The sequence below is a fragment of the Astatotilapia calliptera genome, chromosome 1, assembly GCF_964374335.1.
Source record: "Astatotilapia calliptera chromosome 1, fAstCal68.1, whole genome shotgun sequence".
Classification (NCBI taxonomy): Eukaryota; Metazoa; Chordata; class Actinopteri; order Cichliformes; family Cichlidae; genus Astatotilapia; species Astatotilapia calliptera.
This window is the reverse complement of record NC_137422.1, coordinates 40,622,376-40,763,062: the sequence shown is the minus strand read 5'-3', so window position 1 is coordinate 40,763,062 and position 140,687 is coordinate 40,622,376. Positions and strand designations below refer to the sequence as shown.

Here is a 140,687-nt window from a genome sequence, read left to right as displayed (position 1 = left end):
CATAAACTCCAGTTATTAATCTGCAGTTTTCACTCACTGGGCGGGCCGGTTTTGGCCCGTGGACCACATGTTTGAAACCTCTAGATTCAGAAAACTGTAACAGATAAATAAAAATAAAAAAGACAATAATTTGATTTTTAACATCCATTCAGTATTTTTTCATTTCTTTACTTTCAGTTCTCTGTGTAAAGATCCTGCAGCTGAGAGAGGAAGCATTTTATTCTATCCTGTCATTTGCTGATTTAAATAATAAAATCTGATGGTTTTTACACCCCAAAGCAGCGCGGCGTCCTCGGGTCAGACGTTTCGTGTGAATCGTGTAAATGCTCGAAACGGAAACGACTTCAGCATTCAGAGCCGGTTCGTTTTCGGTCGGCCGAAATCACCGAACACTCTTTATTCGAACAATGAAAACCATCAGACCGACCGCTCGGCGGCCTGCCACGGCGTGTCGCTCGTTTGGTGAAATGAATCAGAAAGCTCTCCATCGCAGGCCGGCACAGGTCGTAACGAGGCACTAAAGGTCATCGCGGTGGTGTCGCGCGTTCGTACGGCGGCCGAGATTTTTCGCCTGCACAAACACACCTTCTGCAGCCACTTTATCCACAGAAATATATTCCTGCTCATTTAATTGTAAGTGGGGGGGAAAAGAAAACAATGAGATCAATTGTGATTCAACTCATTCCTCTGAATGGAATTATCTGCACACAAAAAGAAATTCAAAGTGTCTCTGCTGTACGGGCTCAATCAAAATATTCTGATCCTGGTTACAGAAACTGAATATGTATGAACAGCTCAAATATGCTGAATTTATTTTGAATATTTAATGAGATATAAAATATAAGTCTATTTCAGCAACTAATAAAATCAGTCTTGTATGAATGTGCCATAGATTGAAAATGAGTGGAGAGAGAGGGGAGAGGGCGAGACGGGAGGAGGAGGAGGAGGGGGAGACGAGGGAGAAAAACAAAGGGTGTCAGAGCTTCATCAACATGCTCTAACTGAGTGGCACGGCCATATTTTCCAGCATCAAGCTCAGTCAAAATACCCTCTTCCCCTCCATCTTTCCATCTCTCCATATTCCTCCACCCCTCCTCCACATCTCCCTCTATCTCTCTGTGTGTCCAATCACACGGCAGTCCTTCTCAATAAAACAAATTAACTGATTAGACATTTTAATCTCAGTTGTCTTTGACCTTGTAGAATATATTACTGATGTCTACATCGCTGAGAGCAGATAATGCGGCAGGCAGCTGCTTTTCTTAAAGACAAAACTGCCCTTTTTAAAGAGGCGCCAGACACATAAGCTAACAGGTTGGGGGCAGAAAACGCCCCCCTCCCAGCCCTCCTCCTCCTCTGCCTCCTCCTCATCACCGCCGCCCTCCCTAACCCGACCCCCCCTCGCGCGCACACACACACACACTCCTCCCCTCCCTGCAGGCAGCCAGCGGGGAAGGGGTTAAGGCGGAATGCATTAACAAAAGAAAATTATAGCGTAAACAGTTCATAAAATCTCACAGCCCCTGATGTCGGGGCTAGATCATTAAATTTCTGCAACAATTAGACCTTTTCTCACGGCGGCAAATTGGAGCCGTTGCCATGGCAAATCCGAGCCCTTAAGTCATATATCTTTGATTGCGGAAAGGTCAGGCGCAGACAGCCTAATAACTCAGGGAGCTGTTTGACAGATTTCATCCAAGCATGATCACATAACAGAGCCAAACTATGTCGGCAGTTGTTAAAAGCGAGGGAGGGGTCAGCAGGAAGGTTGGGGTTAGGGAATGTTTCTGCTCGGCTGGGCCCAGCCTGATAATGTTCCTCGCTCACTTTAAATAAAAAGGGAGGTGGAGGGGGTGGGGGGGCTCGTTTCTTTAACTGTACATCAGTGGGGGGTGTTTTTTTTTCTTCCACTTGACCAGAGCCAGAATATTCTGAGGAGGGGGTGATGTTAGGGACGGCTGATTTAATGTCTGCATGAAGCCTAAAAATAGAAGAGAATGGAGGAGATGGAAGTGTGACGGAGTGTTTGGAGACGCCGATGATGAACCGTGATTTATTTCCCATTCAGACACATATGTTGAGGGAATAGCGCGGGAACGGCGGCGTGGGATCGAGCTGCAGCTCAAATCCCCGTCATCGACTTGTTTAACGACCCTGACATACAGAACTTTGAATAACAATCAGCTTCTCCCGACTCTGTTAACGCTACATGTCTGATGCTACGGCTCCACAGACCAGCGCCATCGCTCCAACGCCGCCCTCCGCCCCCCGTCCCCCATCCTTCTGTCTCTGTAGGCAGTGCTGGCATTTCAGCCGTCTTTCCCCGAAGGCCTCGGCTCGCAAACGAGTACTAATAGCACCCCCTGCTGGATGAAATGCAGCACAACCTCACGCCCTGTCCCGCACAACGAGGACAGGAGGTGGACAGAATAATGTGGACACCCCACGGTGCGGTGAAAGAAAATTAAACTGGAGTTTAAGACAGGAGTCGGTGGGCCCCCCATAACAAAGAAAAGAGCTGTAATGCTCCCGTTACCCAACACTGAGACGCAAGTAAAAGAAAAACATGTGACATGTTTCAAACGTGCAAAAATGTTGAACAGATCGTGCTGCAGGAAGCCGAGACGCTCTGATTCTGAACGAAATACCAAAATAAAATCAGAGCATGTGAAAACAAAAAGGCTCGATAAGGTAAACTCAGCCAAAGCTCAATAAGACCAAAGAAAACAAAGCAGCTCAATAAGTAAAAATCCTGATGCGGCGCAAAACTCACAAAACAGCTCAAAACAAAAGAGATTGGCTGAAATCAAATCCCAGCTGAGTTTAAAGGAAACGGAGGAAAGGACGACGGCCCGGCCACTGAAACGCGCTTCAGACATTTTCAGCAGTTCAAAGAAAACAACACACATAAAAGTGTAAAATTATTATCAGACAATAATCCAACGTGCAGCTTTAGTCAAACATTTATCTGATGGGAAGAAAGAAGCTCTGCAGCAGCTTCTCCATCTGCACAGAGTCGCTCCGTGGAAACTGTCAAGTCTTCTCAAACGTGTTAATGGAACAAATATATTTTCATATTTGAGCTGCTTTAATCTGACGTCATTTCTCACGTCTGCTCAAACACGTCTCTGCTCAGGGGAAAAATCTGCTGTTCCACCAAAACTTTAATGCATCTCTGCACCAGAATACATGTCAGCGACATCAATAACAGGAAATGATGTCATCAGTTTGAAGATGGAGGATTTAAATGTTGGTGTGTTTAGATATTAGTTACATTTTATTAAATAACCAAAATATCATTTGGTTCAGTTTGTTTACAAAACCAAACATGAAACAGCGCACGTCGGTGCCAAAACACACAAAAACAAAAAAAAAAACACAAATAAATAAATAAAATCAAAACACATAAAACAAAAGAATAAAATAAATTTAAAAATTGTTTTTAAAAAACCATAAGAAACATAAAAACACAAAAAAACCAAAAAAAACATAAAAAACAAAAAATTTTAAAAACACAAAACAAATAAAAAGAATTAAAAAGAAATACACAAAAACAAAAAAAACAAAAAAACACAAAAAACAAAAAAAGATTTTAAAAAACCCCCACAAAAAACCAAAAACACACAAAATAAAAAACACAAAAATCTTTTTTTTTTAAAAACCCACAAAAAACAAAAAAGATTTTAAAAAAACAAACAAAAAACCCCACAAAAAAACCCCACAAAAAAACAAAAATACACAAAATAAAAAAAACACAAAAACACAAAAGATTAAAAAAAACAAACATAAAAAACAAAAAATTTAAAAAAAACACAGAACACATAAAAAAATTAAAAAAAATACACAAATACACAAAAAATACAAAATTTTAAAAAACAACACAAAAATCACACTTGCTTGCAGTCGCTCACCAACTGCTCTCCGAGTGGCTTGAAACTTGAAAAACAAATCATGAACGGAGCCGTTCGTCTTCAAAGCCACAGCTTTTACTTTGAAGGTGGAGAGTCTCCGTTAGCGTTACGCACTTTATGTGTACGCACACGCTCCGTCTAACGATGAACTACCTCTGCAGTCTGTAGAGATGCAGCGCAGAACAGCGAAAAGTCCGAATCCAGCCTTCGTCGGAGAGCTTCAGCTTAGACAGACGATCGAGCGCCGAAGCTTCTCTGAGGAGCTCGAGCAGCTGGAGGTTCAAACTGTGAACGAGACGCGTACAAGTCGACGTTCTGTGCTGGTTTAGAGGGATCTCACTGGTTTGCCAGTTACTTTGATGGTCAGGTCACAATAGCGATGGAACCACAGAAGCTCAATCCCAGTTTAAAAAGGACAAGAGTCCGAGTGTGAGGGTCACGCTGACAGGAAGGTTTCAGGGAGCTCTCTCAGGCTACGTCCACACTGGCCCGGACAGATTCGAAAACGGCGTTTTTGTCTGAAAAGCCGTGTCCACACTAGCGTTTTCAGTCGTTTTCCCAGAGTTGAGCGTCCACATTGAAACGACACAAAACCCTTACGTTCGAAGAAAAGCTATCTGGAGCACGTACAAAGATATTCATCTTTTTTGGGGCTGTCAAAACTGAGAGGAATCAAAACAACTGCTGTATAACGCCCTCCGCTATGACTGGATCACATGACTAACATGCGTCATTATTTTAGAAAGTCTCTGTTTTCGCTGTCCACGCTGTGACACGAAAGCATCGTTTTCAAATGTATGCGTTTTCGAGAGCGTTTTCAAAACGCCGCGTTTTCCATCAGTGAAAACGCCGTCTCAGTGTGGACGATGCGTTTTTAAATGAAAACGTATTAGTGTGGACGTAGCCCCAGGGACACTCCGCTTCAATCTGGGACTCGCCACCACTCCTCGATCTTCTCGGGTCCAGACGCTTTTCTTTCCGAGCTCCTGCGTCCAGCATGTTTGTGGGTTCTGCTCCTTCACAGTAACGGCAGCAGTGGAGACGTTTGGGCGAGACGAGAGAAAAAACTGTGACAAACCGAGTGTTCAGAGCACTAACCTTATCATCAGAAACCTGGGCCGCGTTTAATATGAACCTTCAGGAGACACAATGCTGTGCAAAAGTCTTGAGCCAGCCCTCACCTCTCTATAATTTGTTGGGGAAACTGCAGCAAACGTGCAAACATTCATGAAAACACAGCATATAAGACAAAAACAGAGTTCATGTGTTCTGAAAGGTGAACATGTAGTGTGAGCAGCTCTCTGCAGGCTCTGTGAGGATCTTCAGGAATAGTTTCCAGGCTCCCTGAAGGACACTCAAAGCTCTTCTTTGGACGTTGTGTTCTCTGTCAGGATGATCCCACACTGCTTTAGTGATGCTGAGGTCTGGCTCTGGGGAGGCCGAGTGGCAGTGTGTTTGGGATCACTGTCATGAAACATAAAACACCCAGATGTTTCCAGATGTTCCTGGGCGGACCTCTCGGGTCCTGCGTCAGGTTTGTTTGTTAGGTGACTTTTAGATTCTGTTCACCTGCTGTAGATGGTCTCACACTTCTTCTTCTGTCCTGTGTCCTCAGATTTTTTAAGGATAAGCTGCACACCATGCTGAGATATGCTAACAGCTCTTTTTATGTCAAACTTTTTATGTTTTCTTTGCTATTTTTCACAGATTCGACTAAAGAAATGGGAACAAACGATGTGTTTGTGCGACTGCTGCTGGGAAACAGATGAATTTAAAACTAGCTCTGTGCTCAGCTGTCTCTTATCTGCAGACACAACACAGCCACAGGTGAGGAGCCTTTTTATGCTTGAATGATTCATAGGTCAGAGTTCAGTAACTTAAGAGATCAAATCAATCGATCCACTGCTTCAAAAATTGACCGAACTGTTTCTCCATAATTTCACCCACCGTCAGTGTGACAAACCTGCGGCACACGAACACAGAGCTGCTTTTATTCATATAAAACTCATTTGGACTTAGTTTAAGGAGCCGTGAGCACGCTCTCGGCATCTCCAGTGAGCACAGCTTTTCCATCATGCAGCGAGCTGGGTGTGTTTTCTTTATTCTTTAATTGTCTGCAGCACCAAACGAGTCGAGCTGCTTCACATCAGACATTTAAAGGCCTCGCACAAGTTGTGTAATATTTCAGACAGCCAGCAGAGCCACATGTGTGCTGATTAATGACGGCAATAAGTCATAAATCACATGAAGGTAAATTGGGCTGAGAGGCAGGTAATGTCCATGAGTGTGTGTTCGTGTGCGTGAGAGACATAAAAGTAATAGCAGGGAAGGTGTGTGTGTGTGTGTGTGTGTGTGTGTGTGTGTGTGTGTGTGTGTGTGTGTGTGTGTCAGATGGATGCTGCCGGAGGTCTGCCGGGCCTCCCGCTGCTCACCGACACTCCAGGCGTCGTTGAGCAACGATCTAATTTGCTGACACGGTGTCACTTGTGATAATTGGGGAGTGTCGGCGAGTTCGCTCACCTGTCTCCTCACAGGTGCTGTGATGTCATCACCCAGTGGAGAGGAGCCACTCATCTTCCTTCTCTAAGCAACATCAAAGCTGCTCGTTTAAAGATGCGTTTGCTCGTTTATCGCCTGGGGATCTGGGGACTCTGGAGGCCAAGTCAACATCTCAGACTTGTTGTTGTGCTCCTCAAACTGCTCCTGAACCGTTTCCGTTTCAGTTCATCAGCCTGCTGAAAGAGACCACAGCCATCAGGGGGCGCCGTTTCCATGTAAGGGTGCACACGGTCTGCAATAGTGCTGACGTCAGTGGGACGTGTCAGAGTCACATGTAGATGCATACAAGGTTTCCCAGCAGAACATCCCCCAGACCATCACACTGCCCCCTCCGGCTCGCCTTCTTCCTGGTGTCAGGTATTCTCCAGGTAAGCGATGCACACACACCTGGCCATCCACGTGAGACAAGCCCACCTCCTTCCATGGTCCGTGGTCCAGTTCATGCTCACATTGTTGGTTTTTTGGTGGTAGACAGGGTCAGCATGGGCACTCTGACTGGTCACACATGGACTCAGACCAAGTCTTCTGTGCACAAACCACAGTTAAAGTTTCATTCTGAGAAGAATGAGCTCTCAGAATCAGTTCCTTTAAACTTTAATTTCTAAAACGAGTATTTAACAAAGACATGTAAAGTTACTGGTGGTTAAATCTGGACAAAATTACAGCTAGAAGATGGTTCTGGGATCAAATATAGATAGAAAGGAGACCTTTCACCTGTTTCCACCCGTCGCTAACTATTGCACATGCTAATATGAGCTGGGTAATATGAGCATGTGCGGCACTTATGTGGATCAAAAATGCTGTAAAAATGTTTTATGAGCTGATTGTGAGGATGTCAGGTGGGATTCAGGTTTGATTGATTTGGTCTGGGATGAGCTGTGGATCAGCACAGCTCGTTTTAGGCCAACGAGTCTCACAGACTTGTGTAAGTTATATACTGCCTATTTAAAAAAACACATTATTTTATTGCATGCAAAAACAAAGATGATTGTGATTCTTTCAAGGACTGAAAGTGGTTCGCATTAAGAGACACCTGGTCACCCACGTGCAGACTCATTCAAACATCCACAGAGCAGGAAGCGTTTCCCTTCCAGATGTGCTCTCTCCATCCACATCCACGAAATTCAAGTCTAAACATGCGGAGAACGTCAAAATGAATCCAGGAGGGACGGGGTTAATTTCATCCATCAGCAAAAATTCAAAAGTTAGAACAAAAACCAAAAAAAAGTCCGATTATGTGAGAAGTGAAAGGGGAGGTGAGGGGGCCGCCCGCACAACGAGGCGAGAAGGAGCAGCAGCCAAACCACTTGGGAGTAATGGTCTGTGAGGCTAATGTTTCCTCTGTCTCTGCTGAACCCTGAAGGAGAGGTGGGAGGACCGCGGGGGGAGGGGGGCTCACTTGTTGTCGGTGCGACGTCGGCGAGGTGGGCAGGAGGGGGTCACCTGTAATGGCGGAGCGCTACATTGTGGCCGTTCCACACTCATTACACCATTTACAATTACTGCTACCTATCACCCAACTCCCCAAGAGGCCGCCATTAGCACCACGACTCAAATGAAGTGGATAATTGTGTCTCTCTGTGGCATATCATGAGACAAGAGAGTCAGACGAGAGGGGAGGAGGGAGACGAGGGGGGAGGGGGCGTGCGGAGACAGAGGGATGTTTGAAATTTAAAGAGGGAGATGCGACGTTTGCGGCCCGCTGTGTGAGCTACAGGTCAGAGCGCTGCAGCAGAAAGCACGACTGCGGGTCTCATGATTAACAACGTCCCAGAAAAATCACAGCTTTTCCCTTAAAAGCGAATCAGATCTGTCACAGGGCGGCTCTGCATGATTCAAAGATCATAATGATCCTTCTGTACCTGATCCTGGGCCGTTTTAGCTCCTCCCCCTTGCAGGCCAGCTGTCTCCTGGCTGCAGATGGGCGGGGCTTCTATCCTTTCTCTGTGACTCGGATCTAAGAGTAGAAAAACTCTGAAGTTTGGGCTAAAACGTATCACCTGGTGTAATATGAAAGCTCTGGTGTGACCACACGTTGAGCTTCAGTCGGCCTGAAACACCACAGCTGCTGCTCGCGTGTTTGATTATTTTCCACTGTCATTTTAGGATGTTTCTAGCTTATTATGATAACGTGATCATTTCTGGACTTCGAAGCTTTGTTATCTTCCTGGTTAAAAGATTTGGCAACAATAGTCACGTGACTCTTACAGGGTTACGACACTATGGGTCAAATCCCACACGCTACCAACACGGCACACTTTTATATCGAATTCACTGCTTAAATGAGACGAGATTCGCTGCGTGCCGTGAGCTCGACATCAACTCGAAGCCCTGACGATTCAGGAAGCGACTGACAGCATACATCCTCCCTCTGCCTCGCACTTAAATGCAAAGATGACAAAAAGAACGAAAAAGGCATCAGTGCGAGAGATGCCATCAGACGCACTTCGATGACACGTCCCCGAAGCATCACGGAGGAAAGGTGGAGCGCTGCCACCTCTCCGGAGATCTCCAAGTGGCTGCAGGGTCCAAGTGTTAAGGACCGATGTGGATCACAAGAGCCTGAAGGGCTAATGACAGTCCCCATCTCCAAAGAGGAGGCCTGCGCTGCGAGTGTTCATTCAAAATGGAGCACATAGGGGTGGGAAAGAAGAATTGGTGAATAGGAGAGGGAACAAAAATAGAGATTCATCTCATGGCATCTCTTGAATGCTAAATATAAGATGAAGGCCAATAATTTTAGAGCAAGCCCAGACAGACTTGTCAAACTTTGCGCCTTTACTATCCTTTGTCTTAGCACAGTTGTCATGTAGGGCCTGTACCCGTATGAAATATTAATTCTGCATAATAACTTTCAAAGGGGAATAAAGCACAGAGTTAATTATTAATAGCATGTGTATTCAAGGCATCTCCCTTTTTTCACACACACCAAAATATTCCCTGACAGTTGCCACTCGAAGGAAGAGAATCCCCATAATGCCGCGCTGCCGCAGAAACGACAATCACTAAACACTGATGCAAGTTCCATGAAACATCTAACCTACATTTCACAGGTATCAGCCGGAAATTCCTGTTTCTTCCTCGGCTGCCTAACATCCCACGCGCTCGCCACATTTACAGAGCGTGCTGGAAAGCAGCAACGGCCACATGTGTGAGAAATTAGTATGAAAATGATTTTTTAAACATGTTTGAATTCATTTCCGAGTTTCCGTTCGGAGCTCTGAACGGTTTACCTCAGCTCGTCTGCGCAGCCAGCTCCTTCTGTCCCGCTCACACAGCTGCACTGAGCTTTTCCACACACTTATTGTAGTTTTATATTCTCACCTTGTTTTAGACTGGATGGGATGGGTGTGTTCACCGAGGCAGTGGGAGGGTGCTCGGGTGGTTGTGGGGATGTTGACCTGCCTCTACAAGATTGTGAGAAAACAGATACGGATTTGGGATTGGCAGACTGGAAAAGTGGTTCCTGTTTTTAATAAGATCGCCAGCAGAGCGGAGAGTCCCGGTAGTCGAACCTCGGACTGGATCGGATCTTTATCCTCTCAAGGATAAGAGATCTTGGAGAGGGTGTTTGAGCACACTCCTCAGGGGATCCTGTCAGGGAGGATGGGGTACAACCGCAGCACCAGCTTGGACTGCATGGAAACTGAAACATTTCTAAATTGTGTAAAAACCCGCGTCGTCTCATGGTTAATGACGTTCCCTAAAATTGGAAACTTTTACCTGGAGTCATTTTGACCCCAAAGAAATGAGGTGAAACCGCCAGTGCGTCACGTTTCATACATTTTGAAGTGAAGGCTGTTATAACCAAATTATTAATAAATGCAAACAGGAGTGTAGTTACAATGTCTCGACGCACGCTCAATCATCCAGGTAAGTAAGTCCCAAAAAGTCGGTCCCGTGCATCTGGACGTAGCGTTTGAGTCTGAGTCTCTTGGATTCAGTGACGAAACGTTTCTCCCACTGGAAACGCCACGTCCAGGTGAACGCAATCGACTTTTTGGGAGGACTGTAGTTAGAAAACAGACGAGTAATCACTGCTGACCCCTCCGGCGGTGCTGAAGGACGTAAGTTAGGCTCCGTCAGGCCCGCCCTTTCTCACCACTGCTGTTCAACATGGTCAGAATTTCTACACATCAAGCGGCGGAGGCTCTCCTGTTCAGTGGTTCTCCACTCTGCTTTTTGCAGATGACGTGATTCTGTTGGCCTCAGTGAGCGATGACCTCCAGCTGGAACCAGGGCGTGAATAATAATAATAATAATAATGGAGTGGATTTATATAGCGCTTTTCAAGGCACCCAAAGCCTTTACAATGCCACTATTCATTCACTCTCACATTCACACACTGGTGGAGGCAGCTACAGTTGTAGCCACAGCTGCCCTGGGGCACTGACAGAAGCGAGGCTGCCATATCGCACCATCGGCCCCTCTGGCCAACACCAGTAGGCGGTAGGTGAAGTGTCTTGCCCAAGGACACAACGACCAGGACAGAGAGCCCGGGGATCGAACCGGCGACCTTCCGGTTACAGATACGCTTCCCAACCCCCTGAGCCACGGTCGCCCCACATACAGTTGTGTCGCCCCACAGTGAAGCAGCGAAGATGACCGTTATCACCTGCAAGTCTGAGGCCTTCATCCATCCAAGCATTCCTCTCCACGTTAGGGGGGAGCGCCAACACTTGGTTGAAATTCAGATTTTATGCACTGCGCGCACATGTGTGTGTGTGTGACACAGGAAAGCCAAGGTCAGGTAATCTGAGGTGTCTATCCACCAATCAGGCGTCAGATGTGGAGAAAAATCAGCGAGGCACTATGATGAGGAGAAATGTTATCTGCCAGACAATGGGCATCTCATTTACTGTATTCCCATTTCGGCCCATTTCGGCACGCTTCGCCCAGAGCCTCTTAATATACGCGTTATCCGACAGCGCCGAGGGGGCGGGAGGAGCTGCGAGAGGAGGAGGAGGGGGCGAGGAAGGCGAGACAGACCATTTCAGTGTCAATTTACAGAAATTCCCGCCGTCAAAAATGAGAAGGGGGAAAGTGAGAGTACTTCCCAGTTTCTTCCCAGATCTTTTAGTTTAATTCAATTGGACCTTTCAATAGCATATTTATGACACGCAGGAAGCATTCGCCCTATTGCATTATGGGAGGAGGGGAGAGATAAAGATGCTGATTCGTTAAAGCTCTCTGGCACAAAAGGAGATAAAAGCAGATAAAAAGAGGAGTGTGTTTTTCATCGTGAGGGAGGAGAGGATGAAGTCGCTTCATATCACCGCCTGTCTGCGTTCAGAAGACTAAACACGTTTAACTAAACGCCGCTATTTTTGACTTCTGCTCTCGCCGAACTTTAGAGAAGTCACCGCACTCTTCCATCAGAGTTTAACTCATCCATCAATATGTCCTTAAATCATTTAATCTGAGAGTTTAGAGGGGCAGGAAGGTGATGCAGATATTGCGTACACATGCAGAGTCACACCAGGAGGAAAACATTTCAGCTTTGGTTTGGGTCGCTGTCAAAATAAAAGCAGCAGAGGACTGAGAGCGTCATAGTCAAGGTATGAAGGTTTTACCCAGATCATCTCGTGTTCTTAACTGATCTCCGGACTCACGTGGACGGGCCGGCTGCTGTTAGATCCACCGGCTCCCAAACCTGCCCGAGCCATTTTAGTGCCTAAACATCACCACCGGAGGCAGGTAGGATGTGCTCTGCTCTCACTGCTTCACCTCAGCTACTAAAGCCTACTTGGGTAGGTTTGGGTCAAAATACACCTGTCAAGATGGGAGCATAACCAGGTGAAGCACGCAGAGGGCCACCTCGCCACGCAGACGGACGAGTAACAGGTCGACTGTGCTGAAAGAGCCGAGCAGCAGATCTTCTCTTTTCCAGGAATCTCAATCAATAAGCAGTCGCTAATGCGTCTGACTGAGCGCGACGCACGAATCCATATTTAAATAACGGGGGGAGGGGCGGCGAGCGTTTCCTTGGGCAGATTCAGAGCGGCTTCCTGCGCCTCCCTCTGCAGGCCTTCCTCACACAGCAACGCAGACGGGATGCCAAACGCGCCATCAGAAAATGGCACATTCCCACACTTAGCAGCACCGCGTGATGGCTCCAGGCGCCACCTTTGTCTCAATCGCAGCGATGACTAAAATCGAGCATTGTAACGTGACACCCTCGATTTCATGCAACGTGGCGGATTACGGATATGAATTGAACGCTCGGCTCTTTTTTGTGTTCCAATTTCCCCAATTAGGATTTTCTGCCTTCATAATGACACAAAGTGTTCTCTTAGTCAAATCAGTGACAGCTATTTATATGAGCGCTAATCTCTCAGCCAGCTCCGAACTGCCAGAAAAGAGGGACAGCTTTCAAAGTAACGCCGGGAAACAAAAGCAACGCAGCTCTCTGTCTGTCTGCGTCCATCTGAGCCGGCCAGGAAGGGCGCACAAAGAGCTGTTTAAGACAGCTCATTTGGTAAATAACCCATAACACCGTGTTTGCTACCAGTTAGGCTCGGAATAAAATGTTCAAATAAGCAGCCCTCCCTCCACCAGCGCAGCTCATTCCTCTCTGTCGAGCGTTTCAACAGAGCAGGGCATGAATGTCTGACGAGTAGGCTATCATCCAAGAGATCATTAAGCACAAGGGTTGAAGTGCCATCTTCAGTGCCATGGCAACAGGGTTGCGAGATGAGATAAAAACAATGCGAGGCAGGAGGCAGGAGACAGGAGGCGGGGCGGGCGCTCGCTGATCGATGGCTTTCTCTCTCCCCCTTCAGAGGCCAGGAGCAGGAAGGGGAGGAGGGGGAGGAAGGCCGGCGGCTTCGGGGCTTCGTAGGTGCACTAACAGCGGGGACGGTCTTTCTTCAAAGCGCCGATTGTTTTCTAATTGAACGTGTCAAACCGAGCGTTTGCACGGGAACGATTATCCTTGCTTTGCTGCTCAGAAGTCCGTCTAAAACCAACATGGCTGCCGGTAAACCCGGCTCCCGGCCTCGCCGGGCTCCGGGTTCTTTCTCCCTGCGCTCCAGCTGTTTGCAGCACGACAGAGGTGACGCGAATTATCTCATGCAGCTGGCAGCACCGTTCGCGGTTTCGTGCCGCAGCTCGGCGGGGGCGCCGTCGGGTTACAGCCTTTTCTCCCTTTAACAGAGAGCGGGAACGCTTTTCAAAGTGTGCGTTAAGCCCTGCGCATCCAGCGCCCCCTCCCTCGCGGAGACACGCAGTTTGGGAAGTTGCTCTCTCCCAACGTGTGCTAATCAATCTGCGGAGAGCAATCTGTCAGGAAATCTTTAGCTTTAACCGCGGATGAGGCTCTTTCTGTGGGGCAGGGCGCTGCGGGGACTTACCAATAGCTGTCTTTACGCCTCCCGCAGTGTCAATAAGGATTATGAGAGCGAGCTTTTATCTCTTCAAACACGCAGACCAGTCACTCATTTAAATGGATGAACAATTCAGGTCTGCTCAATAAATAAAAAAAGAATATAGTTCCGTAAATACATTCAAATCCCAACTCTATTCAAATTCCACCAACCATATGCTTCATTTAAGATCTAATCTCCCTTTTTCTATTTCCGCCAATTCAGCGAAGGGAAATCTTTGTACACGTACTTGTTTAAGACCTCAAAGGATAAACACACACTACCTATTGTCGATGGCAATGCACCTTTATCCTCAACTTAAGACCCCGGGCTCCTTTGAGAGCGCTGCTGGCAGATGCCGTATGCAAAGCAGGTGCACGCGGGGAAAACGTGCCTAACAAAAGAGACATTATTGCATTTCGCAACCTCCCAAAAAGACGAGCAGAATATTAAAGGTGACACAACTGTATTTACACATCGTTTCCCGCACACCTAAAATAACCTCGTTTCTATCTCGCTCTATCAAATAAAAGGCAGGCAATAAAAATGTGCCAAGAGAAGAACAAATAAAAGCAAATTTTGACATTTTGCTTTTTGACGCCTTCCATTTATAGGTCAGAGGAAACACCGGCCGACCTCTCATTGTTTTTTAAATGCCATTTTGTAAGGCTGGGAAGCGGGAATTAATTAATGCGTGGGTAGCTGCCACTGTCAAGAGGCGGCACATTAAAATCAATGATTAATAAATTCAAAACACACAACAAACTCAGCTGGGAGATGAAAATAGTATTGTGCGCTCCATAGGAAGCGGCCCCAGCGCGCGTCCTCCCACCGAACCGAGCGGCCACTCAGATGGCTAATGGAAAGTAGCCGGTGCCAGCTGTGTGCCTATGAATAAAATCACTTTAATTAAAGGAATTACAATGGGAAAGGAACTGGGAGTGTGTGTGTGTGTGTGTGTGTGTGAGACATCCTTTCCTGTCGATACTGCACACACACACACACACACACACACACACACACACACACACACACACACAAGATGAAATCCCATAAAGACTTAAAATAACAGAGAGCCTTTGTGCTTGCATTATTAAATAGGCCTAATCCACACATGCTCAATTGTACCAAACAGCTTTAAGATTTACAAATGTGTCGCCCTCAGCGCGCATCATACGCCAGGATACAGATACTACGGCGGCGTCTGCGAGCGTGACACCCACTGACGAACAAAGACCGCCGCGTCCCCAACAAATCACAAATCCCAACGCGCAATTAAGCGAGGTATTTGTTTGCTTAAGCTGGGACAACGGAGCCAAAGCAGGACGAGATCTTGCCGGTTTGTCGGGGGTGAGAGGGCGACAACAGCACTTTTATTTAACCTTCAACCAGGTTAGGAAGTCTCCGAACACTATGGGGGCCCACTGGGGCCAAAGCCCCGGCAACGACGCCTGAAATGAACCAAACTTTAATTATTACCAATGAAACCAGCTCTTATTAGGGCGTTAATGAGGGCTCAGGTCAAAGTCCCTAGACTTGACTCAGCAACGTCACTGCATAAGGTCAAACGCTATAAACTGCAGGAAAAGCACATCAAAGGAACATTTGTATGAACAGTTTTCTTGATTCACACCAAATATAACACAAACGTATCAAAGTGCAGCCACAGACGCTATAACGAGGTAATAATGTGCCATAAGATCACGTGACTTAACATTTATATTTCTCTTCAAAGACTTCAATTCATTTCAATTCCCTGGACAGAGCACGTGCATGCACACTAATGCAGCTCGTCTATGTGCTGGCTCCAGAGCACCGCAAAAGAAAAGCCAGAAATAAAATTAAAATCAGTTACAGAGAATCATAAATCTACAGAAAACACAATATATTAACAGAGAAATTTTAAATATGTAACACCAAGTAAAAACACAGCATACAGTGGGGCAAAAAAGTATTTAGTCAGCCACCGATTGTGCAAGTTCCCCCACTTAAAATGATGACAGAGGTCAGTAATTTGCACCAGAGGTACACTTCAACTGTGAGAGACAGAATGTGAAAAAAAATCCATGAATCCACATGGTAGGATTTGTAAAGGATTTATTGGTAAATCAGGGTGGAAAATAAGTATTTGGTCAATAACAAAAATACAACTCAATACTTTGTAACATAACCTTTGTTGGCAATAACAGAGGTCAAACGTTTACTATAGGTCTTTACCAGGTTTGCACACACAGTAGCTGGTATTTTGGCCCGTTCCTCCATGCAGATCTTCTCGAGAGCAGTGATGTTTTGGGGCTGTCGCCGAGCAACACGGACTTTCAACTCCCGCCACAGATTTTCTATGGGGTTGAGGTCTGGAGACTGGCTAGGCCACTCCAGGACTTTCAAATGCTTCTTACGGAGCCACTCCTTTGTTGCCCGGGCGGTGTGTTTTGGATCATTGTCATGTTGGAAGACCCAGCCTCGTTTCACCTTCAAAGTTCTCACTGATGGAAGGAGGTTTTGGCTCAAAATCTCACGATACATGGCCCCATTCATTCTGTCCTTAACACGGATCAGTCGTCCTGTCCCCTTGGCAGAAAAACAGCCCCATAGCATGATGTTTCCACCCCCATGCTTCACAGTAGGTATGGTGTTCTTGGGATGCAACTCAGTATTCTTCTTCCTCCAAACACGACGAGTTGAGTTTATACCAAAAAGTTCTACTTTGGTTTCATCTGACCACATGACATTCTCCCAATCCTCTGCTGTATCATCCATGTGCTCTCTGGCAAACTTCAGACGGGCCTGGACATGCACTGGCTTCAGCAGCGGAACACGTCTGGCACTGCGGGATTTGATTCCCTGCCGTTGTAGTGTGTTACTGATGGTGACCTTTGTTACTTTGGTCCCAGCTCTCTGCAGGTCATTCACCAGGTCCCCCCGTGTGGTTCTGGGATCTTTGCTCACCGTTCTCATGATCATTTTGACCCCACGGGATGAGATCTTGCGTGGAGCCCCAGATGGAGGGAGATTATCAGTGGTCTTGTATGTCTTCCATTTTCTGATGATTGCTCCCACAGTTGATTTTTTCACACCAAGCTGCTTGCCTATTGTAGATTCACTCTTCCCAGTCTGGTGCAGGTCTACAATACTTTTCCTGGTGTCCTTCGAAAGCTCTTTGGTCTTGGCCATGGCGGAGTTTGGAGTCTGACTGTTTGAGGCTGTGGACAGGTGTCTTTTATACAGATGATGAGTTCAAACAGGTGCCATTCATACAGGTAACGAGTGGGGGACAGAAAAGCTTCTTACAGAAGACGTTACAGGTCTGTGAGTGCCAGAGATTTTCCTTGTTTGAGGTGACCAAATACTTATTTTCCACCCTGATTTACCAATAAATTCTTTACAAATCCTACCATGTGGATTCATGGATTTTTTTTTCACATTCTGTCTCTCACAGTTGAAGTGTACCTCTGGTGCAAATTACTGACCTCTGTCATCATTTTAAGTGGGGGAACTTGCACAATCGGTGGCTGACTAAATACTTTTTTGCCCCACTGTATACATCATTCAATCAGAACTACAGATATCGAGTTACTAAACTAAACTCAGCAGTAATAAATAAATAGGATCCTAAACGGGTATAAAAAGGTTCAATGTGTCAGTGAGTAGCGATCTCCAAAGTCTGATGCTTGTATATACCATTTATCTCTGCTCCATGTTTATAAGAGGGTATATTTATTAAAAGTATCACAGGTATGACTCACAGAGGTCTACAAATGACCTTTATAGGAACAGGACGTACGATCAACAGCAAACGTACAGACCTCCTTTACTGAAGCAGAAGTACAGATACCTGTGTTAAGAAATACTCCAGTAAAAGTACTGAAGCAACTTTTTTACTCAAGCAAAAGTAATAAAGTACAGGCTCTGAAATGTACTCAAAGTACGAAAGTAAAAAGCTGAAGGACGATTCTACTCACTGCGTTTGTACAAAGGGAACTGAACCTTGTGCTAAATCAATATAAGAATAAAATAATATCAGCACATGAGAATACAAATAATGAATGTACTTAGTTTGAATCTCTTATGTAGGAGACAAGCAGCGATAAATAAATACCTGTTGGCTGCTCTGCAGAGGGTGACCTGCCCTCCACACCTGAACAGTAACGTGGGTCAGGGGTCACAGTGGGATTCAGCAGGTGGCTTCGAGTGGATATCAGCTGACCTGCTGCTCTTTGTGGGCGTGTCTTTATACTCGACAGTATACAAGTAGCGTCAAGTTGGAATTCAGTGAATTAATCTAAACATGGTAAATGCAAATTCATCTCTGCTACAGTTGATGTACCAACATCTGACCATGAGCACCACAGCTGCTGTGCAGCACTCCAACACAGAGCTGTGAATTCACCACATTATTGCACAGTAATCTGATTACCCTGGATAAAATTACCCAGTGTTTTCATGCAACATTTGAATAACGCAGGTTTGTATAGCTAAATAAAAACACATGATTTATCAAAACACATCATATACCAATGTGATGAAAATTATGACATGTAAGCTTTAAATCTGCAGTGTATCGAGCGTCACTGAGCATCCTTCCCTTTAACTCTAAGCTCTGTTCTTCCTCTCCTGTCTTTCTTTCTTATTTTTCGCCATCTTTGAGTTAAGTTAGGTCTCTTTCTTTTCTCTCCCTGTGAAATAAGCAGCTGGACCTTTAGCTGCAACACACTGTGAGACAAACTGCACACAAACATTTTGTGTTTGCTGATGTTTGTTGATCTCATAGAAACGCTGTATTTCAAATTACGACGTTACTCTGTGCTTGCTCCTCTTCTGTAGCCCAGCTCGATGCTAAAGTAGACAACTTACACAACACAAACACACCTTACGGACACTGCAGTCCTCTGGCCACTTTATCCCCAGAGTAGAAACGCTATAAATGAACCTAGAGTAACGGGGTTTGGAAATGTAATGAGTAGAAAGTTCAGATATTTGTTTAAAAATGTACGAAGCAAAAGTCCAAAGTTATCAGAAAAATAAATATTCAAGTACAGATGCCTGAAAATTCGACTTCGTTACTTTCCACCTCTGATGTTCAGACATAGTGCCCACGTTTTTATGCCACTAATTTGTTTAAATTCTGTCTCGCGTTTAGAAGAGCTGATGAGCTTTATGGTGCACAGGTTGTGGCTGGGATTGACTGAGAGAAGCTTCTATCTGCTCTTTAAGTGATGACCTGATGAATCCTGCTTCCGGGTCCAAACTACTCTGCATTTATTAAGGCTGTTGTGGTTTTAACATGTTTTCATGTTTTGTATCTTGTTCTATTTAATCTCAACAAGCCCTTAAAAACAATCAGTGATGACTGTCGGCCTCTCTCAGTTTTTATTACGACTGTTAAATTTAAGGCTACGTCCACACGTACACGGGTATTTTTGAAAATGGAGATTTTCCGTTTTCGTTTTGGAGAATAATCCCGTCCACACATAAAGGCAGAAATGAAGGAAAATGCTGCTATGAACATGCCAAAGCAGCAGGTGGCGCTATATTCCTAACCGTATAGAAATGTTGGCCAATCAGAAGTCTAGAAGCCTCGGCGGGAAATAGTAAACAAAGATGGGGCATAGAAGCAGAACCGAGTCGTATGTGTGGAGGGACAGTAACTGTGTGTATATGTAAGCATTTAAACACTGCAGAGAGTAGAATTAACAGTAACAGTATTGTAGAAATTCATTTCACCGAAACAATAATGTGGCGCACAGTGTGACGTCAAAAAATGCGCACACCTTTGACGCTGCGTTTTCTCCGTTTCTCGTCCACACGTAAACGCAAAAACTGAGTTTTCAAAAATATCCACCCTGGCAGGAGTTTTTAAAAATCTTCGTTTTCAGTGACCAAAAATGCCGTTTACGTGTGGACGAAAGGTGCAAACGCATAGAAAAATCTGCGTTTTCAAAAATACCCGGGTACGTGTGGACGTAGCCTAACCCATATGGAAAAGATATATATAAATCTTATAAAGTTTGTATCTGTTTTGTGTGAAACTTGTATGAAAAGCATATAAGAGTGAAAACCCTTGAAAAATTATACAATGAAACTTGTATGTTTTGGATACTTACTAAACCAATGTATGAAAGTAATGAGAAAGTGGCCACTTTCATGAGTAATCACATATAAGTTTTTACTATTTCTTTTCCGTATGGGAAAGTTCAGTGTTTAAACCCTTCCGATGTAACTACAGCCCAGCCCATGCAGCAGTATATTAATGACTAGGGGTGGGTTTTATTAATCGATTAAAATTGATTCTGGCTTGGATAACGTGATATCGATTCATTAAAATCCTGAATCGATTTTTTTATATAAATGTATTTTGCCCAAAATTCCAGAATCTCAGGTGAAACGTCACAAAATTTTGACAACCACCCAACATTTAAAACAGTAAATGAGAGCAGGTACACGGCTTCTGCACAAAGACGTAAACACACAGCGTGGACCTGCGGATCAGAATCAGTGAGATGTTGCCTTTCTCACCCGACGGCACGGACACGGTCGGGGCTGAAAGCCGACAGCTCGCTGATTCTGATGTTTCGGCGGGTCCGCGCTTTGTGTTTACATCCTTTTTGCGCCGATTCTAAAGCTGTTAGTTTGATCTCTCTCCAAACGATATTGACCAAACCAGCAGCAAAAGAAGATCCAAACTACACTTCACATAAACATCGTCATGGACTTTTGCTGTTTTGCTTCCACCACAATAAAAATCACACTTCATGCACAGCTCTCTCTCTCTCTCTCTCTGTACTTCAAGAACAGTTTCCCGTCTATCCCCGAAATCTGTTTTCTGCATTATTCGCTTGCAAATCCGCCGTTGTTTACAGCGCTGTCGGCCGATGTTTTTTTTTTCCTTTTACTTACTTCCGAAAAGAAAACCTAATTTCTGCCGTTCAATATGCTTCTGAACAAATTTAAACTTTTAAAAATTATGCAAAATGCAAAACGCTGTGTCTCTAATAAAACCGCTGTAACTTAGGAGGTAATGTTCAAGTTGATTAATGGTTTTCTTTCATTTTTGATGATCTACTGCAGAATATTTTTATAAAATCCAGGCCAGGAAAATCACCTTCATGTTTTTCTGTGTTTTATCTTCAGCTGCTTTGACACAAAGGCCTCTGCTGTGACCCTCACACCTTTGATAAAGTCTGGAAAGTGTCAGCTTCCTTTTTATAGATACAAAAATATGTAAATGTGCTGATCTGAATTATAATATTTCTGACTGTCTGAAGCAAAATTTCCCAGATTCAAATCAAATTGAATCGAATCGTGGATCGAATCGATTCAGGACCTGGTGAATCGGAATAGAATCGATTCTAGAAATCAGTGACGATGCCCAGCCCTATGAATGACTAACCTCGTATTGTGGATGGATTATCTCAGTTGTTCTCCTGACTTAAGTTTGGTCCTTTTACAGCATCCTGCCATGTGACTGCATTTGTCCCTAACCATCGGGAACCCTCACGTTAACTTTTATCGAGTGTAAAAAAGTTCATCCTCCAGCTTCACTGTGCTAATGTTATGCTAACATAGCTGTGTAGCTAGCGATCACGTAGCACATCACTATATAGAAGCTAGCACAACTTCAGTAACCTTGCAAACGTCACTGCTGTTTAGTTTTCTGTCTTCATTTATGTTGGAAGTGATAGCAGAGCTGTACGTTTGAATTTGTTCAGAAATCTCTCAGTCAGAACATGCTATATCATGCTGAGGTGGAAGCTAGCGAACTAACTTCCTGCTAACTTCTAACTCTGTTATATTTAATAAATTCTGTTTAAATCATAAATCATTTTATTACAGATGAAAGACTTTACAGTTTGTAACTCTCAGTGATGCCGCAGTGTTCATTTGACTTTGGGACCTGAAGACATACATGTTAACCCTATCGATTTTTCTGGGAGAATCCCGGATTTCAGTGCCCCACCTGAAATTTCTCAGACCCACCATTCTCCCGAATTTCTCCCAATTTTCCACCCGGACAACAAAATTGAAAAACAATATCCTAGAATGCATCGTGCGGCCCAGCCAATTCCAGTTTCCAACAATGGCGGCAGCTACTTAGTTTTAATATTACTCTTATTACTTTCTGGGTTGCAAAATAAACTTTTAACACATTTTCAGGCGAGAATGTAGCTGTGTAAACTTCAAAAACCTGAGCCGGGGAGAACAGAAAACTCCCGGCACATCGTTTTCAAACCCCCGCCGTCTTTCTCTACTCAGGTGATATAAATCACTTAGATAACTTAAAAATGTTATTGTTTGGCTTTTTTCAGTGTTTTATTTGTTCCTGAGTAAATTGGTTTGGCTGAGATTAAAGTTATTAGATTAGATTAAATTTAACTTTATTAATCCCTCGGGAGGGTTTCTCTGGGGTTTTCACACAGCTGAATAAACGCCAAACAAAAAACTGATTAAACAGAAGTGTGAGATGGTCGAGAATTTACGGCTGGTTTTCACTCCACCGAGAGAGCTCGTGGCGTAATTCTGAAGGCTAGACTGTTAGTGATGTGTCGGTCGCGAACGAAATGGCTCTTAGAGCCGGATCTTTGACGTGAACGACGCAAGCCGGCTCCTAATAGACCCTGTGCACGAGAAAACGCTAACTTCCTGGTTTGAGACCGGATGTAGGGTTGTACATTTCCGGTAGCTTTACTTTGCAGTCAATCACTACTGCGAAGATATCCTCCACAATCATGTCCAAAACTCGAAAACGGAAAGATTTACAAAGAGCAGAAGGTGGGAACACTCACCACTGTTGTGTCATAAAAAGTCTAATGATCAGTTTTGACGTTTAAAGCGTTTAGATCGATCAGTTGTTTACATCACTCAACACAAGCAGAACTGCATCACTGCAGCAGAAGACACATCGTCCACATTCAGAAGCACATCTCTGTGTAGTGACTGGTCTCATGATTTAAACAGGCAAATGTTCAGCATTCAAACTACAGGTGAAGAACAGTCAAACCAGATGTTTCCCCGTTATGTCGAGATCAGCTAGTCCAGTACACACCTACACAGCATGTTAACAAACCCTGAAAAAAGCCACACAAAAATGAATGATTGTAACGGTTTCTATACATTAGTATTTACGAAGGGTATGTTGTGACTTAGCTTCAAAATTACAGCGGTCCCTCGCTATAACGCGGTTCACCTTTCACCTCGCTGTTTCGCAGATTGTTTAGTGCAAGTTTGCATGCTTATTTTTTTACATCACATTGTGTCCTGCGTCCTGATCGCTGCAGACGATCTCCTCCGTGACGTCTCTCCTGTACAGTACAGAATCGCTGCATCGATGCTAGCAGTGTGACTCTGAAGTGCAGTGCTGTATGTCCACGATGTCCACCAAACGTTTTGCACCGTCAAAAAATAAAATTGGCTCCTTGATTTCACCTCTCGCTGGTTATTTTTAGAACATAACACCCGCGATAAACGAGGGACAGCTGAGAAATATAACATTTGAATCCCTTTTCTCTTTTGCTCTGAGGCGCGGGGAAAAATATCGACAATATCGAACATCATTTACAGATATATTGGGTAAATGCCCGAGACATCTATAGAAATGTAAATCGCCGCTTGATTCATTCATTTGCTTAACTTGTTTTGGACCGTAAACCAGGTGCGAATAGGACACCGGAAACAAAGCTCCCCACAGGAGTTTCCGCACCGGAAGTAACATATGCTAACGTGCACATGGTCTATCGCGAGCCGTGGGTTGTTTTTTTTCTTTCTTTCTCTCTCTCGCTTCACTCTGCATGCGAGCCTTGTGCTTTGCGCTGGGCAGAGGGTATGGACTCGAATTGTGTCATTTCCACAACACTGCCCCCCGCCGGAGGTGGCTAAGTTTTTGGCTAAGTCCACACACAAATCTTTTTACACATACAAATCGTGATTTACAAGCAGTGTTGCCAACTCCTCAGTAAGGAAAATCGCTATTGGTTGTCCTAAAAGTCACTAGAAGTCGCTAAATGACGTCATCGCCTAATTTGCATAATTGGTCATGCTAATCTAATTGTAACCTATGCTGTTGGAGAGAGAAATAACATCGTGGAAGAGACATAAAGTGAGTAAAAAACGTCCTAAATGCATTTAGAGTTTATTTAGAACTACAAATTAAATTTCTTTTAGCAATTTTTTTTTTTAATGTCACAATTCCAACCCTGCTCCTTTACCCGGGCTTGGACCGGCAAAAGTGACCCGAAACAGGCGCTCTGGTGGAGTTACTTTGTGTGTGTGTGTTTATAAGTAGTTTTAAACCTTGTGATCCACAAAACAGCATAAGAGTAAAAGAAGAACTGACTGCGTTACAGCACCCGCTGCTTGTTGAGAGTAAAAGCGATACGCGCGTTCACGTCTTTTTTTTGCGACTTTTTTTAGAGAAAAAGTCGCTGAATATAGCGATAAAGTCGCTAAGTTGGCAACACTGTTTACAAGTACAAAATATTTATGACCACAATTTGAGCCCATACAGAGGGGCGGTAGTTACACTGGCAGTAGCACAGGAACAGAGCGGGAGGGAGAGAGCAGGGACAACAACTCACATTAGAAAGGTATAGTAATTATCCACAACTATATATAGTTGCGGATGACAAAGGATTCAGAAAGTTTATTCACGCAGGTCCATATGACAGAATATGCATGTTCTTTTTGTTTTCATAGTTTAATTTATATTTAATTGTGTTGTGGTTTGCAGTGTTTTGTGTTGTTTCACTTTAAATTTGTAAAAGGAAAAAGCTGAAAATTTAAATAGTTAAAAGTTGAAATGTGAATAATTGATTTTTGTATTATATGATTTATTTATTACACTTTATGTGGAGTGAATAAATAAAAGTATATTTACGGTGGTCCCTACAGACAAAGCACATACAAACTCAGAAGCTCAGAAGTACCAACGACCGGATTTGGTGTGTGGTAGTAACAGGTAAATTATTTGTGTACATATATATATATATATATATATATATATATATATATATATGAGTGTTTGTGTATAAATACACAAACAATACACATATGCTTTCAATTGTGTAATTTAAGTGATCTAGGCAGCTGTTTTGGAAGTTCAGTTAAAGCTAGAAATGTGTTTTGGAGAGTGTACGTGTTTTGTCTCTAAGGCCACTGCATATATTTATATATAAACATATATAAATAAAACCACTTTTTTTTACATTAGTAATTCCTTTTGTGCATAATTTTATATTATTGTTAATAATAAATTAATTAAAGCAACAAAACAACCTGAAGAGCCGGTTCGGAGCCGAAAGAGCCGTAAATCCCATCACTATAGGCCGTCACAGTCACTCACTTCCAGCCTACCCGGCTTTCGGAGGACCCGCCACAATTAGGCTACGTCCACACGTACCCGGGTATTTTTGAAAACGCAGATTTTTCTATGCGTTTGCACCTTTCGTCCACACGTAAACGGCGTTCTCGGTCACTGAAAACGGAGATTTTTAAAAACGCCTGCCAGGGTGGAGATTTTCGAAAACTCAGTTTTTGCGTTTACGTGTGGACGAGAAAAACGCAGAAAACGCAGCGTCAAAGGTGTACGCATTTTTTGACGTCACAGTGTGCGCCACGTTATTGTTTCGGTGAAAAGAATTTCTACAATACTGTTACTGTTAATTCTACTCTCTGCAGTGTTTAAATGCTTCCCCTCTGCTGTTGGACACATGAACAATAACTATATGACTGTCCCCGCCACTAACACATGACCCTACGCTGTGTCACTGCATCATTCCATGATTGGCACTGATCACCACCTGCACTCATGTATATATCTTTCTACGTAGCACTTTTAATTCTTATTCCTACTTTTATTTTTTCATGTCTATTTAATCGCAATTTATGACAGTATGTTTGCACTGAAGCACCGCAGCAATTTCCTAATGTTGTAAACCTGCTCAACATTTGGCAATAAAACCCTTTCTGATTCTGATTCTGAAATGCTTACATATACACAGTTACTGTCCCTCCACACATACGACTCGGTTCTGCTTCTATGCCCCATCTTTGTTTACTATTTCCCACCGAGGCTTCTAGGCTTCTGATTGGCCAACATTTCTGCACGGTTAGGAATATAGCGCCAACTGCTGCTTTGGCATGTTCATAGCAGCGTTTTCCTTCATTTCTGCGTTTACGTGTGGACGGGATTATTTTTCAAAACGAAAACAGAAAATCTCCGTTTTCAAACATACCCGTGTACGTGTGGACGTAGCCTTAGACCGCAAACGCCGGGTCCTCAATTGGATGCAGCCTCTGAATTTGGGCACTCCCGCTGTTTCCGGCCCGACAACAATAACGGTGACAATAACTTATTTTATAAACACTGTAAAATTCAAGTTTTTTGTGTATATATATATATATATATATATATATATATATATATATATATATTAGGGTTGCCAACCGTCCCTTAAAATACGGAATCGTCCCGTATTTAGAAACAAAAGTACACGTCCCGTATTGAGCTAATAAGGGACGCACTTTGTCCCGTAATACAGTGAGAATCAAAAGTAGTCTATAACTTTTAATGGAATTAACGCTTTGTTTGAAAACATAATTCCCAGCCCCTCTCCTGCTTTGTGACCAATGAGCTGACAGCACACTTATGACAATTCGAGTATGACAATTCAGATTACCGCTCATCTCATTGGTCGAGGAAAGGTCGCTTACAGAGAAAATACCGGAAGACAACAGATGACCACAACAAGAAGCATGGTCAACAGGGAAACAAACGCCAACACTGCGGTGCAAGTCTCGGACGACAGTACACCTAAAGCTGGGCAGACACTGTGCGATTTTTTCAGTCACGTTATTCAGCTCCTGCTCAAACTGCACGATTGACTCGCAGGGGTTAGAAGTTGGTAGGTCACGATGCAAGTCTCACACTATACCGCCCGATGCTCTGATGCGACCTGAGTGCTCACACTGTGCCAACATAACATGAAGGTTATAACAGACAATCTGTCGCGCTCTCTCTCTGTCTTTCACTCACACAGACACACTACCACCATCAACTTTGCTAAATTGCTAATGAAAAACATTGATCAGGCAGCTGTGATTGAGCAGCATGTAAATCCAACTATTTTCACGGTTGTTGTGGTCGTGATAATTTTGTGATGCCACATCGAAAAGGCTCGGATGAGCTTTCCAAAGTTCTACAAGTTGTGCCTCCATCGCTTGTGTCCAGATCACACGCTGCACAGCCGTGCTGCAACGTCTTTTTCACCGACGTTTACGTGTTTGCGCGTGAGCAGTGTGAGCGGCTGTGGTGAGACCCTCACGAGCGACTGATGATCGGGAGCTGGTCGTGAGGTGTTAATCACTTCTCGTTACCCCACGTATACTACACGATGCACGATGAAGGCCAAAATCGGTCCGATCACTCAAAAATCGTCTCAAAATGGGCCAAAAACCGCACAGTGTGAGCCCAGCGTTAGAGCAGCAATGTTTGTTCCCCTCAGAGAAAGGGAAGAATGGGAAAAGGAAAACACCTGGCTGGAAAAAGTTAATATGGGCATGTGCAGTGAATATCAGCGCTATGTGGCCAGAAGTGTGATAATATAATTTATTTTGTGTAATAAACAACTGCAAGGATAGATGATTACAACAAATACATGACTAATACATAAAAGTAACACATAGATGAATAATGATGATGAGTTAAGATGCGTAATCATGGGAACAAGCGGGTTTACAAACAGGCGCAGCTGATTAGCATTAGAAAAGCTGAAATAATACCTCAGCTGAAGCCGATTGTACTAAATGCACTAAATGTGCACAGTTACAAGAATATTTTTCTTTCTATTGTTTTCTATTATTTTAAGTTAAGCAGGACAGAGTTCTTTTAAAGAAAGATTTACTTATATTCTCAAAAGTTAAGCATGACAGGCTTCTGTTTAAGAAAGAGACCTGTTTTACTGTGTTAATGTTGTCATTTTGAGCTAAAAATAAATGGCTAAATGATCATTTGTTTCACATGTGTTCATATCACAAAGAATATGCATCTGCTTAAATCAACTTCAAGTCAAATGGTTAAAAAAATAATTTCACACACAAAAAAAGAGCTAGAAAATTCACCACACTGGGAAGGGTGAAGACAACTGGGTCGCCCGGCCCTGGCCACGAGGTGTCCCTTATTTATTTTCCAGGGAGTTGGCAACCCTAATATATATATATATATCTCACTCAAGGTTGGCAAGTATGCCTGAAGCGGAATTTGGACTCGAAAAGGCTAATGACATCAGACTTAAAGGCGGGATAATCACACGGTGAGTCATGGTGAGGCCAGTTATGTTTCCTTGGCCAATGAAGGGTCGGATATATTTTAATAACATTTGCTGAAACAGAGCCGAGAGGATCGAGTCTGCGTCGTTTCGTGGCGTCGTCGGTTGCGGGTCGGATGATGGAGCAGTAATCTTCTATTTTGATTTTGATGATTTTTTTTGTATTGCCATTTTTTTTGAAAACATAAACATTTCTTAGATAAAACGTTCTGTGATTTGTTCTTTTTTATTTAAATGTTTTCAGTTTTTTTTAAAGAAAAAAGGAACAAGTCTATGGAAATAAAATATATATTTTTAGTTTTTCTATGAATGTTTTAACAAATAATAAACATGTTTTATTTTACATTTCAGTTTGCAGCAAAAATAGTTTCAAAATTTGTTTATGGAAATAAAATGGCTTATAGTTTGTCATTTATTAGAATTAAAACTTAAATTTTATGCATCACGTTTTAAAATGTGTATAAAATTAAATGTAAATGTGTGTAAATGTTTTCAGTTCACATCTTCATTTTTCCACTAAGTTTTAAGAGATAACGAACAACATACAAGACCTAACTTTAACTACACAAACATAAAACACGCAGCCGTTTTTTTAGTTTTTGTTGTTTGAACGTGTGTATGGAAATAACAAAAATGTATGTATGTTAATAAGAATACATAAAATTCTGTTTTGTGTTGTTTTTTCCCCCAATTTTAAAATGTTTTCACTTCACATTAGTTTAAGAACAAATTATTTTCTTATCATTTTACAGCAGAAATAAACGTCTGTAACAAAATGTGAAGCTGTCTAAATCCAGAGATGTTAAAAGTAAAGCCTGGGGCCCAGAACTGGGTCACCAAAGGGTCCAACCAGGCCCAGTGGGTGGCTTTAATGTGTAAGCATTCAAAGCAGGAGGGATGTGGCACTTTTCACTCTGTTCTGCATCATTATCGTCTGTATCAGCTGAGCCACAGGTCTGAGTCAGTTTAACTGTCGGACTGAAAGGCATCACACGCTCTGCGCTTATACACAAGTAAGGTAGTTAAGTCCAAGGAGCCGATTTACTCAGCATTCCCACGGAGAAACTGAGACTTATTTTTCTCATCGGTTTTATAAACGCACGGTTTAGTAAATGTGAACATTTTAACATATTTAAGCTTCTTCACAGTAAAAGGAGGAGGTGATTTTATCGCAAGGTTATTGGGCGACAGCTCTTAGTGGTCCCGCCCATTTAAGATCATGCTGGAGTCTCTGTCTTAAAGAGAACTTCTGAGGGGCAGCCAATGAGGAGAGAACTGGCGTTAAAACGGCTTATTTCAAAGAGAGGATGAGTTAAAGGGCTGCACTGAGGCGGGACCAGATAAGGAGGGAGGGCAGAACAGGTCACCTTTAATATACACACACAGGTGATGAACACTGAGACACTGAGCTCAACAAGGAAACCCTGCTTCAGTAACAATAACAACATCAGGATTTAAGTCCTGCACAGGTAAACTGTAGTTATCGCAAGTGTCCACCAGAGGGAGGTACAATCCCAGCTAAACCATCAGGAGCCTGTCCAGCGCCTCCTCGAGCCCTCAAAGCTTCTGCAGACCTGACAAACTTTAGTGGACTCACTGAGTCTGAGCTGAAAGTGTGCGTTACCCAAAGCGGTGCCTGAGAGCGACTGCAGCCGTTCCAGGCGACATGAATGCGATGAATGAAATATTTAAGAGTAAGAGAAGAGAAAGCGGGAGAGCTGCTAACATCAAAGTGTCTGCTAACATACACTGGAGCAAGTTGTTTACATGGGGCGGTGGCACGGCCCTGAGGGAGGTCTGGCCTGGTTCTGACGCCGCTCAGCTCGAGCAAACATCACTTCACACAGGCAGGAAACACCACCCCTCCACCCCCACCAGGAGCCCGGAGGCATCCACCACACTGCTTCTTCAGAAGCCCGACGTGGATCCCGATCCCCCCGATCCGCAGCTGCTTCTTTTTTTCTCCAGCACATCTCCACGTGAAACTTTAGAAACCGTGAAGAAAGCAAAACTCCAGCCCACCCAAACTGGCCTCACAAACATATAAATACAAAAACATCGTCTGATTCTGAGCGGCTCACGGACGCTGGGACTCCAAAGGGAACCTGATAAAAAGTTTGATTAAAACAGCGACAGATCACGGAGCTATTTTCATGCACCTGTGTGAAGACATGAAACCAGGCGAGCAGATCCACAGCTCCTTCGGCACATAATGAGACCAGCGGTCAGGCCTTTTTACCCTCGAGAGGCTGAAACAAGCCCACTCTTCACTAAGACGATCCTGAAGGAGCGAGCGTGCCTTCCTGTGGGGTCAGGATTAAGTGAATTCCTGAGTGGGAAAATTCACAGACACTCCTGGAGGTGGTGTTGGTGCAGCAGCAGCTGATCGGTGACGTCACACCGCAGTGAAGCGTTTTTGATTAACGGTCCAAACTGGCGGCTCAGATTCAAGGTGATTGGCTGTAGCTGTTAGCCTCCAGCACTCTGAGCACTGACAGAACAAAATCAAAAACCTTTTAAAATAAACAAACTTTAACAAAGCAGCGGTTTCAGGAGCGGTCCGGGTCGGGGACCTGGAATGGCAGAAATTTAGACTTGTTAAAGTTTCTGATTGCTTTTAGAAGAACTCGTCAGCCCTCGTCGAGCACATCCATCATCTTTGAGACGTCCACATTGCTCTCCATCCGAGGAGCTCGTGTCCCCAGAGCCTGACAAAGTGAACCCTCGGTCTGATAAAGCTGAGCTACCGTCATCGAGGCTCACAGACCGGACCAGCACGCTCTCTGCTTTAATCTGCTGGTTCATGCTGTGTTTCCAATCCAGAGTTCAAAGAACAGAACACGAGTTTCTCCACCCAGCTGAGTCAGGTTCAGGTGACTTTACCTGTGCCCGCAGGTGCATTCTGGGAGTCCCCCATGAAGATCAGAGTCACGTGTTTGTGTTCTGGAGGGTCTGAGCTTCAAATTAAATCTAAAATCAGCACAACTCACATCAAACTGTCAGCAATGTGAGAGAAACAGAGGGCAGAGATAGTGTCTGTCTCCTGTTTCCACAGAAGAGGGGCCTGAAAACTGAAGGCTCTGCCTCCCATTCTACTTTAAATACTCTAGGAACAACAAGTAGGCCTGCAGAGCGAGAGCGAAGGAAGCCAATACAGGAGAAATCTGCTCTCTTTCTAGTCCCTGTCAGGACTCTTGCTGCAGCATTTTGGATCAGCTGAAGGCTTTTCAGGGAGTTTTTAGGACTTCCTGATAATAATGAATTACAGTTAAAGGTGTAGTGTGGGCCACTGACTCCTGAAGGATGTAAAAGGTTCAGACCGAGCTTCATGGTCTGCATGTTTCCTGCATGCAAAAACATTTCAGATCAGAGGAAAACCTGCAGAAGTGAGATACAGACATGTTTTAACCTCTCAGTCTTCTGCTGTGTAACACCCACCTCCTCCTATCCCAGCATCCTCCTGTCACACCAACCCTCTGCATGTCCTCCTTCACTACATCCATGAACCTCCTCTGAGCTCTTCCTCTCCCACCCTCCCCCCTCAGCCGTCCCTCTGATGGACTCGTTTCTGATCCCGTCTCACTGCCAGTCAATATCAGAACATCTTCAGTTCAAGCTCTTTTTGTCAGCATCACTACCGTTGTGTTATCCTAACACCTCACCTCCTGTTTGAATGCAGTGAACTCATGTTTGAGTGCCAGAGATGCTCTTAGAGTTCCCGTTTCCTTCCTATCAGCTTAAAGCGTCTGACGGTGTCACAGTGCCACCTGGTGGAGCGCAGCCTGAGCTCGCCCATCTCACACTCATCACGTCAAAGAGCTTAAAAACCTTTATTGGAAAACATGTAGCAGCATTTCATTAAAAACAAACAAAACAAATCATGTAGAGACATTTTTGGGATAAAAAGGTCAAAGTTCAAGACAGTCAACATTTAGCTTCTGAAGCCCGGCTGGTTCACCTGTCCATCAAGGTAGCCAAGCTACTGGTCCCCAAGCAGAACATGGCCACACTGTGCCCATTAAAAAGGAAAACGCGCGCACACACACACACACACACACACACACACACACACACACACACACACACACACACACACACACACACACACGCAGTTCCCATCATGCTCAGCCCACTTTATAGCAGCACGTAGAGCCAAACACGACCCTAGAAATAGTTTGGGGGCAAATGAGGCCACTAATAGATTTAAGCGCGCTCGCTCGCACTAAAGGTCTCCTCAGTTTGGCCTCTGCATAGAAAATAAAGGCGTGGTTGGACTTGATCCGAGCGTTCAGCAGCACCGCTAATAAAAAGCATGAAAACAAAGTCTCTTCTGCTCGCGCTCAGACCGAAGCTTAAGCACGTCCCCATGGCGGTGACGCGTCTCCTCGCTGCTGTTTCCCTCCCTGGAATTAAAAATTTAATCTCAGCTGAAACTCAAATCCAACACGCCGAGCTTTCCTGTCCCGCCGGCGTCAGCAGCGCTCTGCTACTGGGGGGGCGGAGACTCCATGCTGGCTCTGATCTTAACCACGGTGGCCTCGCCTCGATCCGGCTCTTCGGTCTTCTCGCTGCTCAGGGGCGGAGTCAAGACGCCCGAGGGGACGGGGCAGCCGCCGTGACACTGCAGCTCCACCTCCTGGTAGGAGTACGCCTTTTCCTGTAACACAGCAGGAACACGCATGTGAAAAAGCACACGTTTGGACCTTTTTCCACATTTACTACATCCTGTCCCCATCGACACCTGCGGTACACGCCCAGGAGTCTACATAACTCCGCCCTCTATCTGCCACCTGCGATGACCGCTCAGGCCTTAACCTCGCTGCAACCCATGCTGGAAAAAACGACCTAAGTTTTCCTCGGCTCTCAGGAGGAAACGGAAACAATCCTGAGCAGTTTTCTGGATCCTGTCTTTAAAGTTTTTGTGTGAGCATTTAATGTCATTTTTTTCAACCATTAAAGCGCCGATCGGTCATCGCCGCCGCGACGGAGTTCTTCTGCTTCGAGCTCGTTTAACCAGAGGTGGCAGCGCGTTTCACGTTTTTCTGCCGTCGTTCATCATTTTTACAAAATTATTCTGTCTGAATTTCTGCTCTGATATTAACGCTTTGGGGGTCAACGCACACGTGGGCGTGTCCTAATCACACGACCAATGTAAGGCGACATGGAGATGCAGTGATCTATAGACAAGTTTTTAAACTTCCCCTTGTGGGACTAATAAAGGTATCTCATCTTGTGTCGAGAGGCCACGTAGATCCAGAGATGATAAAAAATCTCTGGATCTACGTCCCAGCCTGCAGGCGTCAGGCTGGGACGTGCTCCTCTGTCTTATAGTGGACAGAAACTATTTTTTGGAGCGGCACAAATACAAATAAAACTTGTGTGACTCTTATTTGATGCAGAACAGCTGGTTGTTCTGTAAATACTTTGAAATGGTTATAAAAAATATGCTTGGCTGCATTTTTCGGTAAATGGCTGCAAAAAACTTTTTTATTTGCAAAACTTGTGCATAGTTTTGCAAACTTACAATTTATATTTGCATTTCAAGTTATGAAAATTATTCTTTAAACATGTTTGTGTTTGTTACAGTAAAAAATAAAACTCTGATTTTATGTTTGTCTGATTTCAGATCAGTTGTGTTAACACGGTAAACTGAGACACGAGGTTGTCCTGAAAGAACGAAACCAAACAAGGCGAGAAGCTGTTTTAAAGGTGAAATAGTCAAAAACAGCCGATTGTGCCCCGGAGCGACAAACTTATCAATAAAGTTACAAACCGGTGACTGTGAGGGGAAATAAACAAACGCACGCACACACAGCTGTTGGACCTACCAGCCAGGTCACGTAGGGGGCGTGTGTCTGGATGTTGTGCATGTCATCCGCAGAGATTCCCGGAAAAGTTTTCATCGGCGAGCTGCCGACCTCTCGCAGCGCCATCGCAAACGGCACCATCCACCTCACGCACTCCTCCACCTCCACCCTCTTCAGAGCTGCACGGACAGAAGGAGGAGGAGGTGAGCCGGGGTGGAGTCACACCAGCAGGGACAAACAGGAAGTGTGGAAAAGGATTTTTACCTGACACGGTCTCCACCAGCTCCAGGGACGAGAAGTGAAAGAGCACCGAAGCAGCGAGAACGCCGTTAGAAAACTCGAGGCAGCGCACGTCCAGCATGCACAGGTCCAACAACTGAAAGCAGACGCACCATCAGAGACACTCGGCGGGAGACAGACGGTCCCACCTCAGCGAGAGACGCTCGTCTCCGAGCACATCGGCACAATTCATTTATGGTAACAGACGGCGTACCTCTGCGATGTGCGTGAAGGTGGCCTGCGGGTATCTGGGGAGGAGGAGCTCGTCCGCGTCCTTCAGGTAAGCCACCTGCATGTAAACATTGAGCCAGGACACGGGAGTCTGTGGGCTCAGGCTCCACTTCAGCTCCTAGAGAGAAGACGAGTCCACGTTAGACACCCAAATCTCCCATCTGACGCAGGTTTAAGGGCTGCGATGACAGAATGACATCACGAAATGATGCGTTCACAGCTTTGGCCGTTTGCTGGTTGTTGAATAGTTTTGTGAGCTTTAACCTGAGATTGTGTTGTTTCTGACGAAATACATTTATATGCAAAATAGATCCAGGATTTAAGGAATCGAGATCACTTGATTCAAACTAAAATTGATTTTTTTTTTAACACAATGAGCATCATTAAACTGCTCAGATGGCTCCGCCCCTTCCTGAGCCCGGTTCTCCTGGAGGTTTCTTCCTGTTTTTCCTTCCCACTGTCACCAGGTGCTGGCTCATAGAGGACCGTCTGGCTGCTGGGGCTTCTCTGTACCTGACCGTATAAAGCACCTTTGACGCTGCATAAATCAAGCTGAATTAAATGGACCAAACAGTGAAATTGTCACCGAGTCTTCAGCTGAGAAACCAAAGGAAACCTGATGACGCCACAGAGGCCGTGTCTCACAGGTGAGGACACAGGTGTGCTCAGAGGTCGGTTAAGGCCGAGGCAGGTCGTGCGTTTTACCTTCATGACGATGATCTCCATGCTGAGGATCTCGTCTTCTGTGCAGGCCTCGTCTGTCACGTAGGCAAACTGGTGGACTTTGGGAGGATACATCTCCTGGGAGAGAAACATTTAAAGATAAGAAACGCAGCAGACACGCCGCAACAAAGCACCCGCACGGTACCGAAGAGCTCCGCCCTCCCCACCTCGACTTTGGCGGCAATGAACAGGCAGGTGATGCCGATGAGCTGCAGCGTGGATTTGAGGACGTTCCTCTGGGTGGCCATGAAGCGATCAAAGTAGTCCTGAGCGAGGTGGTACGTCTCCCTGTGCAGCCTATAGACCTCGCTCACCTGACACACACACACACACACACACACCTTGAGTACATTAAGGTGACTGCATCTTTACTGTTTATTCTTAGATGAATGATTTCATGGTTTCCGGGACGCCGAGCTGCGTCTGCCGTGGATCGTCCACAGTAAAACCTGCAGCCTGAAGCTAAAGGTTAGCGTAAAGCTAAAATCTCACGTATAGACACACCTGAGATCAGGTGGTGCTGCAGGTTCACAGACTCAGTACTGACCTCCATGAGCCAGTCCAGGAGGATGGCCCTCATCTTGGGCTGCAGGTGTGGATGTTTGTCCATCATGTGGACGTCTCTGGTGTAGGACTTGTCCTTCTCCAGCATGTTGTTCCACACGGCGTCCTTACTGGCCCAGCTGACAGACACAGAGTCAAACAGATCGCTGACACGGGACAGGTACAGGTGACAGATTAAAGGAAAACACCCCCGACCACTGAGGGCTGAGCAGCCATCAGCACCACTCACCAGAGCGCGGGCAGTGGCGCGTGGTGCACGGGTGTCACACATGTGGTGTGGAAGCTGTAATGAGGAAAGCTGGCGTTGACCAGGGGGACGAGCGGGCACTCCTCCTGATCAGGCGTGGAGATCCACCTCTGCGGACTCACGCGATCAGCTGCAGGACTCCAGCCCGGCTGGGAGACAGGAAGAGCTCGGTTAGAGTCGAAGAAGGGTGGAGGAGGAACACACGCCTCCAAGACTGTGGGCGTGGAGTCGCTGCAGGTAATTAGACCCACCTCACACTCGCGCTGCTTCTTCTTCGTCATCTCTGCTACCTCCTCATCCAGATCCGGTAAAACCTGAGGAACAAACAGAAAAGAAGGAACCCTGGAGTTATCGTTCTCATGCTTTTGTTATTTGGAGGCGCCCCTCCTGTGGACCGCGCTTGGTGTCAGGTGATCAGCCTTCAAATCGTCTTCCTGGCAAAGCTAATAAGTTAGGGCTGGATCAGGTGACCGCTGACCTTCGGGCTGCAGTTACAAAAAACCTGAGCTTAAAGACGCGCTCTGCGCCTCCGTGCTGTTCACCATCTCCCCTCAGATGAAGGCCCACTGCTTCTGTCAGCTCGCCTCACTGTGGCTCTAATATGATGTCCAACATTGTTGGAACCCTGCGTGACCCTCTTTGTGACAAAACACATCAATGACCCACCCCAGCAGAGTGTGTGTGGGGGGGGCCCTGCTGGAGCCTCTGTCAGCCTTTCAGGACACTCACAATAGCAACATCTGCCTTCCTCTTCCTCGGTCGGACTGTGGTGTGTTTGGGGGCCTCGGCAGGAGCACTCTTCGCTTCTGTGTCTTCCCTGAAACAAGCAAAGCAAACAGCAGCTGTTAGCGAGCGCTGCCATATCCACAATCAGCCGAACAAACCCGGGTTAGCACGGGTAAACGCTCACACGGTCCAGAAACAACAGGCTAGTTAGCCCGTGAGGCTAAAGCTCCTGGTGGCTCTTCCTGCGTGGGCCAAACTCACCGTGTTCCTCTCATTATAGTCGGGGCCGTGGAAGCGTCCGTGGGAGCAAACCTGTGGACGACAAACGACTTGAAATTTAGACTTAAACAGCCGTAAAAGTGCGACGTACAGCGGCCCCAACCCCCACTCCGAGCCGCCTTCCTCCCGACAAAGCCCGGCTCAGCCTGGCGCGGAGAGCGGGGGCAGCAGGCCGCTTCCAAGTGCCCCCAAAGCCCCCCCACCGGACCTCGGAGACCCGGGAAACTGCCCCGACATCCACGCCACACCGAGCAAGGTTGGTCTGAGGCGGCCACGGGGCTCGGTTAACCGAAAACAGCGATATTTTACCGAGTCCGGCTGCACATCATGGCCGCCTGATGCGGACACGGAGCGGCCAACAAAGAGCCGAACCCCCGGGGGCTGTCCACGTCTGGACCGGAGACCGTGGGGGTTTAACGTGGGAGCCTGGGTCACATTACGCTGCAGGCAATCAAGCCCCAATTCTACTCACGCAAACTTTTAGCCAGCTGCAGAAACTCACCTCAAGTTCCTCCCTTGAAGTTCACCCTGCTCCGCCGAGAGCTCCAAAGGAAGGTTTAACCCCGCAGTGGGTTCCCCTCGGGTTCTCCAAGTGTGTTCTCCAGGTGTGTGCTCTCTGTCCTCCGGTGCTCTCCTGCTCGCGGTGCCCGGGATTCTGAGCTTAGGCCGGGCTAACTGCTCCGAGCTGGCGCCTCGCAGAGCGCAGATGAGCTCCACGTCAGGAGGCGTAGATTCCAGTTGGCGCTAAATCTCCACCCTCTGCGCCGCTTTACAGCCGCATTGAGCTGCGTCACCTCAGCCGCTCACCTGTGCAGGGCACGCGGCAGGTATGCTGGCTGAACTCTACGCGGATGGTCGCGAGCGTGAAGGAAACGGTGAGTTTTTAGTTTTGCCGGTAAAAATGGGGGCGTGAGTGCCGCGCTGACAGCTGCGAGGGGCGGATCTTCGCAGACCGGAAGCGCTCGGGCACCGCGTGGCTGTGTGTCAGATGTAAACAAAGGCAGAAGCGGCGCAAAAAGACGCGGAAAACGACGCAAAGCGGGCAGAATGACGCAGCAAGTGAGCGAGCGGGTTCCGTGCACGTTACCTTCAGTGTCTGTCACGGGACCGGGTTGTGATTCAGCGGGAAAATGAAGCGTATCGCCTCCCACATGTCCACTGCGGGCTGCCGTACTCGCCCCGCCTCCGACCGTAACGGAGTGACCCGCTCAGCCGCCTCCGGACTCCTCCCCGGGCTCCCAACTTCACCATTAAATCTGATAAAGTGGCAGGAGGCGAACCAACCTTTGACGTCAGCAAATCTGTGGCTGCTGGTCACGTGATCACATGACAGCGTCCTCACACGGTTGTTGCTGCAGGCTGAATATGATAATTCATTAGGCCGTGGTTTTAATAACCAGCTTATACAGGAAATGCAATAACGTCACATCGGTACCATCCTTCCTCCTGCTGCTGAGACATGACCCGTAACAGAGCTCAGCATCTGCATTTACAAATACAGCAGCACAGGTCAGGACAGTGGAGACTTCCACGATGATCCCTCTGAGCTGTGGGAAGCACCGAGGCTTCCTCGTGATTTACAGACAGCTCTGATCATGGGAGGAGAAATGGAGCAGGAGTAATCCTGAAGGAGGAGCCTGAGCAGTGCTGTGGAGGTGAGGAGTAACAGGCAAGGTCACCAGTATGAAGCGTGAGGTCGAAGGGTGTCAGTGTGTACGCCCCACAGGGTGGAGGTCAGAGGGGTGGAGGAAGGTACAGAAGGTGTGATCTGAGCGAGATATGAGACTGAGGTGGTGTCAGGGAGGATGTAGCTGGACAGTATCGGATGGTTGACTGCAGGGTGACTTTGGACATCAAGAAGAGCAAGTGAGTGAAGGAAGGATGCTGGGAAAGTAAAGCTGAGGGAAACTGCAGGGAGTGTCCTCTGGACAAAGGAAGGAGGACAAGGAGGCTTGGTGTGGACCCAAAGCAATGAACGGTGCACTAGAGAGGTGAAGAAGGCAGGGCGGAGCGGGTGGAGATGAATGTCAGGGGTGATTCGTGACGGAAGGGTAGCAGCACGAGACAAAGGGAAGGTTCAAAGACAGCAGTGAGCTCTGCTGTTTGGAGATGGCAGAGGATGAGCTGAAGATGTTCAGACGTTCACTGGGAGTGAGAAGGAGGAGTCCATCAGAGGAGCAGCTGAGAGTCAGAGAGGATGAGCTGGTTTGAGCATGTGCAGAGGAGGGAGGGTGATGGAGCTGCCAGGCGCAGAACGACTGCTTTGAGTTTCCTGCGGTCGGCACGGAGCTTCGAGGTTTGCTGCTATATGAAGAATAGAAGTTTTAATAAGTGGGTGAAAGTGGAGGAAGGTGAGTCTGAGAGGAAACCCAGAGCCAGGTGAGTGCAGACAAACATTAATGGTTAAACTTCAGCTTCCTCAGAGAGCGTAAAAGTTAAATAGATGAGACACGTCCTGCTGGCCCTGATTTACAGCCAGGAAACTTGTTCCAGAGATGATTGTGTTCGTGTCTTCGGTGAAGCTGAAATACTCTTTTTGTTTGGTGAACAGAACAAAGTCGACCTTTGGTCAGTCACATGACCCCCTCCTGAGAACGACACAAACAGGTTTCATTCTGTGGCGTCTGCACAGAAAGGGAAGGATGAAGTTTTTGGAGCTGTTTGGGCGTCTAAAATCCGTCGTTATCGGAATGATTCACGTGAAAGCGTTGCCAGGTAACAGAGTCCACCTGTCGGCGTCCTCCAGGTTCAGGTGAAGTGTTTGGTCGTGGCAGGGGGAGGTCAGTAAGAGCACAGAGGTTTGCAAAATGTGGTTTCAGGGTGAGCTGGCGTCCAGCTTCGCGTGGGCCTGCGCGTCATCAGGTTAAGACAACATCGCACATTCTGATTGGCTCAGATTTAGCTGATATGTGACATTTTCCTGCGTACGCTGCGCTCAGACATGAACTTGATTAAGTCAGACGTGTAACATTTCAGCCTCGCACACCGGTGTGGTCGCCCTGTGACGGGGCAGTTAAACTTTATTTAACCAGGACAATGTGAGTCGAGATCAAACATCCCTTTTGCAGGCTGAGACTCGCAGCAGTACGATCGACCTTAACTTCATACGAAGATACACGGCAACAAAATACACAATAAGTACATCGATGCAGACGATGACCCACCCTGAACCCTGAACCTCGGCCCCGTTCTCCTGTCCAAACAAGGCCTGCTCTCACTTTTTCTGCTGTCATGACCTTTGACCTTTCACACACTAACACACACTTTCTGCACGCTCTGACCTTGGGGTAAACTTGCTGGGACGTCCACTCGTAGGAATATTTTGGGATTGTGTTAACAGACCTGAACACGGTCGCCCTGCAAACAGACCAAAGCTCTGCTTTTACAGAGGCGCTCACACCGCTGATGATCAGTTAGTCAATAACCTGCATCGATTAGCAGCAGCTGATAGTTTCTCACACGCTGCGTTTTGGTTTAGTGTTGAATAAATAATGACACGCTGTAAATATGCGGTGTTTTGTTGTTCGTCCAGGTGATCATGGTTGTGTCCTGATGTGTCACCAGGTGTACTCGTGACTTTGAGTAGGAGGAGCTGCAGAGAAAAACATCACAGTTTGCGCTCGTATTCTTGTACATGCATGATGTGCACATCGGTGCCCACATCCTTAAGTGTTGAGGGTACTCTTTGAGACCCTTTATAACAGGCTCCTCCTCTTCCTCAGGTAGCCCACTGGGCTCTTTGAAAATGTCTGAAATCAGCGAGGCGGCGTGCCGGGAGGCAGCGATCTACAGAGACGCAGCGGTTGTACGTTTGTGCACGTTGTTTGCGTTCCTCACAGCTCTGCAGTCTGCACAGGCGAGGCGCTAACCAAACCTCCAATCCCGTCTTTCAGGATGGACTGATCGTTGAAAACATGCACGATGTGCCGTACTCTCTGAGCGCGGGCCCCGAGGTGAGCGCCTGCATGACCGCCGTCTGCTGCAGCGTTAGGGCCGCCTGTCCGTCCCTGCCTATAGGAGCGCAGATCCTGACTGCAGCCAATCAGCAGGCTCTGGCTGTGGCTCTGGCTTCAGGTTCAGTTGTTCATTCAGTTCATGTTGATGTGTTTGGAAAGATGCAGGACGTGTGATCAGCACGGTGACGGCGCTGTGTGCTTCCAGGCCTGGACTTCATCAGGGCTGAGGCCTTCGTCTTTGCTCACGTGGCAGACGAAGGCCTCCTGAACGCCGGCGCCGGGGAGTTACTGCGGTACCGCAAACAGATCGGAGCTGAGCACGTGCAGATCTTCACCGACATCAAGAAGAAGCACAGGTGAGGTCACCTGCTGTGCAGTTATAGTAAAGAATGAAGTACTCAGTGATGCAAGAAGACGTGAAAACACTTCCTGTGTCTGAGTACAGCTGCAGATAATCAGGATGAGCGGCCGGCCAACAGTCATTCATGCCTGTCACAGCTGAGCTTTCAGGCACTGGGACGTGAATGGGGCCAGCCTGGGCGAGAGAGGTGTTAAAATGTGTGTCAGCACTTTGGCGAGCTCTTAGGCCGTCCTGGATGTTGCCTGGACCTGCGGCTTTCATGTTGATGGTCCCCTGTGGTGTCCTTCTGGTGTCTACTGCAGACACACTGAAGGGCAGCTCACCTGCTGCTGTGGGAGGAGCATCCACCCCACTGAGCAGCAAATCATGAAACTTTCACACACCTCACACAAGGTTTGATTTCTATTACAGTGCAAACCACTTATCATCTCCAGTGTGTAACATCCACACATGCCTCTGTGTGTGTGTGTGTTTCCAGCTCTCACGCCCTGACGTCAGACGTGAGCGTCGCAGAGACGGCGCGTGCTGCTGAGTTCTTCCTCTCAGACGGCGTCATCATCACAGGAGCAGCCACAGGACTGCAGGCCGACCCCGAGGAGCTCCAAGGTCCCGCCCCTGCCGCACACACACACACTGTCCAGATGTTAGCCTGACTCTCGTCACTCACTGCATTTTATCACTTTATCATCTACAATCAGAATCCTAGCAGCTTCTCGCTGCAGAATATAAAAAGGAGACATTACAAGGATTTTTATTTTGAAATTAAAATCTGAAGTTAAAATCTCAGGTCAGGTGACTCCTGTTAGAGCTGCAGAAAGGATTCACCTGCATGCAGCACAGAAACAGCTGATTGGCTCTGCAGGGTTCAGGTGTGTCTTCATCAGCTGTGCTGCGTGGGCGGATGCACACTTCTCTTTATTCTCAGAACAGTATTTCACAACATATCAGACATTTTTTTAAGCCCCCTCACCTCAGGTCCTCCTGCTTTTACCCCGTTTGTCCAGAAGAGGTCCCCCTCACCCCGAGGGAGAGAGGGCCGCGGGTCGCACTCGAACCACTGAGCTAAACCGGCGCCCAAAGAGTCTGAATTTTAAATGTCACACTCACAGCAGGGGGTCAAGCCCACCTGAGCTGTTTGTGGGAGGTAAATCCACTCGTTTTTCCCTCTGTGTCCTTAAGTGATCAGAGTAGAAAAGAACCAGTCCATTTCCTATCGAAAGCTTAGAAATGAAAGTCATGGCTCCACCGACATTCACTGAGATAAACCCAGAGCTATACCTGCCCTCAGGTGTTACTGATGAGTGCCGTGTTTTTGTGCTTCCTCATCTGTAGGTCCATTTCCTGTTTAAAACATTTAAGCAATCAGCGTTGAGGTGCTGCTCTGCAGCTTCATGCAGCTTCATGCACAGGACCATAAATCCTGCAGTAATCAGTCAGTAAGGTTTGCATCAGCTCAGGTTACTGAGTCTGAACTCTGCACCGCGTCCTTGCAGCAGCAGCCAGGATATTTATAGCAGCCGGACAATCAAGCCTGTAAACAGTCTGAGGGCTGTACATGCCACTGCTGCGCGCGCGCACACACACACACACACACACACACACACACACAGGTGCTGGTCATGTTCAGACACATTCACCAGGTCACGCGTGTGAGCGGAGGTTCACTGAGTGCAGCTCTGCAGGTGGTGAAGGCGTCTGAAGCGTATTTTCTATTCTGTCACACTCTAATGTGTCAGTCTTATATCTGCCACACCCCTCTGCGCACAGGCAGGAGACTCTGGCAGGTCAGAGAGGGCACGCCTCAGGTGAGCAAAGTCATTATGAAGCCAGAGAATATGCATGCAGTGAGCCTGTTTGCACACACACTGTCCTGCACCGACCCAAAGGACCTGCGCAGCATGCAGTCAGATACCTTTGAGCTCCAAGGAGTTAGCACTCGGTGATGATGTTTATATAGCAGAGGCTGCTCCAGGCGAGATAAACAAACCACGCATGCTAGCAGCGGCTGCGTTTTAGTTAGCAATGCTTCAACCCAAGGTCCAAACAGCTGACAGTAAACGAGGCAAACGTATCAGAGACACGGCCCAAAGACCAGGTCCCAACACGGAGCCAGGAAAACACTCGGACTGTGTCAGGGAACAGAAGGATCATCAGAGTGGGAACAGGTGAGACTAATCAGGGTGGGTCACATATCGACTGAGAGGCAGGAAGTAGCACCACAGCAGCCCTCACCCCGACGCCTCTCTGTGCTGAGTCCAGCCTGCAGTGCGTTTAGTAGCGATCTACTAGATTCCTTTGTAATATTCAGAGGTTTAAATGAAATCTAAATGATCTAATTCAAATTCTAAACCTCGTTGCTCACAGCCTCAGGTGGACTTCAGGGTTTGTAAGTCTGGAGGGTTGAGATGCGTTCGTGTACTGCTGGACGGTGGGAAACGAAGCTTTCGACTGCTGACGTGTTCTTAAATAGAAATTCATTAAAGTGATTTTTTCTGTTTTTCCAGACGTTTCCCAGTCTGTGGGAATCCCCGTGCTGATTGGCTCAGGAGTGACCTATGACAATGTCGAGAGCTACCTGGATGCAAACGCGATGATAGTGGGCTCCCACTTTAAGCTGGGCGGGCACTGGGCCAACGAGGTGGACCCGCAGCAGGTGAAGAGGTTCATGGGGAAAATCCGGAAGCTCCGGCAGTGAACGAGCCCCCACCCTGAAGACACGCAGACCGCAGCTTTAGAAAATCTCAAAAACTTTATTTTGCTTTTTTAAAACATTTTATAAATACACACAAATAAAAATTAAAATCTCACATTTGTGTCAAATAAAAAGTAGAAAAGCAGCAGGAACGCTGCAAAGGTCAAGAGGTCAACTCATCACACACTTTAACACGCAGAAGAAGAAGAGCGAAGCCGCCAAAATGACAGATTTGAACACGGCGACAGAGCACGAAGCTCTGACATCATCAACATTAATCTGAGCAGTGACTGTTCTGCCGCGCGGCGCTCGCCCTGCTGACAATAAAGTTTACAGAAGAATGAAAAACGTGTGGTTCTTTCAGCTGTTTGATTACTGCACAGGAAGTGGTGAATGTCACGTGATGTAACGGCGAGGTGAAGCCTGAGCGGCGCCGATATTGGAGTCAGTAGTTGTAGAGACGCTGGCAGGGCTGCTTGAAGTGTCCGTAGCGCCGCTCTGCAGGGCAGAAGCGTGTCTTGGTGAGGTTCTGCCTGTGAAGGGCGCCGCGGCTCAGCTTCCTGCCTTCAGCACGGCTCCTGGCACGCTGCGCCGCCGGCAGCTGGATGTTGTACGGCAGAGGAAGCCCCCAGGCGGCGAGACGCCAGGATACATGCCGCCTTACCGCCACAGGCCTGGAGAGACACACAGGAAGCCACATTATAAACCACGCCCACCTGCCCTGCTGTCTTCTTCTGTGTTTGTAAAACTGGTTTCAGATTATCTGAATGAAAGCATCGTCAGCATCATAACCTTGAGGTTTCCTCTTCATCAGAGCCCGGCTCCTCCTCCTCGGCTCCACCCACCCCGCGTCTCATCTGGTAGACGGACATGCTCGGGTGTTCGATCAGCAGGTTCTCGAGGAGGTCCCCGTCTGGAGCCGACAGAAGCCCGTCCTCTGCATGAGGACCAGAGATGTTTAGAAGCATCGGCGCTACAGCGTGTACACCTGAAGCAGGTTGACTTTCTCACCTGGCAGGGTAACGATGACCCAGCCCTCGTCCTCGAACTCCCGCAGCGTCTCGTGTTCTTCTCCTGCTGACTCCTGGTCCTCGCTGGCATTCCCGATAAGCTGAGCAAGAATCTTTCCGATCATCCCGACGTTTCTGACAGCACCTGTGGATAAAGAGCAGCACACAGGTGAGATCATCACAGGTAAAAAGCTTCCCTCATGACGCCGAGGCCTCAGAAACCTGAGCAGCTTGACCCCAGGTGATGTTCCACAAAGACAGGAAGCCGGGTCGTGACCTTTCACCTCCTGTTTCCACATTACTGCTCAACTGCAGTTTATAAGATCCTAAAATAATAAAACTTTATTTTCTATTAAACTGAGAACCGTTGTTCCTGTGCGTTTGTCCTGCTCACATGTTGACTGCAGCTCCGCTTCATCACGTGACCCTCAGCTTCATCGTGTTTACAGAAACATCTGCGCGTGAAACACAACAGAAGTGCACGCACTCACTAACAGACACGTGCCTGTGTGTGTGTGAGAAACAGACCTCGGCAGGACTCCGTGTACCTCCAGCTGGAACAAGCACCCTGCCCGTGCTCAGGTACGGCGGAACAGAGACTCTAACACTAACCGCGTGCAGGTCAAAGGTCACGCGGGGGTGTAACTAAAGATTCAGACCCACCTGCTCCGATAAGTCGATGTTTTCGCTGCTTTGAAGCTTCCGGTTCTCTCTGTGCTTGTTTTCATCCACAGGTTGTTTATCTCACACAGGCTCCTCCCCCGCTGCCTCAAACGTCACCAAAATCCACCCAATCAGGCGGAGCGTATCTCACTGCATCACACGTAAACAAACAAAGCCCCGCCCCCTGCCCCGATCCTCGCACTGAGCCGAGTTCAGCCGGGCAGACCCGGAAGGCCTGAGGTCACTCCTCAGCGTACCGGTCAGGGTCAGAGGTCACCGGAAGCAGGTTATCTGCTCGCTGGGTTAACCCGCGCGCTCAGCGATCTGGAGCTCAGCAATCACAAACACGGATGAGGGTAACGTCTTTGTGGCAGTGTGACGCAACAGGAAGTAAAAATAGGAAGAAAGCGTGAAATAAAGATGCAAATAGCATAAATGTAAACATGTCAGTGATGGACGCGGAGGCTGCTCCAGCTCGCTGTGCCGGTGCTTGGACCGCGCTCTGTTTCTCTTTATGAAACGGTGATATTAGGATGCGAGGAGGTTAAATAGTCCCTCTGCTCTCAGACAGGAAACAAGACAAACAGGATTCAGACGCAGGATCAGATATGAATGTTTGTGACAGCTACAAGGTCCCGAGTCCCACATTCACCCCACTCGGGGCGTGTGTGGGACGCAGCTTCAATGAAACAAACGCTTCACATATTAAAACAAAGGGGGCGGCGCCTCCTGGTGGCAGCCGCAGGTACTGCAGGTGAGGACAGCGAGGTCCGATTTACTTCATTTTTCTTCGATTCAGCAGAAGAAGAAGAAATGAGTCAAACATAAAACACAGAAACGTCCTCTGGTCTGAAGTTCGGTAACATCCGACCAAACAAACAGCCGAAGGAGGTCAAAGCTAAACAGAATGAATACAATAAGAAAATCAAGCAGATAATTAAATATCATAATATTTAATAAAGTAAAATGTGAAGGACAGAGCGAAGTGCACAACAATTTAAAACACAACATACGAGCAACACAATGAACAATATACCACAATATCAAAACAATCTAAATCCTTATATACAGAAACGACCACAGCGCGCTGCAGGATGCTGGAAATGAACCGAGCTGACTTTCAAAACACGAAGAAAGAATTTAGTTCTTTTTTCTTTTTAATTCAAGCGACCAATGTGGAGGCTTGGGTGACGTAGCGAGCTGCAGCGACCAATCAGAACTCTCCGTGTAGAAACTTTGTTTGAAGTTTCTCCGGTCTCCGGCTTGTTTAGTGCGCATGTGCTCTTTGAGCATATCAAACTTTGTGCGCATGCGTTCGTTAAATAAAAGTAGAGTGAGATTAGAGTGTGAGTGTTTTAACGTGAGTTCCTGAGCGGACCGGCGCACCGGACCGTCTTCTCTCCGTTTCTCCGGTTTGTGTTCAGCGAAGAAGAATCAAACAGGCTCGTGTGTTTCCTCCTTCATTGATCTGCAGAGCCGGAAGTTGTCTACAGTTTGCGGACAGTGACGGACTGAAGGTAAGCAGAATGTGTTCCGATCAGCTGTGTGACCTTTGACCTCTGCAGCCTCACACAGAGAGGGGAACGAGTCTGAGTGTTCGGTTAAAAAAAAGTCCCGAGTTCGCAGTTGAATCCAACCGGTTCAGATTATCCGACTCTGTGAATCAGACAGAGCAGCTGATGTTCACGTCCTGACTCTGTAGTTACTTCTTGTTTGCCGGTGTGCTACACCTGTCACTGCCGAGCCCGTCCCACCAAACTCCGCTCAGAAACCGTCTAATTTAAGTCCAACTGCTGTGATTGTGCCCGACGCGTTTACACGGAGCCTGTCCTGAACCCGGAGCTCTGACAGCCCCCTAAGAAACACGAAAGATAACGCAGCAGGGCCGTGGATGTGGTTTATTCGAGTAATTATAATGATCACAGGCCGTCTGATGGTTTCAGGCTGTGTTGGAAAGTAAAAGTGAAACCAAGCTGTGGTCCTTTCCGTGCCTCGCGTGTCCGTGACAGTTTTATGCAAACAGGCTGAAGGTGGATGACACTCTGCTCTTTGAATCTCACTTTTCTTTGTTACATGTCACAGTCAGCAGCTGATGGAAAACTGAAACTGGTTTTTATTTTAGGGTCAGACGTGCTGCTTCCACTTTTGTGTCTGTGCTGCATTTCTACGGTATGTTATTTCTATTCATGCGTCATCATACAGCTGCACATTTGGCACAGGTGGATGCTGGGAAAGGTGGAGGTGGAGCAGAAGGAAGAGAAGGAGACGCGAGAGAAATCGCAACCGCTGAGCAGCGTAGGCTCGGGTTGGGTGGTTTGTGTGGTCGCAGATAGACACGGAGTCAGTACACACGTGACCTCGTGTCGCACACGCGTGTGTTACTGTGACACGCTGTGTGTGACGTTAGTCACCGCTGCCTCTCTCACGGAGCTCACACACTGTTGCATCAATGATGCAGCAACCACAGAAATGCGATTAAAGATGTGACAGCTGCGACACGCTAACAGCAGATTTACCTGTGAAACTGTGACGCTGGCAGCTCACCTGTCCCAGGTGTGCGTCGCTGTGTAAGGAATAACCACTTACACTCATCTTCATTTTTGAACCTTGTTTTCAGGAAAGACACCACGTGGAGTCGCAGAGATGCCCACCCGGATGGACGACGTCATGCGTTTGTGCTGTGAAGTGTCGGCTCACGAGGAGATCAAGGTCGCCGTGAAGAACTCCACCAAAGGGGCGATGGTGGCGGGAGGATCTGCGTTTGTGGGCGGGCTGCTCGGCGGACCTCCGGGGATCGCTGTCGGTAAGTAGAAGAAGAAGAAGGAGGAATTAAATCTGCTGATTCAGCAGAAGGAGATAAAAAGACATAAAAGGAAACAGAGGAGGACGCTGGGTTTGAGTTTGTCGGTTTAAACCTGACTGTGGACGAGGCCGCGTGTTTGCCACAGCTGTCAGAGTAATAACACGCTCTGAGGATTTGTGCTTTTTGTGGTAGAAGGCAGTAAACACGAGCAGGTTCGAGTCCTCTGCAGTAACTGCAGGTAAGAAGACGTTTGGAGGCTTTAGTTGCTGCAGTGATCGTCACGCGGGCAGCCTCAGTAACCTGGACCAGCAAAGTCCTCCCCACACAGCAGCCATCTTGAAAGGCCTCTGGCGTTATGTAAATCGCTTTGTGTGGCCGACAGGAGAGTTAAAGCACACCTGTGTGAACGAACAGGTAAACGACCTCAGTGAAGGCAGAGCCGTTTCACATGTGTGACGATTATTTTTAACCACACGCTGAATTTAGTCGTTTGCATTGATGGAAACACAGACGCACTTTGTTCACCAAAGTTTGTAAATCTGATAACTTGAGAACGAGGCGACGCAGAGTTTAAAATTCACAGCACGGTGCGTGTACTAACATCTCATTTGATAAGAGGTCAAGGTCAGAGGTCAGGTTTTCTGAAACTCTGGCGAAGCCCATAATTCAACAGGGGAGTCACAAGTTTGTCCACCAGGAGGCTTTATGTCCTCACAGGTGCTCACATGCATGGCCTGAAAGCACACGCCTTAACACGCTCTGATCTTAACTTTTCCATAATAGATATAATATAATCAATCAATAAATGTATTGATGTGAACAGCCTGTGTTTAAAGCTTTAGACGTTTAAAGTTGGACGTCGCTGACCTCGGCCACAGCTGTTACTTAAGCCTGTTTACGCCTGTGTGTGCGCCTCTGACGCGCTGGTGTTCTTCTTCTGCATCTCTGTCAGGCGGCGCCGTCGGCGGTCTCCTGGGCAGCTGGCTGACCAGCGGGCAGTTCAGACCTCTGCCTCAGATCCTGATGGAGCTGCCTCCCCCGCAGCAGAGGCAGCTCTACGAGTCCATCACGGCCGTCTTGGGGAACCTGGACTGGACGGACGCGGCCCAGCTCGTCTCGCTCGTGATGGGGAACTCCACCCTCCAGCAGCAGGTCGCCGCTGCCTTAATTAGCTACGTCACCAAGGAGCTGAGAGCGGAGGTGCGCTACAAGGACTGAGGGATGGTTCCACGTGGACCTGACCTTTGAACTGAATCACGGACGTCTCGCAGCTCACACAGACGAAGTTCTCAGCAATGTTTGTGCAGCACTGATGTCTTTGTTACTTTGGCTTTTTTAATCCCTGAATGGGACCAGCGTGTAATTTAATCTGGATTAGAAAATCTGCTCATCCGCACACTCTGCATCAGGGTCTTTTTAGAGTGCTCCTGCTCTCAGATTTCAAGCTTTTCATTCAATATTTGTTCAGCAGCTTTGATGACTGACAGCTCAGCTGGTACACTGTAAAATGATTACTCCCCCCGAAGACCGAGGGCTGGTACTACACCTCTGATGTTTTTTATCATGTTTTTATTGCAGCGTGTTATGACATCATTGTGACACTGCAGGACGTTGCATTGGACAAATAAAAACTGTGTTGTACAGCTCTCTGCGTCGCCTGTCACACAACGCATTTCTCATACTACTTATTTAATCTGTCTCTCTTCCACAGCATGTCTTTGTCCTGTCTTCCTTCTCTCTCTCCAACCAATCACAGCAGATGGCCCCGCCCCTCCCTGAGCCTGCTTCTGCTGGAGGTTTCTTCCTGTTAAAAGGGAGTTTTTCCTTCCCACTGTCGCCAAAGTGCTGCTCATAGGGGGGCATATGATTGTTGGGTTTTCTCTGTGTGTGTTATTGTAGGGTCGACCTGACAGTGTAAAGCAGCTTGAGGCGACTGTTGTTGCGATCTGTATAAATAAAATTGAATTGAAAGGTCAACATTGACCTTGGGCTTAGCCAACCTTGGTACTCGTGTCTGTTGATCGTGGTAAATATGCTGTGCTTGTGTTATTGGATATGACAGCTGCATTTGACACAGTGGACCACGACCTGCTGCTCTCCCGCTTACATCACTGTGTGGCAATTTCTGATCTGGCATTGTCATGGATAAAATCATATCTTTCCAAAAGGAGTTTTTGTGTCAAGCTGGGGTTGGCCGCTTCCTCTGTGGCCCCTCTGCTTTGGGGTGTGCCCCAGGGATCTATCCTTGGGCCATTACTTTTCTCGCTGTATTTACTCCCTCTTGGTGCGATTTTTCGTAAACACGGAGTGTCATTTCATTTGTATGCCGATGACTGTCAGCTTTACTTACCTTTTAGTCATTTGGATACCTCCCCATGTCAATCACTGCTTGACTGTCTTAGCGATATTAAATTATGGATGGCAAATAATTTTTTGAATTTTAATGGTCGCAAAACGGAAGCAATCTTATATGGCCCGCATCGTTCTACTGATACCCCAGAGGTTGATTTTGGTGATTTGACCACTCATCTGAAAAGTTCAGTCACTAATCTTGGTGTTAAACTTGATTCTGCGCTTACTTTTGAAGGCCATGTAAGTGGGGTGGTGAAATCAGCTTTTTATCACCTCAGACGCCTGTCGAAGGTTAAGCCTTTCCTTTCCAAACCCAATTTGGAAACTCTTATTCATGCTTTTATCACCTCACATCTGGACTATTGTAATTCCCTTTTAATAGGGGTCGGGTCGGGCACCTTGTCACGCCTGCAGTTTAACCGGTAGTAGGAAATTCGATCACATCACTCCGGTTCTGGCTTCCTTGCATTGGCTTCCCATTGAATTTAGGGTTCGTGTTAAAGTCCTTTTATTGGTTTTTAAATCTTTAAATGGTCTGGCTCCTGTCTATTTATCTGATTTGCTGAAGCCACATGTTCCTCCTCGCTCGCTCCGTTCAGCTGAGCAGCAGCTGCTGTCGGTCCCTAAGTCGCGGCTGAAATGCAGAGGAGACCGTGCCTTTTCAATTGCGGCTCCGATGCTCTGGAATAACCTTCCCCTCCAAATTAGACAAGCGTCATCAGTGCAGGTCTTTAAGTCCAGATGGAAAACCTATTTTTATTCCCAGGAAACTGACACCTTCTTATTTATTTTATTGTATGTAATGATTTTATGGTATTTTTAATTTGGTTGTTGTTTTGTTCTGTGTTGTTCAGCACTTTGGTCTGCCTGGTGTGTTCTTAAAGTGCTATACAAATAAACGATGATGTTGATGATGTCGAGGAAGACCTAGTATATTGTTGTGAAATTTGATGAATCTATAAAAAATTGTGGGCAATATAAAGTTTTTTACTGATCTTCATATTTGGTTGACTTTGACCCAATTTTCACCAAATCAGAAATCAGCTTCTACCAAATCTCATAAACTCAGATTTTATTCTGAGTAGAACAGAAAACACATCAAATGTTTAAAATGAGAAACTCTGATGGCAGCGACACATCTGTAAAGTGGGACAGCTCCATGCTTCCTCTTCTTCAACATCAGCCTGTGATGGTCTGTGAGCTGAGGAGGGCAGCAGTCCTGGCTCTGCTGCGTCCTGTTGCTGATGCTCCAGATGTTTTCAGCTGACTCACTTCCTATGAAGCTGTGCAGCTGGAATATTGACTTCAGTAGGTAACAGAGCTACATTATGGAGCAGCTTGTGTCTGAGCAGGGAGGAACCTTTAGAAAGGTCAGTATTACAGAAGCAGGTAGCCTGATGGATTAACTGGTAGGATCGTGGGAGCGTAGGAAAGAGCTTAGCTTTGTCTTTAGACACCAGTCCCAAATCTCTTATGGTCCACGCTGGTCTCGTAGCCTGGGCGTCCTCATAAGGTCCTGTACCAAAAACAAATCCATTGCAATGAATAGCTTTAAAGAAGAGATCGTGTTCTTAGTGAGGTGAAAGGTAAACTGGACCCACGTCAGTTTGCACAGAAGATGCTCTTGTAGCTGTTGCAGAGAATTAGTGTCACGTGGACCCAACAAAGATATTTATGGACTGTTCATCTTTAATACTGGACCACATATCTTAATGCAAAGGTTATCACAGCTTAAGGGTCACAGCACACTGATCAGCAGCAGAAGGGTGTAGAGTATGGCACCAACAGGTGGGCACACCTGTCCTGACCCGGCCTCACAGGCCACAAAGCACCAATCCCTGCTTCTGTCAGTGCGGCTCATTTAAACTGGAGGAGTGATTTACCTGACACAGCTTTGCTGTTATGACACAACATTAAAATGACAAAGTAATAGTACGAGAGCGTCTCTGGCTTTGCACTGTAAAAGTCCAAAGTTCATACTTATGTGTAGGTGAGCTTCAGGGTTCAGGATCTCAGGTGTTCCTCTGCACTGCTGCACCTGGAGTCTCACTGTGACATCATTAAAACCAGTCCTGAAAGACGTGCGTATAAAGCTAAAGAAGTATCCAACCGAAGGTGTCGGCTGGCGTGAAATATCGTTTCACATTGAAAGTGAAAATTCCTAACATGTGACAGTTGTTCCGGTGTTAAGGGTCCGGTTTGGTTTGTACGAGTAAAACAGGACAAACCAGCACATTTTCAGCATTATGTACTGGATGTTTGCAGAGACAATCCAGGTAATAATGAAACTTAAGAAGAACTGGAAGCCACTTACACCTTCACCCGCCCCACAGACATCTTGATATAAAGTGGAAGCGGGATGCTCAGGTCAGTGTTTCTGTGCACAGCAGATTATCAGCTCGCACACTCAGGACAGCACGGTAAGACGTTTATTCTTATTCATGCTGCATTATTAATATGGATGTGTATTCTGTTTTAGTTCATAGGAACTTCTCGGTGATCAGTTATCATATTTTTCTCTTACAGGAGATTCACCAAGAAGATGGAAGCGAAAGATGAACATATCGAAAAACTGATTCATGAATTATCACCTGATGTAGAGAGAGAGCTGAGAAACACCTGGATGCGCCTCCTCAAAGGAACAGTTGTGACGGGAGGATGCACATTAGTATGCGCGGCTCTCTTTGGACCTGTGGGGTTTGCTGTTGGTGAGTGAATGAATGATCCAGATAAGAGGGAACTGTTCCTACAGTGGGTAATACTAAGAAAATAAAAACAAAATAAAGTCATTGTTTCTGAACAATGAGACCCTAACCCTATCTGAACAGATAACATGGAGGAGAAACACATACGGGGACAAAACCATAAATCGGATCATTTTTCTTTGGCTTTTACGAAACTTGTTCACAGTAAATATAAATCTATTATTAAACAGATAAAAATCCTCAGCTGTGTTTTCTGATGTTTTTATTTGGGATAATTCAAACACTTAACCTTTTTGTGGAAACAAGACTGGATACCAAACCTGGTTCTGACTTTCCATTCACCCTCTCTTCTGTGTCTCCTAGGTGGAGTCATTGGTGGCCTCTCCAGCTGGCTGACCAGTAAAAAGTTCAAGTCTGTGCCTGAGATCCTGGGGGAGATGACTGATGACCAGAGGAGAGAGCTCTTCAACGCAATCAGGCGACATTTACGTGGCCTGGTGTGGAAAACTGCTGAAGACCTCATTGATAAAGTGATGAGAAATCCTGATCTCAAGACCACAATTATCAATTTGTTAATCGGAATGTTAATGTGAGAACAGGCGTCTTAACATTTATGACTCTGTGTGTGTGTTGGCCTTCGTGATGGACAAACACAGTCAGTGAATTTTAACCAGACGTATTTCTCAGTTAGAAACATAAATTAGAGATAATCTGTGCCGGAGTAGAAAGTCAATGTATTTTCTTCACTCTGATTCAAATAAAAGAAAAAAACTGCTGAACATTTTTGTGTCCTTACAAATGATTTCATTCTCCTGAATAAAGTACTCCACATACTGTGCAAATGTAAAATATGGAGAATTATACTTGAAGTTGGCAGCCGGTTTTCTCAGACCAACAGCTCCTAAAGGTCAGACATCAGTTTCCTCCGGCATGTTCATCTTTAGCTCCCTGCTCGCCTTTTTGGGTTTGGAAGACAAAGAAACGTCAGAAGGTGCAGCTGAAGAACATCAACAGCACGTTTATGGAAAAAAAACGAGTGTAAAATCCACAAGCAGCACATGACCAGCTTACCCACATTCAACAAACTCAGATGTTAAAGTTGTTTGAATGAAGCTGAAAGGTCAGACCAGGTGTAACCAAAGGGTGCAGTTAAAAGCAAAGGTGATAAAGAGCTTTAGGTTTCCCGTGAAATCTTAAGAACTTCGAGGTGATACACGAGATCTGAGCTGAATGTTTGGGCTGAAGTGTGTGAACAAGATGAAGCAGAAAAGCTTGTGTTTCAGTGAAACACTGAGAGTGTAATCAGACCAGTCCAGCAGAAATCCTGCAAACACTTCAGTGTGAAACCAGAGAGAAGACAGGATGTCCATTCTGAGGTCTGCAATTTCTCTGTACCATTACACTGCGCACTGACTGAGAATACAAGTATCTGAACTTGTTCTTCAGGTTTTTACATTAAATGGAACATTTAAAGGTAATCCATTCTGCTCATTTAAGCTCCGATTCACAGTCTGTATCTGATCCTGGGCCTCAGTGCAAACACTCAGCTCATTGCATCTGAAAGAAGCGCTTTTAGCTCCTCCCCCTACCTTCCTGTCATGTTTGGGTCAAATCTGACCAATTTACAAATGATAAAACCCATAAATATTGTGTTTTACATCCGATTGCCTATGGGTCTTATGACATCCTCCACAGTATGCACTATATGAAAGTGATAAGCACCTCTTTAGTTGAATTTTGAACGTTTTAATCAACTTTGTTACATCTCTAATGTTCCCGGCCATAGAAAACACCATAGAAAATGAATTGGAATCCAACCTCCACCCCATTTGGCCTCCAACCCCCTGAATGGCCCACTGAACTGACGTTTCTTATGTTAATTTAAGAGCTGTTAAGACTAACTGGTCAATTGTGACCAGAACACTAAAGTAGGGTGGGTGTTGGGTCTAAACTTAGACCCCACTGACCCTGGGACTTATTCCCGTGAAGGACATGCATGTGAGAATGTGTGTGTGCACGTGTGCAAGAATGTCTGTGTGTGTCTCTGTGTGCGTGACTTCCTGATCACAACTGTTTCTAACAACATCCTGGTCATAAAGAGGGTAATCTCCCCCACACCCAATGTATGGTTCAATTCCTGTATTGGTTCACCATACACAACACAGTGAAGCCATAAAAAGGGCAGGAAGCTTACCAAACATGAAACAAACCTTCACAAGGATCAGAATCAGAATCAGAATCAGAAAGGGTTTTATTGCCAAATGTTGAGCAGGTTTACAACATTAGGAAATTGCTGCGGTGCTTAGTGCAAACATACTGTCAGATAACGCTTAAATAGACATAAAAATAAGAATTAAAAGTGCTAAGTAGATAGATATATACATGATATATACATGAGTGCAGGTGGTGATCAGTGCAAACATGGAATGATGCAGTGAACACAGCGTAGGGTCATGTGTTAGTGGTGGGAACAGTCGTACATTTATTGTTCATGAGTCCAACAGCAGAGGGGAAGAAACTGTTCTTATGGCGAGAGGTTCTGGTGCGAATGGACCGGAGCCTCCTGCCTGAGGGGAGCAGGTCAAACAGACTGTGTCCAGGGTGAGAAGGGTCAGCTGAGATCCGAGCTGCACGCCCCAGTGTCCTGGAGGTGTACAGGTCCTGCAGAGATGGGAGTCTGCAGCCAATCACCTTCTCAGCAGAGCGCACAACACGCTGCAGTCTCTGTTTGTCCCTGATAGTGGCTCCAGCGTACCACACGGTGATGGAGGAGGTGAGGATGGACTCGATGATTGCAGTGTAGAACTGCATCATCGTCCGTGTTGGCAGGTTGAATTTCTTCAGCTGCCTCAGGAAGTACATCCTCTGCTGGGCTTTCTTGATGACGGAGGTGATGGTGGGCTCCCACTTCAGGTCCTGGGTGATGGTGGTACCCAGGAAGCGGAATGAGTCCACAGAGGTGATGGGGGTGTCAGTCAGGATGATGGGGGGGAGTGGAGCTGTGTGCTTCCTGAAGTCCACAATAATCTCCACTGTCTTCTGGGCATTCAGCACCAGGTTGTTGTGGCTGCACCAGGACACCAGATGTTCAACCTCCCTCCTGTAGGCAGACTCATCCCCGTCCGAGATGAGTCCAATAACGGTGGTGTCATCTGCAAACTTGATTAGCTTGACAGACTGGTGGGTGGAGGTGCAGCAGTTGGTGTACAGGGAGAAGAGCAGAGGAGAAAGAACACAGCCCTGAGGGGAGCCGGTGCTGATGGTCCGGGAGTCCGAGACATTCTTTCCCAGCCTCACGTGCTGCTTCCTGTCCGTCAGGAAGTCAGTGATCCACCGGCAGATGGGATCAGGCACATTCATCTGGGAAAGCTTGCCTCGGAGATGGTCTGGAAGGATGGTGTTGAAGGCAGAGCTGAAGTCCACAAACAGGATCCTGGCGTAGGTTCCTGGGGAGTCCAGATGCTACAGGATGAAGTGTAGGGCCATGTTGATGGCGTCATCTACAGACCTGTTGGCTCTATATGCAAACTGCAGGGGGTCCAGGAGGGGGGGCGTGAGGGTCTTGAGATAGGAGAGAACCAGGCGCTCAAATGACTTCATGACCACAGATGTCAGAGCCACGGGTCTGTAGTCATTTAGTCCAGTGATCCTAGGTTTCTTGGGGACAGGGATTATGGTGGAGGACTTGAAGCAGGCAGGCACATGACATGCCTGCAGTGAGGAGTTGAAAATGCCAGAAAACACTGTGGATTTACTTCCAATATTTGTCGCATTTGCAGCAAATTTACTACAGACTTTGATCAGGAAAGTGAGCCGGCGCACTCGTGCGTCTGAGAAGACGCGGACTGCTAACTGCTCTTCCTGGGATCTTCCTTTCCAATGTACGCTCACTCCGGAATAAGATGGACGAGCTGGCCCTGATGAGAAGCATGAACAGAGACTTTGCCTCCTCCTGTGTCTTATAGATGTGCTTGTGATAAAACACTACAGCCTCCCCAGAACCTCGAGAGGCTGGGGAGGGGGACAAAGGAATTCCTTTGATCACAGAGTTGAAACAATGTAGAGATGGTAAGCATAAAAATGACAACATTTAACAATTCACTTTAACAGTGGGGGTGCACACAACAAGGGGGTTAAGAAAAAGTACTCATGATTGGCTGCTCCTCACAAAAAAACACCTTCACCTCTCTGTGACAACATCCAGAACAAAGAGTTAAGTCTGTGAAGGTTCTCAGTCATCCAGGTCATCGTAGTCAAAGGCGCTTGCAAAGAAAAGCGTCTGGACTTCTTTAAGTTGCTTGAAGACGTTTCACCTCTCATCCGAGAAGCTTCTTCAGTTCTAAGGTCAAATGGTGGAGAGTCCCAGATATAAACCTAGTGGGAGTTTCCCCCCCACAGAGGGACAAAAGGACCCTTGATGATCCTCTAATCGCCTGAGCCAAGGTGTGAAACTGGGTGTGGGTCCCAATCAGGATCAATGACATCCCGGTGCATTTCAGACCCAGCAACACGCTCAGACACAAACACCCGAAAGACAAAACTCCAACACACAGACTTAACAATGTGGTGTTTGCTGTACAGTGCAGCGAGGAATGACCAGACCTCTACATTGGAGAGACCAAACAGCCACTTCACAAGCGCATGGCACAACATAGAAGAGCCACCTCCACAGCAGTCCATCTGCATCTTAAGGTCAAAGGTCACTCTTTTGAGGATGCCAATGTTCACATTTTGGACAGAGAGGACAGATGGTTTGAAAGAGGAGTGAAGGAAACCTTTTATGTGCACTGTGAGCGACCATCTTTGAACAGAGGCGGTGGTTTACGACACCAACTCTCTGCCATCTATAATCCAGTTTTGAGATCCTTCCCAGACGCCTTAACGCCCACTCACATCCTGGGCCATCTGACCTCAGGAATTCGCATGATAAGGTGGAGCCAGGTTTCACAATGAACACACCCGAAACCCTGGCTGATTGGGACCCACACCCAGTTTCACACCTTGGCTCAGGCGATTAGAGGATCATCAGGGGGTCCTTTTGTCCCTCTGTGGGGGGTATCTCCCACTAGGTTTAAATCTGGGTCTCTCCACCATTTGACCTTAGAACTGAAGAAGCTTCTTGGATGAGAGGTGAAACGTCTTCAAGCAACTTAAGGTGTCCAGACGCTTTTCTTTGCAAGCTCCTTAGACAACAAAGAGTTAACAAAAAAGTGCTGAGAGCAGGAAATACTGTTCGTACATGGAGCTCGATATTCGAACTTCTGGTCATGTCACACAAGTTATCAGGACACAAACATTAACAGGAAGTCTTTTAAAGGTGTAGCTGAGCCAACATTAAAATGACAGCGTAATACTACGGGAGCATTTCTGGTCCTGCACTTCAGGGTTCAGGATCTCAGGTGTTGCACCTGGAATCTACACTGTGACATCATTAAAACCAGGCACAGGCCCTCCAAGGCCTATCTCCCCTCACCACACTCCCTGCTGGTAACTGATGCCCTCAGGGGTTGCGTTGGTGGTTCTTGGTGTCCGGGGCTGGGCGCTCAGGTATGTACCAGCTCACTCCCAGTGACTACTTGGCGGGGCCTGGTGCCTGTTGCTCGGTCAGGCCTCTTCCGGGGCAAAGGGGGCCCTCGGGCCTCCAGCCTCTGGGCCTGTGGCTCGGTTCACTCTGGCACAGCTGGCTGCCTGCAGAGCCGGCAGGCAGCTCTCCTCAGCTCTTCCCAGGAGGGTGGCACGGATGCTCCTCCGGTGGTCCTCCTTGGGCTCTCGCACTCTGGGGCCTCTGGATGCCTGCAGCCTGGATCTCCTCCATGCCTTCTTCATGCCCTGGGGGACGGGGCTATGGCTCTCTACATCCTCTAGCAGACCATTACATGTGGAAACCTTTTGAATACAAGCGCGCTGATCCACACAGGTGTGCACACAGGTGTTCACTGTTCATAGACATAAACTACACCTTTATTGGCTGCTACCTCAAAGCACATTGTGCGCTGTCGGTCCTGCGTGCTACACAACAACATTCAATATTTAGTATTTACTGCTGTTTACACTTGGCTAGATTAACGTGATGGTGTTGTGTTTAGTATGTTGCTTTGTTGTTTTTGCTTGTTTTCTCTTCTTTTTCTCTCAACAGGTGATCCAGGAGGTTTTTTTTCTCTTCTTTCTCTTTTTAAGTCCCCTTTCTCACTGTCCCTCTTCCCTTCTGTTTTTGTTTTCCTTCATCTTTCTTTCTCCCTTTCCTATCCCTCAGTCATGTCTGTCCCGTCTGTAAAACTGAAAATAAAATAAAATAAATAATAACAACAAAGGTCGATCAAATGGACCAATACGGCAAGGCCGTGATGATCCATTTGGCAAAGTAAATCCATTGGGTCTCCTTGTTGGTCTTCAGACAACAATTCTGACGGCTAAAGAACCAAATGGGACAGGCAAAAAAAAAAAAAAAAAAAAAGAAATCATGAGAAACGCATCAGGGCTTCTTGTTTATCAGCTTTACAGAGAAAAATGCCTTAGAGACGCATCATACTTCACAGTTTATCCCAAAATGATGTATTGAACATATGTTTTCAGGTTTGAAGCAATTGATCTGGGCTATGCTTGGTAGAGGTATAATGCCAGTTACAAATCTCTCAACATGTGTACACCGTGCACCAATTTTGACAGAAAATACACAAACTGATACGAGGCTTTTTCCATCTTGTGGGGCTTACAAAAAAAAAGAAAGAAAGAAAAGCACCCAGTCCTGAAAGACGTGCGTATAAAGCTAAAGAAGTATCCAACCGAAGGTGTCGGCTGGCGTGAAATATCGTTTCACATTGAAAGTGAAAATTCCTAACATGTGACAGTTGTTCCGGTGTTAAGGGTCCGGTTTGGTTTGTACGAGTAACACGAGATAAACCAGTCCAGTAACGTCCTGAAGAAATGAAACCGATGTGCTAATATGGTAAATGGGTTTATATTAAGACACTAATGAACACTGGCAGGGTCCTTACACCTCACAGAGTGGGTAACGTGATCACACAGGTTTGGATGTTTGGAGCGTCTGTTGGAAGCACCGAGACGCCGTAAACACCTACAGTTCAGAAGCACACGGCACAGATGTGACTCGATCAGGGTACTTTCATTTCTTATTGTCTCAAAAACGATTATGATACCAACTCATCTGTTAGTCAGTGAATGAATGAACTAAACAAAATGCTGGTCACCAAGTCAGAGCTTAAAGTTTTTGTTTGCTTGTTTAATATGAAGGCGAGTGAGCTTCAGGTTTCCGGTAAATGCCAGGCGCTGCTCCAGAAAGCAGGTTTATCAGATTCTTTCTGTTTCTGTTCCAGAAGAGCCAATCAGAGTCTTCAGTCGGCTCTGATCGTGTTCATCCAACATTTGTAGTGAAAGAAGCCGGGCTGTGCGCAGCAGTCTGTAAGAGTTACCATCAGAGGCTGCTGTTGAATCCATCTCCCCCGCTGAGCTGCATCATTTATTTGTGTTCATCAGCACTGGCTCTCTGTGCCTCCAGCCTCTTATTTTAACCACGTGCCGTGCTATCCACCGCCCCCTGCTGACCGTTAAAAAGAGTGCAGGTTTAAGGACCTTCAGTTTTGGCTTTAAGCTTCAGACGCTGATGAGTTTAGGTCAGCTCTTGTTCCTGAACAGAAACCTGGAGTTTCATCTCAGGATGAAAACCCTCAGATATTTACCTGAACCTGGTCTCTGGAATGAGCCCACAAACAAAAGCAGACGTCTGCGAGTGAAAAATTCCCAGTGTGTTCTTCCAGCATTCACAGAGACAACAGCCGACATCAGTGATGTCAGGGCGGAGTGATGGTGCTGGATCCTTCTGTCAAACTGAGACGAGACAAACCGCTCCAGTAACATTCAGCAAAAAGTGAAGAATAAAAGGTGTTTTTGTGTCAGCGCGACAGAAGAGTGTGGATTTAGACCCTGGTGTGAAGCTGAAATCCAGCTGAGCACACATCTGTGCTTATCTGTAACTTTAAATTCATTTCACTTTTACTGCACGGCACCAATTCACAACTGCAGTCGCCTCCAGCAGCTTTAAACTGTAAGGCTGTAAAGACCCTGCAACGCTGGAGAGGAACCCAACAATCAGACGATGCTCATGAGCAGCACCTGGAGTGGAGGCTGAGGGAGGGGCAGCCAAAAGGCCAACAGAGCTCCTGAGCTCAAACTACAAAGCTTCAAATCATTTCAGACATTTTGCAGTCACTGATGAAAGTATTGCAGTATTTATAGTTGTATGATGGAAATAATGAAACTGAAACTCACACACTGACACCTCACACACAAACACACACCTGCTATAAAGGTGTGTGTTTGTGCTCGTGCTTCATTCCTCTCAGGACAGCAAAGGTAAGAAACATAGATCATTACAGCTTTTCTGTCTTTCTGCTACTTGTCACTTAAACTTGATCAGTCATTGTTGATCGCACCAGCTGATCCATGTCGTCTATATTAGCTTATTTTAACTTTCACTGCTGTGGACGAGTCAGGAGTGCTTTTTAAAAGTTCGCGACATGAATCAACAGTCAAAAATATTATCAATGATTACAAATAAATCTGAATATTTTTCTTCTGATTAAATATTAGACTGAACGTCTGCTGCTTGGACCTTACAGGCCTGATGTGATTTGCTGCTTTATGAATAAAACTGAATTTGTTCTGACAGTAAAATTACATCACAGTTACATCCAGGCAGAAACTGACAGAATTTTACCCAAATACTTCATCAGTAAGATGAACGACAAAATAAAAAAAGATCTCCAACAACTGCTCGACAAATTATGGTCTGAGCCAGATCTCAAGGTCACCATGAAGAACTCGGTGAAAGGAGGAATTAAGACCGGAGGATGTGCGGTTGTTGGTGGGCTGGTTGGTGGACCTCCGGGGTTTGCTGTGGGTGAGTACATCAATTATCCATTTGTGAAGCAGACATTAAAGCAGCTGATGATCGGGCCAAATGAAACGAAAGAATCGAGGACACAGTGAGAACTTGGACAAAATCAATCAGATTTTTTATTTTATTGGGTTATTGGACTGATAGACTGCCATGTTCAAAAAATCTATAGGTATGTGGAATTGGGAGAAAACGATCCCTCACACAGAGCTTTAACTTCTCAACTTCAAAAATATAAACTGCTGTACGTGAACTTTTTGTCCATTTAAGTGCAGATCAGCAAACTGTGAGCGGTAAACTTTGAGTCTCCATCGCTCTGCTCTCTGCTGGGAAACTGTTGAACCAAACCAACACATAAGTTGCAATGAAGTGAAAATTCTTTGAAGCTTTGTGGAGTTGAGGGGACCGAAGCATTTTAGCAGTCATGCGATGAACTTGAACCTCAGTCCCATCAGATATAATTTACTCTCAGTCTCCTCTGATGTTTTTAACGAACACCTTTTATTGCTTGTAATGCACAGACACACCAACAGAGGGCAGTAATATCTCTTCAACATACATTGTAAAATTACTATTACAACATCCTCTTCAAGACAGGCAGAAATATTTCTAACTGGAAACTTGATTCAAATAATCCGTCAAAAATATAACACGAATCAACACAGTGGCCATTTCCATGGTGAGGAATGAAGAGAAACAGCTCCTAAAGCAACATATGTGACTCTCCATCCACCCTCTTGTCTTCCAGGTGCAGCCATCGGAGGCATCTACAGCTGGAAGACCAGTGACGATTTCAAGCCTCTGCCTCAGATCCTGCGCGAGATGCCTCCTGCTCAATTGGACGAGCTCCTTAAATCAGTCATGGCTATTTTAGTTCATCTGAAATGGGAAACTGTAGAGGGCCTCATTGATTATGTGATGAAAGACATTCCTCTCAAGAAAGCAATCATTGATGAGTTAAAGCGCAGGGTGAAAACTTTAACCTGAGAACAGGTGTGCCGTGAGTTCTGGCTGCCTGCAGACTTTTCATGACAGTCAGGTCTCTGTGAATAAAGAGGTTTCATGTTGAACCCTGAAGCACACAGAGGAGAGAAAATCTTTCTTCATCTTTTTCAAATAAAACAAACTGATGAGCCTTTTTGTGTTTCCACAAATGTTCGCATTATAATGATTGAAGGTGCAGCGCTGCACGTGTACATTATGGATGTACACGTGCAGCCGACGATGATGCTGAAAGACCCGATGAAGTGATACAAGCTGCCGGTTCAGTTTAAGATCTACTTGAAACTGTAGGTAGAGTAGGTTGAAATCAAAGTCACGCACATACTGAACAAAATGACTTTGGGAGTTATAATTCGAGTACCATCTGCAAATTTATTTATTTCATATTTTTGTATTCGTGATAAAACTTGTCACATTTGTTTAACGCAGCATGACAGTTACATGGAAATAACATTTTCTTTTCTGTCTTTGTGACTCAAAATTTCATGTTAAAAGTTTCTCTACATGCGGGGGTGTCCCACGGTGGCTATCCCCGACGGGATCTAGCACGCGCTGGGCAGGGAGAGTGGACCCAGCTGACTCCGCCTCCATTACAACCAACTAGAGGTGGAAGTGACGTTTGACTTTAGTGAAAAGGTGAAAGATGAGTGTCGTTACACTGTGGTTCAGTCTGTGGGTTACAACAGAAAATTATACATTTATTGTTCTCACCTGTTATCGGACGGGATAAATTAAAAAACAAAAACAGGACAGTTTGGCTGATAATTATTTGGATCCCACTGAAACTGTCTAAACCAGCGGTGCCCAACCTTTTTTGCATTACGGACCGGTTTAAATCCGACAGTATTTTCACAGACCGGCCTTTAAGGTGTCGCGGATAAATACAACAAAATAAAACCAGTACCGGTACCAAAAAAGATTTATTCATAACACACGTGAAAAGACCCAGGGAACCAAGTTAATGATAAAAACGATAAAAACCATAGCCAACCAAGTTCAGCTTTCGTGGCCCGGTCCATGGCCTGGGGGTTGGGGACTGCAGCTCCAAAGAGCTCCAAAACTTCATGTGACAGGTGAGACCTGGAGATTTGGGACCGCCCCTGGTGGGCGGAGCTGGTCTTCGCTCCTTTCATAAGCGCAGGTGTGGGCAATTGGGTATTCCTTTGCAAACCTGAAGCTGCGAGTGCTTGGTCCGAGTTGGGCAAGTTGGTGTTTCTTAACTATGAAAGTCTGATACGTGTCCTTCCCCTAAACTTCTGTTAGAACGGTAGGTTATACAAAAATGTACCACTTGAGCTCTGGCTGTTGGCAGAGGTTTACAGTTATTTGCACCCTTGTAGGTGGGAAACATTGCTCCCGTGAGAACGGTATAGTGGACTTCATCGCCACTGACCCACATTTATTAGGGTGTGACACGAACTTGTGGACAGGTAACAAAACCAATTCAGTGGAGGAATATTCCTGTGTTTTATTGTCCAGCTAGTGATCTCCTGCCTTTTATTCACAGAGTACCGAGCTGCTGCTTTGCCAGGTGGATTTCTGGCTGCGGGCAAAGGACCCGACACATCAGTGTGTTTTAATTTGTTTTAAACTGGTGTAAGCCGACAGACTGACTGCTGCGGCTGTCGATGGTTTTGGTTTTTGGTTTTACTTTTTTTGTATCAGTAGGCACCACAGATATTGATCCTTTTAGTATTTTAACCCCTTTATTTATAGATATATTGTCGCAGACGGTGAAGGCGCTGCAGGGAAAACAAATCCTTTTTTTGTCTCCCCGCTTTTGCATGCACAGCGGTGGGCCCGAGTGAAGACGGCACTGAAGATTTGACTTTTTTTCTATAGTGTTTTACCCATTTGGGGTCATGTGTGAGTTGCCGTCCATGTTTAACCTGTGTGCTATGTCGATTTGTTTTTAAACGGTTCCCCGCAGCGCTTGTCCCGTCTCACGGGCAATCGCACAGTTTTATCGTCTCTAATAAGGTAACGTTTTTAATTGGTTTGAGGTGCCGCTGTTACACTGTTTCTTTTATTTTGTATTAAAAAAATTAAACTCTTTTAAACTGACTGTGCGCCTACGGCTCTGTCCTATTTTAAATAGGTACCTACCACGGGTCACAAACTGGCGTTGTCGACAGGATGAGCCTCTAGGTGTGCACAGCGATTAGTCAGTTGGTTTGTGTAAAATTTTTATTTTTATGGGTGTGTGTTTTAAACTGTTTTATATTTGTATTTATTTTTTTAGGCAAAGCAGCAGCTCGGTACTCTGTGAATAAAAGGCAGGAGATCACTAGCTGGACAATAAAACACAGGAATATTCCTCCACTGAATTAGTTTTGTTACCTGTCCACAAGTTCGTGTCACACCCTAATAAATGTGGGTCAGTGGCGATGAAGTCCACTATACCGTTCTCACGGGAGCAATGTTTCCCACCTACAAGGGTGCAAATAACTGTAAACCTCTGCCAACAGCCAGAGCTCAAGTGGTACATTTTTGTATAACCTACCGTTCTAACAGAAGTTTAGGGGAAGGACACGTATCAGACTTTCATAGTTAAGAAACACCAACTTGCCCAACTCGGACCAAGCACTCGCAGCTTCAGGTTTGCAAAGGAATACCCAATTGCCCACACCTGCGCTTATGAAAGGAGCGAAGACCAGCTCCGCCCACCAGGGGCGGTCCCAAATCTCCAGGTCTCACCTGTCACATTCAGGAGTAGTTAGTCACTATAAGAAGTGTTTGTTAACTGAAAATCAAGAATGATGGATGCCATTTGTCCCTGATTTGGAAAGCCCACTCGCAACGCATGGGAAACAAATCCTGTCAGGGATACTTAGCGTGGAACTACACAGGCACAGCTTGGAGGCTCAGCATGACCTTGAAACTTTCAACTAACCACACCAAAGTAAGCAGAGCTATGTCAAAGCTCGCAAACCCCCCAAAATTCCTTCAGAGGAACAACAACATGAAGGTGCTACTAACAGGATGGTGGAACTGAAGGTAGCGTTAAGAGAGTTGAGGACGCTTGGCTCGCAGTTTAAGTCCAGCATTGACAGCATTGGTAAAATGGGTGAGATGACCACCTGTGTCACAACACACCAGTTTGAGAGATCGAGCAGAAAGTAGAGCGCCGCCGCCTGCAGACAGAAGAACCTGAAGAACGTCTGGAGAGCAGCAGTGGCGAATTAGCAAAAGCAATGGAGCAAACTGCCTGGTCGAGGTGTGGCATGAACCGAATCCTGGAAAAGTGGAATACTCGTGTCACTATAGTACATTAAAAACTTGCTCCCCCATAGATTACTTCCCTGTGTCAAGAGAGCTGTTATCACAAATGAAAAACTGCTGGCACAGCTGTATAGTTATAAGTGACCATGGTCCTGTCTGTTAGCATTTACGGGTGGGTGGCTGTGGCTCAGGTGGAAGAGCAGATCATCTACTGATTAGAAGGCTGGTGGTTCGATCCTTGGCTTCCCCGGTCTGCATGTCAGATATCCTTGGGCAAGATACTGACCCCAAGCTGCCCTCTGATGCGCTCATCGGACTGTGACTGTAGATGAGTTTGCACTTGTGAATGCATGAATGAGGCATGTTGTATAGAGCGCTTTGAGTACTCCAGGAGAGCAGAAAAGCACTCTATAAGAATCAGACCATTTATATAGACGGAACAAAACGCTGAATTTATTACATACGTTAAAACCAGAACAGCATCGATTTTGGATCAAATACTGGCCAAACTAGTACCAACATAAGCTGGGAGGAGAGGAGAATTAATCAGCTTTACAAGCTCCAACATTTAAAGAGAAAAAATGAAATGGAAATTTCAGGAAAACAGATTAAACTCTTGGAACTTCAGCTTATTAAAAATAAAGACTACAACTACTCAAATCAACTTACTTCTTTTGACAGCAAAATATAACAAGTTACCCACTGACAAAGCGGAGAAAAAGCTCGCTCTGGCTCAAAACATCTTATTACAATCAAGGAGAAAAGGCTGGCAATGGGCACGGAGAACTCAGACATCACAGTCTGAGACAGCAATTAGGATAATTCTTCAGGAAACCTAATAATAGACCCCCTAGAAACTTACAGTAGTTTTAAGGAACACCACACAGATCAGAATGTCTCAATTTGACCAAAACACATTTATCAGTCATTTGCAATTTCACACAATGATGATGAAAATTTTTTTTATTTATACAGCACCAAATCACAGCAGCAGTCTCCTCAAGGTGCTTTATACTGAAAACCCCCAACAATCATATGAGCCCATGAAAGCACTTTGGCGACAGTGGGAAGGAAAAACTCCCTTTTAACAGGAAGAAACCTCCGGCAGAACCAGGCTCAGGGAGGGGCGGGGCCATCTGCTGTGATTGGTTGGGGTGAGAGAAGGAAGACAGGATAAAGACATGCTGTGGAAGAGAGACAGAGGTTAATAACAGATATGATTCAATGCAGAGAGGTCTGTTAACACATAGTGAGTGAAGAAGAAACACCCAGTGCATCATGGGAATCCCCGGCAGCCTACGTCTATTGCAGCATAACTAAGGGAGGATTCAGGGTCACCTGGTCCAGCCCTAACTATATGCTTTAGCAAAAAGGAAAGTTTGAAGCCTAATCTTGAAAGTAGAGATAGTGTCTGTCTCCTGAATCCAAACTGGAAGCTGGTTCCACAGAAGAGGGGCCTGAAAACTGAAGGCTCTGCCTCCCATTCTACTTTTAAGAAAGCAGTCTTACATAAGGTGGAAAGATTAAATCTAGTTATAAAAACCCTTTTTATCAGTTCAACATAGGACTTAATTATCCAACCACTGATGTTAAATCAACTGACAAACTATGACCGTTTATTGAAGTAAGTCAAAGAAACACCTGAGCAATGGATAACTATGCCCATATCACCGATCAATGTTAAAATGTTAATGTCCAAAATGTTTAAAACAAACAAAACCCCCACTAGTGACAGGTGGTATAAAGCCCACCACCCCTGTATCTCTTGGTCTCCCCAGTATGGACAAATACAGTTTGGACGTCAGCAGGAAGATCGGGTGGTGGCTTTAAAATATGGTTTGAGAGGAGCGTGAGGAGGATAGGTCTTTATCTAAATGGCAGCTTTCTAACATTTAATCAACGTTGTCAAACTTATAACAACACTAAAAAGATATTTTTTTAAAATTACAGTTAAGACACTTGATTTGATCTAAACATATGCCTTCAACACCACTATCCAATCTCACACTCCGTAAGAAAAACCCCACCATCGATCAGTTGGAGGCGTGGAGACGGGATATTCTGGAAAACATACAAGAAACAAAGGCTCGTTTAAAATCTCACAAACAGCCAGAGTCCAGAGAGTCTGGAATCCGAGACATTCCAGACTCATGTTGGAGACTTTCAGGAGAAAAAGGCTTCTTCACTCTGTATGGGACCGGTCAACACTGAAGAAACACTGGAAGACGTTAAAGTATAGTTAGGGCTGGATCAGGTGACCCCGAATCCTCCTTTAGGTGTAGGCTGCCGGGGGATTCCCATGATGCACTGGGTGTTTCTTCTTCACTCACTATGTATTAACAGACCTCTCTGCATTGAATCATATCTGCTATTAACCTCTGTCTCTCTTCCACAGCATGTCTTTATCCTGTCTTCCTTCTCTCACCCCAACCAATCGCAGCAGATGGCCCCGCCCCTCCCTGAGCCTGGTTCTGCTGGAGGTTTCTTCCTGTTAAAAGGGAGTTTTTCCTTCCCACTGTCGCCAAAGTGCTGCTCATAGGGGTCATATGATTGTTGGGTTTTCTCTGTATGTATTATTGCAGGGTCGACCTTACAGTATAAGCACCTTGAGACAACTGTTGTGATTTGTCTCTGTCATCCAGACTAAATCTAATATTGTTGGTATGCAGGCACCTTATGAAAACTGTGCTGTAAGTGTATAACCTAACAGCATTATGTTTAACTCAAAGGAGGAAGGAGGATGACGATCCTGTCGTGGAGAAAAATGTATTTGCTGTCAACAGAAGTTACTGTTTGAAGCCATAAACCATGTATTGCACGGCTGGTTTCATATAAATCATTGTGTAAATCCATGTTGTGGTTTAAGAAAAACTAACAAAAACGTTTAAAACATGCTTTATTTTCACATTATTGAGAAACTCTACACATCATTCACTATTCGTCTGTTATGTGACGTTTTTATTAGTGTAGAATTTAAGACAGAAAATTCCTTTTCATGGTAAGAAAAAAGAAATCAGATATTCATGTACAAATCTGAGGCAATTATATGAGTGCATTTCTAAAAACACTTTTGAAGGTTTGAAAACATTTTATTATTTTTATTCAAAACGAAGCGAGATCGAGTTACCAGGAGGCTTTTTTTCCTTTTTGAATAAAAACAGCAGATTTCAGGTTATTAGTTTGTAAAATATGTTTATTTGTAAAAACACATTTGGATGTTGAAATGACATCACAGTGACATCAGCAGCCGTTTCTTCTGCTTCGATGGCGTGCGATCCTTCAGCGAGGCACACGTGACTGAGCGCGAGCGTCCGTCAGGAGCGACGACGGATTTTAAAGACGTAAAGTTCAGGAAACGCGACGAGCGGCTGCTTCGGCCTGAGCTGCCACACGGAGCTTCAACGGGTCGCAAAACTTCGTCTACAGATTAGCTTCAGGACAGAAACTGAGAGGACGTCCAGCTACGACGGCGAGAGCTGGAAGCCACAGCGTGAGGTCAGACCTTAAAGTTTCCTCGCTCTGAGGTGAAGCCGTGACGACTGAGCCCGTGGCATTGAACACTTCTCTATGGGCAGTAACGAGGAAGAACGCTGAGAGCTTCCTGCTGGGCCGACCAACGCTCAGACATCGTTTCATCGCCTCCTGAAAGCTCAAACTCACGTGTGCCAAACTGCAGCCGGGAGAGGCCAGGCTTCACCTGCTGGCTCAACAAGCTGCTTCCTGCCACGTACAGGACGTTCCTCCAACATCTCTAATGTTTAGCACAAAGGCTGATGCGTCAGCAGAGACAAAGCTGAGCTTCAGTAATCAGAGTACCTGGCTCACTGTGTGCTGACAGCAGGGGCGAGCTGCGGGGTCAGCAGCCGATGAAGGCACAGGTGTAAAAGAGGCTGAACAGAGTTCACCTTGAAGGCACTGCAGGTGAGGCGTCTGACGGTCTCCTTTAAAACGATGGAGACTTTTTCGTGAACCTGAAGCCGAAACGGTGACGGCGCCGCGTGAGGCGTAAACACCGGAAACAGCGTTTTCTTTCTGTCACATCGACGTCTGTGAGGCTGAAGCCCACGCGTGAACGCTCGCTCTGTACTAGTCACGTGTGCCGTCGCAGATCAGGATGAGGACACGTCACACAAACGCAGGAGATTCAGCAAACAGCGACAGAAATGTGAAGAGTGCAGTGGTGCTTTAAGGCAAACGTAGTGTGTGAGGCAGTGATTGAGGCTCTTTGTAAGGCCTTTATGTTCTCAGTAACAAACGTTCACAGACTCGACCATCTGGAGGTAAGAACGAGGCGAGGTCAAAGGCCACCTTTAACTCATGACTTTTGGGCCACGTCCCCTTCAAACCTACAAAGCTGTCTCCTTGTTCACCTCTGCACCTGCTGCAGATTCCTAGATGGCTCCCTGGAAGTCCCGCTCCAAACGGGAAGCTTGGATCCGTGGCTGGAGGAGCAGCATTCCCGTTTGGTGTCTGAAAGCGAGCCAACCGGTTCAGAGGTGCACAAGAAGAACAGACGCGCTCCCATGACCTCATGACCTCCAGCACAATAAGAAGATCCTAGCTAGTGTTCTACGAGGACTTTTTGTCTTTGCTGAATTATCGTGTAAAATTTATGTGCAAAAGCAGAACCGCCCCAAGCATCTGAAGTCGTTGTTACACCAAAGACAGAAAAGCTGCGGCTTTTCCTCCCGAGGTAAACGACGCCGACCTCTGATCGAGCGATTCTGGTTTGAAGGCGTGCGATTGGTGGGATTGTTCTCTAAAGGGAAAGGCGGCAGAGTCAGGACCTGCAGCGAGGCGCTCACAGTGAGGGACGATTAAAGCAGTGTGATTAGTAAAGCTGTGTGCAAAAATACATTTGGATTCATTCAGATGTAAAGCAAGAAAAATAAAAAAGACTTTACACTGTACAGGAGCTGAGGTGTGAGAGGCGGCGAGTCTAAAACTGCTCTGAGAGCAGCTCGCAGAGTCTCTGAGACACCGAGTCCCTGCTGGTCCGGAGCGTGAGGCGGTACATCTGCACAGGAAGCACTCAGAGTTACACACAGGTGAGGGTTGCACACAGAGAGAGTGTGTGTGTGTGTGTGTGTGTGTGTGTGTGTGTGTGTGTGTGTGTGTGTGTGTGTGTGTTTACCTGAGCCTGCATGTTGGGCTCCAGTCTGAGCAGGCAGCCCACCTGAGTGGTCTTCGTGTGAACGACTCCCGCTCCGACAAAGTTCGCAGGATTGGGATCGACGCCGTCCAGCAGAGCGACACCGAAACCTAAAATCTGGAGAAAAATACATTTTCATATTCACACCGTGGGAATAAACGTGGACGCTTCGGTCAGCGTCTCTGCACGCCCGCGAGTCTCGCGGTCGCCACGCCGCAGCCTCACTCCCTACCTGTGTGCCGACCTCAACTTCGATGTTTGTGCAGCAAATTCCTGATCACGTTCGTCTTATCTCCACAGGCTGAAGAGCGTATGCTGTAATCTGATTACTGCTATAATACAGCTATATTACTGTGTAACTCTGTGGCTCATCTGCACGACTCAGGTGGCTCACACCTGAACCGAGGGTCAGAGGAGGAGTTTATCCTCATCAAAACTCCAGCGTGTAACATCTGACCACTAGGTGTCAGTAGACTTTAGACACCTGAGCACAAACAGCTCGTTATCTTACTGCACCTGACGACATGCAGCAGCCTGAGGGGGCGGCTGCTGTGATTCTAGCTGCGGAAATAAAACTGAACAAAAACTTGTTTACAGCCAAAGTGATTTGTGTCTTTTTACCTTGGCCTTGGCGACCTCGGTGTCCATCGGGTGTTTGGCTTTGAAGATTTTCTGGACCTCCTGCTGAGGACTGCGGACAAACAGAAGGAAACGAGTCCTCGATTACTACGTGACCCATTTGAACCCCGACCCGTTATCCAATCCTGAAAGCTCCTCACAGAAACACACTCGAGCTCTCTCAGATCGATCAGATGTAAAACAGAACAAATGTTTGGTGTCAGCGCTCGAATTCAGAGGCTGAAGTGTTTTCAGTCACAGCAGCGATCGACCATCGATCGGCGTATTGATCAGTGAAAGCTGCGCTTACGCTCCGAGCTGCTTCCAGCGCTGGAAGAAGTCCTGCGACATCATCTCTGTGGGCTGGAAGAACTTGTTGAGCATCACGGGGAGCTTCACAGCGATGTTCTGCAGGGCCCCACCATACCTGAACGTGAGCACACACACGCAGTCAGAAGTGAGCACACAAACACACACGTATGTATTTATATCCTTGCGGGGACATCTCATTGACATAATGCTTTCCCTAGCCCCCACCCTACCCATCAAAAATGAATGCCTGACCCTGAACCTAAGCAGAACCTAACTGTGACCCTGACACTAAAACCACATTTTGACTCTCAAAAATGCCTTCAAACTCCTGGGACCCGGATTTTGGTCCCCACGAGGATAGTAAACTACCAAGTTTTGGTCCCCATGAAGATGTTAATACCTGTGCGCGCGCGCGCACACACACACACACACACACCCACACACACACACACACCTGAACTGGATGTTGAGCACCGGCGCATCGCTGAAGTCTGACACACACTCGATGTTCAGGATCTGCTGCATCTGAGCTCCGCCCTCTATCACGGGGTCGACCGCCTTCGAGTGGACGTTCAGCTGTGGACGCGACCGTTAAGGACTCTACTGAAGGTCACAGAGCTCCACATCATCAGAGACACAAACTCCTCTGAGTGAGCCTTCCTGATACTCACGGGGTTATTCTCCGACTACTGAGTGCTACTACTGAGTGCACACGTCTGTGATCAAACTCAAACTTTCAGCTGGATTTTATTCTTTTTAAACGCAGGACGTTACGGTTCAGGCCCCCGACACAAACACTAGCACCAAAGATTTAACGTGCGAGCGCATGACGTCCAACTCGTCTGCTCTGGTGTTTCAGTCTGCTCCACTCAGAGGTCAGCTTCATGCTATTGTAATTATAAACCTGCTCCCTGTTTCTCTCGGCCGTGATGATGTGAGTGCACAGACACACAGTACAAACAGAGGACTGGTAGTAAACATGCATCAGCTTCCACAGCTCTGATGGAACAGGAAGTTCAGCGGGTATCTCACAGTCAGTTTCACCCACCGGGACGTCTTTGATCGCTCTGGAGATATTCTGATGTCACAGCATTTTAAATCTGCTCTGATTGGGTTTTCCTGCACTTTGGAGGCCGACGTTTGTTTTTCTGAACTTGTTTCAGGGGGGCGCGGTCGTCACAGGACACCACGCCCACAGACACAGAGATGCTAAAGAATCGGATATAAATATTTAAAGAGGGTCTCGTCGCCTCTGCTCGGCTGTACTCGCCACCTGGGTCACGATGTTAAAGTTTCCCAACCCTCTCCAGGGCCGCCTCGGCCCCCCGAGTGGTTTTCTGAGTCGTGCAGAGCTGAAGTGGGAGCTCCTCGTGCTCTGGTTCGCTGTGCTGAAGCAGAATTACGAGGTTTGTCATGAAAGGATATGAGACTTGAGTGCGTCGCTGCTGCTCACTGAGGAGGAGAAGCTGAGGAACTGGGTGGACGTCTTGTTTCCGTAGAACACATACATGCGACCTGCGAGGGTGACCGTCAAAGTCAGGCAGCAATAATAACAAAGCTTCACAGAAAAAACAAAGATAACGAGATTTTAGCCTGAGTCTGGCAGGAGGAGGTTGTGCTTTTTAAACCTCGATTTAACGAGCGGCTGCTCACCGAGGTTCTGCCGGTACTCAGACTTCAGCCCGATCTGTAACAGCTGGTTCTCGTAGATCACGCCGTTGTTCTTACAAACAAACCTGGAAGAAGGAAAACGTGACGACAGTTACACAAAGGAAACGTCTGTGTGAAGAAGAGACATCATCGTGAGGCCGAGCACGGCGGTAAAGCTCGGCCACGCCCACAGGTTTAGCGATCTGTTCATTCACTTCATCTTGTGCAGATCTCAGAGCGGCCACTGGAATGACTCACATCGCTAACAACGAGGAACGACGGCGTACAGAGGTAAACGCGGCATTCGGTGATGTCAGAGGCTAACCTCCTGTCAGGCCGTGCATCCCGCTCTCTGCAGCAGCGGGATGCACGGCACTGCAAAGAAACCTGCGGCAGTTTGTATGTTGAGAGTTTCACACCGTCTGGTTCAAGGTGTGCAAACAGCAGGCGTGACACAGCTTCACACACAGCCGAGGTCACGTGCAACCTGCCTGCTTCACACAACACTCACAACACGACACTTTTATGTCACGTTACACGGGCATCCTCGTGGACGACTCTGCAGCGCTGTGAGAGCGGCGTGAGCACCTCCATCGACACACGGTCACCCTGAGGTCACACGGTAAACCCAAGAGCTCAGTCTCGGTCTCTACAGGCCTCAGTTAGCGTGAGAAAGGTCAAAGTTCATGGCTGTTTGCAAAGCTGCAGCAGTGGTCAGCCTTCAGACAGCTGTGCATGAACCAACGCTGCAAACCTGAACGCGCTGCAGCATCGCTGAGACGAGACAGACTCACAGAAACATCAGTGCAGGTCACTGCAGCTGAACCCCACCTGGGGAAGTTCTCCTCCGATACGTCTGTGGCTGCAGCGGGGGCGGAGCTCTCGGAAAACACGTCGATGAGCAGATTGGCTCCTGATGAGGGGGCGGGGTTTAGATTCAGGACATCCGTAAAAGAGTGGGTGGAGCTCTGGAAGACAGATACCAGCAAACAAAGTGAGAACAGGTGGAGGTGTGAACTACACCCTCCTGCCAGGATTGAATCTCTGCTTTCACCAATGAATCGATTCACAGCTGATCGAGCAGCGCGCTCATCAGTGCAGCTACTGTTTACCAAGTCAGGCTGACAGCACCATGTTCCTATCAGAGGAGGAGGGGCGGGGCCTGTCAGGAGGGAGAAGGTCATCCAACAGTGAAGAAGAAGACGGACAGAGTTTGAAGATGAAGGACGAGCTGCTAAAGGCAGCCTGCGCACGCAGACTGCAATAGCGACCTGCTGCAGGCTTTTAAACAGGTATGGGCAGATTTCACAGCAGCCAATCACAGCTCTGCTTCTGTGGTTACCTTGTTCGTGGTGTCGGTGTTCTCGCTGTGCTCCGTGCTGCCGTTGACGCTGCGGCGACTATCGTCCATGTCTGGCAGTTTTCCGGGTCCTTTCTTCTTCTTCAGCTTGGCCAGAATGGAGGACTCCCTCTCCGGGAACGGCGGCATTTCCTCCAGGACGGTGGCCTGTGCAGAGAAACAGGAAGTCAGTTAGCATCAGTGCTAGTTCACGACAGATGTCGCCACGTCGGCGGGTCTTATAGCTGGGGGGTTAACGCACCAGGATGTCGGTGCTGGCGATGCAGCTGAGCCTCAGGTACTCGACGGCTCGCTGCTGAAGCTCCACGTCTGCGTTGCGCAGCTGGCTGTCGGAGCGCAGGACGTCCTGGATGGTGGCTTTCACTTCTGGAAACAAGTTGATGAACTTGATATACGCCGACAGCAGCAGCGCCCGAGTCGGCACAGAGCACAGGTGGAACTTGGAGTGAAGGAGATTGAACTGGACCAGAGGGCTGAGGAAGAGGAGACAGAGTCGCGGTGAAACCTGCGAGCGGTCCCGTCAGCTTCAGCAGCGACGCGTCAGCTTTACTGACAAATGACACGTTTCCTAAAGTCTGCCGGCACATTTTTCCTATTCTGTCACAAAATCGTCCAGAATGAGAGAAGAGCTCAGAAACTATTTATTATTCTTTCTAATAAAAATCTCAAATAACAACGAGACCAGACAAACATCCCCTGGACTGTGATGATCAGCTGTGGGTGTGGTTTGTACCTGGAGCGCGAGTCACCAGCAATCAGGTTACCGAACTCCCCCAGGATGTACCCGCCCACCTTCACCAGGTTCTCGTGGCAGGCGGGGGCTTGCAGCGCCTGCAGGTCAGAGAGGAAGTGACTTCATGAGACGGTAGAAGACACAAACGAACCAGTCACACGGGCCGGAGACACATTCAGGATCACAGCTGCGTTCATGAAGGATTCCTTCATCCAACCGACCAATCAAAGAGCTTTAAGCCCACTCGTTTCCTCCGTGAGGACCTCAGTGTTCAATGATCGAGCCAGTTAAACTTGTGTGTCACACAGCCGTTTGGAGCCTTTAAAGAAACCCAAACGTCCGGACAGAATAAAACCTGATCACATGATCACAGACTGAAGCCACTCTGAAGGTGTCTGCTGGGAAAAGAAGTGCGAGTTAAATCTGCGCCGTACCCCGACACGCTGCTCCCTGCAAATATAACTACACGTCACAGCAGTGCAGCCTGCAGCTACTGTGATTGGCCGGGTCGGTGCCGTCGGATCCCTGTGCGACCACATGTCAAATACACCGCGCGTGAGCATGAAGCTGGCAGCGGCGCCAGCTCGACAAAGATTCACCGCACAAGTCTTAAACAGCGGTGAGCTCTGTAGCGTTCAGGGACAGCAGCGAGGCTCACCTCAAACACGGTCTTGGCGGCGTAACCTTGGACGTCGTCTCGGTTTATGACGATCTGGATGACGCGGTACCAGACCTCCTCGCTGACGTAGTCCCCAGCGATGCGGATCAGGTTCAGGATGGTGTCCACGTACCAGGTGTAGTCCACAGCGTACTTCTCCGCCAGGATGGCCACTTTGAGCACCTGAGGAAGAGAAGCCAGAGGCTGAAGACGAGCGCTCACGCCACTTAAAGCGAACGGCGAAACGTGCTGACATCACGACCCACTATCTCCTCTCTGATGGAGTAGTCGGCGGTCTCCAGGTAGCTAAGCATCTCTGCCACGATCTGCTTGGCGTTGCTGCGGTCGCACATGGCGTAGAGCAGATCCACGGCGCGCTGGCGAACACTCACATCTCTCTCCGTCTGCACGGGACACACACCAGGAAGCAAGTGTGAATTTCAAAGTAAAGGTCAGACTTATTGGCAAGACTAGTTTTTAGTGTTCAAAGATTGAACCGAACCAAACCTTTGAGTTTTGTCCAAGTTGAGGAGGAACGGACGACTGACGTCCAGCTGAGCGAGACTCACCTTCAGAGCGTTGATCACAGTCTCCATGTGCGTCTTCACGGCCTCGTGGGAAAATTCGGAGCTGGCCAGCGTGCACATGCTCTCCAACGCCAGGTAACGGAGGTTGGTTTCTCTGTGCTGGAGGAACTGGCCCAGCTGGTTACAGGCTCGTACCAACAGGGTGGGCTCGCTGGGAGACAACGGGGGACAAGCGTGAGGCTCAGATACGACACCCGAACACGATGACGTCCGAGGACGACCGGAGCTACGCGTGTCAGGAACGTGGGCCGGGCCCAGGAACCCCTCTCTACACTGCAGCACATCTGCACAGCAGCTGCTCGCTCAGCCCTCTGACATCATCTGTTTGTTTGTTTTTAATCTGATTTCATCACGTTGAGCTTTTTGCATATTTTTACTTTGTACATTTAAATTTGAACATTTTAAAATGTTAAATATTTCAGTGTAACTTACTGAGCTCATATTTTCTGTTTTTTAACATTTAACTTAAATTAGTACTTTTAATTTATTACTTACTGACTTTGTGTTTGAGTTAAATTTGTACTTACTGAGCTCTTTGTTCTGGTTTCCATGGCAATGCCTTGCATTTTACACACAAACCTGATTCCTGTTACATTTCGTCTCGATCACAGGTGATGGGTCTGTCTCTGCGCCCTCCCTGCGACAGACTGGCGGCCAGCCCAGGTGTTCCCGCCTCTCACCCAATGACAGCTGTGCTAGGCACTGGCCCCGCCCACATGCAAAAGCAAACTGACGGATGTTTTGTTTTCTCCCCCACACTTGGGGATAAACAAAGCGTGTATGACCTGCCTGTCATGGTGGATGATGAGGGCGATGGCTTCAAACAGAACGGCGTTCTTGGCGTTGGAGTGTTGGACCTTCTTGGACTTCGGAGGTTCCTGGGCTTTATTGAGGATGGTCTCTAAACACTCGGTGAGACGACTTCTCAGAGCGGCGTCCTCTGCAAAGAAAACCAGACGCTTCAAGCCCCGTCGCCACGGTTACGCCTCTCAGACCTTTACTTATTCGTGGTGGACTAACGCGTGTGTGCCGTACCTGGAGGAGGGTAGCACTGCAGCAGGCGCAGCAGTTTGACGGACAGCCACGGGGCAGCCACAAAGTAGTACGTGTAGTCCTGCAGGTCGATGGACGCCGACGTCACGATCTAAACAAACAGGAAGGAGATTAACGTCCCCGCTGGTTTATGATTGAGCCGAGCGACGCGGAGGGTCACACGGACACCCACCCTGCTGAGCCGGGCCACCGCCAGTGACACGGAGGTCTTAAAGTCATCCGGATTCTTCTGGGCCAGAGTGGTGATGAGGCTGGTGGCTGCCGTCACCACGCCCTGAAATAAAGGAAGGCAGAGTCAGCGTTTCAGGGCGGGGTTTAAACTACGGCATCACATCGATCAGCTCGTTCTCACGATAAATATAAGTATTTAGCTCGCCACGAGGAGGCGGAGTCTCACCAGGTGCTGATCGTTCAGCAGATGGACGACCCGTGTGGTCCATTCGCCCATGGGCACGAGGTCGGGCGACGTCCTGTTGAGCCGTAACAGACACAGAGCTGCGCTCTGCTTCACGCTGTCCATCGTGTCCCTGAGAGAAGCAACGGCGACACGAGTTCACCAAACAGGAAGAACACCAGCAGCGAGCAGCCGAGGACACGCCCACATTACCCATTGGTAATCAGACTACATCAGATTACACAGGCTTAGACCTACAGTCTGCTCAGACTGTTCACACCAGCTCTGTGTTATTTCATTAAGCTGATGCACCACGATCGCCGTTTTCTTATCGTTCACTCGCGAGCTTGTTCCCAGTAAAAATCTGATCCGTCGCTTCCAGTCTGGCCCAGAAGGAGGTTTGCAATTTTTTTGCTGTTCTTTGATTTGTAACTGATTTCTGTTGCATCACACTGGCCCCACTTCCCTGTCAGAGTATCCCTCCTCCAAGAACTAGTTCCCCGATTAAGTGTCGACTGTGGGCTGAGGCCCAAACAGAACATCAACATGTGCGTTTCAGTCTGAACACGAATCCTCATCTATAACGTCGCTTTTAAGGGTTGTTTCCGGAAACGTTTACCAAAGTGCCGACGGCCCGTAACAGCCGCTCGTTTTACTGGATGGAGGTCGAGTGCTGACTCCAGCTGTGAGTGAGGAGACAGCTGTCTGTAATGACTGGAAGGATGGAGATGTGCGTGTGTGGTTATTCATCCGCCTGCTCATCTGTTTCACGGCCTGTTACCCACACACTGGCCTGTGGATCGTCACTGTGTAATGAGTGACGGCGCTGCGCTTCAGGCCACAGCAGTCAATCTCAGATAATGTCAGGTTGGATTTGGTGCCTTACAAACCGCTGCTGCAACAATCTACATAATTGACGTCGTATTTCTCACGAGCGCCCACAGCTGACCCTGAACCAGGTTCATGACCAACACAAACAAACTGATATTAAAGGACTTTGAGCCGCTCTGAGCTAAAACGTGTTTAAGAACGAACCCGGCCACTAAGACTCTGGGAATCTCCGAGGCGAACGCCTCCGCCATCTCTCTGCTGCCCACGTTGGCGATGCAGTGCAGGGCCAGGTTCATGAAGGTGGGGTTGCGGCTGGCGAGGTCGTTTTTGATGCCGTTGTTGATGAGGCGGATCAGGTCGCTGTTGGAGTTGACCAGCACTGAAATGAAGAGGTAACCCTGAAAGGAGGAGACACGGCAAAGGTCACGTGACGGGATATTCTTTCTCTCTCTGACTCTGGAAATCCACAAACACACACAGCAGAGCCGGAGCGTCAGCACCACCCACACGGAGCAGCTGGAGGCGTGGCCTCTGTTACCAAAACATCAGCTGATCCCAGCGACTCTCGAATCGGCTGCCCTGACGATCATCATCATTTATCAAACTCGTGTTAGTCTCGTGCTTAAAGTATTTTTACTGGATTACTCGTGTAACTGAACAGTCGTTGAGGCTTTGGAGGACGCCGTGCTGTGACAATGATCCGCCTCCACACGCTCACTCGTTTCCTTTAAGGAAACAAAAAACTGATCAATGAAATAAAACTGATCAGAAGCTGATTAACGACAGCTACCCCACGTCAGGGTCGCAGAGATAACAATTTACGTTTGCAGCAAAATTAACATTCTTCTGTCACACTTTAAGTGGAGTCTGGTGAGGTCCTACACAGTGAGTTTATAGCCTATGGCGCCTGCAGCTCCGCCTCCAGCGCTCAGCAGGAAGGATGCCCGCCAACAGCTCTGAATCTCAGCACAGACCCTCAGAGACGCTCGGAGAGCTCAAGTCAAAGGCAGCTAGCTCTGTCTGACCCAGAGATACGACCACAGCGAGTGTGGGCTTTTAGAGACGGGACAGGTGGAAAGCTGGAAATAAAATCTAGTCTCTCGGAGCTGAAATGATTTGAGCCGATTCACGTCACTCTCATCCAGAACACTGTTGGTAAAGTTGTTATTACACAGTTATTACTGCCTGCTTCATTAGAGGTTTAAAAAAAACCACCAGGACGCCGCGAAAGGGAAACGAGCGGCACTGCAATAAAAACATTTGGAACAAATGTGTTTATCAACCCAGAAGCAGAGACCACAGAGCGGCGTGAGGGGGCGGTCCTGACGCTCTCGCACGTGATAACCCTGAAACATGGCGGCCGAGCGGCTCCGACACTCACGATCTGCTTCTCCGTGTACTTGTTGGAGCTCAGGAGGTTGACGGCCTCCATGTGCCCGAAGTCGATGTCGTGGCCCAGAAGGAAGATGAAGAGCAGCTTGCAGACATACTTCTTTTTACTGTAGCCATCCAACGCCTTGTCTCCTGCACACGCACGCACGCACGCACGCACGCGCACACGCACGCACGCACACACACACACACACACACACACACACTTTAATGTCTATGTGATAAACAGCAGCATTTTATTCCAAACAGCTGAGGCTCTGAGGGGAAAGCAGGTGGACTTTGTCTGATTCAAATCTAGTCAAATAATCCAAACCCAGTGAGAGTGGGAGGTTCAGGATCTGCAGCAGTGCAACATCAAACACACAATCTTTATTTTTGCATGACTGGGCTTTTATTCAGTGTTTGGAAACGTCATCATCAAATAAAACTGAAGAAAGATTGTTTTACGCCAGCCTCAGTACTTCATGGATAAGGAGCACAGTTGCAGAGACATGTGGACACAGTGGAAAGGCCTGAATGCCGGGTGGAGAGGGCGGAGAGGAGGCGCTATGTGGACACTCCCTGCCCGCATATCGCCTCCTCTCTGCAGCAGACTAATTATAGGCAGTGAGGAACAGGTGGCAACAGGAGAAACAGCAGCAACCAGAGAGTCAGTGAGGTTTCACAGGGCAACACAAAGCAGTCGGGACAGGAAGCAGGAAGCAGGTCAGGTGACTCGGCGAGCTCGTTTCTCCATCACCTACCTTTAAATTTGGAGCGGATGTTTGCCAGCTCCTTGTTTATCCTCTTTATCTCGGCCTCTTTACTTTTACCTGCAGACAGATCAGCGTTACTCAGCATGCACAGAGCTGCGATCACTCATGAATACAACATCCTGCCTTTTTTAAAGGACCCGCCCCCGCTGAGGAACGTGGCGTCCGGGTTTAATCGCACACTACAACATAAGAGCTTCCTGATGAAGCAGTGACATATCTTTACTTTATTATCTCCAGAAGCAGGAACCTCAGGCCGCCTGTTTTTGAAGCGTAGACCTGATGACGCAGCAGGATCACCCAGAGCTAATCCTCCCCGCTTCCTGCTCCTTTCTCGCTCTGTTGTGACCAAAACCTCCAAATCGAACATCACGCTTTGTTCAGTAAGCCCCGAAACCAGCGGCTGAGACCATAAACCATCATCACAGTGTTTACTGAGCTCAGGTCAGCTGAGCCGGAGCCTCTTTTTCTCACAGACTTCCATCCAATCAGACTTCTCTCTGCAACCGCAGGAGTCGCCCCCTGCTGGATGGTTTAAGACACTTCTGTGTCAGATTTACCTTTCAGCTAAATCCATCTTGATGTACAGTCTCTGATTGTGACAGTAGGAACATTTTTCATGTGCTTTGTTGTGAAGAACGTGATTTATAACCTGATGAGCGTTCGCCAACATTTCACATTGACCGGATAATAAGAGGTGAAGGGAGCAGAGTGGATGTGGGAGCACTCACTGACAGCCTGTGCGAACACAGAGGGCCTGAATCAACTGCACTATCAAATACAGAAGGCTTATTTTGAACTGTGAATCACAGTAAGCTGCTGTGGTGGATTCAGAATAAGTCACCCTGAAACGCCAGCATGAACAAAACCAGCAGAGCAGCAGCAGCCGGACGCTGCAGAATAAAATCAGTCAGGACGGTTTGTGTCGGGGCAGCAACAGGAAGCTCTGAGGCCTGTTTTCTCACCCAGAACACTAACGTGCAGTTCTGCAACACCGTCACCTACAACAGCGGCTTTATTTATACAACACCACCTCACAACAACAGCCATCTCTGGGTTTATACTGTAGGTAAGGACCCAACAATAACACAAACACAATATAAAAGATACTTCCTATCAAAATCTCACAGGGGACCAGAGGAAAAGGATGTAAGGCACCACGTGGGTGAAAGTCACCTGACTTTAGTGTTTCAGGGTCAAGGTCAGGGGTCAGAGTTGTCACAGAGTGTAAGGATGCTGAAAGAGGCCAAAAGCCACTGGACTGGTCATCGTGCAGGTACCGCAGAGCCGTACCGTCACACAGCAGCTGGTTCAGTTACTGTAGCTGTAACTCGTTCCCACGACCAGCAAACAGAAACACGGGAACTGTCTACCTGCCTCCGTCTCACCTTTCCTGTGCACCTGCCCACTAACACGGACACACTCTCATTTCAAGCTTTTATTTAACCCGCTGCTGGTTTTCTCTAACCCCCCTGGAGAGCAGCACCGCCTCCTCTCGCTCTTTCGCGAGTACTCAGATTACCGTTTTGCGTTACTTTTTGCGATTAACGTTAATTCCAGCTAACGCCAACTGAGGCGGTGGACCGGAGACTTTACACACCGACTTTTACGACCTGCTAAGGCGGCACTGAGCCGCTCATGTTGGCCTGATAAAGCAGCTCACGCAGTTAAAAAGTGACGGTTTGGTTATCTCCCCACGGCGGCCCACGCCCTTTGACACGGTGACGTTAGCAGCTAGCAGCTAGCGATGATTAGCCGGGGAGGCTTGAGCGCTGGGCGGGAGTTTATCCCACTTTAACGGGGTAAATGTGTCCAGAACGAGGGCGGCAGGGGCGGGAAACTGACCCCGGGCTCGAAGTCCCCCACCCGGGCGGGTTCCCTGAGGTCCCCGCGGTACAGAGGCTAGCCGTGCCTAGCTGCGGGGTGAAGGAGACAAACTCACAGTTCCTGATGTCGGAGATGAACACGGCCAGTCCGCGCATCCCGTCCCCTTTAGACACCGCCGGCATCCTCTCCGCTGCTGGGGGGCTTCAGCTGACCCGGACAACGCGCTGCTCGAACTCTGAACTCTGTCTGTGGAACCGCCGCTGCGAGCACCAGGAGCCCCGACATATGACCGAGACAGGAACCAGACGGGCCGCGTCCCCTTCAGCGCGGAAACGCCCTGTTCCAGCCTCCTAAGGCGGGCCGCGTCCCAAACATGTTCGCTTTACCCACTCAACTGAGTGAACGCACCCGGCCCAGTCCTCACCTTTCAGCGGCCCAGAACATCTGGAGCATGAGCACCGAGGACGGGAGAGCTCCCAGATGTTTGGGAGACTGCTGTCTTCACACTCAGTCTTTTTTATTAAAACTTTTATTCATTTTTTCAGTTTACACATTTGATATGTTGTGACTTGCATTCTGTTTTTATGTACTTTTATAAACGCCCCAACTTCTTTGTAATTGACGTTATGACATCAAGACAAACAGCTGGGTTATAAGGCGGAGATTCATCTTTTGATGAATTTCTGGAGGCCCTGTGACAGACTGGCGACCCGTCCTGGACGTACCAGGCCTCCCGCCCTGTGGTAGCTGGGATAGGCCCCAGCGCCCACACAACCCTGAATCGGATAAGTGGAAGAGAAATGATGGATGAATTTCTGAAATTTGATAAGCATATCGATGAATTAATGAGGACACTGTCTAAATAATTGGCTCATTTTTCAAACTGAGAGACTTCCTTCTGTGTGAAGCTCTTCTTCTTCCTGTCTCTATTTGAGCCTCAGTTAAACTGCAGTAATGTCTATGGTGGAACATGTGTCTTAGTTATGTGGAGTAATTACAGACTTTCCAAATGAAAGTGACAAACAGTCCGAGACACGTCAAGGTCCAAACGTTTGGAGCTGGCTGGACAAAACCTTTCACACAGCCAGTGTAATTATGGACTCGTGTCTCTGCACTGATACAGGCTCAGTCCTAAAACCGTACACTTCTCAGGCCTTCACAGTTCTCACTAGTTTTCGCTTGAATTACACACTCTGATTATTTTATTCCGTTATTCCTCAGGTGCTGGTCTGCAGCGTTACTGGGCCTTAGCATCTTTGGAGTAATTTTGGGATATTTTTAGAGTCGGCTTTGCATTCGGATTCATGCTGGAAGTTATATTTGTATTTCATGTGCATTATTTCATTCATGTGAATGAAGATCAGTGCGTAACAAGGTAAAGCAGTAAAAAAACGAGCCTGCACAGAAACACATACAGCATCAGCAGACAGTGCTGCACAAAGGCCTGGGCTCTCTAATCGCATAAACAGACAGTAGATGGATCACACTCTGAGTCTGACTCTCATTAAGCTTTTCAAAGAAGCAGCATCAGACTCAGATCTGCAGCCCAGAAAATCATGGCTGCAGTTAGCAGCAAACCCGCATCAGTGACGTTCATCTCAGAGGGCTGCTGAGGGTCACGTCCGGCCGTAAATGTGTTTAAATACGCCAGGCCTCATGTGGAGCCTGCTGGAGTCAGGCTGCAGTTTTAGACAAAATTAGAGAAGCAGATAGAGACTTCCTGTCTCTCGCTATAACTACAATTACTCGTTATAGACGGACTACATGGCCAATGTGAGCTACCCCCCCCCCGTATGAGGTTATGACCACATGCAACCGAACATGCGATGAAACCTTTGGTGGAAACTTCTAACTCACAGTGTAACCTTTGTTTTTTTGTGTAAAACAAACTGCTCTGCCAAAAGCATTCCCTCACCTGTCCAAATCATTTCACTCAGGTGTTTCAAATCAAGCACCTCGGCATGCTGACGGCTTCTACAAACATTTGTGTCGCTCTCAGGAGCTCCAGCATGATGCTGCGATAAGATGCCACCTGTGCAAAACGTCCGCTGGTAAAACTGAAGTTGCTCTTTGTTGGAGAAAAATAAAGAAGAATTTGGTTCAGTTTGAATAACTAAGGCTTCGGTTCCACAGGTGACTCAGACCCGCCCTCTGTTTTCTGACAGAGGTGATGTCCTGAGCGATGACTCCTGATCACGAGATCCAGTTGATAGGTTTTGAAGTCTTATCAATAAAAAGCTGTGACGGCTCGCTTTACAGTCCTTTTGCAATATTATTATCAGTGTCTGCTCACACTGACTGGTCGCTCCGAGTCTTATTATCTGGGTAAAATAAAACACTGATACAGATTTATAGTTTGTTTCCCCTCCTTACACTGTAGTTACACGTGACTATTAGGGATCTTGTCTGTATTAGAGTATACGAACCCCTGTAGCTCAGGAGGTAGTTCGACCCCCGCCTGGCCCGCATGCCTTTGGGCTACTAACCCTAAGTTGCTGTCTGACCCATCAGAGTATGGATGTGTGTGAATGTCAGTAAGCACTTAAAATCATAGAAAAAGGTGAATGTGACATGTTGTATAGAGCGCTCTGAGTACTCTGGGAGAGTAGAGAAGTGCTGTATAAGAATCAGTCCATTTACCTCCCGAAAGATCAAAAATAACCTGCTGAATATGTAAAAAAAATTAATATTAAAACAGAACTGAACAAAAAATGATGGTAAACTTTCAAAAAATAGAACCATAAATATAATTTCTGCATTCATAACCAGAAGTTTCTTTAAAATGACTCAACAGCGTCTCCAGGTTCACCTTTCAGCTGTCTGCACCTGTGAGTACTGTGTAACTAGAGTCCAGGACAGGAGGTCAGGATACTGATAATACTCTGCTCTTTAAAGTATTTGTTACTTGAAAAGATTTTGTGTGTTTTCTGTCTTATAAATAATTCTTTTATTTTGTCCCGTGGCTAATCACCGCATAAAAACACAGTCAGCAAACAGACAAACAGGAATCTCTTCATTCCCACGTTTACAGCATTTAGGGTTCAACTGTCTTCATTTGTAACAGAAGAGAGAAGAGCAGGAACCAACAGCTGCAGCTCAAAGTGATTTCTGTGAGTTCAGTGAAAGAAAGCAAAGTTTGCTGTCCTCTATGATGCAGCCTTTAACGTTAACATGTTGGATACTCATTAATTCAAATACTTGCAACATAATTTGTTCTCTCTCCATTCAAACTGTAACTATGTTATCAGTTTGATTTAGATACATGTGAGTGTTTCAGGTACTGAAAATATAATATGTATAACCTGGGACTTTATATTACAGTCATACGCTTCTATTGTTATAACTAATAAGGGATGTTAATCCTGAAACAGTGTCAATTAAAATGTGTCATAAATACAGTAAATATTTAATTCATTGTACACAAACAGTACACAGTACTATAAACCGGTTGCCATGAAGCAAACAGTAAGTCGTTCACAGTTACTGTAAAGTTCATGCGTTCGTGTATTTTAAAGGACGGTTACAGTAACACTTTATCATCACGTTGACTCAACAATTAGTGAACAGGTGGTGACGTGTCAAGGCGTCGTGTGTTGTGATGTATATGGCGTGATGCTGATCTTCCTCCTGATGAACATCCATCTCTGGAGCGCCCTCCCCTCTGCTGCAGCTTCATAAAGGCAGCAGCCGCCGTGCAGAGTGACAGAACAGCCGGAGACTCATCCTGTCACGACCTTCACGTCGTACTCCTACCAGACGACTCTCTGATGCAGCCAGTGCCAAAGCAAGCTTACTGAACCATCACTATCAATTTCATATTTGTATCGCTGAAATCCAGAGAAGCATGTACGCCAGGAAGTCAGAAGGAAAGGAGCTTCGCAGAGGAAGGTCTTTGGACAACAGGACCGTCTCCAGCAGCTTTGGGAGAGGCTCGACAACCATCATATTCACTCTGAAAAACGAAGTCGGTGGTCTTATAAAGGCACTGAAACTTTTCCAGGTGAGGTTTCATTTTCTTTATGTTGACACAGATATGGTGTTTTCTGAGGATGCATGTGACTGGCCAGGAATGAATGTGATCAGAAGCTTTTACAGCATCTTCTTTGGGTGTGTGTGTGTTTGTGTGTGTGTGTTTGCAGGAAAAACACGTCAACCTCATCCACATCGAGTCCCGGAAGTCCAAACGAAGGAATTCAGACTTTGAGATCTTTGTGGACTGCCACACCGACCACGAGCAGTTCAAGGAGCTCACCGAGCTGCTCAGGAAGCACACGGACATCGTGGAGATCTCGCCGTTCGACGGCTCCGCTCTACCCGAGGACGGTACACCTTGTCGTACTTTGACTAAACAGTAGCTGTGATAGGAATGAGTTATTTCACAGGTCTGCGTGTGTCTTGACTGTGTTTCAGATGTGCCCGGTGTGCCGTGGTTCCCCAAGAAGATCTCAGACTTGGACCTGTGTGCAAACAGGGTTTTGATGTACGGCTCTGAACTTGATGCAGATCATCCGGTATGTGCGTCATCGGACAGAGCTCTGAAATGTAGCGTGAACTCGGTAACCGACTGAGGTTTTGCTGTTCCTGCAGGGATTTAAGGACAACATATACAGAAAACGAAGACAATATTTTTCTGATTTAGCTGTAAACTACAAACAGTGAGTTCCTCTTATGGATGTTTTCATTAATGAAGTTAATAATAAAAACCTAGAAGGGCTTTCATCCTTTAACTCCGTCTCTCACAGCGGTGAGCCCATCCCTCGTGTGGACTACACTGCAGAGGAGGTGCGTACCTGGGGCGTGGTGTTCAGGGAGCTCCACAAGCTGTACCCGAGCCACGCCTGCAGGGAGTACCTGAAGAACCTCCCACTGCTGACCAAGTACTGCAAATACAGCGAGGACAACATCCCCCAGCTGGAGGACGTCTCGCACTTCCTTAAAGGTAACCGTCAACAGTGTTGGTCAAGTTACTTGGAAAAGTGACCATTAACTAATTCCTGATTACGTCTCCAAAAAAGTAATCCCATTACTCTACTGATTACTTATTTTCAAAAGTAATTAGTTACTTAGTTACTTTTAAAAAACACGATACACAACCTGAATAGGTAATAAAGCGACCTTTCAGCCCAATTCTATTTTTTCTGCATGATCCATCATATAAAACTGAATCTAATGAAAAAGTCTCTTTAAAACGTGTCTTATTAGTTTGAATCTTTAACTTTATGCATCAAGGAAAAATTAAATCGTATGCAGCTGTCTTTGACTTGAAGAAATGTGTTTAACATTTAAACCTATTTTCTGCACATTCCAGCATTTAAAATAAAATAATTGTTTTGTGTTTACACTCTTTCTAATAGATGCAAGTAAAACAAAGCAGAAAATAAATAAAATCAAAAACTTAGCAGCACTGAGTCCTGTCGCTCTTAAATCTATTTTCACGTGTTTAGCAGGAGTGGTGCGGGTGGAGGTTTGCCCGGTGCAGGTGTGCCTCAGCGGTCATGCCAGCATTCTCGGTACTTGCTCAGAAGTTTAAGGTTTCATTTTCCACGCAGAGTGCACAGCAGACGCGAACGTTTGTGTTACTTTGTAAGGAATCAAACTCAAAGTAATGTGAGTACTTCCACGCTTTAAATGCTGCACGGTCGTACTCTCTCCCGCACTGCACATTATCCCTTGTTGAACTGCACACGTCTGTTACCACGAACTAATTACTTTTTTGCAATAGTAATCCCTTACTTTACTCGTTACTTTAAAAAGTAATCGGATTACAGTAATGTGTTACCTTAACGTGTTACTGCCCATCGCTGACCGTCAAATGCAAGCCAGGGCTCTAGACTAACTTTTTGTCACGGTTGCACTGGTGCGCCTAACTTTTTTTCTTAGTGCTGCAGTCTCTCAGTGCAAAATTTGGGCGCTTAACACTTTTTGGGGGGAAATTCAGTCCATAGAGACACTATTGATTTGTAAATGATTAACTAACAATCTTGTCAACACAAAGTTCTTTATTTGAAGCACATTTCTACCAGAAAGAGAAGTTACTGAAAAACTGCTTGTGCTTAAAGTGCGTTGGCACTCTTTGGTAATGTTGTAGACAATGTTAAACTTAATCATCACTCTGACGACCTGTTTGCTGCTGAAAGGCCGGGGGGAGAGGGGACACAGGGCATTTATCGCAGCATATAATGTGTTTCTGGACACACTGCTGCTTTTTCAGCGCTCAGAGGTTGATGGCATCGTGTCAGAGCTGGCTATGAATTTCAGACAGATCAGACGGAGACATAACAAAAAAGTTATCAATCGTTCTTTTCATCTTTTTTATTACCCACAGCTACATCCACTCTGTCGGGCCTAGGCTGCTCACTAAGGTTGGGTATCATCACTGATTTCTATAATCCATTCGATTCCGATTCACGAGGTCCTGATTCGATTCAGTTTTGCCTCAGACAGTCAGAAACATTATAATTCTGATCATTTATTATAAAATTATGCAATATGGGTAATAAGCGAATGAATAACGCAAAAATTTAGATTTGAGATGGGAAACTGTTCTTGAAGTACACAGAGAGAGAGAGAGAGCTGTGCATGAAGTGTGATTTTATCGTGGTGGAAGCAAAACAGCAAAAGTCAGAGAAGATGTTTATCAACTGATGATGTTTATGACGATGACGTTTATCAAATGTGAAGCGTAGTTTGATCTTCTTTTGCTGCTGCTTCAGTGAATTTTGGTTGGAGAGACACAAAACCTGCAGCTCAGAATTGAGCACAAAAAAGACGTAAACAGTAAACACAAAGCGCGGACCGGCCGATGCATCAGGATCAGTGAGCTGTCGGCTTTCAGCCCCGACGGCGTGTCCGTGTACGGGCCGTCTGGTGAGAAAGCCGAGAAAGAGAAAGCTGATTCTGATGCGTCGGTCCGCTCTGTGTTTACGTCTTTGTGTGGAATCCGTGTACCTGCTCTCATTTACTGTTTGGTTGTTGTTGAAATGGTTTTGAGAGCTTTATCACTTTATTCAAGCCACTCACCTCTCTCTATCTAGTGATGTGTGAATCATGAGCGAATCGTTCAATACTCGAGAATCACTTTACTGACTCGTGAATCATGATTCACAAAACGCCAACTGACTCACTGACTCATCCCTGTTGCTGTTAGCAAACTAATATCATTAGTAGAAATATATCTAACTTATAATTAAAATTGTGGGGGAAAAAACAACAGTCAAAAAAACATTAACTTAACAAAAACATTCCTGCTCTGAACTGGAAGAAAAAACCCTGAGTAGAAGCTCACATCAACACAATAGCTCCTCAGCTCACAGTAGCATCGCTCTGCTAACATGCTAACAGCACATTTGAGTTACTCACCCCCTCCCTTGCTGCGCTGAATCGTAGCATAAACGAATCACTCGTCTTAGCAGCAGGATTTACATGAAAAGAGAAACAAATTAAGTTTCAGTGAAAATGTAAATTTTTTGCACTCTCTGGTCAACTGACTCAGTGACTCAAATGACTCAAAATCCAATTCACTTTGGTGAGTGACTCATTCAAACTCGATTCAGTAAAAAGAATCGAATTTATCATCACTATCTCTATCCACCTGCACTCTCAACTGGATCACGGCCAATCAGAGAGGTCCCGCCCCTGGCTATCTCTGATTGGTTTAGACCACGATAGAGGCATAATGTCTGTCTGTTGTTGACCACACGGAGACTTTCAGAGTTCTGCGACGTAGGATTTTTTTTAGTTGCACCATTGAAAAATGTGGTCGCACCCTAGAGCCCTGCAAGCAGTTGTTTCCAAGCTGCTGAATATCTGAGCCAAAAACAAGGAGAGTGACACCGATGTTTCCCACTGCAGCTTTCAGGCACTTTTTCTGGTTTCGCACATAATGGGCAAAACCAGTTTGATTGTTTTGGAGCCTTTATCCTTCAAGGACCTGCAGTTCAAAAAGCGCCCCTCCGACATCCAAACCCATCTGTTCTCTGATTGGATTGTTACATTTGTGATTGACATGACATTGACCAATCAGCTGAAAGGAAGAAAAATAGGGTCAAAATTCGTACTTGTAACTTGAAGCTTGAGTGCAGAGTTTCACACGTATGTCCACACACAAATCTTTTTTACGCACACACAAATTCTTTTTATACATACAAATCCTGATTTACAAGTACAAAATATTTATGACCACAATTTGAGCCCATAAACCCCACAGCAGCCATATTGTTGGTCACATGATTTCATTAAAATGCTCCAACAGCACAACCAAGGTCCAGAGATCCAGTTAGCAGACAGCTAGCAGCTACAGCCACCTGTCACCACCATCAACCTGTCAGTCAAAGAGGCCACGCCCCCAATAATGCAAACTTAGAGCCTTAATACCATTTAAACATGTGAGTTATAAAATCGTCCTTAGTTATTATTAAGGGGGAATTATCTCTAGAGAACAAACAGTTTGTGTATCAGGCTGTAAACATGGTTATTTCTGCTGGAAAGTTTTAACATGGGAGTCTGTGGGGACTGACTCGCTGCTGCCTCTGCTGGCCGGTACATGAACTGCAGCTGTCATGGTAACCCTAATAACCCCTCTGCCTGCGTCCTTCCTGTTTTCTGTGTGGTTTGATCTTTGTGCCTCTGTTTTATTTTGACAGTTAAGTCCTTGTTACCTTTCTGTGTTTTTACTTCTATCCTTTGTTATTTTCTCCCATCCTCAGTACCCTCATCCTGGTGCCTGAGTCTTTGTCTAATCTTACTCCTCTTCAGTTCTGGCTTTCTTATTTTTGGTTAACTGGTCATCTTTTGGTCGCTGTTTAGATTAAGATGGACAGTGTGTGTGTGTGTGTGCGTGTGTGTGTGTGTGTGCGCGCGTGTGTGTGTGTGCGTGTGTGTGCGTGTGTGTGTGTGTGTTTGAGCAGAGTGCTCAGGCTTCATCATCAGGCCCGTTGCCGGTTACCTCTCCCCCAGAGACTTCCTGGCAGGCCTGGCCTTCAGAGTCTTCCACTGCACTCAGTATGTCCGCCACAGCTCAGAGCCTCTGTACACACCTGAACCGTGAGTGCACAAAGACACACACACACACACACACACACACACTATAACAGTCCGTTTTATTGTCTTTCTTTATTTTGTTCATATTTCTAAAGCCGTGTGTGTGTGTGTGTGTGTGTGTGTGTGTGTGTGTGTGTGTGTGTGTGTGTGTGTGTGTGTGTGTGTGTGTGTGTGTGCTGCAGAGACACATGCCATGAGCTGCTGGGTCACGTGCCTCTGCTTGCCGAGCCCAGCTTCGCTCAGTTCTCTCAGGAGCTCGGTTTGGCGTCGCTTGGCGCTTCAGATGATGATGTAAACAAACTGGCCACGGTGAGTGCTGCAGCGCCGACTCACCCTAAATACACCTGGATGAGGCGGGAACAACATGGCTCCCCCCACATATGAAGGGATTGGCTCATAAGGCTGTCAAGTCAGTTTTATTACACAGAACATTTTAAAACCATAGAAGTTGAACCAAAGTGCTTTACATGGACACGTATCTGCAAACGAAGAACCAAAACAGCAAACGTCACAAAGGGTTAACAAAGTTCTCACAGTGTTACAGACAGAGCGCAAACAGAAAGCTGGAATGAAACCATGAGGGACCTCAGACATGACAGAAATAGGGCCTTAAATCTGATAGAAAGTTCTCAGTTCTTCTTAAGGGGACAGGAAGACTCAGGGCAGCAGTAGCAGGTGAGAGGTTGGGCTGATGACCTCAGTGAGCTGGAGGCAAAATATGGAGTTAGTGTTGTGAAGTGGGCGTGTCCTGAGTTGAACATGTCTAAATATTAAGGCAACTACCAATAGGAGTGAAACAGACCACTGACTGACACGTAAAGGTGAAGGACACCTGGATTAGGTGCTCTCAGGGTCTCCTCTCCCTCTCCCCGTAAGAATCGAGCTCCTGAGTAGCAGGCAATCCTCACAGAAACACGCCTGTTTATCTTACAGCTGTGGCAGCGTGTCATTGGCTGGTGCATGTATAGAGGTGCATGTACGTGGTTACCTGTCCTGTTAATCACCTGCTGAGCTCCTGCTCCAAACCTCTGCTGCATTTCTACATCTCCACCACCAGGTGACACCACCAGGCTTCTCATCAGTGAGGAACGAGCCAATCACAGCAATTCGTACTTACAGTATATTCAGAGTTCCTCATAATAAGCAGTGTTGCTCAGCAGCTGATGCATTTACAAAATTCTTCCTTCAGGTTCAAAATATTCATGTGAAAAGTTTGTTCAGGTGACTTTGAGCGATTCTCAGTGTGCGCTCGCCCCGGGGTGAACGTCCGCCCCCTGGTGGACCATTGTCCTTTATACTTCCACCTGGTTTATAATCTGGGTAGCTTGAACCCACCAAGGTCATCGTCAGTGACGGCCCCGCCCTAAACCTTCCTGTCCTGAGTCTTTGAATCAAGTCGAGTTTTATTGTCAACCCAACTGTATACACTCAGGTATACAGTGGGACGAAATATCGTCCTCCTGGATCGAAGGTGCAAACTGTGAAAATAAAAAAGAATAAGAATAAATTAATATAATCAAGACTCAAAACCGCTGATTGTCAGTATGCGTGTTGTCAAGAGATTTATTCTAAATGACACTTCTTCAGCTGAGAGTCTAAGAGGAGAAAACACACAAACAGACGCTGCAGTTTTAACTTGCAAGGGCGTTTCGCAGAGCGCTCACATCAGAGTGGGGCCCTGTGAAATGCACGCTCTGTTCTTGCACTTATACACAAGAAAAATGAATAAATTTGACGTGAGCATGTGTGTGTGTGTGTGTGTGTGTGTGTGTGTGTGTGTGTGTGTGTGTGTGTGTGTGTGTGTGTGTGTGTGTGTGTGTGTGTGTGTGTGAGGTCAGGACTGCTTGTTTGACTTCTTACTATCGCTGTGGGAAGATTCAGATACAAATATCAGAACACGTTTCATAAAGAACAATCCGTCCAGAACAATGAAAGTACGATCAGTTCTAAGCTAGGAAATGATCATCATGCAGCATTCTATCACAAGTAAACTTATATCATTAAAAGCTTATACTGACTAAAGAAATACAATATTCTACTGACACGTGTATACAGCATGCTGAGTTAGCGCTAATGTGATGCTGCTGAGCTCAACATGAACAGAAAACATGAAGAAGGATTCAGTAAATATAAATACTGGAACGAAATGTGAAAAACTAGAAGCAGATGATTTCAGTGAACTCACCTGTCCACAGTTTCATCCACACCAGGCTTTAATCTACCAAACAGACAGATGAGCGCTGCTGACTGAGCGCGTGCAGTGGCGCTCTGAGCTGATGTCGGTGTCCTCCTGTTTGTTCCAGTGTTACTTCTTCACTGTGGAGTTTGGGCTCTGTAAGCAGGACGGCAGGCTGAGGGCGTACGGCGCGGGGCTCCTCTCCTCCGTCAGTGAACTCCAGGTGACCTCCGACCTCCACACTGCACCTTCATCTGACGATTTTTAAAAGGACTCAGATTATTAGTGATTTTTGTGTTTTCTTAAACCCACTGAGTGGTTAAAAAAATCCACATGGCATAAAAACACCATCTTAAAACTCCTCCCATTTTTGTGTACTTGTATTTTACTTGAGTATTTCCAGGTTTTGATGCTTAAAACTTCAACATGTAAGATTTTACTTCACTGCACTCACGACTCGCTCTCAGTGTTTGGTTTTTGGTAGAAGCAGCACAGAGCGTCCTCCAGCTGACACCAACCGTTGCTAAGCTAGTTACCTGACGCAGCAGTCACCTGCGCTCAGGTTTCAGTAAGTTTGGACTCTATCTAAAACATCTGTGCACGTGTCTGTCTGTCCTCCTAGCACGCTTTGTCCAGCAGTGCCAACATCCTTCCTTTTGACCCCACGGTGACCTGCAACCAGGAGTGCATGATCACCACGTTTCAGCACGTTTACTATGTGGCCGACAGTTTTGAGAAAGCCAAGAACAAAATGAGGTGAGCTGCAAGTTTTCCCCACATGATGTGTGAGACGCACCGTGAACCCTGACCCTGTATGTCCCTGCTTGTCCCTGATTTTGGTTCTGAGCCGATGTGAGAGCTTCAGCTGAGGATGTAAAGTGTGTGCTGTGTCTGCAGGGAGTTTGCCAAGACCCTTCGACGTCCCTTCACGATACGCTACGACCCCTACACTCAGAGCGTGGACGTTCTGGAGGACACCAACAACATCAACAGCATGGTGAAGGACATCCGGCACGAGCTGGACATCGTCGAAGACGCTCTGAACCGACTCAGCAAAAAACTGCAGAGCGTGTAAAGAGGTGCTCACAGTAAAGCCGCTGACAGCCGAACACCGCTTCTATGCCTCTGCTTCTGCTCTGAATCTACTTCTGCTGCAACAAAGCCGACACCTCCTCCTGAGGGGGGAGGGGCCTCCTGAAACATTCGCTAGGACACATTTATTGTTTGTAGGCTGAGCTGTAAAAATGCGGCACGTGTGCCGTGATAATCTGTCTGTAATCATGTGAATTTGTGTGATGATCTATAAAATACACATAATCGTGTGTGAGAGTTCTGCAGTGATCTGATCCTGGTTCTGTTTGTGCTGCTGCTCAGTTACTGCGGCATTTAATGCGACACAGCACCCGTGTCCATTAGATCAGCTGCACACACCTACACGAGGCCTCACAACAACTTTTAAAGCAACAAAGTGTTGCTGGATGTGCAAAGAGCAGCATTTAGTTGTGCATGCTTCACACCAGCAGAGGGCGCCACTCAGCCACCCCACCAGTATCCACAGCAGAGTACCAGCAGCACCATAAAAGCACTTCGCTGGTTAAAAATAGCTCACAGATATATTGTCACAGAGCAGAACCTTCAGCTTGTGACTGGGAACAGATGTCAGTCGGTTAAATACCTCTGCTCATCTCCAGCTTCATCTTTTTATTCATTTCTTTTTTCTTTTTTTTTCTTTTCTTTTTTGTTTGCCTGTCCCATTTGGTTCTTTAGCCGTCAGAATTGTTGTCTGAAGACCAACAAGGATACCCAATGGATTTATTTTGCCAAATGGATCATCGTGGCATTGCCGTATTGGTCCATTTGGTCGATCTTTGTTTTTATTATTTATTATATTTTATTTTCAGATGTTACAGACGGGACAGACATGAGTGAGAGATAGGAAAGGGAGAAAGAAAGAGGAAGGAAAGGAAAAACAGAAGGGGAGAGGGACAGTGAGAAAGGGGGGAGAAAAAAAATAAAAAATCTCCTGGATCACCTGTTGAGAGAAGAATAGAAAACAAGCAAAAAAAAAAACAAAGCAACATACTAAACACAACACCATCGCATTAATCTAGCTAAGTGTAAACAGCAGTAAATACTAAATATTCAATGTTGTTGTGCAGCACGCAGGACAGATGTGCTTCGAGGTAGCAGCCAAGAAAGGTGTAATTTGGGTCTACGAGCAGTGAACACCTGTGTGCATACCTGTGTGGATCAGCGCGCTTGTATTCCAAAGGTTTCTCCATGTAACGATCTGCTAGAGGGTGTGGGGGGGCCACAGCCCCGTCCTCCAGGGCATGAAGCAGGTATGGAGGAGATCAAAACTCCAGACATCCAGAGGCCCCCAGAACACAAGAGACCATGGAAGACCAACAGAGGGGCAGCCGCGCCACTGTCCCAGAAAGAGCTGAGGAGAGTCCCAGATGAGGGCTCACTCAGCAGCCGCGGAGCAGAAGCCAGGGGGGGTTGCAGTGATGCGCCCGTGAGCTCCGCCGGCAGCCAGCCGTGCCTGAGTGACCGAGCCCCAGGCCGAGAGGCCGGGGGCACCCCACCTCCGAAGTGGCCCGAGCAAGCCCCAGGCTCCAGGCCCCGATAAGCGGCCGCCAAGGAGTGAGCCGGTGTGTACCTGGACGCCCACCCCCGGACACAAAGAACCACCAACGCACCGACACCTGAGGGAGTCCGCCACTGGCAGGGGAAGTGGTGGTGGGGGGAGATAGGCCTCCAAACCTTGGAGGGCCTGAGATGTCCCCAGAGAGGTGGCGCCTGACACCCAACCTGACATATAGACACAGACATACAGGCACACACAGACACAAACATCCATTCCCACCCTCATGCTCTCATATGCACTTACTCCACACTCAACCAACGTGGAGACAGACATAAAGAGACGCTGTACACACGATCACACTCCCCAAGCGTACTCTACAAACAGGGTCTAGGTACCCTTGCCCCTGGAGGGGGGAATTGCACCCAGACCCAGGTGGTGTTACCCTTTTCCCTGCGGTGGGGGGAGGCAGACCACCCCGACTCCGCAGCAGCAGGGAGGCCCCACACTCCAGACCGCAGTCGGACGGCCAACTCCTCCTCCTAGCCCCCCCCAATCCAGCAGGTCGCAGAGAATGGGGGTGAGAGAAGACTCCAAACCTCCCTCCACCCGCTCATTGTAGTGTTGATGCATGTGTGTTCTAAGGTGCATTTAAAACCCAGGAGGGCATGGAGCTACCTGCCAGAGAGCAGCAGGTAAGCGCATGGTCCCTCCTGCTAGCCCTCAATGTCTACGTGTATTTAAAATTGAGAGGTGGGCAACGACGTCAGGGGTGAGGTGTACACCCTGATGGTGATTTGGACTCCGTGATTGTGCCCACCCCCAAGATCCTATATGTATGTGTAATGAGAGTGTGAATAATGTGAATGTCTAAGTTGTGGGATAAAATTGAGGCAGAGGCAGCCAGAAGGGGACAGGGGGGGGGGGGTAGCCTCCTCTGCACCCTGGTGACATACCCCCACTCCAAGGCCCTGCATGTGTGGGTGGTTGTGGAGGAGCGGGAAGAGGGAGGCAGCTGGAGATGGGGAGGGAAGGAAGGGAGGGGCAGGTAAGATACATTTCTTATGTAAACCAAAAGGTTTGAACGGCGGGTGGGTGTGGCTCCTATTCCCTCTGTGACATCAGACAGGTCGAAGAATAGAAAGCGTTTAGAGCAGCTGGGTTTGGGCTCAGAAACGTATTATTAGAAACTTTGTGCTTCTGATAACGAGTGAAGGTAAAGATTTTGTATGTAGTTCTTTTCTTATATGAAACCTTATTAGGGTGTTCCTGCAAAAAACAGCCTAAAGTTACATTTTAAAAACATGTTTCACTTCACGCTTGACTGAAAGTTTGATACCAAACTTTTAAATGTGGCCTGTACATCACTTCAGGTATATCACAGTTAAAATACTGTGTGTATAATCAGACCGATGCAAACTGGAAGGATGCTTCACACCAACAGGAAACACTGACCAATCATTTAAAGTCCTGTCACTGACTGTGATGCTCATCAGAGACTACGAGCTCACATGTAGAAGGACAGAGTCCACAAAGAGCCCTTAAAGTCAGCAGTGAGAGCTGCCAGGAGCCTGAAAGGACGCTAACACAGCGCTGCACGTCCCGAGCTGATTGGTGGATCTTTGGTGGAGGCAGCTAAAAAGCCAGCGGTGTCATATTAAAGGGAAAAACTGAAGTTTGTGTACAAGGTCCAGTGTTCAGAGAAGCTGGACTGTTAGTGCTCGTTCTATTCAGCAAAGAGTCAAATTTAAACAGCAGCGAGAGAAAATGGTTGACATGAAGTTGTGGCTTTGATATATGAGAGCCGTGCTTGTTGTTAGGAATCACTGAGTATTGAAGTCAAGAATGAATATTATCTGTTCAAATATCATCACGTCCACATCCTGCACAGCTTATCCACCGTGCTTCATCCTGATACCTGAAGTTATGGAGACGAGGAGGCGAAGCTCTTCAGCATTTCAGTCGTTTCTCAGGAGAACTTCAGGATTTACTGGAGTCTCTGAGTTTGCTCACCCTGAGACGAAACCTCACCTGGCAGGTGGCTGACCCCTCCCCTCCTGCCTGACTCTCTGTTTCACATCCTGTGAATCTCACAGCTCGTATCAGAGTTTACATCTCTCCAAACATGAAATATTTGTGACATAAAACACAGCTGACTTTCTAATCGATCAGTGATCAATGACAGTAGTGATGGGACGTTCTGTATCGAGGCTTCGGAGCGTGTGTCGAGTAATGGAGGGGGCGTTTCCGCGAAGCGCGTATCGAGGCTTGCTTCATTTATGGGAGGAGCTGAAAATGATGACGTCCGAAGCCTCGCTGCCCGGCTGTACCACGTGACTGGTTCATGAAGTGGTTCGAACTTTGCCGCGAGCTATGACAGCGATATAAACCCTCAGACTTCATTCAAAAATGTGGGTGTTTGATGGAGAGTTGTTAGTGAGAGTTTGGAGACCGTATGGAGGTTTATGAGAGTGAGGAAAGTCAGGAGAGAATGGAGCCAGCTAAGAAGAGGAGGATGTCCTCCCCTGTGTGGGAACATTTTGATCTTATTCCTCCCAACAAGGTATGTAAATTTCTACAGAAGATGTATTTTCATGATACTGATGGTGCAATACAATTTATGTTGAGCTGTCTTGACTTTTGTACAAGGTGAAGTGTTTGCTATGTGCCAGGGAGCTGGGATATAACAACAACACCTCATCCATGCTTAGGCACTACAGAGCTTTGCATGAGAATAAGGGGAACACCGATCGTGGAGCAAGACCAGGTGAGCCATCAAATGCAATGATAATATAGCATGCTGTAATGTTACTAAATGATATAACAATATTATACAACTGTTATAAGTTACGTGTGTGATATTTATATTTGTGCTTTATCTTTATTGTCTTTCCTCAGGAGAACAATCTCAAATAGATGAAGACCTGGTCAGCATGGTGATTGAGGACTCCCAGCCATTTAGCATTGTGGAGGACAAAGGATTCAAAAGATTTGTTAAATCATTAAATCCCAGCTATGTTCTCCCCACTAAAAAGGTCATAAAAGCAGTGAAAATTTAGTTTTTACAGAATAAAATGTGAACAGGCAAGACTGAGGCTCAAAGCCTCAGTGTGTAGCTGTCCATACCTCAACGTTACAAAAGCACAACTACTGTCCACACCCCAACCACACCTCACCTCACAGGAAATGATCATTTCCATTTCAAGCATTTCCAAATAATCATTTCCCATACTGCCACTATAAATATACACAGTATACTGCCATCACTACAATATACATGTTTTACACACTCCTTTTGTTGTTGACATTTACAGGCTGTGTGCAAAATGCCACACTCTTCAAATTCATGCCAGCTATTATTTTTACGTCCAGTAGGTGTCCTGCTAGAGCAAATGAAGCTTCATGAAGCTTCGCGTTGGGGTGAACCAATTGGATGAAAAGCTTCAGTGCTTCATGGGGCTTCATCTGCCCATCACTAAATGACAGGACAGAGGATTTATTCTGAACTCTGAACCGACCAGTATTCATAATTCTGGCCTCGCTAAAAATGTCTCTGCTCTTTATTTATCGGTCGCCATGGTGACTCATTGACGGCTTTGTGATCAGAGTCGCCTGAAAAACAGGAACAGAAAACTCTGAGTTTAAATTTAGACTCAGAACAGGGCTGCACGCACACACACACACACACACACTGCTCACAAACCAAAGGTCAGAGGTCATCTCTCAGTCTCTGTCAACAGCAGAAAAAAGACAAACCAGTGACTCCAACAACACAGCAGAGTCCAGGACAAAGTCCCCCAGTGTTACTGCAAACAGCTGCTTACAAACCCACAGCTGGAAGGTGATTGGCTACAGCGTTCCTCGTCCACCCAAAGCACGAAGGGGGGTGGAACTACACCCAACGGCTGAAGAGCAGCACACCACCTGTCTGATCAAACTGCTGCGTCACGTGGAAGAGCCCAAACATGCCGACAGCTTCAGTTTATCAGACGCTCGTCTCTCCTGGAGCATCTCGAGACGCTCTATTGACTATTAGCTGTTGCACAAACAAATCGCTTCCTGTGCTCATGAGGTGATGTTGGAGATCAGATAAAGTTTATCACATATTGTTGATTTCCTGTGGCCAGTAGGAGGAGCCATGATTGTGACTCGGTGCTGCTGAGCAGATGTTTCTGCTCTGACTCTTACCAGACTTGAATTTGAACATCTTCAGGTGTCGTAGGAAAACCCCGACTTCACCACGCAGGCGCTCGGATGACAAGGAACAAATATGGAGTCAGTGTGTTAAAGAAGAACAGCTGGAAAACAAACGGAGGCTTTTCTTTTCATACATGTGCATAAACGACAGAGCCACGGCTGCTTTACCTGAAGCCACGTGTGCAGGAAGAACTGCAGATTGTGCATGTGCAGGATCTGGAGCATCATCCGGGCCCAGCATGTGACTCATTTTTGTAAACAATCATGAAAAACACTCTTTACACTTTCAGAGCTCGAGTCACTTTGTACACGAACCGCACAAACCTGAATCCACAGTGGGTGTATTTTAGATACGCACGTGTGGATGTGACAAAGCCCCGTACAGCTCAATCAACATGAAACTGAAAGCTGAAGCTCAGCCAGCCAGAGAGAAATCCCCCTGGACTCCAAACCTTCCAGCCGGAACCCGGGAATAATGTTTGACTCACATTTTAAGTTGCTCATGAGTCATGTGGGAACTGCCACTAAATCTGCTTTTCAGTCATCAGAGACAAACTGATGCATGCCGTCATATCCAGCTGTGACGCACCTCAAAATGTACGTAAAACTTGGATTCAGGGCTGAGTCAGACCTCTCACGCTGTCACGTCAATGACTCCAAATCCTTTTACTTGTTTTGAAGCACTTCGTGGTCTCGGTATCTGTAGGGAACGACGAGAGGACACAACAGGACACTAGCCAGATAAAGTAAGAAAGATAAGCTTTCATTAGGCTGACAGCAAAAATTCAACAGGACGAAGCAAAAAAACAAAATCCAGAAACAAGGAGACAAACAGAGGAAGGAAAAGACAAAATAAATCAGGGATGAACATTTCAAATGTAAAGAGATTTCTCAGACAGAAGCCACGACAACTGTGGAACATGGTTGTATCACACACACACACATTTATATATATACACACACAGCGGTCCCCGTAGGTGGACTGGTCGGTAAGCCCAATGGTGATTTTTTGTTTTTATGGGCCAGATGCTGGGAGATGTATAGAAATCCATTATTGTACATAGTAATTTTTTTAGGGTCCCATCATAATTTCTTCAGAAGTAAGTACTGTACAGGGAGTGCAGAATTATTAGGCAAGTTGTATTTCTGAGGAATAATTTTATTATTGAACAACAACCATGTTCTCAATGAACCCAAAAAACTCATTAATATCAAAGCTGAATGTTTGTGGAAGTAGTTTTTAGTTTGTTTTCAGTTTTAGCTATTTTAGGGGGATATCTGTGTGTGCAGGTGACTATTACTGTGCAGAATTATTAGGCAACTTAACAAAAAACAAATATATACCCATTTCAATTATTTATTTTTACCAGTGAAACCAATATAACATCTCCACATTCACAAATATACATTTCTGACATTCAAAAACAAAACAAAAACAAATCAGCGACCAATATAGCCACCTTTCTTTGCAAGGACACTCAAAAGCCTGCCATCCATGGATTCTGTCAGTGTTTTGATCTGTTCACCATCAACATTGCGTGCAGCAGCAACCACAGCCTCCCAGACACTGTTCAGAGAGGTGTACTGTTTTCCCTCCTTGTAAATCTCACATTTGATGATGGACCACAGGTTCTCAATGGGGTCCAGATCAGGTGAACAAGGAGGCCATGTCATTAGTTTTTCTTCTTTTATACCCTTTCTTGCAGCCACGCTGTGGAGTACTTGGACGCGTGTGATGGAGCATTGTCCTGCATGAAAATCATGTTTTTCTTGAAGGATGCAGACTTCTTCCTGTACCACTGCTTGAAGAAGGTGTCTTCCAGAAACTGGCAGTAGGACTGGGAGTTGAGCTTGACTCCATCCTCAACCCGAAAAGGCCCCACAAGCTCATTTTTGGTGATACCAGCCCAAACCAGTACTCCACCTCCACCTTGCTGGCGTCTGAGTCGGACTGGAGCTCTCTGCCCTTTACCAATCCAGCCACGGGCCCATCCATCTGGCCCATCAAGACTCACTCTCATTTCATCAGTCCATAAAACCTTAGAAAAACCAGTCTTGAGATATTTCTTGGCCCAGTCTTGACGTTTCAGCTTGTGTGTCTTGTTCAGTGGTGGTCGTCTTTCAGCCTTTCTTACCTTGGCCATGTCTCTGAGTATTGCACACCTTGTGCTTTTGGGCACTCCAGTGATGTTGCAGCTCTGAGATATGGCCAAACTGGTGGCAAGTGGCATCTTGGCAGCTGCACGCTTGACTTTTCTCAGTTCATGGGCAGTTATTTTGCGCCTTGGTTTTTCCACACGCTTCTTGCGACCCTGTTGACTATTTTGAATGAAACGCTTGATTGTTCGATGATCACGCTTCAGAAGCTTTGCAATTTTGAGACTGCTGCATCCCTCTGCAAGATATCTCACTATTTTTGACTTTTCTGAGCCTGTCAAGTCCTTCTTTTGACACATTTTGCCAAAGGAAAGGACATTGCCTAATAATTATGCACACCTGATATAGGGTGTTGATGTCATTAGACCACACCCCTTCTCATTACAGAGATGCACATCACCTAATATGCTTAATTGGTAGTAGGCTTTCGAGCCTATACAGCTTGGAGTAAGACAACATGCATGAAGAGGATGATGTGGACAAAATACTCATTTGCCTAATAATTCTGCACTCCCTGTATATGATGCCAGTATTTCCCACATTTTCTAGATACTGCACCAGTACTGTGTGTAAAATGCCATCAAAAAGTCAGTTTTATTCTTTCTCACCTGTCTTTCTGTCACTTTTCACTTTTTAAAGGTTGCCATGTTAGAAAGAATATTTTGCCCTGTCATGCTGTTTATTGATGTGGCAAATGAATGGTTTATGCAAATATATCTAAATCTGTCATCAGTAATGATCATGTCTCACCTCTAGTCTTCTCTGTCTCAATGTCAGGTTTTCACCATGTGTTGTAGATAGTTCAGGAGGTTAACTCGACCAACAGTCTACTTTCAGGTACTGTTTAGAATACCAGAATAGGGAGGATGGTGCAGGTTTAAGTTTATTAGACTGATGCATATATACCAACAAGACAGCGTCCATCACTGTGACAACAGCGTTTGTTCTCAATCAAAGGCTTTATGGTTTTTCCTTTAATACCTGGTGGGCCGATGTTTTGTCCCAGTCCAGCCCTGGCGGTCTATATCGCGGTTCATCTTTCGCAGCCTCGCTGTTTCGCTGATTTTTTTGTGCAATTTTGCATACTTTTCCCCCTTTTGTCTTTTTTTATACAGCGCATTGTGTTCTGCGTCCTGATTGGCTGTGGACCACTGTCCATTAGGGGTGCAACGATACACAAAATTCACGGTTCGGTTCGGTTCGATACTTTGGTGTCACGGTTCAATATTTTTTCAATACAAAAAAATGTTCATGCATTTTTAATTTGTCATTTATTAAAATTATAAATATATATTTTAACTCAAAAGTACAGTTTTTAAATTTAACCCTAACCCTTGTGCGTGTTTTTTATTTTGACAGCGAATGCGCACCTGCGGACCACTTATGTGCAGCCCTGGTTATTTAGCTCATCATATTGCAGCCACAGAAATTCTTTTGTCCATGAAACCATAAAGCTGCACTTTCTTTTTGCCTTATAGTCTGATTTGTCATAACTTCTCCGTTTTGTGGTAAGCTTTTCTTTGGCTGTCACTTCTTCACCCTGACCTGTCTTATTTGGCTCAGCAGAACTGAAATGCTTTTACACACTCACTCACATAAGCTCAGCGATTCTCTGCGCGATCAACCTCTCACATGTTTAAGCTGCGGGAGATTTCACTTGTCATGTTTGCATAGTAAGCTAACGATTAATAAGACGATGTCAGAGGAATTGGTGCACAAATTATCATCACTCACAGATCAGTGCTGTCGCTCTCTATACACAGTTCGCACGATTGCAAAGTGAAAGCAAAAAACAAGCGCAAATTCAAACGCGACTTCAATATGTCACATATTGACAGTGGCTCACCGATGCCAATGACATAATTACCCAGCTACATTTCTGAAAGAATGCAAAAGCATTGACATATATTTTTCCTACAATAGCCCGACGGGCAGGGCAGAGATAGATTTTGGTAGCCCGACTGAAAAAATCGCTAGCTCCGGGACGTCGGGCTAGCGATATTGCAAGCCCTGTATCTGATTGAGGAATCACTCATCTTTGGAAAAGAGAGTTTATTACAGAGAAATGGCTCTTTCCAAAATAAAAGCTATACTATCCGCTTCTTCTGGGCTATATTCTCAGCAGCATAAGGAGAATCATGTGCTAACAGCTGTCTAAATGACTCGGCTAAAGTTAGTAGCATGCTTGTTGTTTTTGTCTTTGCACTAGGATGATGTCGGCGTAAATGTGCAGTCATATTCGTCGTGTTCCCACTAGTGCTTTCAGGTTAATCTCGTTGAAATGACCTTAACGCCTCAACACGGCAAATCTACGTTAACGAGCTACCGCCGATCGCTCCGTGCATGGGGCTAGACGGCCAACACGTTAACGAGCTAACTGCGCTAACACACTAGTTCACACCAATGTAATTAAGCCTTGCGTGGCACATCCAACATACTGTTTTACTTTAGTCCATGACTCGCTTACCTTCAGGGTCATACGTCACATGAAAACCAAAATAATTCCAAACGCCAGATCTGAATGAGGGTGGGGGAGGTCCATGTTGCAAGGAGAGCTTAACTTCTGTCTGCTAGCTTGCCCTGTGATCTTCCTTCTGACTATGCTGTCTGTGTTGAGCGCTCAGTGGATCTGCGCTCGACAGTGCAGCGTAGGCGGAGTAGTCGAACACAGATTCACTGAGCGCTCAACACAGACAGCATCGTCAGAAGGAAAATTGATAAAATAAATTACAAATGTTGTATTGTACGATACATATGCGTACCGAACCGAAAGCACTGTATCGAACGGTTCAATATTGATACGAATATCGTTGCACCCCTACTGTCCATCAGTCCCGTGCACGTGTCTCCTGTACAGCACAGAGTGCGTTCAGCTCGTCACATTTACATAAATCTTCCATCCTAACAGTGTGACTCATAAGTGCTGGACTGTACGTTTGTCAGTCTTCTCCCCAACAAGCACAACAATGTTGACGAGACGTCGTCACGTGCGGGTGTCTTTGGTTTCATCCTGTAATGCTGGACTTGTTTGTTTGTTTTTTACGAAGGTTTGAACTTTGAGCGTATAAACAAGAGAGAAAACTGAAAATGTTCATGCCTGTCTGAGAAAAGTGTCTAAAGTGTGTAGTGACGGGTTTTACAGCCTTAAAACATCTGTAATCATTGTAAATAAAGTCGGCTACTTCGCGGGTTTCAGTTATTGTGGGTTATTTTTAGAACGTAACTCCTGCTCTAAAAACAAAACAACCCAATACACACACACACACACACACACACACACACACACACACACACACACACACACACACACACACACACACACACACACACACACACACACACACACACAATACAGCAGCCTGAATATTGAAACTCTCACTCTGGGCCAAAAAGGCTAACATGTGGTCATGGAGCCAACCACATTAAAGGGTTTAAACACAGACACACACACACACACACATATATATATATGCAGGAAGCTCCTGAGGATGTTTTACCAGTCAGTGGTTGCTGGAGTACTTTTCTATGCTGTGGTGTGCTGGGGGAGCAGCACAGCAAAGAAGGACTCATCCAGGCTGGAGAAACTGATCAGGAGGGCTAGCTCTGTGGTCGGCATGAAGCTGGACACTCTGGTGACAGTGGCAGAGAAAAGGACATTAAAGAAACTGATGGACATTATGAACAATGCTGGGCATCCTCTGCACACGGCCATAAACAATCAGAAGAGTCTGTTCAGTGACAGGTTGCTTCTCCCAAAGACAAGAACTAACAGACTTAAAAACTCCTTTGTCCCACACGCCATCAGACTGTTTAACTCCTCTCTGGAGGGGAGAGGGAGGGGAAACAGGAGGACAAAGGAGGGGGGAACAACTAAGCTGTAGTGCCTCTTCACCTCACTGTGCAATACCTTGTGCAATACTTTTGTAAATAGTCAACAGTGCAATAGACTCAATACTTGAAATGTGCAATTCACTTGTATTTTTTATTTTTTATTCCTATTTATTCTATTTATCCCCTTTGTATATTTTATTTATATTTGTCTCTGTATTTATATATGTGTGTGTGTGTGTGTGTGTGTGTGTGTGTGTGTGTGTGTGTGTGTGTGTGTGTGTGTATATATATATAACAGTTCTGTAACTGTAACTTCTGTCGTTGCTGTGCTTTTTTTGGAAGTCGAATTTCCCAGAGGAACCCACCCGAGGGATTAATAAAGTTCTATCTTATCTTATCTTATCTTATATGTGTGTGTGTGTGTGTGTGTGCATGTGTGTGTGTTATATTGTGTAACCCTGTGATTCATGCGCAGCTCTTTGGTCAGTGTTGTTGTTTTAAATGTGTTTCCAGATAAATTTGGATAAAGAGAAAGAGACGAAACATAAACGAGGCAGAAATAATCGAGTGGTTTAAAAAATGCTTTAGTTTCGTTTGATTACTTTTTGTTCTGTTATCTTCAGCCGTAACGCCCCCCTGCTGTCCCTCTGAAAGCCCCCTCCTCTCCCCGGGAGAGCCCCTGTGACCCCCCCGTCTCCTTCCAGTGAGTGAGAAAGAGAGAGCCTTCGGCGATGACGTAATCGGGAGGGTGTGTTTACCGTCTGTTTCTGTGTTTGTAAATAAAATGTAACTAAATTGCGACTCATTAACACAATGGGTTAGTTTGGCTCGCTCTCACCACCCTGCGCTCTGATTGGCTGCGCCCGCGCTTCGCTCCTCTCCGATTGGACGCTGTTTGGCTGCCAGGCGGAGGGAGGAGGGAGGGGTTGGGTGTTGCCTCGGTGTGCGAGCTTCATTCCAGTGTTGAGCTCTCTTCTGAACCGTCGCTTCGTCCTTCTGCTGCTCCTCTTGCTGTGCCTCTCTGCGCCGAACAGACCGAGTCCCGGAGCATCATGGGAGTGGAAGGCTGCACCAAATGCATCAAATACCTGCTCTTCTTCTTCAACTTCATCTTCTGGGTGAGCGCGCTCGCGTGTGTCTGTGTGTGTCCCCTAGCTGCTGGACATCGTCACGTCCCCCACCCATTTACCGCGAGGCCTGCTCCGGGACGCGCGCGCGCACATTGTCGGCAGCAGGGGCTCGCGGTGGGGAAATCACCGTCAGCGCGGGAGTCGTGGGGGAGTCGTGCGCGCGCTCTGCTTACGTAACCACATTGTACCTCCGAGGCAAAGTGTGGGTGCTGTGCGCCGACGTGCACAGGTGGGGACAGATCAGGTGTGTGACCGCGGGCGATGTTCACTGCTCGGTTTGTGTGGCAGGAAAAGTCGGAGCTGGAAGTTTGGTGTGTTTGGTGTGCGGCTTTGTGTGGATTACATCCTCCTGTATGCGTGCGTGCGTGTGTGGGTAGGATGGGTGGGTGGAGGGGTTTCCACTGGATGAGTCAAAGCCTGTTGGGTAATGGATGGTGGAAACATTTGTGGGCAGTTTGTCATCTCCTCCTCCTCCCCCTGCTGCTGCTCATGGTTTCTTCTCTCTGCTCTGTGGAAAGTCCAGGAGTGCCGAGCTGCAGTCCTGGAAAGCTGAACAGAAAGTCAGACGATCCCTGTTTTACATCCTTACTAAAAGTGAAAGTGAAGCAACCCTCCATAGCAAACAGAGGCTCTGCACCATTTCATGGGCGGAGTCCACACGCCACCACAGAGGAGTCTGAGCCGTCCTACCGGGAGCGTCTCCAGAGCAAGAAGCGAGTTTTTAAATCAGAAATAAATCCAGCATCATCCTTTGGCATCATAAAGAAGGCGGGGCTCTTCCTCGACTTCTGCCGTTTCTCGCAGGTATCAGTGATGGCCACTCCCAGCTCGCTCTTTGTCAGCGAGCGGCGTTGTTGCCTTTTACCCCCAAACATCTCCTAAAGCTGACCGAGGCGCTCTTAGTGTCAAACCACATGAGCAGCAGCAGGCAGGTAGCCGCTCTCCAAACACAGCACCAGCCTCTGAAGCGGGTTCGGCACAGCCAGGCTCTGTTTGTGTGAGCCGGGTTAAGAAAACCTCAATCCCGCGATGGTCGTTGGTTCTTTGTGTCATCGGTCGAGCGCTGAAGGCTCTAAATCTTTATTGGCAGGAAAATCTGTGACACTAACAAAACTACAGTTAAAAGTCCAAACTTTAACCCTCCTTCACTTTTACCACAGCTGTCCAGTGGGCCAAATTAGAGTGTTTGCCTGGCCAATTCTGGCCCCTGGACCTTATGTTTGACACTCCTTTGATGGCCGACCTGCAGCTGTTATATGATGATAAACTTACTTAGAAATCAGCGGCTTTATCATCACCGTCGGTTAGGTCGTTGGATAAGCTGTTGTCATAGAAACAGTTTTATTTTCACATGTTTACACAGCTATTTTCTTATCAGCTGTTTACGGTAAACAAACGCGTATGTGAGCAAGTGTGGAACCTTTTATCCCGTTACAGTGTAACAGTGTTTGTAATTTCTAAAACCTTTTAGATATTTAGGCAAAAATTAGATTTTATTGTTTTAAAAAAGTCGCGTCGAGTCCTGGAATCAATGCAGCTGATGATCTCCTCGTGACCCCCACCACCTCCACCTCATGTTTTATGTTTGTTCTCACTAAAACGCCGCGCTCAGGCGACCCTTAGTTGCCCTTTGACGAGCTTCAAGACTTTAATAAATGTCTGATAAATAAAAGAATAAAGTGACTGAAGCCTCTGCTGTGTGTCACACTGCTGGGATAATTCTCCACGTTTAGCTCGGGTCTGCTGTGTCGCTCGATTTCAGCCGCTTTAATAGAAGTCACAGGAAGTGTTGTACGCGCTTCTCAGGAAGCTGCAGAGTTAAAAATGTGTGAACTTTTACATGAAAGTGCTGATCAGTGTTAGTGGAGCTGAGGAAGCAGCTGCAGCTCAGCAGCCTGTGAGCTTCCACCGCTCTCACACATCTGGCGTGTCCACGCTCCAGCGCTAACAGGAAGTCTGCGCCTTTTAAAGTGCTCCTGCAATGGAAACGTCTGAAACAACGGGCTTACCCCGAAGTTCTCCGTGTGCAGTCGTCACCTCGAAGCATGACAGTGTGTGTTTGCACGCCATTTACACACACACACACACACACACACACACACACACACACACACACACACAGTCTCAGACGGGGTCTCTGGATTTAATGTCTCCCCCAGGAAAATGTTGGAAAATGTCATCTTTCCTGTTTTGTCCGATAAACAGTCCATGTGTGGACGAGTAGAAGCCTGAACATATTCAACCAAGCGTGCGGCTGCTTCATTATCTTATCAGCTCCTCTAATCATCAAGCGCCTTGCAGCGGCTGAACTCTAACAGATGTGTTTAAAGGGGATTTCCACGGGCTGTGAATATAATTAGCAAGAAATGAGTAAAAACACAGGTGATGATGATGGTGGTGGTGGTGGTGGTGATGATGGTGGTGGGGGTGTCGATGAATGATGCAGGGTCATCCTGTCTGGAGCCCGGCCCACAATAGCCCCTGATTCTGACTGAAAGGCCCGACTCGCAGGGCCACAGCCGAGCAGTCAGCTGTGCGCCGGGGAGAAGAAGAACGCCGTTTCTGTTCCAGCAGCTCACCTGTAAAACCCTCCTGCTGCCTTTTCATCAGAGTTGTTGGCTGCAGCCTCTTTCTGTCAGTGTGGCTCAGAGCTCTCGCTGTCAAGGAGAGACAGCGAGAGCTCTGAGAAAGGAAAAAGTCAAGGATCAGCTCGACCCCACAGCCTGCGCAGCGGCGTGATGGTCCGAAGCCGACCCGGCCGCTTCCTTTAGTTTGTGCGCATGAAATAAACGTTCTCATGCTGAGCACAAATCAGTTTGACTTGTTCTGATCAGCTGGGCAGCCTGCTGCAGCTCTTATCTTCATAGTCACATTTTATTTGGTCTGCCACGCCCTCTTTCAAACCCGGCGGCTGGCGAGCAGCTGTGTTAATGATTCTCACACCTTCAGACTTTCAGGTAGAAACGATCAAACCTGAATCATGATTCTGTTTTTTCCTGCCTGCTCCAGAAACCCTGTTTCTCTTTGTGCTTGAATGAGTCTTTTATCCCTTTTGGTCTGTGAGCGTCACAGCAGCTGCTGGTTTCTCGTTATGTTTCTCGTGAACAGTCAGTTTGGTCGGTCGGGTGTCTCTGCTCGCGTGCTCGCGGCTCGTTTAGCGGGAGGTTGCATTTTTAGGTCTCCACGTGGGAAACGGCCAAATGCTGCCCAGAAATATCAGAGAGTAGCTCACCAACGAGTACCACACACGCGTGAGCGCCGCGACGTGCGCTACAGTCCACGGGGAGCGAGGAGGCGTGCAGCAGATGGTCAGAGCGCCGCGTTTAAGGACACACACACGTTACCAAACCTTCTTACTTTCACCGTGTGCCGCAGCTGCTCGTACAAAGTGTGTGCGCAGCACTGAGGCATACCACTCCATCGTAGCGGCGCACCCTGAACTTTGACCTTCTGAGGAAAAGTGTAGCCGGAGCAGAGGAATGTGGGACCGACTGATAGGAAAATACGAGCGCGTGAAGCTGGACTGAAGAGACAGCCCGGCGGGCGTTTCTGGACTCGGCCTTAGCGTTCTGTTTGCCGCCATGTTTTCAGGCGCCAGAAGCGACCTCGTTTGGATGACAGGGCGGCGTGCTGAGTTAGCACAGATACCTGCTCATTAGCGCTGAGCAACTTCCAAATGAAGCGCTTGATCTTCCCTCAGGTTCTCGGACACTCTGTTAGTGCAGCTGACCTCGCAGCAGCTGGAAGTGAGCAGGACGCCATTTTGGTTAAAAAAGCGAGAGAAATCAAAGACGTCTGAGTTTGTGTGTGCAGTGCTCAGGCAGCCGGGTCACGGTAGCACGAAGAGCGTGGGAAAGAAGCCAACTGGGCTTTGAGTTTGAAGGTGTTTGAGCTCGTAAGATGTCCCAGTTTCACTTTTCTCCCCTTTGACTAAACGTAGTCTTTAAAAGTAAAGATTGTTTCTCCATTAATCGAACTTTAAACGGTTCTTCAGGGGTAAACAGTTAAACTCTGGGTTTAATCGTGACTCCTTTTTTAATCCTCAGTTACTGGTTTTAAGGCGGGGACGAACAAACGTGTGAAATAAACCGACCGGAGAACATCTGGATCATCGCTGAAACGAAATGAAAACAATAAAAACAGTCAAACCAAAGTAACGCCGTGACTTGCTGCGTCAAACAGGATGTGGGGGTGGGGGTGGTTTGGAAAGGAGCCGCATATCCCGACCCCCACCCTTCCTCCAACCCACCCCCAGCATGCCCGACATTCTGCCTCGCGCTTGTGCGGCGGGCAGAAATAGACAGCGGTGGGAGGGAAACTCGAGCTGAAGTGCGAGGACTTGGGCGGAGCAGCCGTGTTTTCTCTGCCTGTGAACTACGAGCTGAGCAGCAGCTATGATGGATGCAGATTCCAGTTATCCTGAAGTGGCGGCGTGGTACAAAACGCACGTGGATGCTTTTAGTGACAAGACTTCTTCTTCTTGTCCCGCTGACCCGTCCTCTTCCGGCTCCCCGTCAGGTCCCGGCATTCCCCTGAAATAGGAGAGCACCCACCATGACGCCACAGACCACACCCGGCTTCTTAAATATCCCGATACCTGCCGCGCTTCCTTTGTGTCTGGTGATGGGTCACAGCAGTCTGGCACATCTGCTCACATCTGCTTTTACACAGTGTAATAAACTGGAACCGTGTGGCTGGAGCTGGTGTGGGAGTCTGTTGCCATCACACATGTGCATGATGATGATGATGATGACGAAGGTTTCATTAAATGTTAATGACATGAAATGAAAACAAAGCTTTTATAAAGTGTTATAGGTTCATAAAATCTAAAGCCAGGTCATTTTAGTCCATTGGTAGCTGGTTGCTAGGTAACATGGCATCATGTCTGATATAGATCAGATCTTCAGAGGTCTAAGGTGTACCTGTGTGCCAGGTGTGCTTGGTTGACTGAACCGAGGTTTGGGGGCATTATCATAAAGCTGCGTCAACACAGGAAGTGACCAGGGAAAGTCGATGATGTCAGACAACTGCGGGTGAAAAAAAATGGAAGCAAAGTGGGCGGGTCCTAAGATTAACTTCCCACTACTTCGAGGTGAATGAGCCCCGCCCCTCCCTGAGCCTGGTTCTGCTGCAGGTTTCTTCCCACTGTCACCAAGCTGTCGCTCAAACGGGATGTCTGCCCGCCGGGTTTCTCAAACTGGAGTCGTCTTCACCGACGAGCTCGAGTCCCAGCTGATTTCCTGTGAGACGAAACCGTCGTCATTAACGCCTTTAATTGTTTTTGGACAACAAAGAGCATCAGGATCCTCCGGCAGCAGCTGTGAGTCACTCTGGGTTTGATCAAACTGTGATGGGATTAGTCAAACACAGGCGAGCCATTTCGTAATCCCAGCAGGCCAACTGGCCAGAGCACCAAACCAGTAACGGTTCGCCAGTCGCTGCCTTTTATTGTCCTTCAGCGCTGATGGCATTTGACATTTAAGAAAAGCTACGAATCCGTTTGTGCACAAGTTTAAGAAAACGAATAAAGAACCAAACAAATGTTGATAAGTGCTGTCCATAAAGACCTCGCCACAGTGGGTCTTCCCACAGTGGGATGGAGGCGTGTAGACCACTCAGCTTGTTCACTGATACTGGAACAGCCCGGAGCAGTCGGTGTTCATGTCTGACCACCAGCTACAGGTGGGTGGAGTCTGGGTGGTGTAACTCGGCGCTGGAGTAAGCGAGCTGCACATCATCGTGCGCCTGCAAACCTGAGCCTTTCTAGCCTGTCAGGAGTCTCCCAGCACATTTCACCACATGTGATTCCTGCAGTGCATATTTGGGTGTTGTTGAATTATGCAGCTAAAATAATGAAGATGTTATTCTTTGCAACAACGTGGAGCAAGTATGCAAGAGGAGAAGCCGTGATTGTGGCTCTGCAGCTGCTGTGAAGGCCTGTTTGTGTAAACGAGCGAGAGTTCCAGCGAGAGCACTTTAACCCACAGACCGGTCACCAGTGATAACATCAACGATATCGCCTCATAAATACAAATTAAAATGTAAATGAATAACCGTCGGTCATTTCCATATTCCTCCAGGTCAGCCTGGAGGAGCTGCTGCAGGTAAGAGCTCAGAGTCGGCTGTGTTTGTGATCATGTAGGTGTCGCCTCCGAGTCCAGCTCCAGGCTTCATTTATGTAACGCATCTGGTTCAGCTCCAGTGATACTGACACAGCCTGCATCACTTAGTGATATTACTGTAGTTACCTGCAATGTAAAGCACCTTAACGTGACTGTTGTCGTGCTTTGATGCTGTATAAATAAAGTTAAGCTGAATGTAGAGTCAGACACGCTCCCCGCGTTCAACGGTAACCTGCAGACCGATGAAGTCTGGCTGATCTGCTCACAGAGTCCAAATCTGCTCGTTTCAGAGCTTCAAACAGGAAGAATCTGTTTAAGCAAACTTTGATCTTTGGAAGGAAGTCCGACTGGATCATTTATTTATTATGAAGTACGGTTGAGTCAGTGCTCCGCAGCTAACATTTTATCTGTCCCACGAAGTGTTTTTCCTGGCAGAGCTCCTGCAGTGTCTGCACAATGGGACCAACAGGAAGTGGAATGTCTCAGCAGGACTGGCTGAAATTACATATTTTATAAAAGCCTCCAATCTGCTATTAGAATAATGTTTTTTTTCTCTAAACAATTGTGTAGCGTGATAGAGAGGAGAAGGCGGCTCGGCTCTGCTCAGTGAAAGTGAGGCCTGAGCTCGTTTTTGAAACAGGAAAGAGTTTCTTCTGCTGATGAGACTCGGACTCCAAAAAGCAAACGACTTACTGAGCTGTGACGTTTGCATTCTCTTTGATTTTAGTGCTCGGTGAGCATCGAGCTGCAAACCTCTACCTTCAACCTGTCCTGAAATGATCCCATAATCATGGTTCACGTGCTCACCAGCACCTGGTCGAGCTGGTTCCAACCCTGTTGTTTTGTTGTTTGAGGTCAACTAACGGGAAATGTTGAGCATTAGGTGAATTTTGTCTGTTTATGAAATATGTGTAGAAGATGAGGGTTCATCGTATACGTGTCCAAAGGAAGTTCTCCAGTTAATGAGGAATGAAATGAATGTGATCCAAATATCGGCCACAGCTCATCATCCCAGCAAAGCAAGACAGGAATAAAAAAAGGAGCTTGAGGGGCTCAAAGAGTTGGGTGTTCGTCCTGTAATCGGAAGGTTGCTGGTTCGATCCCCGGCTCGGACAGTCTCAGTCGTTGTGTCCTCGGGCAACACACTTCCCTACCGCCTACTGGTGTTGGCCAGAGGGGCCGATGGCGCGATATGGCAGCCTCGCCTCTGTCAGTCTGCCCCAGGGCAGCTGTGGCTACAACTGTAGCTGCCTCCACCCGTGTGTGAATGTGAGAGTGGAATTGTAAAGCGCTTTGAGGGCCCTGAAAAGCGCTATATAAATGCAATCTGTTGTTGTTGTTAATAATAATAAATATAAGACGAGTGCAGGTGTGGTCATGATTTTCTGTCTGTCCAGTAAGTGATGAAGGCAGAATTGATTAATAGACCACATCCATCCACCACAGCTGCAGTCGGAGGATGAGCTCTGCGTCAGCTGGTGGAGGAATCCTCACAGCGTTGATTCAAACGGCTACAATGAGGAAATCAATCAGCGACCAATACGGACGCATCCCGGCCGCAGACGCGTCGCTTCTCAGTAACGTGTCGGGGATTACGCCGCTTCCCTCCGTTCACGTCCCTGTCGACCTGAAAGTGACGAAGCTTGGTGCAGTCACAGTGGGAGGGTGTCCACGTCTCACCGCCACGCTCCGTGAAACACGTCCACTCGGTGTGCTCCCTTTGAGCCGCATCCAGCTCGTTGAGACTCCACATTATGGTGCATTTAGCTCACGTTCCGCATGACGATCGCTGGAACTGCCCGTCGCCTCGCCAAGAGTATAAAGCTGCGTTCGTACTTTTAAATGACAAAGGTAGTAAACACCTTAAAAGGTTACTTGGCAACAAGAGGCGGGACTGTTGGTCAAACTAACTAACGACTGCAGGAGTCAGAATTTAAGAAAGACGTCCTGAGCAGTCAGAGTCCTCTGTGCTCTCCCGGCTCTGCTCGGTGATAAATGATCAATGAAAATCTGCTGCGCTTCAAAAGGGGCGGGACTTATGACACAATCCGTGTTTACCTGGACGCATGGACTCAAAGCCTGACTGGAATAAAAATGCTTTGTGTAAACGTGCCAAGAATCTGTTCCTCCAATCAGGAGTTAGATCATCAGTTTGACAGGTGTGCGTTATGTCAGCCTCACGGGGACGCGTGGCGATCTAGTCTGAAGACGTGAACATGGCTGCTGAAGGGTTTCCCTGATCCAGCTTTAAATGTGTGGAGGCGAGCCCGCCTACGCGTGGCGTGGTTTATTCTGGGCGAGGCTTGAATTGCGCTTTTCTTCGACCCTGTCAGAGGCCGCGTCGTGAGCAGAGCAGGACTTTCTGGATCCTGTTCAGTCTGGAACCTGAAGCCTGCTCCTGTTCTCCGTTTATCTTTACCTGATCTCTGTCTGGTGTCTCTGGCGGACATGTTTTTGTTTTCTCCCTCACTTCCTGGATAAGTGATGGGGTCAGACGTGCAGAAGTGATGGTTTTTGTAACCTAGCAACAAGCACTTGTGACACTGCGATGAGGATGCGGTGGGCGCGTCCAGCGACTCTCATCAATATGCGTAACTTTTTCCACATTCGGAGCGTCTGCTGTCTTTGCAAACGTCACACCGACAGTTTCCACGAAACAGTAAATGAGTCGAACAGCTGCTCGACATCTAAAAACGGCTGTAAGATGTGAACGTTCTGCACATTTTCACTCCCGTGTTGTGAAAGATGAGGACACATCACCATCAGAAAAGGAACAGCAGCGGAAAAATGAAGTTACGAATCCGACCGCCGTCTCCCATCTGATTTTAAACAAACTTCAGTCAGGTTTCTGACGCTGAAACGAATAAACGCTCCGTAACGAGGGCGTGCTCGTACCCTCAGACCACCCTCGCTCACTTCTGTTGCTGACCCGTTATGTAAACCGGTCTTGTTGGTGGGGTTGCTGCTGTCGGGGGTAAAGAGTTAAGTGCTTCTTAGGAAACAGCTCAGAGACCGTTTAGCCTCCCTGAGTCATGCTCCAAGTGCGTGTGTCGTGGTGTTGATCTGGTTGCTAGGCAGCAGCATGCTGTAGAGCTGGAATGGACCTCGATAATGGAGGAGGAGGAGGAGGAGGAAGATGGGGGTTGTTTTGGTTTCAGTGAAGCTTGAGTTTAAAATGGAGATGATGAGCGTCATTTTTCAGCTTCACAGCTTCAGCAGATTGGTCTTATTGTCCTCGTGTAGATCACAGCTGCGTTTATAGAAATCAGGACTTGATCTTTTTGGATGAATTTGGAGATTACATCAGTCCAACATACTGTCATGGATACAGGAAGGAAACCAGTCATTGAACTTTCCTCCTCACTCTGACTTTACTCTGACGGCGCTTCTTCCTGCAGTCGTCTTTGTCTGTGTGTGTGTTTAATTTGAAATGGAAATGTGTGTTTTGCCTCTGAGGCAGCAGCAGCCGCTGCAGCGGCACACGCTGCAGCGGCTGCTGCTGCCGGCTTGTTGTTATCAGGCCCTCACAGAGATTTCCTCTGACTGGGGGAACGTGTCGCTTCAGATCGGTTGCAGATGTGTGGACTTGTTTCTCAGACCGATGGTGGAGTGTACACCAGAAGGTGATGGGCTGAATGAAGATGCGTTCAACTCTGTTTTTGATGGTTCAGTTTCTCTGAGGAGCCTCATTTGAGCCTCATATCTACAGTCTGTGTTTTACCTGCAACAGGTGGGGGTAAGTCACGCCCCCTAAGTAGACTACTGTGGATTTTACACCCCTGAAAGAATTAGAGTGGATGCTGTGTTGAGAACTTTCAGTGCTTCACCTGCAGTCAGACAGGAAGTGAAGCCATTACTTTACTTGTTGCTCTTCCACCCTGATTTGTGCAGCTGTGTGAGTTTGGTGTTTCAGTGTGGATGCATACAAACAGCTTTCATGTGGATGACTACATGTGCCGTGTTCTGCGTTGCAGCTTACTGGAGGTGTAATCCTGGGAGTGGCCCTGTGGTTGAGACACGACCCCAAGATCTCCACCCTGCTGGGTCTCGAATATGATGGAAACCACGCCCCCAGCACCTTCTACATCAGTACGTACTCATCTGTGTCTGCTTCATGTCACGTGTGTGCTCACCACGTTATGCTCCTGTCTGTTTATGAATCTTTTATTTGTCCAGGTAAAATCTCACTGCCCTGGTTCATGGCAGCAAAGGTCAAAACAGTTAAAAACAAATCAGCGGACTTTCCTGCCGTCGTTCATTGTTAGATATTCTCAGCCCGCAGATATGAAAGCAGAAGGATTCATTTAGTGCTACAATCATAGGATGTATGTGAAACATTAGCTCGGTGCAGGTGTGATTCGCACCGATCTGAACCAGGATGCACCTGGTTGTGTAGCATGCAGCTAGACATTGGAGCTGAAAAACATCCCGTGTGAACTACAGATGCTAGCTAGCAACGAGCCTTGAGATGAAGGATAATTCTCCGTATTCTTCCTCCTGTATTTACTTTTGCTGCTCCCACCCCAGACACATGGTAACTGGACCGATTCTTATAAAGCGCTTTTCTACTCTCAAAGTGCTCTATAAAACACCCAGTCACACCAGCACTGACTCTAAACTGAGTGCTGTCTAACCACGTTCACACTCCGCTGGACGCATCAGAGAGCAACTTGGGGTCGATACTTGGCATGCAGACTGGAAGAGCCAGGGATCGAACCCCCGATCAGTAGGTGACCAGCTACCTCCTGAGCTACATCCACCTCCTCCACACATCTGGCCGGTGAGCAGACTGAACATGGTCACATGGTTTGTAGCGACGCATTTTTGGTTCGCTTGGAGTTCACGGGACTCGAGCCAGAGTGAACCAACTACAGGTGTGAAAATGTCCTCGGTGTTTAGCAGCTCAGTAACTTCCAGTCAAAATTGTCCTGTTCGTGCAGTGATCTCACAGCAGCCATATTATTGGTCACATGATGTCATTGAAAAGGCTCCAACAGCACAAACACGGTCCAGGTGAAGCTAGCAAACCGCTAGCAGCTTCAGCCATCTATCTGTCAAAGAGGCCACGCCCCTAATAATGCAAACTTTAATACAATTTAAACAGGTGAGTTATAGAAGTCATGAGGAAGGAAATGATCCACAGAGACCAAACAGTTTGTTTCAGGCTGTAAACATGTTTATGGGGACTGACTCGCTGCTGCCCCTGCTGGTTAGGACTGTCCTCTGTGAGCACCTGCTCACCTGGTCAGTTTTGTGCCAGTTTTATTGAGCTCATGATTAAATATATTAGTGAGTGAAGCCTTCATGTCCCTAACACTTAGTTTATACCTATTTATTAGGCACTATCAAAGTTTAACGTTGTTATTTTAACATTAATATTGAATCAATCGTGCATCTGCCTCACAGACTGAAGTAGTTCCACTTATCAGGGCATAAATAGTTTATGTGGATCTATCAGAGAAACACATCAGCTCGCTGCGATGAAAGCTCACCGTTGTCCTCCTCGCTCTTATTAAAGCTGAGATGAAATCGAATGGGTTTAAAACTTTGGACCAAAGCCGTGCAACAGATGTTCTGAAGAACGTCCAGATGTTCTGAAGAACGTCCAGATGAGGTTGTAGCGTGGTAGGAGGGGCCTGGGTTTGAACGCCGGTGGGGTCCCGCTGTGTGGAGTTCTCCATGTGCTTCCAAAGATTCCTGGATCAACTCCTGTGGTTCTTTCTTGGACCAAGAACCAACAAAGGAACCTGACCAGAACTTTAAATCCTCCCGACACACGACTAAAACATCCTCGTCCTCCAAATGTTCGGCTTCTTTAATTGCAGTCGTGGATTTTTGCAGCTCAGTTTTCTCTGACTGAAATCATGAATCTGGACCGCATGGCTTCTAAGCCTTCTCACATGTTTCTGAGGCTGCTGCTGTGAGTTTAAGTCACCGGAAATAAAAACACTGAGTTCTGAACTCTGAGTGGCCACCACGCCTTGTAGATGAGAGAGAGGCTGCTGCAGAGCAGCAATGGCAAAGGCTCGACGCGCTGCAGCGCGGCGATGACGGTATCGTGTCGAGCGTCAGCTGGGAACGGGCTCAGGAAACGCTGGACAGTTGGAGGATGGAAAAAGTTGATATGATGAATGTTATTTCCTGCTGAGTCGCACAGATTCAGGGTTTGACGTGCCTGATCTGTGAAGCCAGAGCATGTCGATCCCGCCTGCAGCTGCTGCAGTAATGGAGGGGGGAGGGGTTCTTGGCCCACTGCAGGCCTCTTTGTACCAATCAATCATGGTTTGAATACCACAGGGAGAGGCAGAGTGTTGCTGCTCACCATGATGTGCATCACTTTATGGACACGGCTTTCCGTTCTCTAATGGCTGCAGGAAAATGCTCACGCAGCGAAAGCCAGACTGGTTTTTGAACATCCCAGTGAGTCCAGTGCAGAGAGGCGGGCCCATTCGTGCTGTGCAGTTCTGTCACAAACACACAGTATGGAAGCTACTCCTGTTGGTGGAGCATTCAGAGCCCACTTTTTAAGCTGCTTCAGCTTCCCTGCAGTTGCTGCTGTTTCCTCTGCAAGCTGCTTTGCAACCCAACAGCTCCTCCTTTTCATTGTAACTTAGTCAGTGTGGTCATCCAGAGGAGGAGGCCAGGTGTGTGCTGGCGCAGGTATCATGGCCGGTCCTGGGGCCGTGCTGCCGTCTGACAGAACCATCAGAGGACGACACGAATAGGTTTTGTAACGGCGCCATGTTGCAACTCGGGTGGAACGTGGGATTCGTAGCATGAATGCGGTTGTCATGTGACAGTCAGGTGGAAGTGAAGCTGAACGCTCTCAACTTCTCGTGGTATTCATGACTTGTAGGTCAGAGGCTGTTTTGAGAGCTCAGCCCGCCGCGCCCAAACCAACAGCTACTTGTGATCAGCGCTGATGGAGCGCACACAGGCCGTCACGTGATCCCGTTTAAAAACGGCTGTGACGAGATCCGAGTCGTTCCCCCGTCTGTGAGTCATCTGCAGGGAGTAGAGAGATGAAAACTGGCATTACAGGAAAAGCAGAACTGGTGTGATTTAGCAAAGTAAAAGTGAGGAAGCGTCTCGCAGGGAAAATAAAGGCGTGGCTGTTTGGACGGCGCCGTCGGGCTGCGGTTGTTAAAGGGGAAAAGCTTCGCTCATTAGAGAGGATCCACTCAGGGACTTTCTCTGCAGCGGCCTCGATGATTGCACCCTCGCATTACATAAAGCCTCCCTCTCATTCCCGAGGAGGGGAGGAAAAAACACTGTCGGGATAGGAAAAAAATTCCTCACTCGCTCCTGCTCCTCCTCCTCAGTGACCCCACCCCTCCTCCCCCGTCCTCTGCGAGAGTTTCTTCTCCTTTGCTTGCTCCTGCTTTCCGTCCCCATCTGGTTGTGTTTAGCGTTCAACTCAACTTATTTTTCCGCGGCTCGATCTTTCCCCTACATCTGTTTCTCTCCTTTCTCCCGGCGCTCACAGACACGGTGACCCTCCTCTCGCCTTTCTACACGATTAAACACATGCACACACTTTAAACTGTGTTCTGAAGCAGCGGCAGACGCCGGAATAGTCGCCTTGAAATGTGCTCATGATTCTAAAAATGAGTTTCTCTTGAATTCTGGAGAAACGAATGTTGCTCAAACCCGATTTCTCATTTCCTCCACTGCCGTACTGCAGATTTCTCAGTGATGAGGAGTCAGGGGTTTGGTTTCCTGCAGGTTTGGTAATCTTTTGTTGCACAGTTAGTAAGAATTTTATCTGACCGTACAAATGCCTTTTTTAAAAATCAGGCTTACTGGAAAGAATAAAGAAGTGTAACCTGATGAGTCAGACGTAGATTCATTTTGTAAACCTTGCACTGGATCGTCCCCAACAGCTCTTCTGTCTTTGTCACGAAGTGGAACGTTGAGAATTTTATTTTGAAATGACTTCCTGTCACGTACTTCCTGTTCCAGTGGTAGATGTTCCAATTAGACATAAAGTTTCTGATAGTGTTTTTTCTACTCTTGGATCTGAATGATGTCACAGAAACGGGATAGAAGCCACACCCTTTTTTCTTTGTGAGTTGTAGCCAATTAAAAGAAAGTTGTCTCAAAGAGGGAGGAGCTAAAATGGCGTGTTGTGGAGGATGAGCTGAGGCCCAGTGTCAGAGGATTATTTTGAATATTTCAAACTGTTAATCATGCAAAGCTGCTCTGTAAGAGTCCAAGAGTAAGAGCGTGGATCAGAATAATTCCTCTTTGCATAAGTCGTCTTTGAGAGCTCAGCTGCTGCTGATGGAAAGTTAGCATGGCGCTCGCTCGGAGCTCTGGAGCGAGGCGTTAATGGCGCTGTGACGCACATGTAGAAGAACGGTATGAATATGCTTCAGTTCAAGAGTAAGCTACTTACCTACTCTTAGTTCATCTGCGAGGCCCGTGTATGATGTAATAATCATTATAATGACAGTGTGAGTGAATGCTGTTAGCGGCAGAGGCTCGTGGCGAACGTTCGGTCAGGGACGGCTGAAGTTTTGGTCTGAACTTCTCTCTCACGGACTCCATCGTGAGCTTTGAAGCTCTCGCAGATCTTCACACCTTGATTGTCATTCAGCACAAACGTCCTCGGTCTCTGCGACTCTTACAAGACACTGATGTGGAAGATGAAAGCCCTCTGTGAGTACTGCAGTCTCACAGAAACCAGGCGTGTACACGATAAAAGACCTGTCGACAGGTGACTCTGACGTACTCTGATTACATCCTGTGGAAACAGATGCCTGATGACAGTCGCGCAGATAGATCGTTTGGTTATATCGAAAGTTTTAAATTATGACTCGGAACCAAATATTCTCCTTTATCTTAAACATAACATTTCATATTTGCAATAAACTTTATGAATTTAAAAATGCTGAATGTGTAGGGCGGGGCCTAGTTGAGCTGTACCCAGGTAAATGTGGAGAGCATTTCCTGAAATGCACCTTTTTCACAGTAAAAGCCTCTAAACCCTCTTTTTTTAAAATCTCCAGTAAATGTCTGAGGACACTGGGGCTTCAGGAAGTTCTCGTGCTCTCAGATCACTTGACTCCACTCAGTTTCCTGTTCAGCAGCAAGTCACTCACACAGCGACCCCTCCAGCACCCAGAGGAGTAAACTGAGCCCCCTGGTTTCACGTTGACTCCCACAAGAGTTGAAATGACACCGACGTGTCAGGAAGTCCCAAAGAGTCCCGGCCCTCGGCCACATTCACGGGAGGGACCAAAATGGAGCAGTGGTAAATATTCCACTACGTGGGGAATTCGTTTACTGAAAACCTCCCCTGACAACAGCCTGCGTCACATCCACTAACTTTGCTCTGTAGTTTTATTTTTAGTGCCTTTCTGGGTTCGTGCTCAAAGGTACAAAAATGGTGCATCATGAACTGGGAATAAAGAAATGAAACCACCACCGGGTTAGTCATGTGACTGCGTCACTGTGGCTAGTTCTTATTAGAGAGCATCCAACCTTTGCAGGTGGATCTGCAGGAGACTCGTCGCTCTGATGCAGAAACCTCCAGATTAAACGTTCCCGGGAACGCACATCCAAAGACGTGCAGATTTATTTATGGAAACTCGCTGATGCCCACGCATCACGTCATCGCTGTTTAAAAAGGATTTTAAAAACGTTTGTCATTTCTGTTCTTGGGAATACAGAAGTTTTCTTAAATGACACGAAATCAAATATTACATCAGAAATTCCCCTTTTGGCTTTTTGTTCTACTTCCTTTTCCAACCAAAGAAACCACATCTGCTTATCGCAGCTGTTTGTGTAATTTTGGTTTCACTGAGTGAGTGAAGGCGCTGCCTGCAGCTGGTTAATGCAGTCACAGATTTTAAAATGCCGTCGACTGTCATAGACTCTTGAAGACTGGCTTCAGTAACCCTTGACGCTCTCCTGAGGCTGCTTATAGACCAGAACGACTGGCTGTGCTTCAGGAGTGAGCGAGGGTGCTCTCTGCAGATACCCCGAGAAAAACGCACAAACTGCTCTAATGGTCGCCAAAGCACGACTTTATTGATGCATGCTGAGGATTCACAATTTGTCATTGAGGTCGTCTTTATGGGGGAAAGGGTTCAGGCAGGAAGTGTGGGCACCGCCATGTCTGCGTTTCTAGCATCAACCTTGAAGTTCCACCTTAAAGGTCTTTATCGCTTGTTCCATTGTGGATTCAGGGTTTCCTCCCGAGGCTGGACCACTGTATTAACAATAGCTGTAATAAAAGAAAAAAGTAACAGGAAGCAGCAGAAGGGAAGGTTTCCACCATACGATGAACAATCCCCAGATGACTTCACACATGGGTAAAATATTTGGAGGTTGGGTTACAAAGGCTTGATCGTCAGAGGGAAATTCCGAGGTTATTTTCAGCAGCGAGCAGAGAAACAAACGGACGACGGCGGAAGCAGCGACTCTGTGCTCATCAGAAAAGACAAATGATAATAAATCTAAGGCTAACCCACAGAGAGCCGGGTGGAGGCAGATCTCCACCCACCACCACCAAGTCCTGCTCACAGGGGAGAAGCCGGTCGTGCCGCTGTAATCAGACTGAGGCAGAGGCAAAGAGCAGAGCTTACAGGCTCTACTGACAGACAGTGACTGTAAGGGTGACGTCTGTGGACTCACAAAGGTACCGTCTGTTTTCTGGACGGTTGAATCAAAGTTGTTGGAGCAGACAAAGTAAAGGTTTCCAGGAGAAGTCTGTGGGGGGACTTCAGACTAGGAGAGGAACCCATCAGTCTGAAAGTGGAACCACGGTTACATTTTTAACTGGATGAAGGAACGAAACAAATGTAAAGGAACCAAAGTCCTGAAGCTCCAAAAGGCCAACACCCTGAGACAGCGTCCACAGGCTGTTCTGGTTCTGGACCAGGGCTGCCACAGCTGTGTGAAAACCACCCGGGGGATTAATAAAGTTTTATTTAATCTAATAACTTTAATCTCAGCCAAACCGATTTACTCACGAACAAATAAAACCCTAAAAAAAGCCCAACAATAACATTTTTAGGTTGTCTAAGTGACTTATATATCACGTTTAACCTGAGTAGCGAAAGACGGCGGTGATCTGAAAACGATTTGTTGGGAGTTTGCGGTTCTCGGGCGCCTTCAGTGACCCTCGAGCTCCCGGTTAGCTGTCGAGCTGGTGGGTAGCAGACGTCTCCGAAAACGTCGAAGCACTTTTGCAAATATGCGGTGTCTTGATAAACGAGCAGATATTTGATGTTTACACAGCTACTTTCTCGCCTGAAAATATGTCAAAAGCTTATTTTGTGACCCAGAAAGATTAATAAGAGTAATTTTAAAACTAACTCGCTGCTGCCATTGTTGGAAACGGGAATTGGCTGGGCCGCGCTATGAATCCTGGGATATGGAAAGGGTCACGAAGGTTTTACACCAGACCCATCCTTCAAATCTGGGGAACGGATTGGGAGGAGTCTTTGAATTTGGACAGTCTTCGTCGTGTCGCTGTGACGTAATCAGCCTACAAATGCGGCCGCCGAAGGATGCGGCTCCTGAATTTGGACACAGCTACGATGCCGGAGGTTGCTTCTTCTTCTTCTTCGGGGTTTAACGGCAGCTGGCATCCTCGCTGCCATCTTCTGTTTCAGTCCTTTATTACACTCTTACAACCTACTTATTCCTGCGTCTTTCAGGATCTTACAAAGCTTCAAGTGACGCGTCGACTATTAAATTAGGCGTCGACGATTTTGATAGTCGCCGTAACCGTGGCAGCCCTATACTGGACGTGGTTTGGTTATGAAACACGGACCAGAAAACTGATACTATGCAAATTATGCAGGAAACCGGCCCCCACCACAGACTCAAACACTGCAAACCTCTTCAACCACCTGCGCAAGAATCACATGACAGAGTATACAGAGAGTTTATGGATGAGAAGCAAAAAGAGCCGTCGGGTGCTAAAAAATAAACCTCAGACTGCAGCACGCCGTGTAATAAACACTCACTAAGAGAACGGCGGCCGTTTGCATCGGTCAAAACACTCGACTCCAGCTACACGACGCGCAGCTGGAAACACTTCACGCCAGTCGAGCTGCCCGAGATTCACAGAATTTACAGAAAATGCATTATTGTGGGATTTATATCATTATCGGGATGAGAAATGTCTGTCGGGATATGAGCGTTTGGTCATATCGCACAGCCTTAGTGTCGGGTTTGGCTTTCACACTCTGACCAGCCGTGAGTCATTCCTGTGGGATTAGAGACAGCGGTCCCTCTTTGGCGGGCTCCACGTCCTTCCGTTGGTCCAGGTTCTGGTTCTGCTCGGCATAGTGGCTCAACAACCACCTCTCCACCTGCTGCAGCTCGCAGAGGTGGTGGAGTCTGTCCAAGATGGCCGAATGACGCCGAGGATAGCGGCGATCTCATTGGCAAGGAAGGAGTGGAGCTGGGAGCGAGGGGCCTGTACAGATGCAGTTTTATATTTTCTCCAGACAAATAAAAACGAGAAACCACGGATTCTTCCTGCGGACGTTTGTCTGTAACATCTGAGAAGATCTCGGCACAAAGCCGAGGATCTCACATTCCATCAGCTCCTCTTCCTACGGAGCAGCTGAAGGATGGAGCAGAGAGGCTGTAATGGAAGCAAAGCCATAAGAGGATTAAATAAGGAGAGACAGGAAGAGACATTTAAGTAAATGCATGGTTGAGAGCATAATTCTGAATGAGAGAAAGCATTACGCAGAGAGGACGGACTGATGGCCGAGCGCCAGGAGAGCGAGGGATGAAGAGCGGCAAACCGCCAGGAGTTTGACACCGGAGAGCCGTAATGGAAGAGATGGAGGGAGCACTTGCCAAGATATCGATTTATAAATTACCCGCAGTTTTGTGGCTCCGAGCTTAAAAAAAAGAAAGAGGGGGGGGGTAGAGCAGCAGTTAGTGGTCCAATAATTCAATAATGTGTGAGCTGACAAGCAGGAAGGAGGCGGGGTGAACCTCCCAAATAAAAGCATCCGAGTTGAGCGTGCGTGTTATTTTAATAAAGAAGGAGACGACTGAAACTAAACTCAAAGGAAATTTTTGAAGCTCAGATAATTATTCAGAAATTTTCTCTTTTTTTACATTTTAGTTCAGTTTTGTTTTTTATTATTTATCTTTGATGCCATTAACTGTAAGGTGGGTCTAAATGTGGCGCTCCATCATCTACGTACAGTCTGTGGGTTCCACAGCTGTTGAGAATAAACATTAATGTAGTTCTTTAGGCTTTTATTGTGAAAAGCAGCGTTGTGCGTGTTTACAAAGGCAAACTGTTGCCGCGGCCGTCATCTTGAACTTTGCTGTCACTGATTTATCGGCCTTTCTTTCTTGCTGTCGCCCGTGATGGCGACACCGCCGTCCCCGCTGCGGCGGTCTCGCTCAGTGTTTGATTACATTTGCCGGGACGACAATTTGGAATCTGTTTGGGTTCGACTTCCTGTTTGTGTCCGAAGCTGCTCCGAGGGTCTGTCGTCTCTTCTTCTTCTTTGTGTTTATTCTGAGCTGAATGGTGTCAAATGTATTTGTTGGCCTTAAAGCGTGAAAGTGAGAATCTGCAGGAAATAAGAAGATTTGTGCGTCTCCAGATTTTTCCAGTGAAATTGCTCCTGTGAACTGGGATCATGCTGTTCTTTAGTACGAGCTTTAACATGTTGATTCTAACATGCAGACTTTCTCTGATGCTGTAAAAACTTCACTGATAACAGACACGCTCACAGACTGGAGCTCGTTCACGCTTTTGTTCCCATCGTCCGTCTTTACCAGGAATTCTGTGGAAGCTTTAGGAAAAGTCTGTTTGGTGCCCCGACGATGGATCCGTGTGACATTACAGAGCTGCAGCTTTGTGTTAGAAACCGAGAAAAGTGTGAACATAACAGGAACATGACTCACCACCCTGGCATGAAAACAAAAGTGCGCCATCTGCTGTCCGCCACGCGTCACTACACGTGTTATAAAATGAGATGTTGTGAGTCTGTGGTCCAGGATGACTTCCACCCCTCTCGTAACGACCATCCGTCTGTGCTTCTGTCTAGGTGTCCACATTCTGATCGCGGTCGGCGCGGTGATGATGGTGGTCGGCTTCCTCGGCTGTTACGGCGCCATCCAGGAGTCGCAGTGCCTGCTGGGAACTGTGAGTCACGCTGAAGCTTCCCTGTGGACTTTCACACCTGCTAATAGTTTTAATGTTTCTTTGTGTGAGACGGTGCACGAATAACGATGTGAAAAGATGCCTCGCACCAGGTTTAGCTCCTGACTCATTTCCATCTGCAGGCCCACACAGCACGAAATAAACTGTAAGATATCAGGACACATGCTCAAGCATCCAGGCAAGGAAATCCCAAAAAGTTGAATCTGGACATTTTCAGAGAAAAAACGCTACGCAAGCATTTAGGAATTCAAATCCCTTCCTTATTCTCAGACTTGTTTAAAGTAATAAAAACAGATTTAGAGCGATGCACAGTCCTGCCTCCGTCTCTCCTGCGTCGCATCGAGAGTATAGAACGAATGTGTTACCGAGACTTTTATACCTTTTTCAGATGCTGCCTGTAAACATTCCCAACTGTACATTTGATAATTTAGATAAACTTTTTTCCAAATTGATACGGCGAGGCAAACGTCCAAGGATCAAGTTTCAAACATTAAAACTGTCAAACTGCAGGGGGGGGGTCGGCTGTTCTACGAGACTCCTGACTGTACGGGATCGGTCTGAAACTCGGTGGCTAAACACTGAGAAGACAATATGTGAAAGATCACTGGACTCCCTGCTTTTTTTCTAACTTGTGCGTACGGGGAACGGACGAGGCTCACACTAAAGATTTGGCGCAGAATCAAACAAACGTTTGGTCTTCCAAAAGAAATTTCAATGTTATCAAGCCTCTCCTCCCTGCAGGGTTTTTCTCCTACTGTGGAAGACTTCAGAGCAGGTCAAATAACAGGCGTCATAAACTTCGTCATGTTGTGAGGACCTGAGCTCATTTGAACAGCTGAGACGTCGGCTTCAGCTTCCTTCTTCGGACTGTTTTAGATTTTTTGACAAAACATAAAGACTGGAGGCAAGTTTGGAGCCCTCAGCCATCGAGGAAATATCTCTAAAATATTTCAAAGTAATTCCTCCCCAAAGCTGATCAGTCATTTCTATAACTCATTTATGAGTTTCAATACAAGTGCAACTTTGGATATTAAGGCAAGGTGGGAAGCGGAGACTGGCACTCAAGTCTCAGAGCACACCTGGGAAGAGGTGTTCAGTGAGGCCCAAGTCTCCTCTGAGACTCGGGCCTCACCGAACACCTCTTCCCATCTGGTGACTAATTCTGGGCTGTGGAGAGAATTTAAATGGAAGGTGGTCATGAGATATTTTAGACCCCCAGACATCGTTGCTAAAATGAACCAACTCCCGACACTTGTTGGTGAAATTGTGGTACTCACTTAGCAACCCACTCACACATATCCTGGCCGTGTCCAAACATTAGCTCAGTTTGGAATAAAGCTCACTACAGTTTCCCAACAACCATTAACAAAGGACCAACAGTTAGTGAGTCTTACCAACAGCAAAACAAAGTCTCTCGTAAGAATCTTGCTCACAGCAGCACTAAAGTGTATCACCATTAAATCATGACCGGCCTTCATGTAATATGTGGATTGATAAAGTAAGATTGATCAGATGGAGGGAATAACATCTGCTCTGTGGATGCAGAGAGGCTTGTTCAGTGAGCGATGGCCCATACATGCTTATTGTTTCAATAATCCAGCAGAGGTTCACTTTTTACTGCTGCTAAGATCGTCTTATTTAATATTATCTGAAGTTTGTGCTTCTACGTTGCCTGCGTCTGTTCAACTTGTGAACATTGACAAGTGTAAGTTGCAAGGTTGTAAATTATAATAAAAAAGTTATAATAAACGCAGCAGCTGCACGGTTACCTGCACGTGTTCTCTGAGTCGGAGCTCAGGTAGAAGGACGCTCGCGCTCACCTGCTGTGTTTCTGGCCCGTCCTGCAGTTCTTCGCCTGCCTCGTCATCCTGTTCGCCTGTGAGGTTGCAGCTGGCATCTGGGGCTACATGAACAGGGACACGGTGAGTGTGCACGCTGACACTGCAGGTTAAATCGGGCATGCCGCTCTCTGATCGGGAAGCGTTTGGTCCTGGTTGACACCTGGGATTAAACATGCTTCATATAATCAGCAACCACAGACTGTACTGAGGATATGACCCAAAATTCATATCTCGATATTCTTTACCTTGTGTGAGTTATTAGTCATTAGTGTGCTTCTGTCACCAGGCAACAACTAATAACTTTATTTAAACTTTTGCAGGTTACAAAGGAGATGAAAATCTTCTACGACAACGCCTACGACAGCGCAATTAACAGCAATATGCAGGAAAAGAACAATGCCGCCACCCTTGTCCTGAAGGCCTTCCATGAGACGGTACAACGCAGATATATAACAAAATGATCATGTGAATATTTTCTTATAAAGTAAAGGGTTTTCTGAGGCGTCCTGAACCTCGTCACCTTAAAGTACAGCAAACACTGAGAACACGGTGCATGAAAAGCGGCAGAGCTGAGATAATCACACGCATGCTTTGAAGGTCACGTACAACTTGGACGTGTTGAATTTGGGAATAAAAGTTGGGAATACCAGGTGAGCTGACTTTGGAATTAGCAGAAACTAAACTCCAAATCAGAGAGATGCAGGTAGACGTCGGGTTGCACCACGCCCTCTGTTGGAGCGTCTCGTCTGTCACCGCGTTTTCACAAGAGGGTGGAGCCCTGAGTTATCGGCTAATGCTAGCTAACACGAGACCCTCACTAAGACGAACCTGCTAATCACAAACATTAAGTCCGAATCTTCAAACTTCACTCAGCAAACCGGAGCTCCGCCCTCTGTGACGGCCTGTTAGGACACTGACCTCACAGCAGTCGTGTTTTTGGTCACATGATGTCATTAAAAATGCTCCAACAGCACAAACACGGTGCAGTTAGCTGAGGTGCAGCTAGCAGCTACACCTAGCGGCTACATCCACCTGTCTGTCAAAGAGGCCACGCCCCTAATAATGCAAACTTTAAACCTTAATAGGATTTAAACAGGTGAGTTATAGAAACATCCTCCCCTGTACAGGAAACGATCCACAGAGACCAAACGGTTTGTGTAACAGGTTGTAAACATGTTTGTTTCTGCTGTAAAGTTGTAACACGGGAGTCTGCGGCCCCTTTTCCTAGAGTACCTACTCGGACTGACTGGGCACAGTTTGCCACGTTTTCCAGGGTTTTCCGTTAAAAACCAGGTAGTCTTTTAGTACCTGCTGGGGTTCTAAGTGATCCAGACAGGTACTAAAATGTGATGTCGTCAGACCGCACGCAACCGATTGGCTGGTCAGTAGCGTCACTCGACGAGTCACGAGAGCGTCTCGTTCACAAAAATCAAAACTGCCATTTTTGAAACTCGGCTGCAAAACAACGCCGTGATCCCCCGAGTGTGACGAACACCCACAGACCGAGCAGCAGGTAAATATTAGCTTCGATGTCCACCTTTGTTGGAACGTTCAGATGCGCCGACGCTTTGCTATGACGAAAGGCGTGCAAACAAGGTACTACTGGGTTATAATGGAAAACCAGTCGACCCGAGTAGGTCAAATGGAAAAGGGGCTTATGGGGACGGACTCATTGCTGCCTCTGCTGGACATTAGAGGAACTGCAGTTGTGGTGCTTGTTTGTCGGAGGTTTCCAGGTCTTTACTGTGTTGTCTTTGTGTTTCAGCTGAGCTGCTGCGGTAAAGGCACAGGCACTAACCTCCTTACACAGCTCACAGACATAACTGGAATTACCAATATTTGCCCCAGTAATACATTCACGGTAAGTACAATCATTTATTTCAGTGGTTTAATCTTTGCTCGCATGCTTCTGGCTCACGGGGAGAACAAGCAGGACCATCATTTAGCTCTCTGCAGAAATCATGAAGTTAGTCAAAAAAGCTCCATAAACTTTGCTGTGAGACATTTTCTCTCTGCTGTATACTTGCACCAGGCAAACGCAGGGGGCGGGGTCATTCATGTTTGTGTCCTGTCTCACCATCAGGAACACGAGCCTCTCGGCACGACTCGGTGCATTGATAGCGTTGGCGGGTTCTCCTGTGCTGCTGTAAAATAATCTGCTCTTGGTAACCTGACGCAGTCACGGGGGGCTGTTCCACTTCCTGTTAAACCGTGGTATCGAAAGTAGTTGCAGTTCACCCGAGAGCACAGCAGGGGGCGCTTTTAGTCCACTGAACAGAAGTGAATGGAGCTAGACTGAGATAAAAACGTATATTTAAGTTTCAGTTAAATGAATGGAAGTGGTTGAGGCTGTGCAGCTGCTCTCCACAAACCGAGAACATTTCACTTCAAAGTAAAAGTCACATCTTTTGAGACTTTTACTTTGAAGGTACATTGTCTCCATTTTCAGTTTGTGTCACATGTTTTTTTTACCACATAGCCAGCAGTGTAAGTAAAGACTTGCCAGACAAAAGATTTAGAGAACATCGAGACAGCAAAAGCCTCAGAGTCCAAAGATCTGCAGGAGGCTGTTCTGTATGCAGCCTGCAGCTTCACACGAGGCTTAACTCCACTTGTTGGCAGCGTTACTGAAGTGACCCGAGGTCGGTGCAGAGCTGCGCGGCTGCCAGAACACAGAAGTGTTTAAAAGAAGCACTTTTTACTTTGTCTGTTGCTGATTTCTGTGAGAGGAAACTCATCAGGAGGAGGTGGGGCCTAACGCGCTGAACACGTGGACACAGCAGGAAGCTAAAGTAGCGTTAGCATGAATAAATGAAAGCAGTGTTACAGAATAAATGAGCTGAAATATTAATGACTGATAAATAAATGAGTGTGTGTGAGCTGAGGTGGCTGTAAGAGAGAAGCTCACAGATGATGTGTGATCAGCTGTCTCTATGGCAACGTTCACTCTGCAGGCGAAAGCGCATCAAATCCGGCGTTTTTGACCCTCTGCGACCCACATGACAGCGTGAACGGCACAAATCCAATATTTTTAAATCCGATCTGGGTCACTTTCGTATGTGGTGCTGAATCCGATACATATCTGATGTTTCAGGAAGCGACTGCTGTTTGATTGTCATGTCACATTAAATCCGCCTTTTACGTCACTGACACAAGACAGACTCCGATTATCAGCGCCGGAGAAGACATCGTGAACACTTCCTGTCCATCCAGTACAACTGTTGGGAACAACGTTGGAGAAACGTGAACATTTTATTTGTTCTGTATAATCTGCAGATTCTGACAGAAATCTGCAGCTTTCCTCTAAAACAGCAACAAGGATCATTATTAGGCCAAATGTAGAAAACACAATAACTTTATAACTTAACATAAAGTCCGAAGTCTTTACATTAAGGCCATCAGTCACACATACTGTTGCTCTGGGTGTAAACAGAGCGCGTTGTGTGTGACGTCTTCTTTTGCGCATGCGGCGCTTTGAGCGTTCACACTAGAGCGCGTTTGCTGTCGCATTTTGTTTGTAGTGTGAACGAGCAGACAAAAAAATCGGATTTGATCAAATAATTTGAATTGAGCATCAAGACCTGCAGAGTGAACGTAGCCTGAGACTGGTCCACAAACAGGAAGTGAAATTCCTAAACATTAAAACAATAAAGTTTTTCCTCCATCTATCCAAAACTTAAAATAAAAGATTCCTCAAATGAAATCGTGGTTTAAGAGAATAAAGAAATGCCGACACGTGGTGTTTGTAAAAATGTGAAGCAGCAGGAGAGCAGGATGCATTCTCTCTGATCTCCAGTAGGTGGCGTGTTTGAATGTTTTGTTTTTGCTTTGCAGAGCTGCCACGACAGAATCAACGAGCTGTTCCACGATAAGATTTACCTGATCGGCATCGCCGCGCTGGTGGTCGCCGTTATTATGGTGAGAACATGAACATCACACAGTGCTGCTGCTCGTAAATGTGCTGAAGGCTGAGGGGCAGCTTCGATTGTTTCTGTTTCATGCATACAGTGTGTGTACGAGTAACAGAGAGGATACGTCCTCATACAGTCATCCTCAGCCACGTAGAAGCCCCACCCACTTGCTCTTTAAACCTCCTGTGTGAGGGGCTGCCAATCAGAAGGTTGACTGAAAAAGGGAGGAGCTGAAAAAAGAAGTTTATTTTAGATGAACTGAGCTCAGTGTAAAGTAAAGATTATTACAAACTGTGAATCCACGGCTGCAAATATGAAGCTAGAAATGAGTGGGATAGACCCCCTTGAAGATGAAGGTGACCCCTGACCTTTCCTCAAGCACCATTGGCCCTTTTTAGCTCATGAGCATGAAAAATCGTATTTTATTGGGTAGTCTTTTGGTTTTTGTGGCTGTATGTAGGACAGCACTGAAGTCTGTGAAACGCAGAGAAAACCGAGTCTTTCCTGGTGCGTTAGTGAAGCTGATGCGCTGCTGCTCCCTCGGTCAAAGACGACCATCCCACCTTCTCGTGTCAAAAAGAGTCTCAGTGATAATCAGGAGGCGTTAAGGCGGCGCGAGCGCATGAATGCTGTCGCCGAGTGGAAATCGTAGATGCTGTAATGATGTAATGTTGTGACGCAGCCCTGACAGCTTCCTCTTCTTCCTCAGATCTTCGAGATGATCTTCAGCATGGTGTTGTGCTGCGGGATCCGCAACAGCCCCGTGTACTAAAGCGCCGGGGCTCCGGCCAATGAACGAGGAGAGGACGACCTCGCCCTCTCCTTCGTTTGTTTGTTTTTTTTATAACCAGGAAATGCCACATGTATTGCTTGCTGGATTTTAGTCAGCTGTTAAAGACAATATCCTGTTTTTCTTACACTGTCAAAGATCATTTTTTATTGTTATTTTGTTAGTCACAGATGCTGTTATGCATATTAGAGCAGTGTTTAATGTAGATATGCTGTCACACACGGTCCAGGTGCTGTAATCTGATTAGTTTACTGCTGTCCTGCCTACGTCCACGCTCTCATATCGGCCTTTTCTGGATGTTATCCCCACGTTTTCTGTATAAACTGTATATAAATATATGTGGACAGTGCTTCATGTCTGCCTGAGCATGGAGGTTGTTTATCATGAGCTTTGTTCACAAACACTCTGTGGATTGATCCAGACTGAAGGCATACATGACCGGCGCGCTCTCTCACACACAGACACACACACACAGACACACAGACACACACACAGACAGACACACAGACAGACACACACACAGACACACAGACACAGACACACAGACACACACACACACACAGACACACACACACAGACTCACACACAGACACACACACACACACACAGACACACACACACAGACACACACAGACAGACACACACACACAGACACACACACAGACAGACACACACACAGACAGACACACACACACACACACCCCTCTGGTCATACTGTGGGATGTTGTCAGGAAATGCAATGTTTAATCTGAAGCTGTAACCAAAGTCCGTGACCTCTGACCCCGTTTGCTTTCTTTCTGCGGTGGTAAACTATGATCGTCATGTCAGAATCAGAGCCTCAGAGTTTAATGTTCGGCTCACTCCTGCAGTCGTGTACTGGTCACGTGTGTTTCCCAGCAAACCGGTTGTCCTGGTAGGCAGCTGGTTGTGTTTGCTCACAAATAAAACTATGGGCTGCTAAAAAGGATTCAAAGCAGAAATTTAAAAGCCCACAAATAATAATTAATGTTGCTTCTTAAATTCATGTCATATTTGGCACATTTGAGTCATTTTGTGCATTTTGCCCTTATTTTGAAATCCCCGTACTTACAGCCCGTCCGGTTGAGCCTCGTCAGTCTAATCTGACATGTTTATGTGGTCATCGTCCCTCCACCTTCGTTAGCCGCGCACTAGCAGTTCATCTGTTGTGTTGTCGTCATGGTAACGAGCGTGGCTCTATCGGCGCCGTCCGAGCTGACCCGTGCACGTGCAGAGCGCCTTCCGTCCCAACTGTTCCCGCCTCATCGGCCGACCGCTAGCTGCACAGCCCCGCGGGCCTCTAACCTCTCCTTTAAATCATAGCGTCTCGTGTAACCCTCCATATAATCGTAGCTTTTCTCAACCAATTAAAACTTTGCCTTGTTAACTAAGTGGCGCTGGACAGTGCGACGTACAGCTCTGATGTATCGTACTAATGAAAATAATGACGGCTGTAGAAACAGTGTATGCCTTTCTTCTCTTTGTATCGTAATATCTGTCTGGTACGTCATCACAGGAGGAAGGGGAAGGTTTTGTGACAGCGCCGATGAAGCGTTGATGCTGCCTTTTGAATAACCGCTGCATAAATCTCCTCTCTGCTCTGTAGACTTTGGTTTGCCCAAATATAAAGGGAATAAATGTATTTTACAAATAACCTTTCAGCTCTTCTTGTCTTTTATTTGAGGAAAGGTGACTGTTGGAAGAGGGGGTCGCTTCTACCTTCAGTCAGGGCTTGGTGGTTGTTAGCGAGTGCAGCAGTGTGAGCTCCTTAGTCGAGCTTTGGTTGGCATCAAGGATGCTGCACTTGTTGCTTTCATATATTTGAGAGCACAGGTGTCAAACTCGAGGGTGTCCTGATGAAATTAGCAGCTCAGCAAGACTTGACTCGATGCTGAGGAGGCGATTCAGCATTTGATTCATGTTACATCAGGAGTGAGTGAACGTGGTGCAGTAAAAGTACAGTTTTCTAAACACTTCTTTAAATGGGGGGGCGGGCACCTCAGCGTGCAGTCGGCTTTATTCAGGTGTGTTGCAGCAGCGACGCATAGAAGCGTTTCAGCAAAGCGGCCCTCGAGGACTGCAGTTGTACTTGTATAACCTTGTGGTGCAGCCTGCATTACCTGTGGCCTCCTGCGGGTTTTTTGGTAGGTCCTGTTTGATTTTCTGTCACTTTTCCTCCCGCTAAGAGTTTCACGGCCACGCTGACACACGGATGGACCTGCTGATGATCCCTGGCAACCGTAGAAGACCAGCAGCTGCTTCAAACGTCTCAGCGATGTTAAAGATGTCGGATGGCACCAAATCTTCTTCATCTCAACGTCACAAAATCAAAAATCCTGTTTTTCAGAGAAACCGTTATCCTTGTCTAAAGATTGAAGGTTCTTTGTCTCACGCGTAGTCACACAGTGAGCTGCTGCTTTAGAAACAGGAAGTAAACGATTGCTGCGTGTTCTGTTTCAGCCTCGTGTTAAAGTCAAACTTGCACTTTTATACTTGGACATAAGTCACACATTTCATCTCACATCAGCTGTTTTTACAGCATTTTCTGCTCCACCATCTCTGATTAGCATCAACATGGTACAAAGTTTGAACAAGTCCAATTATTTCTGCAAGTTTTTGGCTTCAGATATCAAATATTTTTGAACATCAATAGTTTTGGAAAACTGTGTTTTGACCTTTCGGGACCTTTTTTACTCACTCACGCAATGTTTGAATATTAAAGTCTGAAAGTTTCACTGATCTTTGCCATAAAAGTAGGTCAGGGTGTGTAAACTGGTGCAGTCAGTGTTAGTCAGCACTCGGCTAAACTCCCACATTTGAGGGGGCACTAAGGAAAAACTTCATATGGCAGGGCTGCAGACTAACGTTTGTCACGGCTGCACTGGTGTGCCGAATTTTTTTTTCCTTATGCGCACCCAAATTTTTCAGCCGCATCGCTTAACACGCAGTTTTACATGCGCACTTTTAAGGAGGTTTTTCAGCCCATGCAGACAATATTCATTTGTAAATGATGAACTAACAATCTTTTCAACACAAAGTCCTTTAGTTGAAGCACATTTCTACCAGAAAGTTGCTGAAAAACTGCTTGTGCTTAAAGTGCTTTGGCAATATTGTAGACAATGTTGAACTTAATCATCACATCGACCTCTGGCGACCTGTTTGCTGCCTGCCGCTGAAAGGCCGTGGGGAGAGGGGACACCTGGGCATTTATTGCAGCGTATAACGTGTTTCTGGATACACTGCTGCTTTTCAGCGCTCAGAGGTTGATGTCTCCATGTCAGAGCTGGCTGTGAATTTCAGACCTTAACAAAAATGTAGCAATAGTTCTTTTCATCTTTTCTCATTACCCACAGGCTGCTCACTAGAGCTGCGTCTCATCACTGATTTCACTCAAACCGTCGCGACATAGGATTTGTTTTTTTGGTCGCACTCTAGAGTCAGGTCACTGTTTTTGACTGGTTTGTATGACTTGTGTGTGTGAAACACGTGGCTGCAGTATTTGATCAGCACAACATGAAAGCTAATCTAGAATAACGTGTTCTTTATTTAGCAACTAAAGGTTTCATGTTAAAAATCCTTCTGTGTTATATTTTGGCGTTACTGTGAAATTTAACGTTGTCCTGTTCAGAAATTGTCCCTCGATGTCTTTTGCAAAGTAAAGGTAATAAAGGCCCTGATGGGGGGGGGGGCTGCTGGCTCTTCGTGGTGCAGCCTGCTTATTGTACACGTCCTGTGATGGATGCTGCAGATCAGCAGGGAGCGCTTCAGAGCGCTTCAGGACACCTACACCAGGAGATGCCGGACTAGAGCAGCACAGATACTGAAGGACCCGTCCCATCCTGGCAACAAACTGTTCCAACTTCTGCAATCTGGTAGAAGGTTCCGCATCTTCCGGGCAAGGACAGAGAGACTCAAGAGGAGCTTCTATCCCCAAGCCATCCGTGCCCTAAACACACACACCCGCCCTCTCACATCATCTATAATTGACTGAGACAGGACTCTTCCAGACACTAAACCAAGGCACAATGTACATTTCAATTCCTTTAATTTTAAATATGTTTATATTGTCTATCCTGTAAAATAGTCAGATGTCTATTCATATTAATGTACAGAATTCACCTGCTTGCTGCTACTACTGCACATTCACCCAGTGTATATACTATGTGTGTATGTATGTATGTATATATATATACATACATACATATACATATATATATATATATATATACATATATATATATATATATATATATATATATATATATATGTATGTTCTTCCTCTACACCCCCCCCCCCCCCCCCCCCCCAATTTTTGCACATGTTGAGGAGCGTGTCAGGCTACATTTCACTGTGTGTTATACTTGTATAACTATGCATGTGACAAATAAAGAACCTTGAACCTTGAAACGCTCGCCAAACACGCTTTATGGTGCAACCCGGGCCTGACGCCCTACAGGATGGCCCCCGTGCCCCCACCTCCTCCACCCTTTCTCCACCATTTATTCCTTTTTCATTTCAGTGTTTAAAGTTAAAAACCTATTTTAAAGTTCTGTAACTGTTTCAGTCGATGGACGATCGTGTTACAGAATCAGGATCGCGTCTGATCACGGCGGAGAGATTTCCCTGTTACGGGAGTCGAGGTCTTTGGGCAGCGCTGACAAACAGCTTCTCTCCTGCACTCGCTTGGCTGGGAGGTTGATTTGTGGCGTCCTCCTCCCCCCCC

General features: G+C 46.7%; 7 protein-coding genes and 2 long non-coding RNA genes across 18 annotated transcripts; 5 read left to right on the top strand and 4 right to left on the bottom strand.

The window, feature by feature from the left end:
* Positions 1-31,966: 31,966 nt before the first annotated feature.
* Positions 31,967-38,232, bottom strand: ccne1 (cyclin E1). 3 transcript variants are annotated; one of them, XM_026177376.2, is made up of 12 exons: positions 38,096-38,232; positions 36,991-37,041; positions 36,733-36,820; positions 36,255-36,317; positions 35,986-36,152; positions 35,740-35,875; positions 35,360-35,506; positions 35,175-35,270; positions 34,453-34,587; positions 34,224-34,335; positions 33,981-34,138; positions 31,967-32,809 (listed from the first exon to the last, which is right to left on the bottom strand). In XM_026177376.2, exons 2-12 carry the CDS (start codon positions 37,002-37,004, stop codon positions 32,639-32,641), a joined length of 1,287 nt encoding a protein of 428 aa, XP_026033161.1. In that variant the 5' UTR covers positions 37,005-37,041; positions 38,096-38,232; the 3' UTR covers positions 31,967-32,638. The 3 variants fall into 3 exon arrangements, with proteins under 3 accessions (XP_026033161.1, XP_026033151.1, XP_026033142.1); XM_026177366.2 differs by lacking the exon at positions 38,096-38,232 and adding an exon at positions 37,511-37,643; XM_026177357.2 differs by lacking the exon at positions 38,096-38,232 and adding an exon at positions 37,318-37,435.
* Positions 37,089-44,365, top strand: LOC113027696 (uncharacterized protein F13E9.13, mitochondrial). 4 transcript variants are annotated; one of them, XM_026177390.2, is made up of 7 exons: positions 38,699-39,387; positions 39,560-39,723; positions 40,731-40,813; positions 40,902-41,082; positions 41,170-41,320; positions 41,804-41,931; positions 43,830-44,365. In XM_026177390.2, exons 1-7 carry the CDS (start codon positions 39,206-39,208, stop codon positions 44,018-44,020), a joined length of 1,080 nt encoding a protein of 359 aa, XP_026033175.2. In that variant the 5' UTR covers positions 38,699-39,205; the 3' UTR covers positions 44,021-44,365. The 4 variants fall into 4 exon arrangements, with proteins under 4 accessions (XP_080157217.1, XP_026033191.2, XP_080157213.1 ...); XM_080301091.1 differs by lacking the exons at positions 38,699-39,387; positions 39,560-39,723 and adding an exon at positions 37,089-37,264; XM_026177406.2 differs by lacking the exons at positions 38,699-39,387; positions 39,560-39,723 and adding an exon at positions 37,746-37,883.
* Positions 44,056-46,659, bottom strand: LOC113027707 (tumor protein p53-inducible nuclear protein 1). 3 transcript variants are annotated; one of them, XM_026177429.2, is made up of 4 exons: positions 45,691-46,659; positions 45,029-45,172; positions 44,810-44,954; positions 44,056-44,691 (listed from the first exon to the last, which is right to left on the bottom strand). In XM_026177429.2, the coding sequence occupies exons 2-4, from the start codon at positions 45,150-45,152 to the stop codon at positions 44,463-44,465; spliced, it is 498 nt and encodes a 165-aa protein (XP_026033214.1). In that variant the 5' UTR covers positions 45,153-45,172; positions 45,691-46,659; the 3' UTR covers positions 44,056-44,462. The 3 variants fall into 3 exon arrangements, with proteins under 3 accessions (XP_026033214.1, XP_026033224.1, XP_080157225.1); XM_026177439.2 differs by having other exon boundaries at positions 45,422-45,705; XM_080301099.1 differs by having other exon boundaries at positions 45,556-45,694.
* Positions 46,660-46,792: 133 nt separating this feature from the next.
* Positions 46,793-50,136, top strand: LOC113027721 (protein C19orf12 homolog). The gene is made up of 3 exons (XM_080301104.1): positions 46,793-47,207; positions 48,308-48,493; positions 49,446-50,136. The coding sequence occupies exons 2-3, from the start codon at positions 48,334-48,336 to the stop codon at positions 49,709-49,711; spliced, it is 426 nt and encodes a 141-aa protein (XP_080157230.1). The 5' UTR covers positions 46,793-47,207; positions 48,308-48,333; the 3' UTR covers positions 49,712-50,136.
* A 14,396-nt stretch (positions 50,137-64,532) lies between these two features.
* LOC145428639 (uncharacterized) lies at positions 64,533-65,531 on the top strand. Its single transcript, XR_013908945.1, has 2 exons — positions 64,533-64,896; positions 64,974-65,531. It is a non-coding gene; the product is annotated as an uncharacterized LOC145428639 (long non-coding RNA).
* Positions 65,532-69,863: 4,332 nt separating this feature from the next.
* Positions 69,864-84,398, bottom strand: LOC113027676 (AP-2 complex subunit alpha-2). Of its 2 annotated transcripts, XM_080301045.1 has the most exons (22): positions 84,123-84,398; positions 82,172-82,240; positions 81,418-81,560; positions 80,241-80,434; positions 79,209-79,338; positions 78,984-79,085; positions 78,794-78,902; positions 78,544-78,698; positions 77,741-77,905; positions 77,438-77,575; positions 77,172-77,354; positions 76,514-76,611; positions 76,022-76,253; positions 75,763-75,927; positions 75,252-75,388; positions 74,424-74,506; positions 74,197-74,285; positions 73,225-73,349; positions 72,769-72,885; positions 72,462-72,531; positions 71,823-71,957; positions 69,864-71,705 (listed from the first exon to the last, which is right to left on the bottom strand). In XM_080301045.1, exons 1-22 carry the CDS (start codon positions 84,187-84,189, stop codon positions 71,628-71,630), a joined length of 2,784 nt encoding a protein of 927 aa, XP_080157171.1. In that variant the 5' UTR covers positions 84,190-84,398; the 3' UTR covers positions 69,864-71,627. The 2 variants fall into 2 exon arrangements, with proteins under 2 accessions (XP_080157171.1, XP_080157176.1); XM_080301050.1 differs by lacking the exon at positions 82,172-82,240 and having other exon boundaries at positions 84,123-84,397.
* Positions 84,399-87,052: 2,654 nt separating this feature from the next.
* Positions 87,053-97,218, top strand: LOC113027654 (tryptophan 5-hydroxylase 1-like). The gene is made up of 10 exons (XM_026177318.2): positions 87,053-88,007; positions 88,147-88,330; positions 88,418-88,518; positions 88,595-88,662; positions 88,750-88,946; positions 92,914-93,049; positions 93,229-93,355; positions 95,350-95,445; positions 95,845-95,978; positions 96,120-97,218. Exons 1-10 carry the CDS (start codon positions 87,852-87,854, stop codon positions 96,295-96,297), a joined length of 1,377 nt encoding a protein of 458 aa, XP_026033103.2. The 5' UTR covers positions 87,053-87,851; the 3' UTR covers positions 96,298-97,218.
* On the bottom strand, positions 93,447-131,629 carry LOC113027665 (uncharacterized). The gene is made up of 4 exons (XR_003273113.2): positions 131,491-131,629; positions 131,225-131,405; positions 95,232-95,476; positions 93,447-94,524 (listed from the first exon to the last, which is right to left on the bottom strand). It is a non-coding gene; the product is annotated as an uncharacterized LOC113027665 (long non-coding RNA).
* LOC113027647 (CD81 antigen-like) lies at positions 108,904-137,618 on the top strand. Of its 2 annotated transcripts, XM_026177308.2 has the most exons (8): positions 108,904-109,112; positions 119,221-119,335; positions 129,289-129,386; positions 131,252-131,326; positions 131,566-131,679; positions 133,011-133,106; positions 135,080-135,163; positions 135,866-137,618. In XM_026177308.2, the coding sequence occupies exons 1-8, from the start codon at positions 109,047-109,049 to the stop codon at positions 135,926-135,928; spliced, it is 711 nt and encodes a 236-aa protein (XP_026033093.2). In that variant the 5' UTR covers positions 108,904-109,046; the 3' UTR covers positions 135,929-137,618. The 2 variants fall into 2 exon arrangements, with proteins under 2 accessions (XP_026033093.2, XP_080157181.1); XM_080301055.1 differs by lacking the exons at positions 108,904-109,112; positions 119,221-119,335 and adding an exon at positions 128,585-128,720.
* Positions 137,619-140,687: the final 3,069 nt, after the last annotated feature.

Coding starts and splice junctions, on each gene's coding strand:
- ccne1 (XM_026177357.2), bottom strand. CDS start 37,337: ATGATGTGCAGCCGGACTCG. Junction 36,153..36,254: donor AGAAGCAGCGCGAGTGTGAG/GTGGGTCTAATT, acceptor CCTGTCTCCCAG/CCGGGCTGGAGTCCTGCAGC. Junction 35,507..35,739: donor TCCTGGACTGGCTCATGGAG/GTCAGTACTGAG, acceptor TGTGTGTGTCAG/GTGAGCGAGGTCTATAGGCT.
- LOC113027721 (XM_080301104.1), top strand. CDS start 48,334: ATGCCCACCCGGATGGACGACGTCATGCGTTTGTGCTGTGAAGTGTCG. Junction 48,494..49,445: donor ACCTCCGGGGATCGCTGTCG/GTAAGTAGAAGA, acceptor CATCTCTGTCAG/GCGGCGCCGTCGGCGGTCTC.
- LOC113027647 (XM_026177308.2), top strand. CDS start 109,047: ATGGGAGTGGAAGGCTGCACCAAATGCATCAAATACCTGCTCTTCTTC. Junction 109,113..119,220: donor TCTTCAACTTCATCTTCTGG/GTGAGCGCGCTC, acceptor TCTGCGTTGCAG/CTTACTGGAGGTGTAATCCT. Junction 135,164..135,865: donor TGGTGGTCGCCGTTATTATG/GTGAGAACATGA, acceptor CTTCTTCCTCAG/ATCTTCGAGATGATCTTCAG.
- LOC113027707 (XM_026177429.2), bottom strand. CDS start 45,152: ATGATCGGAAAGATTCTTGCTCAGCTTATCGGGAATGCCAGCGAGGAC. Junction 44,955..45,028: donor GGTCATCGTTACCCTGCCAG/GTGAGAAAGTCA, acceptor GTCCTCATGCAG/AGGACGGGCTTCTGTCGGCT. Junction 44,692..44,809: donor GATGAAGAGGAAACCTCAAG/GTTATGATGCTG, acceptor GTGTCTCTCCAG/GCCTGTGGCGGTAAGGCGGC.
- LOC113027696 (XM_026177390.2), top strand. CDS start 39,206: ATGAGCTGGTTTGAGCATGTGCAGAGGAGGGAGGGTGATGGAGCTGCC. Junction 39,388..39,559: donor GAGAGGAAACCCAGAGCCAG/GTGAGTGCAGAC, acceptor TTTGGTGAACAG/AACAAAGTCGACCTTTGGTC. Junction 40,814..40,901: donor TCTACAGAGACGCAGCGGTT/GTACGTTTGTGC, acceptor CCCGTCTTTCAG/GATGGACTGATCGTTGAAAA.
- LOC113027676 (XM_080301045.1), bottom strand. CDS start 84,189: ATGCCGGCGGTGTCTAAAGGGGACGGGATGCGCGGACTGGCCGTGTTC. Junction 81,561..82,171: donor CATCCGCTCCAAATTTAAAG/GTAGGTGATGGA, acceptor GTGCGTGTGCAG/GAGACAAGGCGTTGGATGGC. Junction 71,706..71,822: donor AGCCCAACATGCAGGCTCAG/GTAAACACACAC, acceptor CTTCCTGTGCAG/ATGTACCGCCTCACGCTCCG.
- LOC113027654 (XM_026177318.2), top strand. CDS start 87,852: ATGTACGCCAGGAAGTCAGAAGGAAAGGAGCTTCGCAGAGGAAGGTCT. Junction 93,356..95,349: donor ATGTAAACAAACTGGCCACG/GTGAGTGCTGCA, acceptor TGTTTGTTCCAG/TGTTACTTCTTCACTGTGGA. Junction 95,446..95,844: donor CCTCCGTCAGTGAACTCCAG/GTGACCTCCGAC, acceptor CTGTCCTCCTAG/CACGCTTTGTCCAGCAGTGC.